At 42.6% G+C, this 138,645-nt stretch overlaps 1 protein-coding gene and 1 non-coding gene across 4 annotated transcripts; one reads left to right on the top strand and one right to left on the bottom strand.

Annotated features, from left to right (window-relative positions):
- The first annotated feature begins 17,078 nt into the window (after positions 1–17,078).
- On the top strand, positions 17,079–93,786 carry FAXC (failed axon connections homolog, metaxin like GST domain containing). 3 transcript variants are annotated; one of them, XM_055330717.1, is made up of 7 exons: positions 17,079–17,144; positions 17,630–17,751; positions 23,060–23,195; positions 34,420–34,616; positions 44,107–44,330; positions 77,361–77,477; positions 85,159–93,786. In XM_055330717.1, exons 2-7 carry the CDS (start codon positions 17,645–17,647, stop codon positions 85,446–85,448), a joined length of 1,071 nt encoding a protein of 356 aa, XP_055186692.1. In that variant the 5' UTR covers positions 17,079–17,144; positions 17,630–17,644; the 3' UTR covers positions 85,449–93,786. The 3 variants fall into 3 exon arrangements, 2 of the variants coding, with proteins under 2 accessions (XP_055186692.1, XP_055186691.1); XR_008665134.1 differs by lacking the exon at positions 17,079–17,144 and having other exon boundaries at positions 17,408–17,751; positions 85,159–87,223; positions 90,563–93,786; XM_055330716.1 differs by lacking the exon at positions 17,079–17,144 and having other exon boundaries at positions 17,408–17,751.
- Positions 93,787–97,865: 4,079 nt separating this feature from the next.
- Positions 97,866–97,972, bottom strand: LOC129513252 (U6 spliceosomal RNA). The gene has a single exon (XR_008665213.1). It is a non-coding gene; the product is annotated as a U6 spliceosomal RNA (small nuclear RNA).
- Between the last annotated feature and the right edge of the window lie 40,673 nt (positions 97,973–138,645).

Below are 138,645 nucleotides of genomic sequence, written 5' to 3'. Positions count from 1 at the left end.
AGAGGACTTTTTAAAACTCAATTAAAAATTCAGTTATGGAAATTTTCTTCTTTGGCTAACATTTTTATAATTGAAGGGACTGACTTGAAATGTATTTTTATGCTTCTTGATGTATATGAGTCTCTGGCTTTTTCTGAAAGTCCAGATGCTCTATATGAAGACATTCATAGAGGCTGTTGACCCAGTGTGACAAACATGGGTTGAATGCATATGACCCAGATAGAAGGTCAGCTTTTTACTTACTCTTGTCTTTCACTTTTACGCTTACTTTTTCTATATTCCTTTGTCAGTATCTGTTAGATTTAGCTCCTCAGGCAAACACTTTCTAGCTACCTTAGCTTAATATTTGCTTGTTCTCGGGATCCCTGGGTGGCGCAGCGGTTTGGCGCCTGCCTTTGGCCCGGGGCGCGATCCTGGAGACCCAGGATCGAATCCCACGTCGGGCTCCCGGTGCATGGAGCTTGCTTCTCTCTCTGCCTGTGTCTCCGCCTCTCTCTCTCTCTCTCTCTCTCTGTGACTATCATAAATAAAAAAAAAAAAAAAAAAAAAAAAATTTAAAAAAAATATTTGCTTGTTCTCAGCGGCATTTCAGGAAGGAAACTGAAATTTAAAGAATAAAAATAATTTTAACTTCACTTGCTATTTTGTAACTAGGGTGCTAAAAATTAGGAGCTTCCATTGGCCTCCATTTAACAGTTCAATTCTTAGTCCAAATTCTAGTAGTTGTATCTATCAGGAAAAAAAAGTATTGGTATACAAGATTAAGAACAATGTAATGGAATTGATTAAAAAGCAGTTCCCCAAACAAGTGCATTTATTTTAGAGAAAAAACACTTTCAGTTATTAAAAATATATTCTTAAGTGCTGGAAATACAGGTAATTCAATAATAGCTATTTCTGTGTTTCACTTAACTTCCAATGGAAGGAAGAGATGAAAATTTCATGCTTCCATGTATAATCTAATTTGATCTTTCAGACCAATTTCAGGAGAAATAGGCACAAAAAGATACTACAGTTTTTTAAGTGGATATTTGTAGAGTAAGGATTGCCCAGCTGAAAATTTTGAATACGGAACTACTAACTTTTGAAAAGCAGGAATCTAGCATTTAGGGCTATGCTGGGGAGTTTAATCTGCACACCTTCCCTCAGTAACTCTGGGTTCATGAGTGTGCCCTGCAAGAAGTAATGATGGAGACTTTATGACTAATGGTCCAGCAAAAGAGACTATAAACCTGTCTTAGAAAAAAAAAGAACAAGTCTGAGAAAGCAAGAATGTGACTTTGCAGACAATCTTAATTTGGGGTAAGGGGAACAACCATAGGAAGCTGGGCAATGACCTTGACCACCTTTTTGTGGTCATAAAGGAAGTCAACATGCTCAGTGGGGCTGTAAATACAAATACTGCCAGACCATTTAGGTTGGCTCAAAGGGCTATGGGCACTAGGAGAGCAAAACTTACAGCACTTAGAAGTAGCTAAAAATGATGGCAGGGAGAGTCACATGGCAAGGCAGGTGGTGACAAGAGCGATATCAAATGATGTAGCTTTTCCCAAAACTTCTGCAAACAGTGGGATCCAACACCCAGCACATACATGCCAAACCCTTTGGGAACCTGGAGGAGCCTTCTGGAAACAGGATTCCAGAAACTAACCTGGTTAGGAGACTAGAATAAAAAGCAACTGCAGTTACTACTAAAGCTTTGATTTTTCCCAAAGTTGCTCTGTTCTGGGGTAAATAAGCGCTATGCAGGTATATAAAAAGATGTTGTATTTGTGTGTTCTATATTTTTCTTGAAGACCAAACATCACAAAAGAATTGTCTTTAAATCTCTTATATCTAGATGTTTCCTTGAGGCACTAAAAATGCTACCACATTGTCTTTCCCCTGAAATCATGCCTGAGTGCTCTCAAATGAAAATGTCAGTATCGTTGCAACTTGTGATCTTAGGAAACTTTCTGGTTTTTGATGAACATGTTTGGATTTGGAAAACAGGGGTGCCATTTGGGCACTAAAGTTGAACATCTTGTATGATTATGATTTGTTAACAAAGTCATTTTGTAGATAAGCTTCAGACTCCACGAAGAGCCGTTCTTTGAACTTGCGTTGCTTTAGAGAATTTGCTAAAGGCATTCCCACTGTTCCAGTTGATTTCAAAATGGATAATTGGAAAGCTTGCAGATGGACTTGGTGTCCTAGGTTTCCTCTCCCCACCACAGTCAAACACATCAAAAGGGTTGTCTATTTTTGTCATTCTCTCACTTCCCCACTCACTCCAGTCGGCTTGCCTCCATCATTGTTTCATTGCGACAGTTCTCACCGAAGTTACAGATTGGCCATATGACTATACCCAAAGACCATTTTTTCAGCTCATTTCTTGCTCCCTGCCATTGTTAATTACCTTCCTCTTTGAAATGTTCTCCTTCATTTCCATGACTTCACCCTCTTTGACAGCACTCCTTGTCAGCCTAAGTTCTCTTTTCTTGCTCTACCCACCCACCTGTTGGCTTTAATGGATGGTTCCCTACACCCATACTTTTATAGTCTCCTGCAGATAAATCTTCCTCAAATCTTCTTGTTTCAATGGGCCATCTGCTTCCCATTGGGGCCCTCACTGATAAACTGACCCACTCCCAACCTCCTCTTCTTTTTTTTTTTAAAGACTTTATTTATTTTATATATATATATATATATATATATATATTTGAGAGAGAGCAAGTGCACAAGTAGGGTGAGGGCAGAGGGAGAAAGAGACTCCTCCGTGAGCAGAGAGCCCATTGTGAGGCTCCATCCTGGGGCTCTGGGATCATGACCTGAGCTCAAGGCAGACTCTTAAGCTACTGAGCCACCCAGGCGCTCCTCCTAACTTCTTAAAACTCTTTGGGCAGCCTGGGTGGCTCAGCAGTTTAGTGCTTGCCTTCAGCACAGGGTGTGATCCTGGGGATTGAATCCCATGTTGGGCTCCCTGCATGGAGCCTACTTCTCCCTCTGCCTGTGTCTCTGCCTCTCTCGCTCTGTGTGTCTCTCATGAATAAATAAATAAAATCTTTAAGAAAAAATAAAACTTTAATCGTTTCTCATTGCTCTGAAGGTAGAAGACTTAAATTCCTTAACATGGCTACCAAGTCCTGACATGATCTAGCCCTGCCTGCTTGTCAATCCTCATTGTTTATTTTTGACAAGTATGCTGAATATTTTTTTAATGGTTTTATTTATTTATTTTAGAGATAGCACAAGCAGGGTGAGGAGCCGAGAGAAGGGGATTTGATTCCATGACTCTAAGGTCATGACCTGAGCTAAAATCAAGAGTGGCACACCACTGACTGAGCCACCCAGGTGCTCCAAATATGCTGGATTTTAATAATAGTAGAGTTAGTTATAATTCTTGTATATTATTTTAAACTTTACATTTATAAATAATTACAAAATAATTTCAGACTTATAAAAAAGTACCAAAAGTAATCCAGAGGATTCCCATATACCCTTTATTTAGCTGCCCAAATGCTGTCTTTGACCACAATATAATGATAAAACCCAGAAAACTAACTTTGATACAACACTATAATCTACAAAACTTATTTAAGTTTTATTAATTGTCCCCTAGTGTCTTTTTTAGGGGGGAACAAGATCCCACATTGCATTAAACTGCTATGTCTTAGTCTCCTTTATTCTGGGACAATTTCTCATTCTGTTTTTGTCATTCATGACTTTGACAATGACAGAACACTGGACATTTGTTTTAAATGTACCCCAACTTGGTTTTTGTTTTGTTTTGTTTTTTCTTATTTTTCTTCACAATTAAATCCAGGTAATGCATTTTTGGCAAAAACACCACAGAAGTAATGTGCTCTGAGTTCTCAGTGGATCCTATCAGGAGACTCATGATGTCAATATGTCTACCAGATTTCTTCACTGTAAGTTTTCCCCTTTATAATGAATAATTATCTTATAGTGAGATACTGTAAGAATATGTAAATGCTGTGTTTTTCATAATTTGCCTACTAGTTTTATCATCCATTGATGGTTATTGCTCGAAACAGTTATGCCTGGTGTTTGGCGCGCTAATTCTCATTTTCTTTCTACACCATTGATGGAATTCTGAAAGGAAGAACTATTGCTTCTCACCCATTTACTCATTTATTTATTTAATTATCTTAGTATGGACTCATGGACATTATCTTCTATGGCTTATAACCCACAGCTACCATTTTCATTACTCAAAACTGTCCCAACTTTGGCTATTGGGAATGCTTCCTGTGTCCTTTCATGTCCCTATAATTTTTCAAGGACTTCCTTACTTCTGGCATCACAGGGTACTCCAGACTAAACTTGTGTTTGTCTCGATCCAGCCCAGGAATTCAAGCAACCCCAATTCCTCTTATTGGAGAATAGTATTTAGAAACCAAGATCTGAGCACTAACTATCCTTCTACTGCTGGAGTGTCATTGCTTCCAGGCCTTCTCTTCAGACAGAGCTAGGAGGTATATGAATGCATACACCTGCACACGTCTACACCTGTTTCTCCCCATACCGTGTGTGTGTGTGTGTGTGTGTGTGTGTGTGTGTGTCACCATGAATTCATACTGATAGCTCTGATTGCAGTACCACAACACAGGGTTTATTCCACCATTCCCACTTTATTTTACTTACTTGCTCATTCCTAAAATACTCATAGTTTCACAACTGCTAAATAAGTTTAACCTCAGTATATATAATTAGATATTGTTTCCCGAAGTTACATTGAATTTGTTCTTTTCTTCCCCATTCACTTCAGTCTGGTTATGTTGTTCATTGTAATTCATTTGTAATTTGTATTCAGTTAGGTTCATGTGTTACTGTTTATAATTCTTTTTGGATTCTCCCTCTCCATCATCCTGGCTGATTTAAATTTATTTACTTTTGGGGTCTGTGCCACCGACATGGCTCTAAAAGTCAGAACTGTACAAAAAGTTATACTCAGAGACCTCTTACTCCCCCATATTTCTTCTACTCCAGGATGCCCTACATCCCATTCTTTCTACTCCATTCCTACTTAATCACTGTAGGTAACCATTCTTAACTTTTCTGGTTTATCACATATATGTGTGCATGTGCATTTTGCACAAATAAGCAGATATATGCATATTTTTCTATTTCTTGTCTTGCTTACAAGAAAGGTGGCACACTATACTACTGTTTTACATTTTGTCTCAAGTTTTGCATTGTTATGTTCTGCTCTTGGAGCCCTTGCACAGTTCCCCTTCCACTTAGAAACATTCAGATCCCTACTACTAGCCAGCATCCTCCCCGCCCCGACCCCCCCCCCCCCCCACTTAGTTCCCTGTACTTCTCTTTCAGACCGCAACCCAAGCATCACTTCCTCTGGGAAAGTTTCTTTGGCTGTCTTGCCTAGGGCAAATTCCGCTTTTAAGTTTATACCACATTTCCCCTATCCCTTATTACAAGTACAGTTTTAGATTTATTTGTGTGAATAGTTGATTAGAACCTGTCTCATATAAACACTATGTAGGCTGGACCATTGTTCTGTTTCACTCACTATTATATCCCCTGACCCAGCTCAGCGCCTGGCACTTGATATTTGTTGGTTGAATGGGAAAGTGAGTGAATGAAATGCTGATAATATATTTCAATGACATTTCAATAAAGTAAAGTAATTTGGGTTACTTGACTTACAACGGGTTATTACAGGTTATTTTAGAATGATAGGCCACTTACATTTACTTCACTGTGGTACTAGTACCTTCATACAAAACAAAATAAATAAATACAGCTTTTCTTGAGGTTCTGTACTTAATCCACTTGTCTTTATTCTCAATTCCCCTTTTTCTTTCTTTATTTTTCTTTCTTTCTTTCTTTCTTTCTTTCTTTCTTTCTTTCTTTCTTTCTTTCTTTCTTTCTTTCTTTTTTTAAAAGATTGTATTTATTCACGAGAGACACACACAGAGAGAGGCAGAGACATAGACAGAAGGAAAAGCAGGCTCCTCATAGGGAACCTGATGTGGGACTTGATCGCAGACCAGGATCACGCCCTGAGCCAAACACAGATGCTCAATCGCTGAGCCACCCAGGCATCCCTCAATTTCCATTTTTCTAAGAGTAGGTCCATTTTCGTCTTTTGGAACAGTAAGTCATGCCATTTCCAATGCTGGGAGAACCTCCTTTTTCAGTTTCCCCAATAATGACTTCTCAGGGACCTTCTTGAACCACCTGCCTGTCCATAAACTTGACCATGGCTGGTGGATGTCCCCTAAATCTCATCTTCCGGGCAGCCCAGGTGGCTCAGTGGTTTAGCACCACCTTCAGCCCAGGGCACAATTCTGAAGACCCAGGATCAAGTCCCGCATTGGGCTCACTGTGTGGAGCCTGCTTCTCCTTCTGCCTGTGTCTCTGCCTCTCTCTCTCTCTCTCATGAATAAATAAATAAAATCTTAAAAAAAATAAAAATGAATCTCATCTTCCCTCTTGTAGCAGTGGAACCTATTATTTTAGCTACATTTCTTGACCTTCCTTGAAGCTAGATGTGGCCATATAACTTAATTATGGCCAATGAGATGTGAATGGAAATGGTACTTGTAACTTCCAGGAAATGTCAGTAGGGAGAGAGCCCTTTGCCTTCCCTTTCCTCCCTCCTGCTGGCTGAAAAGGGGACATGGTGGCTTGAGGTGGAACAGTCAGCTCAGCCCTAGAGCTGGAGCAAAGAGACAGAGAAGACAGATATGTGTATTATTATGTCAACCTGAGGCCGTCTACCTCTAGACTAGGATGAAAAAGGAGAGGGAGAACGAAGGAGGGAGAGAGAATAAATGAATATCAGCTTGCTTAAGCTACTGCTTTTTGTTTTTCTAGCACAGCCAAATCAGATCTTAACTTATTTGCCTTACCATAATATCCAGATCTAGAGTCAATCTTACCATTTAGTGGATGGGGATAAAGAACCTGAACCAACATTTGTTGAATGGAAGATCCCACACAAAGGAAAGCAGTGATATCCTTACAAGAGTGGCCTGCTTTAGGTGTAGTAAGTCAAGAATTACAAAGGAAAGGGGAACAAGCTGAAAGAACCTTTCTATGAGGGAAAAGTCAGACAAATCCAAAATGTGGGACTTCTATGAGTTAACTGATGTAAACTGCAATGTAGGTCAATGAGATGCAAGAACTTTGATTGGATTCTGGATAGAACAGCAACAGGAAAACAGCTCTAAAATATTTTTGAGACAATTGCATAAATCTGAACATAGACTGGATTTGAGATAACTTTATTGAAGTATGAACTTTCTTATGTGCGATAACATTGTGTTTATGAAAGACATTGTCCTTATTCTTAGGAACTGCATAGAATTGGGAATGTAGGTACTGAAAAACAAGGTATCTGCAACTCACATTCAAACGGTTTAAAAATGAAAACAGGCCATATTGTTAAAAAAAAAAAAAAAAAGGAGGGATCCCTGGGTGGCGCAGCGGTTTGGTGCCTGCCTTTGGCCCAGGGTACGATCCTGGAGACCCGGGATCGAATCCCACGTCGGGCTCCCGGTGCATGGAGCCTGCTTCTCCCTCTGCCTGTGTCTCTGCCTCTCTCTCTCTCTCTGTGTGTGACTATCATAAATAAATAAAAATTAAAAAAAAATAAAAAAAATAAATAATAAGGATAAGGGGAAAATGAGAACAGTTAGATAAAGACAGATTAAATACTTTTCAGGACTTTGGGAAAAGCTATATTTATTTGGGTTTCTGGGAGTGTGTGCTTACGTATAAGCACAGAGAAAGCATATGTAGTAACGTTACTAATTGGTGAATTTTGATGAAAGGTGTACATGTATTCATTGTACTATAAGATTGAAAGTCTCAGAATAAAAAGAAAATGTGAGTGATACTGTGATATTAGATTCGCCCAGAAGAGAAATTCCGCACCAGTTAGTGTAAATTCTATCTCATACTATTTTATAAAAACAATTCAGGGATCCCTGGGTGGCGCAGCGGTTTGGTGCCTGCCTTTGGCCCAGGGCGCGATCCTGGAGACCCGGGGTCGAATCCCACGTCGGGCTCCCGGTGCATGGAGCCTGCGTCTCCCTCTGCCTGTGTCTCTGCGTCTCTCTCTCTGTGACTATCATGAATAAATAAATAAAAATTAAAAAAAAAAAAAAACAATTCAGAAGTAATAATGGCCACTTATTGTAATCTTTTACTTTTATATAACACCAGACTCTGTGCAAAGGGCTCACATTATCTCATTAAACCTCACAGAAACCCCATGAAGTAGGGACTACTGTCCACTGCAGTTTCACAAGGCTGTTAAATTGTTCAGAGTCAAACAATTATTAAGACTTAACCAGGAGGGATCCCTGGGTGGCGCAGCGGTTTGGCGCCTGCCTTTGGCCCAGGGCGCGATCCTGGAGACCCGGGATCGAATCCCATGTCGGGCTCCCGGTGCATGGAGCCTGCTTCTCTCTCTCTCTCTCTCTCTCTCTCCCTCTGTGACTATCATAAATAAATAAATTTAAAAAAAAATTAAAAAAAAAAAGACTCAACCAGGAAAAAAAAAAAAAAGACTCAACCAGGATGTGAACACAAGTAGTCTGATTCCTAAGCCTGTGTACTTCACTACTTTTATCCTTGTACCTGGTATCTGTGCCCTCATATGGTCATAGTAGTAGCATGGCCACACACAATGGCTTATCACATACCTGAATGGTCTGTATGCAAGGTAACATCTTCAAAGCTTTGAAATCAAACAGAGCTTCACAAGCTTTACAGTCTGGACTATTTGGCTCAGACTCTTAATGAAAAGAGTTTCATTACTTTTCTACAGCTAAAACATGTTACTAATTGCAACTTGATAAAATGCTTTAAAGACCCAGAATAAAATGATATCCTAACTTTCTATATTATAGGTTCTGCTATTGTATTAATGATAAATTGAAGAAAAGTACTAAAATATTACACATCAAAAATATCTTAATCAATCAAAAAAGTCAAAATGTTGAACACTATTTGAAAAGTCTTTATGATGCGTACCAGGGATACTCATGAGGACTTCTGTGCTACTGTTGACCTAGAACACACAACGTTGAGAGGCATCAAATAGAGATTCAGAGAGATTGCTCAGTAACCAGGCACAGGGGTAAGTTATGCTTCCTGGAAATATTTTTCAAACTTGGACTGATGAAGTCCCTTCAATTCTCTAAAACATATTTGCATCATTATAGGCTTACAGAAATAGGTCCAAAGGTCTAAGAATCCCAAGAAAATACCATTGTAGAAATGAAGATGGAAACAAGACCAAATGCAAGAAAGTGTTAATATAACCAACACATAATTGCTTTTATTAACTTACAGTGTGACTTTATTAAAAGAGAGATTCTTTGTTGACTATTACTTTCTTTTAAAAGATTTATTTATTTATTTATGATAGACACAGAGAGAGAGAGAGAGAGAGAGAGAGAGAGAGAGAGGCAGAGACACAGGAGGAGGTAGAAGTAGGCTCCATGCCGGGAGCCCAACGTGGGACTCGATCACGGGACTCCAGGATCACGCCCTGGGCCAAAGGCAGGCACCAAACCGCTGAGCCATCCAGGGATCCCCCTCTGTTGATTATTACTAATGAGATGCAAATGGCATGCTAGCCTTCTCTGTATCAAAAAAAAAAAAAATTCCGACACTGAAGGTTTGCATAGAAATCAAGCAAAATAATTTATTATGAGATCAATAAACCTCTTGTATTCCAGCAAGAAAAGGATGAGCACTTATGAATGAGCCACTGTTTAGGAGCTGAAAGGCACCATTTGGACCCAAAGAAAACAATATGTTCTCAAGATGATGTGCCAGAGCTGAGAATGGGGAGGGCAGCGGGAGAATTACAAGGTAAATACGGACAACAGATGTTTCCATTTTGTTCAAGTTGAATTTTTGTTTCTTTTTTTTCTTTAATTTTTTTTAAGTAGGTTCCACACCCAAAGTGGGGCTTGAATTTATGACCCTGAGATCAGGTGTCCTCTACTCTACCAGCTGAGCCAGCCAGGTACTTCTTGAATTTTTGTTTCTTGTTGACAGACAGAACCTAATGGAAGCTCATGGATATCATGTGAGATCTCTATTCATTTTCCTTACTCTACAACATGTAGTATCTGGGGTCTACATACAGGCTTCTGAAGTTTCAGGAACCCCTTGAAATAGGGAACAAAATTGTTGGAGGGGGGTACCTCACTGGCTTAGTCAGTAGAGCTTTCCACGCTTGATCTTGGGGTTGTGAATCTGAGCAATAGTTGGTCATGGAATCTTTTTTCTTTTACCTTAAAAGAAAAAAAAGTGTGTGTGTGTATGCATGCTTTTTTTTTTTCCTGAGACCATCCCATAGCTCTCATCAGAGTCTCAAAAGGATTTATGACCACACAAAAAGTTTAAAAATTACTGTACTAAAATACTGCAGTGGGAGATATAGCCTTTACTTGGCAGAGTATGTCAGGAAAAGAAAAATATGGTCACTCTATCTTTTGCCTGTAATTTGTAAAAGTGAACATGAAGGCTGTCAAAAGTTGTGAAAGGAAAAACTGGGACATTTAAATTGCTTCTTTTGGGTTTCTTTCTCCTTTCTTTCTTTCTTTCTTTCTTTCTTTCTTTCTTTCTTTCTTTCTTTCTTGTAGCTTCTACACCCAATGTGGGGACTGAACTCATAACCTCTCGATCAAGAGTCACAGGCTCTACTGACTGAGCCAGCTCCATATTTGGTCATTCTTTTTTTTTAAATTTAATTTAATTTATTTATTCATGAGAGAGAGAGAGAGAGAGAGAGAGAGAGGCAGAGACACAGGCAGAGGGAGAAGCAGACTCCGCACAGGAAGCCCAATGCGGGACTTGATCCCTGGTCCCCAGGATCATTACCCTGGGCTGAAGGTGGCGCTAAACTGCTGAGCCACTGGGGCCATCCTTGGTCATTCTTTTTATATTGAATTTAAGAGATGTCCTGGGATTCTGTTTTTAGACTTAGTTTTGCATGGTGGCAGGTGAGCCTAAATTAATAATCAGACTTATGCAATGTTTAAAGAATTTCAACTCATAGGGGTGCCTGGGGTGTCACAGTCAGTTAAGCATCCGTTTATGATCTCAGGGCTGTGGGACTGAGCCCCATGTCAGGCTCTGCACTCTGCATGGAGTCTGCTTAAAAGACTGTCTCCCTCTCCCTCTGCCCCTCCTCTCCCTGCCTCAAATAAATAAATAAAATATTTAAAATAAAGAGTTTCAGGGACGCCTGGGTGGCTCAGCAGTTGAGCGACTCCCTTTGGCCCAGGACATGATCCTGGAGTCCCAGGACTGAGTCCCGTATCAAGCTCCCTGCATGGACCCTGCTTCTCCTTCTGCCTATGTCTCCGTCTCTCTCCGTGTCTCTCAGGAATAAATAAATAAACTCTTAAAAAAAAAAGAATTTCAACTCATAATGCTGATTTTAAATGGAGATAAATAGATTAATAAGTAGATGGCTAGGTGGAGGATGGACAGATGGATGGATGGTTGGATGATAAATACTCAACTCCGTTATCAAAGAGCTTAAGGGAATGGCTTTAATCTAGCTCACCTCCCTCCCTCACGCATACCATAAGGTGGCCCCTAGACCCACTCTAAAGTGACCAGGCCTTTGCCTATGCAGCCTTTTCTTATTTACTTGAGCACCCACCGACTTGGCAGTTTTGTACCCATAACCAATCAAAGGAGGCTGAAACTTAACTCTTCTACAGGCAAATCTCTCTGTGTTCCTGAGATGACATCTTCCTTTGAAATCCATCAGTTTGGCCCCATATGACTGGCGCTCCAGGGATTTGCTGGGGCCAAATGTTTTTGACATTCTTGTAGCCCAGTAAGGATCCCTGCTAACCATAGTCACTGACCAAGATTTAGATACCCCGTAGTGATTCTTTACTACAATTTCTCCTTGAGACTCTTTCTTGAGTTCTTCTTGCGGGACTCTGCATCTCACTGCTCCTTTATACACCTCCGTTGCAACCTCTAGAACCCCATTTCATGATTTACCAATTACACTCCTTTTCAAGTCTTCATTGTCACTTCATTGCAATTTTCTTTAACTGTCCTTTGAGGATATGATTTCATCTGGAGCCATTTTGAGAGGAAGTTTCACATTCTCAGAGTTGAGAGATGGGGTTTGTGTCCTCTCTACTCATGGCCAAAACTCTTGTATAAAAGCTCTTATGTCTCTAAGCCTCAAGTCTACCTGTCCTGTCCTCTATTTCTCTATTGCCAAGCTCTACTCCTGATCAGTCACAGCATCTTTTCAGTTCTTCCCCTTCTCATGTTCTCCCATCTTCCTGGGAAACTCCAGTGTGGATGGTTTGTGTCCCATCTTATCAGCAACAGGACCTAGAGGCTTCTACCTTCATGGACACATTTAGCACTTGAGGTGACCTAAGAACATCTGAAATTGTGGATTTAAACACCCCACTCAGAGGAAGAAGCCTCTCTTATGATAGAAAACCAAGAAGGCATAGAAAAAAAATTGAAAAAAAAATTGAAAAATAACAAGCTGGGGAAAATATCTGCAAGTCAATTCACAAAGAGTTATTTTTCTCAATTAGAAGCTCAGATAAATCAATAAAAAATACTTGTAACCCAGTGAAAAATGAACAGTTCATGGAAAAGTCCATACAAATGCATTTTAAAGAAATGCACCCAACTTCACACATAACAAGAGAAATGCAAATTTAAAACTACAATGAGACACTTTTCTCACCCACCAAATTAGAAAAGATCGAACATTTAAGAATATATGTATTCTTAAATAAATAAATAAAATCTTTTAAAAAATACTGCAGGGCACCTGGGTGGCTCAGTTGGTTAAGCATCTGCCTCAGGCTCAGGTCATGATCTCAGGTCCTAGGATCCAGCCCTGCTTCATTCAGGCTCCCTGCTTAGCGGGAAGTCTGCTTTTCCCTCTCCCTCTGCTCTCCACCCCCAACTCATGTACGTGCATGCGTGTGCCCTCTCTCTCTCTCTCTCTCAAAAAAATAAATCTTTTTTTTTTTTAAAAAGATTTATTTATTCTTAAGAGACATACAGAGAGAGGTAGAGAGAGAAGCAGGCTCCATTCAGGGAGCCCGATGTGGGACTTGATCCCAGGACACCAGGATCACACCCTGGGCTAAAGGCAGACGCTCAACCACTGAGCCACCCAGGTGCCCCTAAATTAATGAAATATTAAAAAAAAAGAACCATCCAACATGGAATGAGTCTGGGAGGGGGGCTCCTTTTGGGCAGAATCTTTGATCCTCTTAATAAGCTGGTGGTCTAGACCACTTTTATTTTTAAACATTTTTTATTACCTTATTTTATTTAAATTCAATTAACATATAGTGTATCATCAGTTTCAGATGTAGAGTTCAGTTGGTCTAGACCACTTTAAAAATATATATATTTTATTTATTTATTTGACAGAGAGAGCACAAACAGGGGGAGCAGCAGGCAGAGGCAGAAGGAGAAGCAGGCTCCCTGCTGAGCAAGGAGTTGGCTGTGGGTCTCAACCCCAGGACTCTGGGACCATGACCTGAACCGAAGGTAGACACTTAACTGACTGAGCCACCCAGGCCTCCCAGTCTAGGTCACCTTTAATCAAAGTATGGTTTAGTCTTACCAGGAAGCTTGTTAGAAATGCAGAACTTCAGACCTCACACCAGAACTACTGAGTTGGAATCTGTATGTTAAAAAGATCCCAAATGATTCATATGCACACTAATGTCTGAGAAGAACTGATCTAATTGAACCTTATTTGATCATCATGGCAGAGTTCCAGCTGATACATATACACGTTTGGGAAGCACTGATTTACTTGTCCCTTGTCATATCATCATAGCCAGGCATAAATAGGCATAGCAGTATTAGCATAAGGAACTGTCTGAATCCACCTTTCTCAAAAGATGACAATATAGCTGGTAGATATTTGAGGCTTTATAGCCATTGGGCTTATTTTATTTTTTTAATAAAGATTTTATTTATTTATTCATGAAAGACACAGAGAGGCAGAGACATAGAGAGAGGAGCAGGCTGCCTGCGGGGAGCCCAGTGAGGGATTTGATCCCAGGATCCGGGATCATGACCTGAGCCAAAGGCAGATGCTCAGCCCCTGAGCCATCCAGGTGTCCCAGCCATTGGATTTAGACATAGTTCAGAATAGAATGGTGTAAAGAAGGAATACCATGGACAGCGCTCCAGTCCTGGTACATGAGAGATACCATAGACGCTATGCTGTAAAGCACAAAGGGCTGCTGGTGTAAGACACAGTGGGTTTGAACCCTGGCTATATATCATTACCCAGCTCTGGGAACTGAACTTGTTAATTTATCTACCTTAGGACTTTCCTCATTTGTAAATGGGGATGGCAATACTTAACGAACACAGGTTGTTTTGAAAAGTTACTGAAAAAAATATCACCGGACAGGCAGGTCTGGTGTATAATAAATATTAGTCCCTTCCCTTTTCTGGTCTTGTAAAGCCCCAATTAGAGTTAGTAAAACAAAGTCCTCACAAAAGAAAAATGACAAGATCCTTCTAGCTTGAAGCTAATGTCCATGGTTATGACACCAAGGCTGTTAGGATTGGTGGTGGTGTGGAAGAGGTGCAGTAAAGATGCCCATTTGGCTCCTGTGGTCTTCATATCATTTCAGTAGCTGAAGGAGCCCTGGAAGAGGAGCTGGAGTGCAGACATACTTAGCTCCCTACAGCTTCACCGTGGGTTCAGCCTGGGATCTGGCTCTACACAGGCTATTCTGAGGAGGCATTCTCAAAAGAGTTAGTTGTTGACTCCATTCTGTTCAGTCCCCCTCTGGCTGTTAATTACACTACCCCTACTCACCTGGAGCTGAGCCCCTGACTCTGAGCCAAAGTCTTCCTTCTCTTTGTGGCTGGATTCCATCCCATTGTGGTGGAGCAGCTTTTCCACATAGGGCTCATCTGATCTTGCACAAAGGTTGGTTAAGGCTTGCATGGCTGCCGTGCCTTCACAGCTGTGGCTGCTTTCCTTGTTCCCCATAGCTTTGCACTGACATTGTCACACCAAACTTTTGTCCACCTCTTATGTCTACTGACTCCTCAGAGATTACTCTGCTTCCTTTCACTTTTATACAAGCTGAGTTTAAATAATCTTTCTCCTATGTCACAGGTCTAAAAGCTAAATTTTAATCTGTATCAGATTAAGATTCTATTTTAGCTTTTCCCGTGAAATTTTATTTTATTTACATGTACATCTAAAAGATATTCACTTCAAAGTGTCTCTGAAAATTTATTTATTTATTTTTAATTTAAATTTTTTTTTGTCTCTGAAAATTTAAACCACATTTGAACTAAAGACCAGATGCTCAAGGTGATGGTTTAAAGATGAGCATCTTTAATGCTCAAAGATGATCTGATAGGACCAAGAGGCAGCAGTTGGTCACCAGCCTCCAAAAGTGGGCAGGGCAGGTCTGCCTACCACAAGAGGTATGAGAATAAAATGGGTAAGTGGCTCTCTGGGACCAAAACATTAAATTCATCTGGTTTCTAACTTGTTTTCTAACATAGAGTTTGCCAGTATTGATTCTCCCTTTGGCCTTCCACATTGCTTCACTGAAGGTAATTTATGTTCATCCCCATGGCTGAATCTGGACACTCAGGCAAATAATTCAGGACCAAATAACAAACTGTCACTCTTTAAATACTGGCTCAACATTTAATGAGAGCAAAGGCTTGGTGCTATGTGGGAAGGGCATAGAAGAAGAATGAAGGATCCCTGGTCTTCCTTGTCCCATCTCTGCATTTTATTTAAGTTTATTTATTAAAATTTTTTTTTAAATAAAGTTTATCTATTTAAGTAATTGCTACACCCAAGATGGGGATCGAACTCACCATCTGGAGATCAAGAGCTGGCTTGCAGTACTGACTGACCCAGCCAGTAGCCAGTACAGGGATTCCTGCTCTGATTCCAAGCTTACCGCTCTGACTCCTGTGAACAAGACCCTGCAGCCTTCTGGTCCCTCTCTCTGGAATAATCTAGTGACCACCTCTATCACTCCAGCAGGCCCTTGGGTTCCACTCTTTGCCACCTGCTCATGGGAGTTTTGCTTCCAAGCGCATACACTACTTCCAGACAGGTCAGGTGTCCATACACGGTGGTGTATGGGACACTGCAAGCGCTGCTGCATGGCCAACCCCTTCCATTGCTCCTTCATGCTGGCAAAACAAAAAAACAAAAAAAACAAAACAATAAAAAAAAAAAAAACCCGCATTTAGGAACATGACAGCATTCACTACTTTTTTTTTCAGTTCCTCCAAACAATTTTAAGCTATTCGTGCTCTTGCCAAAATCCGTGTTATCATAAAACTATGAAACATGGCCCTCTTGTTGGGACCTAACCAACTTTACGAAATGAAATTAAAAATGAAGTTTAAGGAAAAAAAAATCGAACACACACACACACACACATTTACCAGATTTTCTGCACCGAAAAGAAAAGGGACACAAACCAAAACACCCCACATGTACAAGTTCCCCCATAATGATTTCAAAGGGGAAAAAGACCCGAGCTGGGTCCGGCCGAGGGGAAAGCCCTCCAGAGTGCGTTTCTGTTGGTATTTGTCCCACCAGACGTCTCCTCCTGTCCGTGAGCGCACGGCCAAGACCTAGGGAACTGTGCGCTGTAATCAGAGTGTTTTTATGAATTATGCAAATGCACAGCGCCTTCCCGATGGCCAGAAGAGGGTAGCTCCCGGCCTGAATCCGGGCCCTGGTCCCCAGCCCCGCCGGGCGGCGTTGGGGGCCTGGCGCTCGCCGCGGCGCAGGTGAGTCCGGCGCGCTCCCCGCTCCCGGGCCCGCGGGAGGGGCCGGAGCGGCGGCGCGGGGGGGGGGGGGGGCGGGGCGGGGACGGAGATCCGGGCCCTGACTGCAGCTTCCTCCCGGTGGAGCCGCATTTCCAGCCCCCCCTCCCCCCGCAGCCCCAGCCCCAGCCCCAGCCCGAGCCCGAGCCCCAGCCCCAGCCCCAGCCCCAGCCCCGGCTCCGAGCCGTTCCCGGCCGCGCCGCCTGGAGGCGCGGGGCCCTCGGGGCGCGCCCAGCGCTGCAGCCTCGGCCGGGGCGGAGGCCGCCGGACCGCGGAGATGCGGGGCGGGGGCAGGGCGCGGGGTAGGTGACTTTATCCCGCCTGTTTCCCTGCCCCGGGGAGCAATGACATCACGCGGCCTGCTCCAGGCGCCGACACAAAGAGCGGCGCGGAGAGGCCGCTGCGGGGGGAGCCGGCGGCCGCCGCTGCCGCCCAGGGCCCCGGGGCCCCGCCGGCCAGGCCCGCCGCCCGCCGCCCGCGCCCTCGCCCTCGCCCGCGCCCTCGCCGCCCGTCCTTCTCCTCCTCCTCCGCCGCCGCCGCCGCCGCCGCCCGCGCGCCGCTGAGCCCGCGCCCCCCGCGCGCCGGCCCCTTCCCCTGCGGGCGGCGCGGGCCTGGGAGGGGCGCCCGCAGCCAGCCGCGCAGCATGCACTGGGGGGTTGGCTTTGCCTCGTCCAGGCCGTGCGTGGTGGACCTGAGCTGGAACCAGAGCGTCTCCTTCTTCGGCTGGTGGGCCGGGTCCGAGGAACCTTTCTCCTTTTATGGGGACATCATCGCTTTCCCTTTGCAGGATTACGGTGGGATCATGGCAGGGCTGGGCTCCGATCCCTGGTGGAAGAAAACACTTTACTTGACCGGGGGAGCTTTGCTGGCCGCAGCTGCGTATCTGCTCCACGAACTCCTGGTCATTAGGTGAGCCGGAGAGAGGGCCCCGCGCAGGGCGCCGAGAGGGGCACCTGGCCAGGGCAGGGCTGGCGCCAGGGGGGACCGTGCCAGCGCTAGGTCACGCCGCGCAGAAGCCGAGAATCCTGCCCCAGCCCTTCCCTAGAGGCAATCAATCCGTGGTCACCTGGCCCGAGGGGGCAGTTTCGAGTTGACAGAAGAATTAAACTGGGCGTGGGAGGGGGGAGAACATTGGTCTCCCAGTCCTTCGGTGCCAAAAAGCGAAAATTCTCTGGGTTGTTGTGGAGCGAAATAGTCTACTCGGAAATGCTCTCTAAGTGCAGTGTTTGCAACAATAGAATGAGGCCTTGTCCAGATCCTAAGTTACACTTTTCGGAAATGCCTTATTTGTTTATGGGTAATAATGCTGGAATGGTAACCGCTGACCTTATCTTAAAGGTTAGTTCTCCACTCTCCCTCTCCAAATTTCAACATCCTCAAAAGGCTGAAATTTGCAAAAGCTCCAGGGACACCCCCCCCCCCCCCTGTTAGAGAGGCATGGTCAAGTATAGTAGTGTGCAGTTGTGATGCAGCCTTAACCTGGTTGTCTGCTGATCAGGTGTTTAAAGCTAAGTACCATCGTGGGCTTTCAGAGCCATTGTTGTGAGAGCAGCAGGAGATCCGAGGACAGGACTAGCACATGGGCGTGTTTGACAGGAACACGGGAGTCAGCCCAGTGCCGTAAACACTTGCATAGGCTGCCTGCCGCAGAATGTTGACAGGACTGCCTTGGAAATGCCAGAAAATGGAGGCCCCTTACCGTTGGTACATCCAGAAGGACATGAGATCTTTGTTTGAGTAGGGTAATACCATAAGCTCCTGGGATGGTCCTTTGGCTCACTGATAGCATCAGTTTACGCTTAAAATTTCCATGCGTTGGAGCCCTCTGTCTCTGGGAGATGACCAGAAGCGGGCGGTTTTCAATGGCTCAGAATATCCCAGTTGGCCAGTGTATGTGTTCACACTGCCTTTTTCCAGCGGGGGAATCCTACCCAATAGGTTATAAACAAAGACAGTGATAGGTGACCTTTAACAGGCCAGCAGGGATTCCCGGGCATTGTGACAGGCCAACTTAGGTGTTTTGAATATTTCCACTCTTTGAGAGTGTGGGAAATCATTTCGGTCTGAGGAACTGTATTGGCTTTCACTGTTAGTCTGGCCATAATTGAGAAGTTTCATTCTAAGCTTATTATATACACCGAATTCTCTCAGCACAGTACCTTGAATCATCTCGCTGAACCAAATAAAAATGTTTAAAGTGAATTATTTCTCCAGATTATTTCCTATTTTTGCTAGTTTTAGAACTCCACTTCAAGTTAGATTTCAAGCTGTATGAGAACCGAAAACATTTGTGCAGTACTTTAAATGGTAACCCGGTTGTTTCTCAGTTATATTCCAGTCCAGAACCTTTTCAGGATCCAGAACTGTGGATCCAGAACTGTGGCTTCTTGCTGGTTTAACACTTTGTGGTGGGAGTGAAGGCACAGCCTCGTAGGACCAAGTCTAAACCTTGCTTAAATGACCTTTCAGAAATAGTGAGGGGCCCAGAGCTCATCCTGAGAGCAGGCCACGCCCTGGCAGGTGTGGTTGCTGGACACAGAAGAGCCCTCTGTCCACAGATGTGTCCTTCCCCGCTTAGCAGACTGCTTGGATGCTTATTGAGATTGGGACTTTTTCATTCTTCGTTTATTCACTTTTGTTTCTCGATGGATGTTTAAGCCCTGGGTATGAAATAGGTTATAATGGAGTAGAAAACTGTTATAATGCGGATGATAAAAATGGCTGCCCCTTTTGGATCCCTTAGTAGGGATTCTGTAGAGAAGTTCTTTACTTGCATTTATCCCTCTCAACTATGGTTGGATGCTTTGATTCCCATTTCATACTGCTGAGGGAGGAAGGTTAAACTACTTGCCCAAGATCACACAGTAAGAGTAGTAGGATCCAGGCCTGGAAATGTGTGTCTGTGCACTCTGCACTTTAACTGCTGCCTCCTAGAAAGTACCAATGCCGAAATAAGCCTTGATGGGGGGAGAAGAAGAGAAATGTAAAGAATTGGGGTATGGTCCAGGGAAGACAGGCCTGTGGCAGGGACCTGAGTTTTTTACAGCCCCTAGGGGCACAGAAAGATGGGGGCTGGGGAAGACTGAACAAGGTCTGGGACTGTGAGTCAGAGATTACATGACAGAGACTCCCATTTAGGGTGAAATCTAAGTGTCAGTTGTCTCTGTAGTTTAGGCAAAACAAAACAATCTGGAATCTGCGGGATGGAAAACACACCTTGAAATGATCACAGTGTCTGAGGTCACGGGCCATGGTAAAGTCGTAACCTCTCCACTAGGATTTTCTGCTGGAGAGACATAACCTTCGTGTATGGCCATGTCTCCAGTGTGTAAAAGAAAGTTGGCTGGTGAGAATTACTTAGGAAGTTTAATTAGTGAGTATAACCAAGAGAGGTATTTTGGATTTTATGCCTGCTTTTTCCCCCACTGCAGTATTTTTAAACAAATAGTGTCTCAACCCTCTTCTTTACTTCCTTCCTGAGTGGTGAGAGCCTGCCTAGCAGCTGTCTTAAATTCAATCCATTTGAAAATGTGTTGTTTGTAAATCGAATGAATAAATAATGATGTTGTTGTTGGTAGCTTATTTGCACTTTGGGCACTTGGGCTCAGCCCGTCGTGGAGAACTTATGGAATCAGAGCAGCCCACAGGTCAGCCAACATCTGATCTCCATAAACTAACAGCTCACCAGCCGCACACCGAGGCCCGGTCATCTGTGATACACTTCGTGATGGGAGCTGGGGCTAGTCTTGCTGCCCAGTCGGTGTTCTCTTATGTAACCCTCGTTATAAAGCCACTTTAGAAAGTAGAGCTGTCCAAGGTATGTTATTAAATACCTGTTCTTCTGATCCTAAGTTAGTAGAGAGTAGTTTCTGATGTGTGGAAGGAGGTCTCTGGAGCCACAGTGGGCTCAAATTTACATAACCATGTAAACTTGGATATGAGAATGAGCTTCTTGGCTGCTTGGCTTTCTCATCTGTAAAATGGGGATACTGATAGCCTTCCTTATGGAGTTGACTGAGTTAGGACACGTGAAACGCTTAGAACAGTTTGACACATAAGTGAGCATTCAATTAAAGCTGGCCATCATTAGCTATTATAACTTCCATCAGAAAGTTTCAGGCTGGAGTGGCTGGAGTCAAACTGGTGGTTTTGATAGTTTACTGAGAAATTGCCCATTTTTGTGTGGTCGAAGGGCTTAAGAGCTCTTAATGACCTAATCTTACAGTGATGTTCCTTGGACAAGTTATTTAACCTCTCTAAGCTTTAGTTTCCGTTATCTATTGTATACCATAATACACTAAATTTAAACTGTAAGAGTATCCACTCTATGGTGTTACTGTTGGGATGAAATAAATTAATATGCATGATGTATACAAAGTCAATGGCATATGCTTGTCACACCCATTCTTAGAATATGGCCCAAGTTAACCATTAGCATTAGATGTTTCTGGGCAGTGGAGCAGAAGATTTTATATTTATCTTTCCAGTTCTTAAATTTTTGTCTGGCTACTCTACGTGAAAATACCTCTCTGTGACTTGAAATATTTGACTGGACAAGATCAGTTAATTGTCAAATCTAGTTTGCGCTCTCTGGGAACCATCTGAGAGTCTTCTTGATTTTAGTATCTGACCTCCCCAACGTTTCATCTAAATGAAAATCTTTGTTTTACATAGCAAAGATTGCCAGAAAACAGCAAATACTTGTATCCTTTTGACTTGACCAGTGTTTGCAAAGTGAGTGTCATTCATAACTCTTTAAGTAGAAGGGGTGCTTTGGTGATAAATTTCTCCAGAAGAGTTTGTTTTAACTGAATGCCGTTGCTGCAGTGGGTGAGCACCATGGGACGATGATACAAAGAGCTTGCTCTTGCTTGGGTGGAAGTATGTGGGATTAAACTGGGAGTGATGTGAAGGAACCAGAGATTCAGGGAAGGCCAAGGGGAAGAGCGAGGCCTATCTGACTGGGAAGCGGTTGGATTGAGTGAAAGGCAGATAATTGCAAAAGGTTCTTGAGGGTAGCATAAGATCGAAGCCCGGTAGGATGATGAGATTTTGTAGTTTAAGGGGATAAGACCATATCTCTGTGAATGAGAATAGATTCTACAATCCTAACATGATGCTTGATAGCTCCACAAATGTTTACAGATGTTATAAATTTCATCCTTGTGCTAAATGATGCAGAATCGGTACGGCCCTCGCTTTCTGTGTGGGAGAGGCAGAGAGGCCTAGGGTAATGTGGCAGGTAGGAAGCAGGCCTTGGGTTTGACCGCAGGCGTCCACACTTGGAATCTAGCATGTTCTCTATTATACAGTATCCGCTGAAAGATTGTCCCAGGGAAATCCTTTGACCCAAAAAAAGTAGCCAAGGGAAAACTAAATGTGTGGCTGAGATAGAAGAAAGGGAAGAGGCAGGGGTATTAAGTTCTATTCTGTGCAGCGAGAGCAGGGACCTGGGAAGCTAGAGAAGATGGAATAGAGCCCAGGAGCCAGCTTCCTTGACATCATCCAGGTGAAAGGCCAGGTGAAGGCACCCATAGTTTGGAACAGGGGCCAGAGTATTCGCAGTCCCAGATTCCCTGTAGACTTGGTTCATTGCAGAGTAAACCTACGCTGTTATTCTAGGATTCTAGGGACAGTTTCATGGTATGGTCCACGGGTCAAGAAACATAGCCTCTGCCTGCCTGGTTCAGTCCAGGTTCTGCCATTTAGTAGCAGTGTGACCTTGGGCAAGTTCATCCCCTCTGCCTCAGTTTCCTCATCTATAAAACATGGATAACAGTAGTACCTCCCTCATAAAGTCATTGTGAAGATTAAATGAAATAATAACCTGTGAAGCCCTAAGAAGAATGCCTGACACCCAGTAAGCACACACCATTATTTTTATCCGCCCAGCTTGTCCCTGGCCCCTACACATAGCCAGCTGGAGAGGAGGTGGGCCTGTATCACAAAGTACTCTTCCTGCCCCAAAAGGCTATAGTTACCAGAAGGAGGTTGATACACAGTTTCGCTTGAAGCCCTTGGAGTCCCTGTGATAGTTTGTAAGGTCCTCTTGTGTTTTGGGTAAGCTTCCACTCCGCTTCTGGAGTGAGCCCCAGTGACAAACAGATCTGCTTGTTCACTGAGGAGCTACGACCCACCAGGGACCTCTGGGGAACCAAGGGAATTGAATGTGTATAACAACGTGGATTGTTCTTGATCTCTGTTTTGGTTTTGGCAGGAAACAGCAAGAGATTGACTCCAAAGATGCTATTATTTTGCATCAGTTTGCAAGACCTAACAATGGTGTCCCCAGTTTGTCTCCTTTCTGTTTGAAAATGGAAACTTACTTAAGGATGGCCGACTTACCCTATCAGGTACTTGTGTACAGACGGGTTTTATTCTCATGGCAGTAATATCAGAAGGGGAGTTCCTCATCTCACATGGTGGGAAGGGCTTGGTCTTGGCCTTGGAGGGTTGGGTATGCAGTTAGCAGTGCCTGGTCCTTAGGAAATACTTAGGAGAGACTGGATTCTAAGGACCATTGATTTTTACATTCAGTTTAATGGGGCACCCAAAGGGTATGGACTTTTGCAGGTTTCAGGGTCACAGTGTTTTTTTTTTTTTTCCTGACATAGAATAGGCCTTGGTTAAGCTTGGATAGGCCTCCTGGGCAGCTCTTAATAAAGGTGGTTTTTTCCTTTAGGTTTAACAGCATTACTTTTGTCTCTCATGAATCCTGGGGGGCAGAGCACCCAGCAGGTCACCAGGGAGATAGTTGTGATTTGGGGGGAACTTTTCTACAGTGGTCCGTGTTCTGTTTGGGTGACTTTCAGGGAAATATTCGCTCATTTCAGCATTAAAGAACAAACAGAGGGATGCATTTAATGGGATTTATTTTACTGTGACTTCATTTTGTCTCACAAATTTGACAGGCTGTGTTTTCATTGTTATTCAATTCTATGTATTTTTAAAAAATCTTTTTCTTTTTCATCTAGTATCTAGCCATGTACAAGTTTTGATTTTTGTTATTGTTTTTTAATTTTATGATCAGAGCAGAGAGCCTCTGTGGTATTGGTTCCCTGAAATTTACTGAGGCTTTAGCCTAGTGTGTGGCTAGTTTTTATAAATGTTGAAAATCATTACCTATTCTCTGTTTGGGTGATGAGCTCTCTCTAGATTTTCTTGCTCGAGCAAGTGTATTGTGTTAGTGTATTGTTTAGATCTTGTATATCTCTGCTTATTTTTTGTTTGCCTGTTTTAGTAGCATCTGAAAGAAGTGGGTTAAAATATCCATGGGTATTTGTTGATTTATCTTTTCTTCTTACCATCCTGTTCTTTCTGTTCTTGCTTTATGTAAGAGATCATATAGTTAGGTACATAATACTATGGAAGATCACATTTATACTCTCTTGTTTCTTTTCCCAGGATATAGCACCCAGCTGTGTCCCTTGCTTTTTTTTTTTTTTTAGCCTTGAATTTTATATTATCAGATATTGAGACTGATTCTCCAGCTTTCTTTTGGTTCATATTTGTTTGGGATATCCATCTCCATCCTCTTTCTCTGTTTTTTATGTATCTGTCTCTCCTAGCCAATGTATTACCTGTACCCAATCTAAGAGTCCTTAATTGGTGAGTTTTTTCATTTATGCTTGTAATTACTGTTTAACTACAACTTATTTCTAACATGTTATTTATTATTATTTTTCTAACATCTTATTTAATATTTTTCTCCTTATTATACTTGTTTTTTTTTTCTCATTTCCTGCTTTCTAACAGATAAGATAAAAAGAAATTTTCTTCTCATTTAAAACAAATTCTATTTTTGTTGTGGTTGCTCTTAAGATCCAAAATGAGCTTATTTTTCCCTATTATCACTTCTCAAATGCTGTGTTGGCCCTTGGATAATACAAGTATCTTACAGGTTGGGTCTCTCTTTTCCCAGCCCTGATCCCAAGTGTGTTGTTGTCATCTAATGTTTTAATCCTGGAATTTTGGAAATCCCTTCCTTTTTTTGTCTGGTTCTTTTTTAGGCAACAAACCTTACTAAACTTCTGACTAGCTTTTTATTTCCTATGTATCTTCTCCTCCAGGATTATTTATCTTTTTATTTGAGTGCTTCCTTGATGCATATTTTCAGATTGAGCCTTTATGCAGCAAACCTCCAGTAGCCTTGCACACCTGATGAGGTCTTTATTATGCCCTCACATTGGAAACATCTACCTTCAAAGTTCTTTCCCTTCAGAGCTTTAAAAATATTACTCCCTTGTCTTTCTGTGTCAGTATTACTATTGAAAAATTTGGTATTAGCTTGATCCTTTCTCTCTCTCTTTCTCTCTGAAAACTTTTAGAATTTGCATTTAATCTCAACATACTTAAATTTCACTATGCTGTGCCTTGGTGTGGGTCTTTATATCTTGTTTGGCCCTTTCTAAACTCTTAGTCTGAAGTCTTGAATCTTTTTTTTTTTTTCCATTCTGGGGAATTCTTAATTTTCTTCAAATACTTTCTTTTTTGTTTATTTCACCATTCTTCTTTCTTGTCGCCTATTATCTGGATACTGAAATCTCTGCTTTTATTTTCTCTGTCTCTGAACATATTCCTTCATTCTTTTCTTCTTCCTTCTGCGTGGATTCGTCTTTCTGAAATTCCATTGCATCACTCTGTTCTCTTCTTGCATCCGTTGTACTACTTATCTATTGTGTTTAACTCCTATATTTTTCTTCTCCATGTTTCCCCTTGGTTTGTTTTACCATTTCTGCTTTCGTACCTTAGAGGATATCTATTATGCTAATTAAAATTGGTCTGTCTGCACAGTCGTGCTCCATGTTGTATGAATTCATCTGTTGCTCTTCTGTGATGGTGGTTGCACGCTTCTGGTGTCTATTTTGGTTTGAGATTTCCTTTTTCCGGAGATGCAGCTTCCCTGCCTGGGAATCTGTACCAAGCCAGGGCCAAAGCTTAGGCTTCAGGTTTCTGCCTCTGAGGGGATATAAGCAAAGTAAGAAGGGAGACCCAGGCACCCCCAAACCACTAGTCCCTCTGGTTTGCTGCCACTCCTCCAAGTGGCCCCTGCTGGCCAGGGGTTCACCTTCAAGCTCTTCCAAAGTGGTGGCACTGGGAGGAAGTGGTCTCCCTTGCTGGTAACAGAGCAGTGGGGCCAGGCTTCTAGCCCTGCAACCCCTGATGCTCCCTGGCCTGTGCTTTCTGAGCCAATTTCTCTGCAGAAGAGGGGATGGGGGGGTTGACAGTGACCCTCCAAGAGCAATGCTGGGATGAGATGAGTGGCATCCTCCTGGCATGGTAAGTGCTATAATGGAGGCCCCGTTGGGGATATGATGGCGGGGCACCTAACCTGGACTTCGGGTGGGCCCTAGTTGGGCCTGGGATGTTTGGGGGGAACAGAAGGAAGTTGCTTATGACTGGGAACTGGAATGCAAAGGCCAAGTCTGAAGAGAGAAACAAGGAGATTATTCAGGACTTTCTAAGCCTGAATAGAGGAGAAGATAGCCCTGAAGACAGACAGAACTTGAAGTATCTAGATACAGCAGATCAGATTTGAAAGATGGTTGCTGAGCTTGGTTTAGGCAGCCAGCACTGGAAGATCCATGTCACCCAGGGGCTCACATTGAGGGAAGAGTGCTCCCCACCAGCTGCCTGTCTCTACTCCGTCATCACTCTTGACCCAGTCTTATCAATTAGCCTTGACAGCTTGGGGGCAGTTAGGGCACCAGGCCTGAATTTAGTGCCAGGTAGTCCCTGATGGCTTTCTAGATCTCTTGGACCCTGTCACCTTGATGGAGCCATACTGCTGTTTGCAGGGGCCAGCTCAGCTGCCGGGCTGTGCCACCCTGGCTCTTCCTGCCTTCAAGCCTGCAAGTACTGACTGCTGCGGCCCTGGCTTTACCAGGAGCCTAACTTCCTCTGCTCGTGTTGCAGAGCAGCTGCTTTTAGGTAGTGTGACTGGGCCAGCAGGACACACATTTCACTGTGAAACCTGAAGCTATTGCACAGCCCTTCTAGGAGGTGACCGCTTCCCCTTTTCCAAAATTATGATTTCTTGTTGAATGTGTGTGTGTGTGTTTGTGTGTGTGTATAGATATATACATATATATATTTCTTTTCTTTTTTTTTTTTAAAAGAAAGGCATAGGAGTGTTTTTTCTTCTTTGAGGACTTTGTGTAAAATCAATGCAGGGGGTGTTCAGCTCAGAGCAGAGATTTAGTTAAGAGAAAAATGGTCCTGTGTTTTGGAAGGATGCTGTGTGCCCGCCATGGGTGCCTTGAGACCTGGATGCCCTCGATGAGGGTTTGTGTTGGTGGGTACCCAGGAAGTGCAGGTGGGGCTCATCGTCTGCACTCGTCAGTATAGAGGCATTCTGTCAGAGATCCAGGGAGCTCTATTCTCTGCCCCTTCTTTGCCCTGTGCCTTGAAAAAGAAAAGATTAAAATGCCATACTCCCAAGAACACAACTTTATATTTGAAGCCTTTTTTATTTTTTAACGGAAGAGAGATTGGAATAAATATTTGATGACCATTAGTAGAAACTCAAAGGCTTTTTTTTTTTTTAAAGCCTGATCTATTGGTCACAGTTACTATCTTTTCATCTTATTAAAATCAGGATGTAAATACTGGTAGGTTGAAAACTTTTCATTTTGTAGTAATTATAGATTTGTAGGAAGTTGCAGAAAAGGTACAACAAGGAGGTCCTGTGGATATGGTTAATTATTTTTTTCAAAATGAAAATAGCTTTATCATCTTTTTCTGATTACATATAAATGACCTATAGTCCTTATAAGAATTTCAAACAATACACAGAATGTAAGTGGAAAATGAACATCACCTGGCATCTTACTAACTAGCCATTGCCATTACTGATACTTTGGGCCATCCTTCCAAACATTTTTCCAGACACACACAAAGATGCCTACATCGTTTGCTGTAACTGGTTGTATAAGAAAGCTGTATTTCACACAATAATACTTTATAAATGTGAAAGAGGAAAAGAAAGAGAATGGCTCCTTTGGAACTCTCTGCTCTGACTTTTAGCCCTAACTTTTGATTGTTACTTATTTGCTGATCTTGTGTGTTCCCCCACTCCCCCAACATTTTGTGTTGGAACTTTCTAAGCCACAGACAAGTTCAAAGCCTAGTACTGTGCATACCCATATGCTCTTCACCTAGATTGACCAATTATTGCCTTTTTTGCTTTATTTCTCTTTATATAAACAATTTTTTTAATGAACCATTTGAAAATAAGCTGCAGAAATCATGACACTTCACCCCTCAGGACTTCAGTATACATCTTCAAAAAATAGGGACTTTTTTTCCTACAAAACTACAATACATAGTTGTAAAGGGAAGGACTTCGTTTTTTTCTTTCTATGTGGGACAAAACCCAGCTTTTCCCTACTGTGTGTTTCTTCCCTGGGAGTCTCCTTTAACTATTCACATCAAACACTTCATTTCTGACACTTGTGGTCCGGATATGGGGAGGTTTTCACCCCACACCAGGCAGCTCTCTGTGACACCATCTGCATGTCCTGCAATTTAATTCAATTCTGACACTCTATTTGGAGACAGTGTCATCCCATAGGTTAAGGGCTCAGTCTCATAGACTGTATCCTTCCCCCTCTACAGAATTCAGGGAAACCCGTTTATACCCAGTTACCTAAGGAATATGTTAAAATATACAAATGAACAGCTAGATGAAGAGGCACATAGGGTGAGGCCTGGGATGGTCCCAGTACAGGAGCTTGTAGAGTTGGTTGCATCACCTTCCCCGGTATGGATGTATTTGCCCATCTGGAAACTCTCTGAACCCCATACTTTTGGGGTTTTTTGGAGGCTTCCTCACATAGGCATGAGCAATTATTTACTTCATTTCCAGCCCCATCTCTGGAGGATGGGGGACAGGACTGAAAATCATGGTTGCTCATCAAGGTTTGGTCTTGCTAGTAACCTGCCACCTTCCAAGAGCCATCCAAGGAGCCCACCCAGAGTCACCTCATTAAGACAAAAATGTTCCTAGTGCTCTATCACTTAGGAATTTTTATAAGGCCTTTAGGGGCTCTGTGCTGGAAATTGGGGGCAGAGACCAACATATATATTTCTTATTATTTCATAATAGTGGTTGCGTAGATTTTTTTTTTTGCCAATGTGTTATAATCTATAAAAGTTGCTCAAATTATCTCAAATTTAGCCAGTGGGAGAGCTTTCAAGATGGCTCCAGGGGTCATTGTAATGGATATACATTTAGCTGAAAAGTTGGGGGTACCATGGCTAGTGTAGCAAGTCATTGTCCCAAGACTTTGGGATTTTTTTTAAAGCTTTTATTTATGTATTCATGAGACAGACAGAGAGAGAGAGGCAGAGACACAGGCAGAGGGAAAAGTAGGCTCCATGAGGGGAGCCCCACGTGGGACTCGATCCTGGGTCTCCAGGATCAGGCCCTGGACTGAAGGTGGTGCTAAACCGCTGAGCCACCCGGGCTGCCCTTTTTTTTAGGGTCTTAATTCTTCATTTCAAAATGGTAATGGTGATGTTAATATTTCTGATGAAGGGACTTGTCAAACTCCTTCATGTATGTAGTAGTCCTCCTACAACTCTTGTATCCCCATTCTGTAGGGAAATGAAGCCCAGGAGAGATCCAGGGATGATAAGGGAGATCCGGGGATGACCAGGGTCACACTGAATAAGTGATGGAATGAGATTTTTAAAACCAAAGCCCATGGCTTTCACTGCTGTGTTAATAATATAGGGGAAGTGTAGATTAATTTCACCTAGGACAAACTTGCAGGAGGAAACTTCAGCTCACAAAAAATATAAAGGTTTATCTCTTCATGATTCTTCTCAAAATTACTTTCAGAAACCACCGTTAGTGGACCAGTCAGACTTCAATTGCTTAAGTAAAATAGGCCAGGAGTTCTTGAATATATTTAGGAAGCTCTTGAATATATTTAGGAAGTTAAGGAAAACTAAGTATTATTTTTAAAAGATAATGTTTTTATTTTAACAGTAATATAGCCAATTCTGAAAGACTGAAATTCATGGAAAGATCATCTGTATCTCATACTATTGCCAATTACTTCAGATGTTTTTGTGTTTCTTTTTTAAATATTTTTAAAAATTTATCTAATATTTTAATTAGATATGATCATAGTATCTCTAAAGTGTTGTCTCCTACTTTTCTTTTTAAAGATTTTATTTATTCACAAGAGACACACAGAGAGAGGCAGAGACATAGGTAGAAGGAGAAGCAGGCTCCTTGGGGGGAGCCCAGTGTGGGACTTGATCCCCAGGCCTGGGATCATGCCCTGAGCTGAAGGCAGATGCTCAACCACTGAACTACCCAGGCGTCCCTGATTTGACAATTGTATAGATTACAAAGTACTCACCACAATAAGCGTAGCTACCATCTGTTACCATACAAAATAATTACAATATTATTGACTATACTCTCTATGTTGTACTTTTCATCCCTATGATTGATTTATTTTATAACTGGAAGTTTGCACCTGTTAATCCCCTTCACCTATTTTGCCTAACCCCTACATCTCTTCCCTCTGGCAACCACCAGTTTGTTTTCTGTATTTATGAGTCTGTTTCTGGTTGGTTGGTTTGGTTGGTTTTTTAGATTCCACACATGATATGGTATTTTTCTTTTCTGTCTGGTTTATTTCATTTAGCATAATACCCTCTAGGTCTATCCATATTGTTGCAAATGGCAACATTCCATCCTTTTTTATGGCTGAGTAATATTGCATCCTGTCTGTCTGTCCATCCCATATCTTATTTGTGCATTTGCTTATTGCTGGACACTTAGGTTGCTTCCATACCTTGGCTATTGTAAATAATGCTGCAATAAACATGGGGTGCATATATCTTCAAATTAGTGTTTTGTTTTCCTTAGGTAAATACCTAGTACAGGAATCACTGGATTGTATGTTTTTTTTTTCTTGTAAAGATTTATTATTTATTTGAGGGAGAGAGTGGGCATGCAGGCACATGGTGGGAGGGGCAGAGGGAGAGAAAAAATCAAGCAGACTCCACACAAAGTGTGGAGCCCAACAGGGGGCTCAATCTCATGACCCTGAGATCACTACCTGAGCTGAAACCAAGATTTGGACACATAACTGTGCCATCCAGGTGCCCCTTGTTGAGGAACTTACATACTATTTTCCATAGTGGTTGCACATTTAACATTCCCACCAACAGTGCATGAAGGTCTCCTTTTTTTCTACATTCTTGCCAATATTTATTGTTTCTTGACTTTTTTTATACGATTCTGGATGGTGTGAGATACTATCTCATTGTGGTTTTAGTTTGTATTTCCCTGACGATTAGTGATGTTGAGCATCTTTTCATGCATCTGTTGGCCATCTGTATGTCTTCTTTGGAAAAATGCCTGTGCAGGTCCTCTGACCTTTTAAAAATTAGATTTTTTTTTAGTATTGAGTTATAGGAGTTCTTTATTTTGGATGTTAACTTCTTATTGGATATATCATATGCAAATATTTTTTTCCCATTTGGTAGGTAGCCCTTTTGTTTTGCTGATGGTTTCCTTTGCTGTGCAAAAGCTTTCTAGTTTGATGTAGTGCCAGTTGTTTATTTTCACTTTTGTTTCCCTTGCCTGAGGAAACAGATCCAGAAAAATACTGCTAAAGTTGATGTCCAACAGATTACTACCTATCTTTTCTTTTAGAAGTTTTATGGTCTCAGGTCTTCTATTTAGGTATGTAATCTATTTTGAGTTTATTTTTGTGTGTAGCATAAGAAAGTTTTCTAGTTGCATTCTTTTAATGTAGCTCTCTAGGTTTCCCAGGCACCGTTCAATGAAAAGACTGTCTTTTTTCCATTGTATATTCTTACCTTCTTTCTTGTAGATTAGTTGGCCATTTAAGTATGGGTTTATTTCTGATCACTCTATTCTGTTCCATTGATTAGTGTGTCTATTTTTATGCCAGTACCCATACTATTTTGATTACTGTAGTATTGTATAGTTTGAAATCAGGGAGTGTGATACCTCCAGATTCATTCTTCTTTCTTGAGATTGCTTTAGGCTGTTCAGGGTCTTTTATAGTTCTCTACACATTAGGATTATTCCTTCTAGTTATTTGACAAATATTAACATTATTTTGTTAGGGATTGAGTTGAATCTATAGATTGCTATGAGTAGTATTGACATTTTAATAATATTAATTAATTCTTCCAATCCATGATTATGGTATATCTTTCTATTTATTTGTGTTGTCTTCAATTTCTTTCATCAGTGTCTTGTAGTTTTCAGATTTTTAGTCTTTCATGTCCTTGGTTAAATTTACTCCTAGGTATTTTTTTCTTTTTTGATGCAGTTGTAAATGAGATTTTCTTTTTCTTTCTTTCTTTAAAAAAAAAGATTTATTTGTTTATTTGTTTATTTATTTATTTATTTATTATTTATTTATTTATTATGAGAGACACAGAGAGAGAGGCAAAGACATAGGCAGAGACATAGGCAGAGGGAGAAGCAGGCTTCTCACAGGGAGCCCGATTGTGGGACTTGATCCTGGATCCTGGGATCATGCCCTGAGCTGACGGCAGACACTCAACCGCTGAGCCATCCAGGTGTCCTGGATTGTTTTCTTAATATTTCTTTCTGTTAGTTCATTATTAATGTATAGGAATACAACAGATAATTGTATATTAATGCTTCTACAACTTTACTGAATTCATTTATTCTAATAGATTTTTCGGTGGAGCCTTTATGGTTTTCTATATATAGTATCATGTCATCTACAAATAATGACAGTTTTACTTCTTACCAGTTTGGTTGCTTTTTATTTCTTTTCCTTGTCTGATTTCTGTGGCTAGGATTTCCAGTACTATGTTGAATAAAAGTGGCAAGAGTGGACATCCTTGTCTTGTTCCTGATCTTAGAGGAAAAGCTTTCAGCTTTTCACCATTGAGTATGATGTTAGCTGTGGGTTTTTCATATATAGCCTTTATTCAGTTGAGGTATATACTCTCTATCCCCACTTCATTGAGAATTTTTGTCATGAATGGATGTTGGATTTTGTCAAATACCTTTTCTGCCTCTAAAACTAAAAATTTTTATGACAAAAACCTACAAGAACTTTCATTTCCATAAGAATCAATCATTAATTTTTGTTAATCCAGTTTTTAAAAGGAGTCTAGATAAAAATGTACCAAATAGTCAGGGCGGGGGCATGGCCTAGAGGGAAAGGCAAAGGTACCAATGGTAATATTATAAGATGGGAGGAATATACACTGTACAATGAAAGCATGGAGGAAAGGAAGTAATGGTTGCACCTTGAGGAAATATTGTTCACCAACAAGGTGAACTTTGAACTAAATATTTTAGGATGGATATGACCTGGCAGAGGTTGGGAAAAGAGATTCCTATAAAAAGTAAAGAGTGCACAAAGTCAGAGAGGTGGCAAAGACCTTGATGTGTTCGGATGTGTGCAGTTGGAATTCAGAAGACTGGAGAGATTGATAGCAAAGAGGCTAGTTAGGTGGGCAGTGGCTAGGTGGTATAGACCTAGACTGGAATGTGAAAGGGGTTAGAATAGATCCATTAAAAACCACTGGATAATTTTGAGCCATAGAGATCTTGCATCTCATTTGCATTGCAAACAGTTTCCTCTGATGTCAGTGTGTAGGATAGAATCCATCTGCAAATGACAAAAGTCCTGAAAGGGATCTGTTAGGATGATATGGGTGATATCAAGAGTTAATCTGAAACAGGTACTATGTTATATGGTAAATTTACATCTTTAGTGTACAAATTACAAGAATATCTGATGTACTAACAACTTTTCAAGGTTTGTAACATTTCTTCTGGTCCACATCAAGGGGAATGTGTAGTGCCTGGCCAAGGAGTGGAGGCAGCAAATGTCACTCTAATTCCCAGTGTTCATAAAGTGTATGACTCCACACCCCCATTCCACTCCATCTGGGACCATGTCCTCTGAGACACCGTAAGATTCTAGCATGGGTGTAAATCAAAGGGGAACTTAGCACAGACACAGATTTCTGGGCACCATTCCCAGGCTTCTGATGCAGAGGTCTGGGCTGGGGCCCAGGAATCTACATTTTAATCAACACTAGAGTTGAATCTGTTGGATGCACTTTCTTACACCTAAGTGTTATAATTTATGGGGCCACTTGTTTGCCATGTAGTGGTATTAAGTATTATTCAAGCATAAGCTGCTGGGTTTCAGATGAGATCTTTGGTTAGTAGCCTCACCAGTATGGCTTATTTTCACTGTTTTGCATTTGTGGCTTGTTCTTAACCTTTTAACTAAACCAACTATTACCAAGACCATTTCAACACTACTTCTCCTCTCTGGTCTTTTTTGTAACAATATACCAGAGCTCATGATAAAATCTATGGGAGTAAAGTAATATCTTCATGTGAGGTATTTTTATTTCTCCAAGAGTAACTATTTATTGTCTTAAAGAGTTTATGTGCTGAGTTCATTCACTTGAACAGTATAGTCACTATCAAATATAGGGTTGGAATGTTTGTTTCTGTTAACATACAGTGAAATTTAAATAAAACATTGCTTTTCTCTTTTTAAAATTTACTCTGCTTAGAATTATTTTGGTGGAAAACTTTCTGCTCAAGGGAAAATGCCTTGGATTGAATATAATCATGAAAAAGTTTCTGGCACAGAATTCATAATTGACTTTCTGGAAGAGAAACTTGGAGTGAATTTAAACAAAAACCTTGGCCCTCATGAAAGAGCCATCTCCAGAGCAGTGACCAAGATGGTGGAGGAGCACTTCTACTGGTGAGTCCCCCAGGCGTGTTGGGTGAGTGCCCAGGGCCTGTCCCCAGCCTTTGGAGTAAGCCCAAGTTCTGTTTCACTTTTCAGACATTCCCCAGCCTTTTCAAAAATTTCTACATTCTGACCAACTTAGGGGTCAAAGTTATAACCGATAAGTTTCTAGGTATCTAGAAAAAAGGTAGACATTTTCTGTAGAGGCCCCGCTAGCACATGTTTTGTGCTAGGCTTTGTGGGGCCATGGATCTGTTGCAACTCTTTAAACTCTTCCATTGCAAAAGCAACCATAGATGACATGGAAATGAAGAGCATGACTCTGTTTCAATGAAACAATAAAAACACTGACATTTGAATTTCATTTAATATGAAAAGTTATTCTTTTGATTTTTTTTCTCCAGCCATTTAAAAATGTATTTTTAATTTTTTAATTAATTAGTTAATGAATTTATTTTAGAGAAAGAGAAAGAGAAAGAGAGAGAGAGAGAGAGAACAAGTGCATGTGAGTGGAGGGAGGGGCAGAGGGAAGGAGGGACAGAGAATCCCAAGCGGACTCCACTCTGAGTACAGAGCCCAGCATGGGGCTCGATCTCATGACCCTGAGATTGTGACCTGAGCTGAAACCAAGAGTTGGACCCTTAACCAAATGAGCCATCTAGGCACCCCTCCAACCATTTAAAAATGTAAAAACTTATTAGGCTATGGGCTGTGTTTTGCTGACCCCTGATTTAGACCTCACCTCACTGAGGTGAAGAGGATACTTCTTTTTTTTTTTTAATTTATGATAGTCACAGAGAGAGAGGAGAGAGAGAGAGAGGCAGAGACACAGGCAGAGGGAGAAGCAGGATCCATGCACTGGGAGCCCAATGTGGGACTCGATCCTGGGTCTCCAGGATCGCGCCCCGGGCCAAAGGCAGGCGCCAAACCGCTGCGCCACCCAGGGATCCCTAAAGAGGATATTTCAACTGACTCTGCTCTTTACTAGTCCAAACTGCTGAATTAAAATGCTATTATATCGGACACCCAGAGGAGGGAACAGAAGACTAAGTCAGGATAGAAGCCTTAGGTAAAATGAATTATTCAAGCTTTGTAAAATTATCGTCAGTTTTCCTTAGACGACAAAAGCTTTTCTGTGTTCCAGAAGTAAAGTGTACTTCTGCTTTCTGAGTGCTCTTGCCCCGCCTGGCTGACCCCTAGGTTGCATCCCTTGTCTGAAGCCTCACACACTGCGTGGATGAGTTGCCTGTATTCTGCATGTGCCATTGTGCTGGCTGTGACATGTGAGTTAATCAGGCACAGGGCTTCTTGGCTTATAAACTCATCGTCTTGTGGGATTTTCCTTTGTCTTTCATCCATTTCCTGGAGTTTTAGCACCTTTCTATACACCCCAGTAGATGAGTTTTCTCTATGATTTCTCTACACTTATCTTGTCCCAAAGAGCTAATTAAGAATCGTTAAGCCCTCTTTTTTGGGCATTAATTGTTATTAAGGGGTCAGTTGCTCACCCAGTAGCTTTCGCCTCCTCCACACTCAGTGTGGGGTTGATTGTCGAAGGTCTTCCCTATCACCTTCCTATTTCATCATTTCAGCTCTCTTTCTACATGGAAACTTGCTTGTTCTTTCTAAATGGAAAACTTGCTGTTCCCTCTCTTGGATTTTAAGCGACTCTCTATTTCTGTTTTCTTTTTCTGCTTGCAGTCCTTGCCCCGTTTATCCCAGGGCAGATCCGAAGCACCACTTCTTTCCCCCCCTCTCACTGTAGAGGTGAAGGGGGTGGGGGCAAGGAGGGAACCCAGCAGAGAGTAGAGGCAGGGGTGCAGATTAGCATGGTAGTAATCACAGACTCTGTGTTCCTGGAAAGCACCCAGGTCTTTTCTTTATGGTACTTGTGGAGAACTGATGGGGCTCCCATCTTCAAGAGCGCAGGAGTTACAGCATGGGCCAAGTGAATGACTGCATGTCATGTACTTAGTCTCAGGGAAAAGCCTGTGGGACAGAGCCCATCTCATCTCTTAAGAGGTTCTAGTCCCTACTTGGCAGCAATAGAAAGAAATGAAGAACCAGCACAGGGTCACCCTGACCCTCTGTGCCTTCTGTTGATGCAGCCCTCCAAAGTGCTACCTTGTTTGATTGATGGGCCCATTAATGCGGAGAGCTCTTGCTTTGTGAGCTGCATGGAAAGAAGCTGAAAGTCACCTTACATTTTCATTAGTACTTGCGCTACAACTCTTGATTTTTGTAGTGGTTCATAAAATGTACATTCCAGTTAGAAAGACTTTGATCCAGCAAGATTCCCAAGTACCAGCTGTCCCTGATTTTTGCTCTCAGTGTGTGGAGACATTTCATATGTTTACTCCCTGGTAGAAATTCATCCTCTGCTCTTTCCCTTCCCTTCTCTCCCTGCAACAGCCCCAGCTAATACATGATGGGAGGCAGCTCTAGGTGGTGGAGGGAAAGGTATTGGGGGGTGGGAAGTGAGTGGGAGAGTTGGGAGGTGGTATCCTGGTGTGGAAGAATCTTAATTTTATGGACCATAAACACACAAGTGCTTGGGGGAGTTGCTTAGGTCGTACATAGACCTTTCTAAGGATAATTTTGTATCTGTAATCCACTTTTTAATTGCATTTTGTAATTCAGAGCGGAAGCTAGCTACTGTGTCTCATTTGTGTCTCCTCAAAGGTTATTTTGAGGAAAATATAATGAAGGTGGGAGGTCAGGTCTTCTTCATAGAGGTAAAAATATCCAGCGAACTTTCTTTCTTTTTTTTTTTTTAAAGATTTTATTTATTTATTCATGAGAGACACACACACACACACACACAGAGGCAGAGACACAGGCAGAGGGAGAAGCAGGCTCCATGCAGGGAACCTGATGTGGAACTCGATCCCAGGTCTCCAGGGTCATGTCCTGGATTGAACGCGGCACTAAACCACTGAGCCACCGGGCTGCCCTCCAGTGAACTTTCAAAGAAAAATTCCCAATTCCTTCAATTCCCTTCAGTCCCTAGCAGCAGAAGGAAAAACAAACCTTCTTCTGTTTCATAAGGTTTCCCAACCTTTAGCTATCTTCTTGCTTTGGGGAGACTTTGAACAGGCATTCCCTAGAGCTCTAAATCCCAAAGGAGAAGAGACACCTGTCCCTCCAGTAAGAAAATGCCTGAGGCAGAGTTTATGGACACTCCTTGTCAGGTTCCTCTTCTGCTCCCCACTTTCTTGTCAGAGGCCACACACAGAATGTGCACCCATGGAAACTGGGGCCAGCATGAGGAATGGACCACCCTATATAGGAAAATATTACAAGGATGAGATTTTCATGAGAGCTTGTTAAATTCTAACAATCTGAGCTCCAAGGTTGTGTCTGTGTTTACAGCGGAGGAGATGAAATCCACTGTTTGAATCAATTGATTCGAATTATCTGGAGTTTTCAGACATGTTTATTTTGGTCCAAAATTGCAAAAACACTCCAGGTGTGATATTTCTGAAAAGCGAAGACAATGGAAAGCTGGCATTGTTACATAAATACCATCACATCATCCTGGGGCTCTGTTTCAGGTTTGGTCAAATAAGCACACTTAGCTATAATGAGTTTTTCTTGAACTTGAAATCCATACCAGTATGTCCCACTTGCATAACTATGATTGAACATGGAGAAGACAGGTTTCTATCCTCTTTGTTCCACTGAGCGCTTAAGTTAGATCCAACACATGGAAGTTGGTATAAAGGGAAATACGAGAGACACGGGGTCAAATTAGTGGAATGAAATTGAGCTCTGGTAACAGACACTACAGCTTCATCTATATGACACACTAGTGCACCAAGAGTCTTGTAGCCCCACAAGGAAGTGTGTAGCGCACTGTGGTCAGGCCATCTAGTCATACCACTTTGACCCATTAAAATATAGGTGTTGGAACATATTTGCATCTAGGCTGGCCATGATTTTTCAATTTTGAGGTTGGCTTTTGGTATAGTTTCACTGAATGGGGGAGGTGGAGTCCTTACTAAGATGACTTACCCAAAATCTTGTCTAAAAGCCTGGAGTCTCTCTCCATGATTAAAACTAGATTAATGTGATCCCCTCTTCCCTGTTCCCCCTGCCCCCTGATTTCAGATGTAGTGAAAGGTCCTGCTTGGAAGGGTTAGTCTAGGGGCTGTGCAACTCGGTGGAATCATAGAAGCTTATCATACGCTCTTGCACCCCCATGCATTTAGAAGACAACCGAAAGATGACAGGATGTAGCGGGATATGGAGAAAGGCATCTGTGGTCAGGAAGGCCACATGCTGAGACTCAGTCATCAAACAGTAGATTCCGTGGGTTGCAGTTTTCCACATGTTAGCATCATCTCTTTGCTATGGGCCAGGCCTCATGTTAGGTTATAACAAGAGAGATCTTCATTGAAACGTCAGGGGTCAGCGCTTCTTTCCTGTACTCTTGATCTCCTTTAAAAATGTTGAACAGTATTTATTCTTCTGTTCTGACTAGGATAATCAATTTTTAAGAGAAACCTTGACCATGTTTTGCAGAAGAGATCCAGCACATCATTTGTGATAAAGGAAATGAGAATCAGCTTTCTGAAAGAGGTTCTCAGAATGATGAATTAATTGTTCAGCTTAGTCTAGTTTCCAAACTGGCCCTCCCTGCCCTTGCCAGTTGATGATTCACGACTCCTCATGGAGTGGGCCTCTTCCCAGTAGAGAGTGATGTGGGTCTCAGAAGAGAACAGTCAGCCCCTTCTTCATTCTTCAAAGGCATTTCTGTTTTTCCTTCGTCCTATTTAAATATTGTCAGCCCTTAGAAACACTACTTAGCAGTAGCTGGCTCAGGAGTAAAGCTTTTTTACCATTCAGTCAATAATTCATTCTTTCAGTAAACTTAATGAATGACTCTTAGTGGCCATACTCCATGCTGGATGGGGGGAAGCAAGACACTGTCTCCGTCCTCAGGTGACTCACAGGCTGAGGGAGACATTGACCCATCATAATGGTGGGTGCTGGGGGAAGAGTTTGAAGACCTGAGGAAAGGCAGCCAGCACCTGCTAGAGTGATGGGGGAAAGGCTTTCCCAGAGGAGATGGTACCCCAACAGAAGCTGGGGACTGTCAGGGCTGGGTGAAAGGGGCTGGGTGGCAGGGGATTAGGATATCTAGGCAGAGGGAACAGCATCTGCCAAAGTTTATACACGAGACAGAGGACCCTGGGGAGACACACGTGGTTCTGTGTGGCAGGTACACAGGAGGCAGTGCAGGGGGATGGGGCCAGGGGCCAGCCGTGCCTGGGTGAGACTGTAGGAGGGCTGCGTGCCAAGCTAAGGGGCTATGGGGAGTTAATGAAGGACTCTGACTGAGGAGCAGCCTGATGGGATTAGATTTGTGTTTTAGGAGATCTTAGCGGCTGCCTTGGGACAAATGGCTTGCTGAAGGGCATGGACGGGATGTCAGGAGACCTGCTACGAGACCGCTGTGCTCAGGGGTTGAGAAATGATGGAGGCCTGAGCTACAAGCTAATTGAGTTAGAGAAAAGGGCAGATTCACAGGGTGACTGGCTTGTCAGGAGTGAGGGATAGAGAGCAGCAAAGAACACATCCTGGGATTCTTTGGGGCTTGGGTGAGGAGAGACAGACTCAAAGGAAAGGAAGATCATTGAGTCCAGTTTTGGATATAGGCTTTGCAGTTCCCAAGGACCCCTCACAGAGATCCCTGGGTGTCAGGACAAGGGTCTGGGCTGGGTATGGGTTTGGGAGTCATCACTTTGAAATCATGGGTGTGAATTAGATCATGCCATGACGGTGGAGTAAGAAGTAGGAAGAATAGTGATGAAAATCTTGGGAACTTGCATGAACATGCAGGAAAAGCAGTAGAGAGCTTTAGAGAGTAAGCCAGGGGAGAGCTCTTCTACAAGAGATACCAACAGCGTTACACGTTGAGGAGAGTTCAAGAAAGATAAATAAACAAGGAAGGTTTATGGGCACTGGGATGGCTCATTCAGTTAAGTGTCTGACTCTTGATCTCAGCTCAGGTCTTGATCTCAGGGTCATGGGTTCAAGCCCCACGTTGGGCTCCATGCCCAGCATGGAGCCTACTTGAAAACAAAAAATAAGGAATGTTTATTTGGATTTTGCAACAAGGAGGTGTCATTGATTTGGATGAGAATAGTTTTGGTCAAGTGCGAATAGTTTGCTGGAAGCTTGGTCATGGAAGGAGGTGGGTTCTTGGTTGTGAGAATATGGAAGTGTGTGTAAATGAGGTTTGCTGCCTGTAGTGATTGATTTAGGATCCCATGAATTACTTGTTTTCTTTGGTATTTAAAGTTTGTACCCACTTCATAGGGGTTGACTCTTACACAGCCTGCCTGGCCCTCATTTGCTTCTCTTCCCTGACACTGGGCTCAGGATTAGGCACAAGGAATGAAAGAGGGAAGAAGTCAAGAGCAGGGTGGCAAAGAGAAGAGAGGAAGACCACAGTTTCTTAGGTTACCTCTAGCTACAAAATTCCAGATCAACCTAGTGTTCCTCCTTCTGTGCCCTCCATTCAACCCACTAATGCAGGTAGAGAACCTTACACCATTGTATTGGTGGGGTCTCCTCCAGCTTAGCTGTGTGGCCCAGAACAGCTACCTCTTCCATCCCCATCTGCTACTTGAATTCATCAGTTGTGCAAAGCTCTCTCCATCACTGCATTCTCATCCTGTGCGCATTTCCTGCTTGATGGTGGAAAATGGAGTCACTAGGCAAGAATTCTGAACCTCTCTGCAGCCCCTTCTCTTGCAACATTCTCCACCTCTCTTCTTCAGAGCAAGGGGTGTCTCTATTTCTCTCTATGCTGGCCCTTCCAGCCTTGCCTTCTCACCTTCTAACTTGCCCTTGACTTGTGTAAGCCTTATACCTAACACCACACCTTAACCCTAGAAACTTCCTTAGGTAATGTGACCCTTCTCCTCTGACAGCTTTAGCACTCACACTGACAAACCCTCACCCACAAATTCTCTATCTTGAGTCTAAACCTATCTCCTGAGTCCTCAACCTCTGGAAATTCTCACTTGGGGGTTCCATGGGATCCTCAAATGAAACCGTTTGATGTGTCTTTCATCATCTAAATCTGTGTGTCTGCCCTTATTGGTTAATGGCATTATCATCCACTCAAGTCATCAGCCTGAGAGAAAATATCTAATCTCTCCTTATACCTAATCCATTGATCAGGAGACTCTTTCTCATATTCCAGAGTTTCTCCTCTGCATTCCCTGCACACGCTCCCACCACCTCTACTATTGCCCTTGTTCTTAGGTCTTGCCATAGTCTTCCAAGCAGCCTTCCTCCCAGTGCTTTCTCCATGTGCAGCCCTTCCTTCATATTGCCACAAACCTGATTATGTTTCTTGACCGCTTATCACTTTTCAGTGGTTAAAGCGCACCACCCTTTGTCTCAGGCCCATCCAGATCTGGTCCTGGCCCACCCTTCCAGCCTTTACTCTTAGCTGCTTCCCAAGGCATCCTGTACCCACCCCAGCCAGTGCTCCTCATGCATACCATTCCTCTTCTGCTCTGCCTGGTGAGCTTCTGCTCATCCTTTGGGATCAGTTATGTTTATGATAAAATCTGTGTAATCCATCTACGAAGAATACATATATATTTTTCACATCAACCTGTCAGTTTGGAGCCACCACATTCCTCATTTTTACTCTTTTGGTGCTTCCTAAATGCTATTATGACCTAGCTATGCTTATTTTGGGATAATTTAGTTTTATTCTCAGTTCATGGACTTGCAGAATAATCAAGGATGGGATAGCTCTTTTCTGTGTGCCTTTCAGTCTAGTACAATTAGAATCAAAGAGCTGAATTATTTTAATAGAATATGAAAATTGATACTTTAATTACTACAGGTATAGAAAGAAGAACAAACAGGAAAGTATTTAGTTTGCATGTTTACAAAGAATTTACTAGAGTAAATGTGAGATCTTTTATATCAAAAGATCCATTGACTTCTCTGTATGTATTAGTTACCACTGCAATGTACTTTTTCCTATTTTCAGCAAAATCCATTTCTTGACTCAAGACTTTATTTTGAGAGATTTATAAAAAAACAAGTATAAAGCTCTCTAACAATATTTGTAGGCATTATTTTAAAAAATAATAAGAGTAATGGGTACAGTACAGAGAGTTATGTTGAAATTGGTTGTAGGACTTCTCAGTAAAAATCAGGAATGCTTAAAAATTTTTAGGGAAATCTGTTTTTTATTTTCTTTTTTGTAGAAGAACGAACACTGGAAAGAATAAAACTGTATAAGATGATCAACATTTCAGGGACTTTTTTTTTCTTTAAAAAATTGAGGTGGAAAAGTAGTTATAATGTATTGTAATTTCTTGTGTTCTCTCTGTAAAAATGTTTTTCACTCTTCTGATTTTTTCAAAATGGCCATTATTGCTATATCGACCAACACTAGGAGGAGAGATGACTGTCAGTACATCTTTTATTGCTCATTATGGGGAAAAACTAAAATATCTTATGTGGGCACTCCTACAGCTACGTTTTTCTCAGCCTTCAGGAGAAAACCCTTTTAACTTCTGTCTACCAACACTATTAGCCATAGAAACATTCCTGCAATTGCACAGGTTCAGAGACCAACATCAGTCAAGGCCCGGGTTCTGTAGCCAGCATACCACGCAAACAGGGAAGAGCTGCTGAGCTATCTGTGCATGTCCCATGGGAACACCGGGAGAGTTTGCCGCAAGCACCACCCAGATGGGAAAAATGACTCAACTGAGTTCCTTCCGTATTTGTGTTCACTTTAGAGTTCTGGAGAACAAACTGAAACAGTTCTCCAGACTTTCTGGAGAGCAAATAATATACATAATATTTACAATTTGTGTAGTTTATACTAAACACAGACAAGTATATCTCCTCCCTACTCCTCTGTCAAAAAGGCAAAAACCTTTTGAAAAAGCTCTTTGATGTTGTAAAATATAAAATGCATTAAAAAAACCCCACATTCACTAATTGTCCAAAATAAAAAAAATGCAGCTTACTTTTACTTAACACAGAGCATATACCTGCATAACCATGACTTACATCAAAAAAGACAAGGAAGCCAGCACTGCAGTCACTGTGCCTCCTTCCTCTTGTCCCCATAGGTATGCACTGTTCTGCCTAAAAACCTTTTGAAGTGGGTTTCTACTGTTTTCCGTGGGGTTGCCTAGGCGGAAGCAGGAGTGCGGCCTTGGGGAGGTGGGGGGGTGGGGGCGTGGATCTGAGGGTGGGTGCCAGGAGAGGTTGGTGGAATTGTAGCATGGCATCGTTATCTGGATTTGTTTTAGTTTCTCTTGCAGACCTGAAGCCTAGGCATTGACCAGAAACTGTTGTAACATGTGCCATGCAGACTGCTCTTTGTGAAAGCTGCTCTGGCTCATTTCCTCCAGAGTGTGCTCCCTCCTGACACACTCACTGGAAATGGACTCTGTGGAGCGGACGTGTATCTAATGCCCAGTAGTAACCTGTTTCCACACAATTCCAGGACGTTAGCTTATTGCCAGTGGGTGGACAATCTCAATGAGACCCGGAAGATGCTCTCTCTTAGTGGTGGCGGTCCCTTCAGTAACCTGCTGAGGTGGGTCGTGTGCCACATAACGAAAGGAATTGTGAAACGCGAGATGCACGGCCACGGCATTGGCCGCTTCTCAGAGGAAGAGATTTACATGCTGATGGAGAAGGACATGCGGTCCTTGGCAGGGCTTTTGGGTAATGTACCACACCTTCTATTCTATATTTTATATCCTTACTTTTTTGCATGATTAGTAAAGCAATATTAGTTGACTGATTTAAAGTTTCATTTGGGTTGGTTTCTTTGCTTGCACACGTAGGTCGCAGTCCCACCATTTAACCAAATCCCCTATTTTCAGGAGCAAGCATCTCTCCTCTTGATCACTAGTGCCAGGCAGTCTAGTGTGTCGAGGCCCACGCCAGGAGAACGTAGGACGGGGTGCGGCCTGACTGCCTGGCTGGAAGTGCTGCTGGCCACTCGGAATGTGTTGTGAGCCAAGGGTGATTCTGAGCAAGGAAGTTCTTCTGTTTATACACAGGCCAGGGTGAAAGGGCTGCTTGGTAACACATCTGCTTGCAGAGTTGATTGTGTATCCATGGACGTCGAGCTGCTAGAAAGGCTGGCAGTGCTGGTTCTGACCCATTCCGGGCACACGTGCCACGTTGGCATCCCTCACCCCTACGTTTCCATTGGTAATCTTAGTCATCTTCTTGCTAGCATGTTGTGAGTCTTCTGATTTTGTATTTATTGCCCATGGTAGGTTTAGCTGTGCTTGGGAAGCCCCTCAAAGAGAAGCCCGGAGCAGCCTATGTCCGGGTGGGCAAGGCTACCGAGAGTGGAGTTAGGTGTCCTTGCTCACCTTGTTGGCTAGAGGTGGCCGGGCTGATGTGACTCTGTGCTGGTCAGAGCTCAAGTCTTAGCTATTAGTTGTCAGTTCAGAAACACATCACTTGAATTTAGGAGCTTCTGTGTGTGAAATGATGGTTTCTCTTGGGGACAACTAATGTGCAGGGAGCCAAGCCCTCTCTGAGACTAGTCATGTGACCTGGCCCCTTGGGACCGCGTATTTCACCTGGGGAAGGTGGGCTTTTGCTATCTTTTGGCACCCTCATTTCCATTCTAGAGCATATTGTATTCTTCACCTCCTCTGGGGAGTGGGGTTTGGGGTTTGTTTTGTTGAAACCCATGTGGTGCTCCAGGAACTGGGGGCTGTGCTAGGTAGGACCCGCCCCTTGCAGGGTGACTCACTCTGACTGGCTCCTTCCCTGTACTGGACTCCAGATGCTTACTGGACCTGGTGTCCTCCCCTGAGCCCTGGCCTGCCGGTGGAGATCCCAACAGCAGATCCAGCTCCTGGCCAGCTTTGGTTTGTGGGGATGGGGTTGATGCTATCCAGACCTTCTGGTGCTCTGCCTTTCTAGGCCCCAAAGGGCTTGCCTGAAGGAGGTGTGAGTAGAATTAGCTTCAAGTTCACTTTGTTCCCATGGAAACAGTACTGGACTCGCAGCCTCACAGAACGTGGGCCATTTCCTCCTTAGGGAGCAGCTTATCTGCTCCCAGCTTCCTTTCTAGCTCACACTGTGGGGAGCCCTGGCAAGCCAGATACTGAGTCCTCAAAGTTAAGCCAGAGATTATGCCAGTAAAGTGCTGATCTTTTCTAAAAACTTCATAGTGTTGGTTCCTTAACCAGGGAGGGGTGATCACTTTTCTGGAGCACTTCTGGTTGGCAGAACCAGGGAGCAGGGGGACGGCGAAAAGAACAATGATAACTGCCCCCGTTTCTCTGACACTTAATGACTTAGCAAAATGCTTCTTCCCCAGTTACGGCGAGATGGGAGATAGATCTATCGTCAGTAGCTAGGTTGGATACCTGGCAAGTATTCCAAACACCATCAAGTCTAGATGGTTTCCTGAGATATGAGACATTGATTTGGCTACTTGAAAAGCAGGAGTTTGCTGGAGTTCTCTTCCATGGGCGGGCCTGGAGAACACTCTAGGCTCTCATAGGAGAAGCACTTTTGTTGCCGTTGGGGAGGGAGAGGCTCTTTGGCTGAACATCAGAGATGTGGCCTGTTTGTTTGTTTTATAGCCTATGAGCTAAGAATCATTTTTACATTATTAAAATGTAAGGGAAAAAATGCAACAGAGATCAAATGTGGCCCAGAAAGCCTAAAATATTTATCATCCGAAGCTCCATAGAAGTTTGCTAACCTCTGCTCTAAATGAGTACCCATGTTTAGGTTGGGCTGTGACAGGTTCCCTGACAGAGATCTGTGCTTGGTGCTCTGGAGACATGGCAGGAGCAGGGGTGAGATGGGGTGGAGAGCTTGGGAGGGCCAGAGAAGAGGCGGCAGTCATGTGGCCTCAGAAGGTAAACAGTTGTCCCATGGAAGAAAATAAGGAGGAACCGTCTGGGCAAATCATAAGAAAAGGAGTTATGAGTGAGGGGCATTTTGGAATCGTGGTCAAAATGAAGGTTAAAACGTAGTTTGGGGCCATATTATCAAAGGTAGTAATTATGCTGAGAGACTTTATCATACAGAAAACATGGAGGTGGTGCAGACTTCTGAGTATTAGAGAGAAAGAACCATATTTGTGATTTAGAAAAGTGGCTCTGTTGGTGTCATAGCAGATGGCTTAGGCCTGAGTGGGCAAGTGGTAAAGAGATACTGAAAATAGTACATATCTATAGATATAGTTTAAAAAATTGTGATTAAATTAAAATAAAAAAATTAAATTTAAACAAAAAAATTAATTGAAAAAGATGATATCTTAATGTTGGAAAGGAGGAGACAAAATTATTTATAGAAATTTATGGAATTATATAGCTAAAATACTAGGGAATCAAAATTACAGTTAATGAGACAGTTCAGTAAGTTTACAAAATTATAGACATCCAGATGGCCACCAGACACATGAAAAGATGCTCAGTGTCATTCATCATCAGGGAAATGCAAATCAAAACCACAATGAGATATTACCTCCTCAAAAACACAGGAAACAACAGTCGTTGGTGAGGATGTAGAGAAAGGGGAACCCTCTTTGGTGGGAATGCAAACTGGTGCAGCCATTGTGGAAATCTGTATGGAGGTTCCTCAAAAAGTTAATAATATACTACCCTAGGGTCCAGGAATGGCACTATTGGGTGTTTACCCCCAAAATACAAAACCATCAGCTCAAAGAGATACATGTTTACATGCACCCTTATGTTTATTGCAACATTATTTACAATAGCTAAACTATGGAAGCAGCCCAAGTGTCCATTGATAAATGAATGGATAAAGAAGATATGAGATGTATATATATGTGTGTATACAAACATATATATATATATATATATATGAATATTACTCAGCCATAGAAAAGAATGAAATCTTGCCATTTGAAATACCATTGACAGAGCTAGGGAGTATTATGGTTAGTGAAATAAGTCAGAGAAAGACAAATACAATCTCAAATATGATCTCAGTCATTTGTGGAATTTAAGAAACAAAACAAACAGGCAAAGGAAACAAAAAAGGAGAGAGAGACAAACCAAGAAACAGACTCTTAACAATAGAGAACAAGGGGATCCCTGGGTGGCTCAGCAGTTTACCTTTGGCCCACGGAGTGATCCTGGAGTCCTGGGGTCGAGTCCTGCAGGCTTCTCCCTCTGCCTGTGTCTCTGCCTCCCTCTCTGTGTCTCTCATGAATAGATAAATCTTTAAAAAACAAAACCAAAACCAAAAAAAACAATAGAGAACAAACTGATAGTTACCAGAGGGAAGGTAGGTGGGGGAGGGGGAAAATAGAGGATGGGGATTAAAGAGTACATGCATCATGATAAGATAAAATGATGAAAAGTTTACAAAGTTACAAACATGTAAATCTTGATATCGCAAATAACCAATTAGAAAATATAATTTAAAATTTCCATTTATAATAATAAAATCAAAATATTAGAAATACGATATATGAGAAATATTATAAATATTAAAATATTAGAAATATTATTAGAAATATTAAAATATTAGAAATGATGTATGAGAAATATTCATGCCCTACAGAAATAAAATTAAGCAGTCCTAATAAGAGATCGAAAGTTTTTTTTAGAAAATGGAGAGTAGAGACGCCTGGGTGGCTCAGCAGTTGAGCATCTGCCTTTGGCTCAGGGCATTGTCCCAGGATCTTGGGATCAAGTCCCGCATCGTGCTCCCCAAAGGGAGCCTGTGTCTCTCTCTGCCTGTGTCTCTGCCTCTCTCTGTGTGTCTCTCATGAATAAATAAATAAAAATCTTAAAAAAAAAAAGAAAATAGTATACTTTCATTCATTCATTCGAGAGTGATGCCTCTAAGCCAGAGATCAAACCCGGTTCCATCACTTCCTAGCTCTGTGACCTTGGGCAAGTTTCTTAACTTCTCTAGGCCTGGGTTTCCTTATGTGTAAAATGGTGAAAAGAAAAAGAGCACATGTAACGTGCCCAGAATAGTGCCTGGCAGGTAGTAAGCAATCAAGTAACAAGTAAGTGTAAAGCACAACTGTAACAGGGCAGGAAGCAGAGGTTTGTGGTGCTGCGAGAGCTGATGATGGGGGTAGGCTTGCCTAGTCTCCAGTTGGGCATGTTCCCACGTCTCCTTGGGGCAGGTGTGTGTGTTTGAAGCAGAGATACCACACAGAGTGGATGCCTTTCACCTCGTGTGAGAATTGCATATATTGCCTATTTCTATCCCTTCCCCAAGGGATAAGAATCGAAAAAGCACAGAAGACATAAAAATCAAGAACAGAAAAGTTAGGTTTCTGAGAAGCAGTGTGGCTGGAGACAGGAAATCTTGTGGCCACAGGAGAGAGGGATTTCTGGAGTCAGATCCCCAGGGTTCGGGGTTCGCATCTTGGGCTCTACCACTTAGCAGCTTTGTGACTTCCCATGAACAACTTGAACTTTTTCATCTACAAAATGAATGTGAGAACAATGCCTACATCATAGAGTGCGAGGACTCAATGAGCATTTATGTAATGTACTTAACCATAGTGTTTGGCCCATAAAAAATGCTGAGAAGTATTAGCTATTATCATTATCACGGTCACAAGTTTTGTATGTACCAGGACTCAATCAAGAACATTGTTTTCTGAGAAAAAAGCCTGAAAAAACCTTTCCTCTCATTTTTAACATTTGTTAATTGTAGAGACTTGGGGAGGTTCAGAAGAACACAGAGAAGGAAACTAAGTCACCGTAACCTTATAACTTACTGCTTGCTAACTACCGTTGTCCGTTTGGTATACATCTTTTCAATATTTATTATTTATATTATTTTTATTTATATTATATTTATGATAGTCACACACACACACACAGAGAGAGGCAGAGACACAGGCAGAGGGAGAAGCAGGCTCCATGCACTGGGAGCCCGACGTGGGATTCAATCCCGGGTCTCCAGGATCGCGCCCTGGGCCAAAGGCAGGTGCTAAACCACTGTGCCACCCAGGGATCCCCTCTTTTCAATATTTTTATGTGTAATTTTGAAACACATATATTTCTGTAGATGCACACATACACGTAATTTTCCAACCTATCTTTTCCTCACTTAATATATTGCAAATATTTTTTTCTATACTATATAATGCCATGTGCCAGGTATCACACTTGATGCTGTGAAAACTGACACAAAACTCATCAGCCAAAACCCTGCTTTGCCTTGCCTCTTTACATATTTCTGTTCTACCATTAATCCTGAGTCTATAGGTATGAATTTGACGTGGAAGGGAAATAAGACAGAATGAATATAAGAAAATAAGAATACAGCTGTGTGTCCTGAGTTAGCACAGAGATCTCCGGCTCCTATCATTTGACAGGGGAAGTAAGAAAGAAGATGGAATCTGGTACATGGTGGTGGCAATACCACCCGTTTGGCAGATGAAGAAACTGAGGCATGGAAAGGTTGAGTGACTTGCCCACAGTTACACAAACAGTAAAAAGAGAAGTTGGTGAACAAGTTGGGCACAGCCCTGAGCTGCTAGAGCCACGAGGGAGATAGTCGCAAACATTTATAAAATGGGAAGACTTGTGAGAAGTACCACGTAGAGAAGTACTAGGTGCAAGGAAGGAGCTTTTGCAGGAGAGACTAGCGTGGTGATGGTGGTGGTGGTTGTGGTGGGGGCAGTTATGCAAGGCTTCTTTGAGAAGATGACACTTCCAGCCTCTGAAAGAAAAGCTAGAATTAGGCAGGTGTATGTGCGAGGAGGAGGGACGTTGTGGGACAGGAGACTAGCATGGAACGTAGAAGGGACATCACATATGAAGGCTGTAACATGAAAAGCAGCCAGAAGGAAAAGATGGCTCTAGTGTGTTAGAAACCGTGTGAGAACTGAAGTGTGGCATGAGGTAGAGGTAGGCAGGGGCTAGATCACACAGGTCTTCTATATCGCTTAAATAAGCTTGGCCTTTGTTCTAACAAGAATGGAAGCTGTCAGAGGTTGAAAGTAGGGAAGCAGCGTGACCTTATTTATATTTATGCACTGGAGGGGCCAAATGTGGATTTGGGGGCCCAGGGAGGATGCTGTTGCAGTCCAGGAAAGATAAGCTATGGTGATAGAGTTGGACATAAGATTATGGTTTGGAGCCATATTCTAAAGCAGAATTGACTACAATTTGGTGACTTGATAGATGTGTGTGTGGGGACAAGAGGCAGTGATGGAGAGGGCCAGGGTTAGGAATAACCAAATTCTTGACATGAACACTTAGTAAACGAAATATTCAGAGTTGGAGAATGCTGGAGAAGAGGGGAAGGTCATGAATTTCAGGAGTACGCAGTCTCAGATCCCTGTGAGACAGACACAAGTGGAGACAGAGCATATGATAAAGGTGCCCTTTTGAATCGGTACAGAAAAGACAGATTAATTCAGTAAATGGTGTTGTGACAGCTGGCTAACCATTTGGGACAAAATAAGTACAGTCCCCCTGACTTTATGTCATACACCTGAATAAATTCCAAATGGATTAAGCATTTAAATGGAAAAAAAAAACCCTAATGGCATCAGGTTAAAATATGGGAGATGTTTATATAATCTTGAACTTGGGAAAGCTTTTCTAAATATGGTACCAAAGGGAGAAGTGACAAAAGAAAAGTTGGGTTGCTAGATTTCTTGAGAAAAATAAAGCCACCTGGATGTCAATAATGACCATAAATAAAATTAAAATGGAAATGAAAGATGGAAAAATGTTTGCAACATGTGACAAAAGAATTAATGTAACCATTTGAAGAACTTCTATAAATCAGTAAGAAAAGTGAATACTTGAAGGAGAAAACTGAGCAAAAGTCATAAAAAGAGAATTGGCAAAGATAACACAAATGATTAATAAATACATGAAAGATGTTCAACCTCTTTAGTAATCAGAGCAACGCAAGTTAACAAATGAGGCACCACTCTGTCAGCCAGGTGGGCAAAGTTGTTTTGTTTTGTTTTCCTTTAATGGGATGCATTGGTGGGGGTGTGAAGGAGGCGCTGACATACTCTATGGATAGGAATAAAAATTAGTACAGGGACGCCTGGGTGGCTCAGCAGTTGAGCGTTTGCCTTTGGCTCAGGGCTTGACCCCGAGGTTCTGGGATCAAGTTCTTCACTGGGCTGCCCGCAGGGAACCTGCTTCTTCTCTCTCTGCCTGTGTCTCTGCCTCTCTCTGTGTCTCTCATGAATAAGTAAATAAAATCTTAAAAAAAAAAAAAAAAAGAATGGATAAATAAAAATCTTAAAAAGAAAAAAAAACCAAAAAACTAGTACATACTTCCTGGAGTTGAGTTCCACAGTTTCAAAAGCCATAATATTTTACATATTTACTTATTAAATAATTCAAAAAATCAGGAATCAAAGCTTTAAACCTTAACAAGAAGAAAAAGGGAGAAATGTCAAATTCTGTGCTTTGGATCCCAAACTGAGTCGCACAAATATAGGGTGGGGGGAGAGACATGTGAAAGAGAGACTTTTAGGATTATAGTGGATTTCATTCTGTCACCAGTGTGATGGACTATCAAGGAAGCTAATGAAAACCTAGCTTATTTAACGCAGCATGGTGTCTCTAGATTTATTTATAAACAGGATTATGAAACATTGCAATGTTTTTTTCCCCAAGATTTTATTTATTTATTTGATACAGAGAGAGTGAGCACAAGCAGGGGAAGTGGCAGGCAGGGGGAGAAGCAGGCTTCACGCTGACCAGGACTCCATCCCAGGACCCTGGGATCATGACCTGAGCCTAAGGCAGACACCTAATCAACTGAGCCACCCCGGTTCCCAAAACACTGCAATCTAACAGTTATTAATAATGTGGGTTTTCTGTTTGGAGACCCTAGTGTTTGTAATGGTAATGGGAGACTGAAGTTACTTTAGGCACTTGATGCTGTCTTTCCCATCCTCTTCTCTCCACTCCTATTGTCAACTTTCCCTTCTATCAGCTGGATGGCTTCTGAAGGTTTAACCAAGACAGGACACATATAAATTAGTGTATCTTGAGGTGCTCACCTGTGGATCATTTGTGAGTAATTTGCGTTTTTCTCTAGAATGGTATCATTTCATCAGTCCTTTTTGGTCACAGACTTACTTAAGGAAATTATTATTACTTCAGAGGATCTTCTAAAGGGCTAAGCAGTAGGGACACCGGTGGGTGGCTCAGTGGTTGAGCATCTGCCTTTGGCTCAGGGCATGATCCTGGGGTCCTGGGATCAAGTCCTGCACTTGGGCTCCCTGCACAGAGCCTGCTTCTCCCTCTGCCTATGTCTGCCTCTCTCTTTGTGTGTCTCTCATGAATAAATAAATAAAATCTTAAAAAAAAAAAAAGGGCGAAGCAGTGAGCTGTGGTGTCAGGAGGTGGGAGGCCAGAGGACTGAGGTTTGTAGTTTGTAAAACAGCTTGGGACAACTAAAACTTTTTTTATTTTAAGGGTACAAAGTTAAATGACAACACGGAGAAGGTCAAAGCACTCAATTCATAATTTGCTTCTATATAGGTAAGAACTCACCTAAACTAGGTGAGAAGGTCGCAAGAGAGCACTTTGGTATTTTCAAACAACTAAAAGACTAACAAGCAAACTAATTATTTGAATGTTATTTATTTATTTATTTATTTATTTATTTATTTATTTATTTATTTATTTATTTAGATTTTGTTTATTTATTCATGAGAGACACACAGAGAGAGGCTCAGAGACACAGGCAGAGAGAGAAGCAGGCTCCATGTGGGGAGCCCGATGCGCAACTTGATCCCGGGACTCCAGGATCACACCCTGAGCCAAAGGCAGACAGGCGCTCAACCACTGAGCCACCCAGGCATCCCCTGAATGTTATTTTTGTATTAGTTACACATTAAATGAATGTTGCGCTCTTGGGAAACAAAGATGAATAAGAATGGTCTCTACTTTGAAGAAGCTTATAAACCAGTAACATTCGAGTCTCTCAGCCCAAACAATGTCCTAGGATGTGAAAAATTTTCCATGTGATCTTGGAATTTTGAATGTAATCTTTCAGAAACAGGAAGAATAGGAGCATGTCAGAAGATGTAGATGGAATTGTCCCTATTTCCAAAAAGGGGGGAGAAGGAGATTCTGATAGTGAAATAAAATACTAGAATAAATTATTAAATAAATGGTTAGTTTTCACAAAGAACTATCTTGGTTCATTGTGAATGAATCATACCAAAAAGTGACTACTGTGTCTTCCTGACTTGGATTTACTAATTGGATAGATTGTATCTCAATTTATTCAAACCATTGGATACCATCTCTCACGATATTCTTTTTTTTTTAAATTATTATTTTTTTTTTCTCACGATATTCTTGTGGGCAAGATGGCTGGGTTTCAAAGGGGGCTTCTTGGGGGCATATGGTGCCACCAACTTTCCTTGAGTGCTCCGATAGGGACGAGAGGGAGCCCAAGCAGTTTGGACTCTCTCCACCTGTTTTACCTAGATCAGCTCCCTAGTTACCTGTTTATATATTGGACATCTATTGCATTTTGGTTTGATAGAGAACTTTTCCTACAAAAGAAAAAAATCTGAAAGTCCCCGGATTAACTAGTGGATTTGTGGTTGAGTGACTATATCTTTACTCTGCCAATCAATGGCTTGATATCACCTAAAGAGAGCTCTCCAGGGGCTCTGTTCTTGACTTTTCTCAGTGACCAGTTGACAACTTCAAAGGCATGGTTTTTGAATGTTTCTGGCTAAACAACTGGGTGGGAAAATTAGGAATCAAAGCTTTGAATCTTAGCAGGAAGAAACCTACTAGGGAGAAATGTCAAAATCTGTACTTAGGTCCCCAAACTGAATTGCACAAATTTAGGGTGAGGGAGAGACATGTGAAAAAGAGACTTTAGGATTATCATGGATTTCAGTCTCAGGATGTCACCAGTGTGATGGGCTGTCAAAGAAGTTAATAAAAACCTAGCCTGTTTAACACAATACAGTGTTTCAAATTAACACTTGTTTCTCTAAGGAAACATTTCTGGATCTTTCGTTGTGCCAGGCAAACCTATTCCTTGCCCCCAGGCACTTGGTGCTTCCTTCCTTCCTTCCTTGTACCTTCTTTTAATGATTTGGTTTGGCAGTCTCCTCAGCTCGACTGTGCCAGGCCTGGTGTTTTCATTTCTGTCTCTAGGGTGTGACCAAGTACCTAAGCAAGTGTTTGTTGAACAAAGGAGTTCAACAAAATGTTAAGTTCTGGGATCCATCTTTTAAAGGAACTTGACCAAACCAGGGTGTATCCAGAGAAGGGGGTTCATCTCAAAATAATTTTATGCAAGAATTTGAGGATCCTGGGGGAGGATGGTCTGCAGAAGTGATGATGTATGGGTCATTTAGCAGCTTTTTTCAAATATTGGAAGTGGGTACTGATTTAGGTGTTGTGGCAGATGATGGATGTATTTGGGGAGAGGAGAGTGTGGGGTGGGTATGTGGGGGAAGGCAACAGATTACGACTCAGGGTAAGGGAGCACATTAAAACAGATGGGTTCTGAGTTGGAAGGGCTTGTCTTGTGATGTGGTAGGAGTGGCTGTTCTTCGGAATTACTCCAAGGCGAGACTGATGACCTCCATCAGCCTCAACCATCTGCCATGATCAACCATCATCACAGGTGCTAAGATCTTTAACTGGGGATGGTCTCTGGCACGTCCTTCCAATTCTCATGGTTTCATGATTTTATATTCATCCTCCAGAGAGGAGAGCAGAGATGGCTTTCCAAGTTACAAAACAAGGCAGAGGCCAAAGTAGAGATCACGTGAGCTCTGGTTGATCTCTTGGATTGTGATTTATTAGGCTGCCACTCCTGCCTTCTGAGGGCCCGGCGCTTTATAAACCTCTCTTCCAATCTTCTACTTTTTTTTTCTTAAAGTTTTTTTTTACTCAAAGGCTTTTGGAGGGGATTTTGCTTTGTTTTGTTTTGAAGCAAGCTTGGGAATAGGCTATTTTAATAGCTGCTCTTCCTACCCCGTTTAATTATATTATGCAAACAGCACTGACTGCCTTACAGTAGGTGTTTTGGCCTAGGGTGGGAGTCGCCTGGGACATAGCAGCCACACACAGCGCCGCCCAGTGAAAGTGACAGGGTGGGAGGTGGGCGGGGGAAGCCTTCAGGACTAGGCACTAGAAAAAAGACGAGAAGCATTAGGTTTTATCTACCACACATGAGCACATTTAGCATATGTTGAGTGTGAACAGAGGGAAGAGGAAGAAAGACATAGAAGTAATTTTGCCTGTCAATCTAGCTAGAAAGATAAACACAGAGATAAAAGAAGAAAATAATAGACGCTAAAAGGAATGTTTTGGAACCTCAGAGCAGTGTTTCCTAATGGGGGTTCTAAGCCCTTTCCAAATTACAGGCACCTCCCTAGCATAATGGTGGTTCTCAACCCTGATTGCTCATTAGATCACCTCAGGGGCTTATAAAACACAGCTGCACAGGCCCTATGCCAGGCCAGATTATTCAGATCTCTGGTAGTGGGGTCTGGGGAAAGGTATTTTTTCAACTGAGCAGGTGATTCAAATATGTCTGTAATCTGGGCAACTGGGGAGGTCAGAAGGGCTGGCCTGGGTGCTAGGTGCTGGGAAGAGGACTGGGTGGGTAAAGACCATGGAAGGGGCCCCAAGAAGGCACTAGGCCTTGGTTTAGGCAGATATCAAAAGGGAGAAAACTCAGAACAAGCTGAGCCTATTCATTTTTGTCTCCAGGGTAATCCTGGTTGGGTCTGTGCACATGGTGCTGGACTTTCAGACAGATACACTAAACATTTTTGACAGCATCTTCAAAATATTATATCTTACAACACCCCTGAGAGCAAGTTATTTTACAGATAAGAAAGCCCAGCAAGGGTCAGAGAGGTGAGGAAGTGGGTCTCAGGCTGCTCAGCTAATGGTGACGCTTTTCTTTGGCTCTAGTACAACTTTGGAATGTTTGCACTGATGGCTTGTTAAGATCACACGCAGGGACAGTAATCCTGGGCTTGGAAACCATAAATTCTACTCTTACCTATATTGACTCCAGGGAGTGCCTAAGCTTTTTACAATCTCCTATAGGAAGGAGTCCTGTACTCACCTCCTGAGTGGAAGTGATTTACTCTGAAAGGGCTATACATATTATCCAGTAATTCTGAATTGCTTGCAGCCCACTAATGGCATCAACTCTTCTTTTCAGGCATCCTCTCCAATCTAGATTTTCAGAGGGAGGAGGGAGGAATGGCTAGCCAGGGTCTAGTGGGGCCGGGTCCTGCTCATGGTGTTTGCACCCACAAGGGAACTATGCAGTCGGGGGCCCAGGTTGTGGCTTCTTTCTTTTCCATTCTCATTATTGCTATCTCAGTGGGTACAAATACGTTGGCTATTCATGAAAACAAGACCAAAAAAAAAAAAAAAAGACTTAGCAAAATAAAATTAAATGCTAATGAGTACTGAGTTTTTAGAAATATTTGCAGCTTATTTCGCAACCCAAACTGGTTGGTATAATTGTGACAGAAGCGACCTGGTCTCTATTCTGGGGGCATGCTGGCTGTTTCTTCCTCTGGGAGAAGTGTCTTTGACTTTGCGTTTAAAATTTCAAGGTTCCAATCCTGAATGATTAGAAGAATGAAAAATTCACAAGATAGCACCCTTTGGATAACAGGCTTTTAAAATCTTTACCAGTACACATCGTTTCCTAGTGTTGCCAGATATGGAAGCCCTTCCGCATTTGTGTTCTGTTTGGGCTGATTTGCCTGCATAAAATTCACGGAGTCAGACTGTCTAACTCAGGGAGGAATTATAGATAAATGATGACCTGATGTATCATGCATTAAGTCCTTGGTGAACCCACCAACATTCTTATTTAAAATTTTCAATTTATTTTTTTTAATCTTTAAAAAATATTTATTATTTATGATTGACATAGAGAGAGAGAGAGGCAGAGACACATGAGGAGGGAGAAGCAGGCTCCATGCCAGGAGCCTGACGCGGGACTCGATCCCGGGACTCCAGGATCAAGCCCTGGGTCAAAGGCAGGCACCAAATCACTGAGCCACCCAGGGATCCCCATAAAATTTTCAATTTATATTAAAAAAACTAATCAACATTTAAAACATTGGGGGAAAAATGTAGATATTTTTCATCATTGTATCACCTAACTCAGTAACAGTTTTCTCTTTCCCTGTATCTCCCACATGCATATTTTTAGGAAATATCATTTCTGATGTACACATCTCTTTGTATTCTGTTCATTTTTTACAAAAGCAAATGCCAAAATTAAACGTGCTTTACTTTTGAGGAATTATTACTTTAAATAGACTTAGGAGTAAAATTACTGGGTGAAAGATTATGAACATGGTTAGGTCTGTTCCTAGGCATTGCCATGGTGTTTTCCAAAAGAGAAGCACAGATTTTACAAAGGGACCAGTAAAAGACTGAGATCCCAGTTTCACTGAAGGCTTATCAGTAACTGTTCTGATTCCTTAAAAAAAGAAAAAAAGAAAAGAAAAAAGAAAAAAAATCATTTACCACTTATTCATTACGAACTCTTATCTTCAGGTTGCTCTGTATTCTGGTTCCTTAATCACCTGTAAGAATTATTTTCCCCTTTTTATTTGTCCTAATTGTTTCTTATGTGACTTAGCCGTTTCAATTCTTTGTCCATTTTTCCACTGAATTTGAGGTTTCCTTAAAATGTAATTGATCTATTTATATCTCACAGATCTACTCTCAGTGATATTTGAAGCAAATATTTTCTCAGTCTCGCTTGGAATCTTTGTGCCCAAATTTCTTCATGGAGAAAAGATCATTACAGCTCCCTGCTCTGTGGAGGGTCTGCTTCTCCCTCCATGCAGATGGACAGTCTGACTCATGGTTTTCCTCGTCCATCCTGACCCTACTGTAGGCATCCACAGTGCTCGTGTGGGTGTTTTTCCAACACCTTCCAGCCTCGAACCCAACCCTGCAGAGGAAGGACCTCTGCTCCTTCCATGGAGCTGCCCGCCGCCTCCCCGAGGCCAGCTCCAGACTCAGGGGGCACCTGGGACTGTTGACTTCAGTCCAGGAACTCCGAAGGTCCTAGAACAGCCGGGGTAGCCCACCTCACTCCCACACTTGATAATGGATTGCCTCTCAGCCTCAGCCTCCTTTCTCCTTCATCTTCTCCCCACCCCACCATGTTGTCAGCCCCCCTCCCCCTATTTGACCTCACTGCCTCTCTGCCTCGTCTGAGCTCCATCATAGAAGCGGCTCTCATCCCTAGGATCCCCATCCCCTCACCTTCCCCATCCAGCAGGGCTCCAGTCCCCCTGGTCAGCCTCGCTCTGTGGAGCCCCACCCCCTCCCTTCTTTCCCTCTTCAGGAAGTTTGGGTTCACATTCTTTCTTTTCTCTCTTCAACCTTTATTTCTTTACAGGTTCCTCCTACTTTACCAATATAAACCTCTCCCTTCTTTAAAAACACTCCTCCAGGTCTTGGGTGTGTTGAAGAACAAAAAATAGGGGGGCCTGGGTGGCACAATTGCTTCAGCAACCAACTCTTGGTTTCGGCTCACATCCCTATCTTGGGTTCCTGGGATCCAGCCCCGCCTTGGAGTCTGGGCTCTGCGCTCTGGGCTCCAGGCTCTGCCTGTTGAAGATTCTTTCCCTCTCTCTCCCCCTTTACTCTTCCCCTGTGCGCATGCACACTCGCTCTCATAAATAAATCTCTATCACTTATCCTATTCTATCTATCTATCTATCTATCTATCTATCTATCTATCATCTTTAAAAAAAGAACAAGGGATTCAAGCTCTCTGTCTCTGGAGACTTCATCCTCCAATTTCAACTCCATAGATTCCCAGGCACCCAGTGAGGGGGCATCAGTCTCTTGCTATTTTAGGTGCTGCCCCGGTTCTTGGCTATAACCCACCAAAACGAGCAGGCAGTTAGTTTTTTTGTTTGTTTGTTTTTCTTTCTTTTTAGGAATTTTATTTATCTGATAGAGAGTAAGGGAGCACAAGCAAGGGGAGCGGGAGAGGGAGAAGCAGACCCTCCACAGAGCAGGGAGCTGTAATGATCTTTTCTCCATGAAGAAATTTGGGCACAAAGAGGTACTTTACCCAGGAATACCCAGTTAATAAGTGGTGGAGCTTAGACTTGATCTAACTCATCTGGGAGAAGCCAGAGGCCCTTGCTGAACACCGTTTTAGGCCTTACCTTACCTTGGATCTGTCTGACCCTTCTTTCCTGCTTTTCCTTCGCAGGTTCCTTAAATACTGATGGCAAAGGGCATGAGATATTCTTTTTTATCCTTTTTTTTTTAATAAGAATGGGAGTTTATTTTTTATTTTTTACAATTTTTTAAAAAGATTTTATTTATTTATAGAGACACACACAGAGAGAGGCAGAGACACAGGCAGAGGGAGAAGCCGGCTCCATGCAGGGAGCCCGACGTGGGATTTGATCCCAGGTCTCCAGGATCACGCCCTGGGCTGCAGGCAGCGCTAAACCGCTGCACTACCGGTGCTGCCCTATTCTTTTTTATCCTTAAGGTCTCCTAGATGGACTAAAAATTAAATTTATTTGAGATAGATTAGCAAGAGAAGAGAAAAAGTTATATGTGCGGAGTGACCTAGTAATGAAATTGAGATCTAAAGAAATGACCAAGGCAGGCAGTTTTTAATACTTTTTAGACAAGGAGACAATCAATCTTTGAGGAACTGATAGGAAAAAGAAAACCACGGGAGTGCCATTTAGAAAGGAATTCTAAACAGAATTTGGGCTGAGGTCATAGATTAGTAAAAACACTGGTTGTCGATACAGCCCTCTTGCTCTAAATTTCCTGCCTCTGGTGGGAAAGAGACACTCTCTTTAGCTTCTGGTTCAAGGAGGATGCCTTCCACGTGGGAGATTTATTTCCTGCTTTGGGGGCTGAGGAGGAGGGGCTGAGTGTGCTTGCACAGGCTGTCTCAGGTCACTGTTGTACAAAATAATCAATAGGCCAAAGTGGCACATTTTGGGGCAGCCTGCCCTTGGCCCCTGCAGTAGTTCCTAGGATTCCATCCCCACCATCCAGAGTCCAGCTCTTTTCTGTATCTTCACTTAGATGTCCCTTAGCCACCTCAAATTCAGCACATCCTGAAAGAACTCCTCACCCTCCCAACCAAACCAACATGCCTTTCTGTGACCTCCCTGGGAATGGCATCATCATCCATTTAGTTATTCAGATGGGATGCTAAAAAGTCATTCTAGATTTCTCCTTGTCCATTGTCTCCTACCTGGCTTTCAAAGCTCTATACTGCAGAACCTTCTTTCCAATTCTTTCTTTTTTATTTTCTTTCTTTCCTTCTTTCTTCAGAGGGAGAGAGAGAAAGGATGGGAAGGCCAGAAGGGGGAAGAGAGAGAGAAAATTTTTATTTTATTATTTTTTTAGAGAGGGAAGGTGGGAGAGAGAGAGAATCTTAAGCAAGCTCCATGCCCAGCATAGAGCTGGAGCCTGACATGGGGGTTGATCTCACTACCCTGAGATCATGGCCTGAGCCGAAATCAAGAGTAGGACATTTAACTGACTGAGCCACCCAAGCACCCCACCAATCTCATTTCTAAACCCTTGCCCATTATATGCCAGCCACACTGGTCTTCTCTCTGCTTCACAAACCCACCGAGCTTGTTCTTACCACAGGACATTTGTCTGAGCCATTCCTTGTGCCTACCATTCTCATCCTCAAAATCTTGGCGTTGCTAGATCCTCCTTGACATTCATAACTCTGGATAAATATCACCTCCACAGAGAAGCCTTCCTTGACCAACAGAGCTGTTTAATGCAGCTGTCAGTCACCCACTAGCACGACACTTTACTTTAAGTCTCGGCATGGCACTTATCACTTACTGATTGATTTGTTTATCATCGCTCCATGTGATGTAAACTCCAGGAGAGCAGAGACCTTGTCTGTTCTGTTAGTCCCTGTAGCCCAAACATCCAGAGCTGTCTTGCATATAATCAAAATAATATTGACAAGAGCTGTCATTTATGGAGCATTGCCAATGTGCTTAAGCAAATAGTAATATATATATTACTTACCCTCATGCGATAATCCCTACTTTCACAATTATATACATAATGTATAATTTAACATATATGATACAAAATATCTATGATCTATAATATATAATGTACTTATATGTGTATGCATGTGTGTGTGTCTGTGTGTGTGTGTGTATCCTCCCAGTAATGGAATAACAATACCTAGGCTCCTATGATTTGGTGAGAAGTAAACGAGGCAGGAACTATTCTCATTCATTCATTCATTCTTGGAGGGTAGGTGTATTGTTATTAGCATCAGTAATACTATGCCTGGTTTGCCAGTGAGGAAACTGAGGTACGTAGTGGTTAACCAACCGGCCTAAGACCGCAGAGCTGATAAAGGATGGGATCAGGCTCAGACCCAGGCATCGGTCTCTAGAGTTGAGGCTGTTCGTGTTTACCCCCCGAGGGAATGGCTGTGCCTCATCACCGGGGTGCTCCCCAAGCACCTTCCTCTCCTGCGGCCTTTCCACCCCACAGCTGGAGGAGGGGGCACCCAATGTCTCTTGTCTGGATTTTGCTACAGCTTCTTAGCTGATGTCCCAGCCTCCAGGTTTCCTTTTTAATTCTACTAGTGTTTAATCTAACATGTAAATCAGAACTGTTGGCTCCCGATCGCGTGGCCTAAAATCTAAACTCCCTTTCTTTACAAACTGAATTCCACTCACATCTCTAGCCTCGCCTGGTTTCCCACTTCTCCCTCTCACGCACATTTATTTCTCCCACGCCAAATGACCCTCGGATCGCAGTAGCACACGCTGCTGTTTTGCGGTTCTGTGCCTTCAGATTGCCGTCTCCTTTGCCTTGCTTCATTCCACTGATTCTCAAGTTTTATTTCTTTTTTTTTAAATAAAGATTTTATTTATTTGAGAGAGAAAGAGAGCGAGAGAGAGCATGCACAGAGAGGAAGAAGCAGACCTCTCCCGATGTGGGGCTCGATCCCAGGACCCCGGGATCGTGACCTGAGCTGAAGGCAGACACATAACCGACTGAACCAACCAGATGCCCCTCAAATTTTATTTCTACTTAGAAATTTTCCTAATGGTCTCCTCAACATCCTCCAGTCCCCTGGCACTACCTACATTGGGTGTTTCTCTTCTCTCCTGTTTCATTTCGTGCAGACCTCCCTCATGGAAATACTATATTGTACATGTCTAGGCTCTTTCTATGCCCCGCCCCCCACCTGGGCTTTCCCTCATCCTTACCTGAGAACATTATTATTTTGAAGAAATTGGCTGACTGGCTTCCCTCTGGCCCTGATACCTAACAGAAGGCCTGGCAAATAGTAGGCATTCTGTAACTGTTTGCGGAATGGATAGTAGCTTCCAAAAAGAATTTGAGGTAATCCAGAGATAAGAGATGGCATAGTCAACCATCACATAAAACTTTTAGAAACCAAGTGAAAAAAATCATGTTCTTGGAGTGAATTTATTCCTGGAATTGGGCCCAATTTAACTTTGAGTTTTTTGGCTACCAAGATAAAAAAGGAAACTTGAACTCATGACCCTGAAATCAAGAGCCACATGCTCAATGGACTGAGCCCCTTATAGACAGGGTTTTGAATGTAAACATTTGTAAAAGTTTTCCTTAATAAAAGCTCAAGGTTTAACACTGAATTGCTGTTCCAAATCCCAGGCATTTTTCTGGGGACCTACTTTACTGTAGTTCCTATGTGTGTATATATATATATTTTTTCTGATACAGTTTATTATAGGGGTGGAGTTTGAAAAGCCTAAAGGTTTTGACAGCTTACCCTACAACCATAGCACTGGCACTTCATAGACCCACTGTTTAGTATAAGTTAGTTTGGAGCGGAGAAGTTGAGGGCAAACTTTAGCTAGTCTTGCTTGAGTCAGCTATTTTACATTTAATTCTATGGTGATTATAGCTCTTCCATGTTGTTGGTTAAAAAGAGTTCTCCTTGCATTAAAAACCGGGTGATCCAGGCTTGGATGTTTTCTCATGAGAACTTAAGGCCCTGACTTGTTGGGATCCCTGGTTCGAAGGCCATCTTGCATCCATGGAACAGTGAACTATAGCAGCCTGCGACTGGGCCACAACAGTTCTTCACCAACAACTATTAGCTCAAATACCTATACAAGCCCTTGGTTGGGCCCAAGTTCTAGATCCTAGAGTTCTGTGCCATCAGGTATGGGAGGGATAACTTTGGTCCAAAAGATTTAAGGGCAAGGTATTATGAAATAGTTGCCATTCTCTGAAAAATATATTTACTGAGTACCCACTGTGTGCGGGGCACTGGGCTGGGTACTGGAGGTACTGTGTTAGCACTGAAGTACGGCTCATCGTCTAGTATGATTTCTCACTGAGTTCACAATCTAGACAAAGTCACAAGGAACCATTCCAGTGATACCGTCAGGGCCTCTAGGAAACAAATAAGCCCCAAGTAGCTGAGTTCATTCACCTGTTAGATGAGGGTGGTTAGTATGGTCCATTTAATATTGAGGGACATCTGCCAAGTGCTATAATTTAACATTAACATACGAGTTAGCTTAGTTGATGCAATTTTCCCCCTTGATCCATTGTTAGTGAACAAGATTAGGTGGTCTTGTTTTTTTTTTAATTTTTTTAATTAGGAAATTTTTCAGACACACAGAAAAGTACAATAGTAGTCCAACAAATAGCTTTATAATCATCACCTTGATTTCATAGTTGTTAATAATTTGTCATATTTGCTTGAGCTCTTTTTTTTTCCTTTTTCGTGTGCATTATAGAATAAATTACACATACCATGATATTTAACCTCCAGGCACTTTTGAATGTAGTTCTGATAGATTCCTCCCTTGAAGACAGCCTCCAGGATGCCCCCGAGTGTTCCCTGCTTCCTGGTGTTCATCCTCTTGTGTAATCTCCTAACCCTGAGTGTGAACTGGATTTATTGATTTGTTTCCAACAAATAGAATATGGCAAAAGCAATGGGATATCCTTTCCAAAACGAGGTTATAAAAAGACTTCTAAAAGATAACTGCCACCCTGGATAACTTCTTGATTACATCCTGTGAGAGACTCTGAGCCAGGGGCACCCAGCTGAGGCTGCCTGGATTCTTGACCCACAGAAACTGTGTAAATAAGTGTTTGTTGTTTAAAGCTGCTAAGTTTTGGGGTAAACGGTTTTTCGGCAATTAATAAGTACACCTACATAGCTCCAATCCTATTAACCCGAATAGGATACTCTTTCGGCTGCTGCTGAGTTGTGAAGAGTGAAGCCAGGTTGTCAGCAGAGGAGAGAGCTTATCCTGCAATGGTAGGTGGCAGGCATTGGATCTCAGTTGCCTCAAGTTATTTAAATGAAAGGTTTTACATCTTTTAGAAGTAGAATCTTATCTTTCTGTCTCTCAAGATGCTATCATTATTGCCCATTCTGATTCTTAAAGGATTATTTTCATCTTGGCACTGAAGAAATCTGTATCAATGCCAAAGTAATAGAGCTTGCCACACGGGAGGTTTCTGTCTCTGGATTTAGTGATCTTTGAGAAAGCAGTCTCTCTAGGGAGAGAGCTATGTGGCACAATACTTTTTTTTTTTATGATATGTGGCACATTTAAACCCATTCTTGGCCAGGATATGTGGGCAAAAGCATTCAGTAAAGGAGTAATAACATCTCCTCTAAAGTAGGATAAAGACTCAGTCCTGCACTGAGCATCACACAGAATTTTGATGTGATGTTTATCATAGTCATGGGTATATCATTTAAGGATGTATAGGGGGCAGCCCGGGTGGCTCAGCGGTTTAGCGCCACCTTCGGCCCAGGGCCTGATCCTGGAGACCCAGGATGGAGTCCCACGTCAGGCTCCTTGCATGGAGCCTGCTTCTCCCTCTGCCTGTGTCTCTGCCTCTCTCTCTCCCCCTCTCTCTCTGTGTCTCTCATGAATAAATAAATAGAATCTTTAAAAAAAAATTAAAAATTAAAAAAAGGATGTACAGGATTCCCATTTTTAAAACTAATTACTTAATTAATTTATAAAGGGAGGGGTAGAGGGGCAGAGGGAAAGGGAGAGAGAGAACCTCAAGTAGGCTCCATGCCCAGCGTGGGGTCGATCTCATGGCCCTGAGATCATGACCTCAGCTGAAATCAACTGATGGAGCCACCCAGGTGCCCCCAGATTCCCATTTTTAAAGGTAAAGCCTGTAGCAATTTGATTTCACCCCCAGGGATCTGAGCCTAGTGAGTGAATCTGAGTAAGATTCATCACTCTGAGCGGGCCCTAAACAGTTCTGGCGGTTAAAGATCTTTACCAGTTTTTGGTGCTTGGTCCGATGTTCGAAAATGGTTGAGGAGCCTGGATTCCAACTGAGGTGAAACCTGAGATCCATAAAATGAACAAAAGTTCTTCAGGATTGTGGAGTTTGCTTGCATGGCCCTGATGGCCAAACACAAAACCATGAGAATCTATTACTAGTCAACTTTCTTAAAAGTAAAAGTTCCTTATAAAAGGATTTGAACTTAATTTTTTTTTAAGATTTTATTTATTTATTCATGAGAGACACACAGAGAGAGGCAGAGAGACAGGCAGAGGGATAAGTAGGCTCCCTGCGGGGAGCCCAATGTAGGACTCCATCCTGGGACCAGGATCACGCCCCAAACCGAAGGTAGATGCTCAACTGCTGAGCCACCCAGGCGTCCCTGAACTTAAATTTTGATGTGGCATTGAGTTTTGCCTGATGTGTTGTTTCATTGACCAAACCAGACTTGTGGGAGCTACCAGATAGTCTTTATGGGATAAAGAGATGGAACAACTGGTTCCTTTGCCCAGATACAGGGCAGCCAAGACTGAAATGAAATTAAGGGGAAAGACTCTCCTGGGATGTAGTTTTAGTCGAGTGATTTATATTCTTTACCCTCAGAAGGTATACTTGGGAAGGGGCGACTGGGGAACACATGTGACTTTGATACCCCTCAGATTTTCAGTCCAATGTGCAGCAGGACTGAGAAGCAACAATATTGCAGCAACTTCAAGAAGAGAGAAATAAGGCCAATCATTGGTGAGTCAGTAACATTACATCACCGTTAGGGATATTAGCTGTAGTTCTTTCTGACTTCCAGGAGCTGCTGTTTAATGATAACAAACTATGATGTGAGTCTGAGCTGGCATTTGCCTCCTCCTGAGGAATACTTTTTTTTTTTTTTCTGAATTTCCCATGTGGGAAGTTTTTTTCCCCACAACCGGTACAAATCCTCTATCCCAGTTTTCTAAAGTTAGGGTTTATGCTCATGGAGGCTTTGGGTGGGTAGAGGTCAGAAGGTGCTCAGACACATTAAGAGGGCTGAAGTATAGAAGAGCAAGTGCAGGGGCGCCTGGGTGGCTCAGTGGTTGAGCATCTGCCTTTGGCTGGTGTCGTGGCCCCAGGGTCCTGGGATCAAGTCCCACATTGAGCTCCCCACAGGGACTCTGCTTCTCCCTCTGCCTGTGTCTCTGCCCCTCTCTCTGTGTCCCTTATGAATAAATAAATAAAATAAAATAAAAAAAAAGAGCAAGTGCAACTCATTCCTTGTAGTGGGGAAGGGATGTACTTGAGTCTCGTCTTGGGGAATCGGAAGAGCTGGGGCATCAGCAAAGAGGAAGAGGTGGGACGATTGGCTGGTCAGTGGGGACAGGGTCAAGATAGTTCATACAAGCTGAGAAAAACTCTTTTCGTGTGTTCTTTTAGGGAATCTTACAGAAAATTGCAGGAGTATCTAGTTGCTTCCCAGAGGTAAATCTGAGGAGGGATTAAATTCAGGTGTCTCTTCTGGTCTATCTCCCAATGGTTAATAACCTCACAAATAGGATAGCAGCCCCTTTATTCTGCATAATTGAAAGAATCACATACATGGCAATTTTAGGATATGCTGGGAATGTGAACAAGAGCTCTTTAAAGGAAGTGGCCCAACAAAGAGAGTCTGATCAGGAGTGTAAGAGAACAGAAAGTAGATTTTATTTTCCCTTGCAGCTTTGCTCTCTTGGTAATTCATATGCAGAAAAAGAGTTTAACGTGTATTCTTTGAAGTTGGCTGATAAGATTCTGTGACCTATGCTATCCTTGGGGAAAGTATTAAAAATCTTTGTTTCTCAATTTTCCTCAAATTACCAGTTAATTAAAGGCAAGGGAAGGACAACTAGAAATACGAGCGATGTCCTCATTGACTTCACTGGAATTATCTGCTTATAAGCCATATCAGTGCTCAAGTATAAGGAAGCCCATAGTTGAAATACACAATTACCCTTTATTTCTTAGACTAAGAGAAAAATGAGAGCTTGAAAATTTTTTGACTGTTTTCTTTAATTTCTCTCTTGAACTTATGTTTTCTAGCAAAGCCCTTTCTCTTCTGCCACTTATAGGAAATTTAACTAAATGGCAGAAGGAGAGTTGATAGTGACCACTGCAAAATGGGAACAAAATTAGTAAGGGAGGGAATAGATGTGAGTCAGAAGTTCATTTCTGTAGCTATTTCCAAAGCCCTCAAGTAAACTTTCTACCCACGATGCCATCGTGATATATATGCAAAGTGGTCAGCTTTTGCTTTAGAAGTATGTTAGTGGAGATTTACTTTCCCAGGAATGGGTAAATATGGCCATAAGTTCTTTGTGTGATCTCAGCGGAAAGAACTGGGATCAATGGCAGAAATTCTAAGGTGTTCTATTTTGTCTCAATGTAAGGACCTAACTATAGAATAGTCTGTCCTGCCCAAGAAGTGATAGAGACATCCTTAGCAGGGTTGGCTCTGGGAAATTTGTAGTAGGAAAGTGGGAGAAGGGATGTCTGCAGTGGGAGAGATGTTGGACTGGTTCTGTCCACAGTCACTACTTGTTCTCATTACTGGTGATGAGTAGAAGATTATTTCTAATGTTAAAATAGCATTAGTTTGCAAAGTACTAGTTTGCAAAGTACTTTTACATTATTATATCTTCTAGTTTGCAAAGTACTTACATTATTACAGTTTCATTATTATACCTTCTAGTTTGCAAAGTACTTTTACATTATTATATCTTCTAATCGTCACAGTAGCTCTCCATTTTAAGAAAGGACAGAGACTAAACATAATTAAGGGTATTATCACCTAATTGACAATTTCTAATGTGATAAGTACCAGATGGACAGAAAAGTAAAACTGAGGGTTATTTGCCCTCAAAGACCTGCTTGAGGAGATAGGACATACACACAAATCAGACTATGAGATAGCACGTGTGAAATAGTTGATGGTGAGCTAGGTTGGTGGTTCTTAAATGGTGGTCCCTGAACTAGCAACACTAGATTATCTGGGATCTGCTAGAAATGCAAATTTTTAAAAAAATTTTTTAGACGTAGGTTCCATGTCCAGCATGGAACCCAATGCAGAGCTTGAACTCACAAGCCTGAAATTAAGGGCAGCCTGGGTGGCTCAGTGGCTTAGCTCCACCTTCGGCCCAGGACGTGATCCTGGAGACCCAGGACATGATCCTGGAGACTGAGGATCGAGTCCTATGTCGGGTTCCCTGCGTGGAGCCTGCTTCTCCCTCTGCCTGTGTCTCTGCCCCTCTCTCTTGTGTCTCTCATGAATAAATAAATAAATTCTTTAAAAAAAAAAAAAACCCTGAAATTAAGACTGGAGTTGAGATCAAGGTTTGGAAGCTTAACTGACTGAGCCACCCAGGTGCCCCATGGAAGTGCATTCTTGTGTCCTGCTCCATACCTCCTGAATCAGAAATTCCTAGTGGGGGGTGGAGTTATCAATCAGTGTTTTTAAAAAGGCCTCCAGGTGATTATGATGCATGCTCAAATTTAAGACCACGGATCTAGTCCAGATGAATACTCCTCAAACTCTGGCATGTTAAGAGTCACCTGGAACAGTGCTATTTGTTTTCTTAAAAATTTTTCAAGTTTTTATTTAAATTCTAGTTAGTTAACATATATATGTATGTTTACTATATATATATATATATTAAAATTACATCTGGAACAGTGCTATTTGAAATATGGCCCAAGAACTTCAGGCTCTCCAGGTGATTTTTATTGACCTGAAAGCTTATTAAAACATTTTCTAGTCCCACTCCCAGACATTCTGATTCAGTAGATGGAACCTGAGAATTTGTTTTGCTGTTGGACTCAGACTCTTTGAGCAGCTCTGCTCTAAGCAGTTGTGCCTCAGGGGTTTAGCAGAGGAGTGGGCAGTGAGAGATACTCATGTGCTGGGATGGTGAGGGCGGTCTTCACCGAGTAGAGGAGGGAGAACCTGATCTGAAGGAAGGCTTAGGTTGGATAGGAGGAGGTTATCTGATGCCAGGAGGATGGGGTGAGCACCCTGCATGTTTGACTGAAGTAGAGCATTCATGCTAGCTAGACCTTGGCTTGTCCTGCCTGGGACTGGGGGGCAAGTTAGCAGCTCCCTGCAAGGAGGAGGCTGAGAGCCAGGCAGCAGGCAAACAGCCTAGGACCAGGAGTACTCTCTTAGTTGGCGTTGTCATATAGTCCCACCCTTTAAGTGGGACTTTTAAGACCCATTATTGCTCTATTTTCTCCTCTTCCCTTCATTCCCCTACCCACCACGCCTGGCTTGCTTCAACTATATAGCTTGTTCTCTCAGTTTGGCCTGAATCTTCAGGCTTGGATTCTGACCATTCTTCTCAGACTCCATGTTGATTTAGTTCTTTCTGGACAACTGTGTTCCTTTGCTCTGCATATTCACCCTTCTCCGTCATCATCCACCCATCATCACCTCAGTCAGTCCTTAATGGGGGTGAGGAACCTAACGAACATGGTCAGTTTTCTTCCATATACTTTCATCTTTGTTGCGTCCTGGTGTCTCCTGGTCAGCCCTGTGTTGCTGTTCATGACAGGAGAAGTGGAAGATAGGGTGGCAAGAGCTAGATCAGGCTTGAAGGTCAGGATAAGCGGCCTTGGATTAATGGGGTTGCTTAGGATTTTGACCAGTGATCTTGTAAAATCCAATCACAGCTCAAGAGCAAATATGCTTTAGGGTTCTGGAACACTTTTGTTATTCTTTACTTAGCAACCTCCACTCAATTTGTGACATCCTTGGGTGCCCCAGTGGTTAATGCATCTGTGTCATGGCTTTCGCCATGGAGAAGAGCTGCCCAAACCACCCAAGAGAGGTAGGATCAGAAATGATCCTAGAAATGTCTAGGACCAGCTAGCATTCCCTAGCCCTCAGTGGAGCCAATGCCTGTTGCCCCTGCTGTGGGCCCTTCTTCTTCATGGCTTCTCCTCTCTGGCTGGCTGCTCACCGTCCTTGCATTTCCTTACTGGCCTCTGCTCCCTAGTGGCCACTTGAAGATCTGGGCATGGAGTTCTGTGAAATCACCCTGGGCACCTGAAATCACCCTGGGCACCCCTGCCTTCATTGGCTGGATATACTCCACACTCTCTTGCGATGCAGGTTCACCCTCACAATCAGAAGGGCTCTGCACACTAATGGAGGTGTTCTAGGTGCTTGGAAAATTGACCTCTGGTGGAGCATCCCTCAGGGAGTCTGGTATCCCTCACCTCCCAGGGATTCTGATATTTTCAACCTTCATTTGCCCTCACCAGTGGTTCTGGTCCACACTCCCAACCTGGAAGCTGGCAGGGGGTCACAGGTGCTCAGGTATCTCTTAGCCACCTCTGTCCCTCCCTACAGAAAGTAGTGGGGATAGTTTACCTACTGAAAGTGAAGCTTGAGTTGCCTTGTCCCCCAAGCTTGTTCCTTCAGTGCCCTTCAGAAGTGCCTTTAGTGTTTTGTTTTTGCAATGTCTGACCGCAAGATCTGGAACCAATTGGTGAAAGCTGGGAGTGCTCCAGTCTTGAGACCTTAGCTTGGCCTCTTTGTCTCTAAGTAGAGTCAAATCTAAATTCAATTTCCCTCTTAAAATTACTTCCTGCCAATGTCCAAAAGGCCAAGGCTAGAACAATTTGAGCAAGAAAATATATACTAATAGTACTGGATTATAAGCCATGGAATAAAAGAAGTATTGATGGATACATACTTACATAAATAAATAATTGAATACATTAGTAAATAGGGGACGTAGGGAATAGTAGAATTCCAATCAATACATGTAGAAGGAATGAGAAAAATAGAAAATCCTGACGAGGCAAACATCATAGTAATAACTATTTCAGATAACATCCACCCGTGGATGCTGAAATCAGTGGAGCAGAGTTTGCTGAGAAATATGATATTTATAGAGTTTCAATATATCTCTCCAAGTTTATTAATTGCAAAGGAAAAATAGTACCATTACAGTGAAGAAATCTTGTGGGCACCACCTTTACCACATAGTCAAGGTTAACATCACAACTAAGAAGACACATGGAAATTATGGATCCTCTGATAGGTTGCCCTGAGAAGGTATATTAGTCAGGTTTCTTCAGAGAAACAGATCAATGGGATGTAGGTAAATATATACATTGGTATGTGTATGTTTAATATAAAAGTTTAGTATAAGGAATTGGCTCTTGTGTTATGGAGGCTGACATGTTGCAAGATCTACAGGGTGAGTGGACACTGGAGACCCAGGAGAGCTGGGTGAGCAGGCTCAACACCTAGAAAGAGCCATGTTTCAGTTTTAGTCCAAAGGCAAGAAGAAGTCCATGTCCCCATTTGAAGGCAATTAAGCAGAAGGAATCCTCCCTTACTCTGGAGTCAGCCATTTTTTTTTCAAAGATTGTATTTATTTATTTGAGAGAGAGTGAGGAAGAGCGAGAGAGCACAGCAGAGGGAGAAGAAGGAGAGGGCGAAGGAGACTCCACGCTGAGCAGGGAGCCTGGTGGAGGTGGGGCCATCTCACGACCTTGGGACCATGACCTGAGCTGAAGGCAGATGCTTAACCTACTGAACCACCCAGGTGCCTCCCCCCACCTTTTAAAAAAATTAAGGCCTTCAGCTAATTGGATGAGGCCCACTCATATTAGAGAGAGTAATCTGCTGTAGTCAGTCTGACACTTAAATGTTAACCTAATTCAAAACACCCTCACAGGGGCACCCGGTGGCTCAGGGGTTGGGCGTCTGCCTTCGGCTCAGGGCGTGATCCCAGGGTCCTGGGATCGAGTCCTGCATCAGGCTCCCTGCAGCGAGCCTGCTTTTCCCTCTGCCTGTCTCTCTGCCTCTCTCTCTCTCTCTGTCTCTCATGAATAAATAAATAACATTTTAAAAAACAAACAAAAAAACCCACCCTCACAAAAACCCAGAATAAACTGACCAAAAAACTTAGCACTCTGTGTCCTAATTACATTGACATATAAAATTAACCATCACAGAAGGTAACATTATGACTTCCGTGGTATTCTTGCCAAAAATGCATGACCTAATCTAATCATACAAAAACTTAGGCAAACTCCAATTGATGAGCATTGTACAAAAGAACTGACCAGTACTCTTTAAAAGTGTTGGGGTTATGAAGGACATGGAGAGACTAGGAATTTTCAGATTGGAGGAGACTGAGGGTACATGACACCCACATGCAGTGTGGGATCCTAGATGGAATCCGGGATTGGATCCTGGGACACGAAAGGGCAGTAGTTGAAAAACTAATACAGTTTGAATGGAGTCTATAGTGCAGTTAACAGTACTGTATTAATATTAATTTCTTAGTTTTGATACAGGTACTGTGATTGTATAAGATACTGATATTAGCAGAAGCTGTTTGAGGGGTATAGAGGAGCTCCTTTTTTTTTTTGCAACTTTTCTGTTAGTCTAAAATCATTTCAAAATAAAATTTTTGTAAAGGCTTCCTGCCATATGGTACTTGAGGACTGTTCAATAACAGAGTATATTTTGATATTCTTTAAATTTATGACTGTTGTGTGTGTGTATACACTTGTAATTTTGTATCTACCGTTCATCATTTTCCACGAATGCTAAATTCCATCCTGTTTTTTTTTGGAAACACCTTTAAAAAGCCCTAGGCTTTTTTTCTTTCTTTTTTCCTATATTCAGAATTCCTTCCTCTCTAAAGCATTGTTTTTGGTAAACGATCACAGCTCAACCCTCCTGCTGTTCCAGGGGGTGTCAATCTCTGGGATGATGATCCATGTGGCATATTACACAGAGCAGAGAGCCTAAGGCCAGAGGTTGGAAGACCTGGGAGCCAGCCTTCTTAGTCTGGTTCTATTACTAACTAACTCTGTGAATTTTTAGTGTTAATGTTCTCATGCCAAAATAGGAAATTTGGGCTGAATACTGCATGTACTAGTTGATGTATGGATTCAAATGATTATATTTTTTTATTAATTTTTTTATCAAAGTCCCATGTGCTCTTATTTTTAGGTTCCTAAGGTTGTTGTGTTTTTTTTTAAATTATTTTATTTTTTAATTTTTATCCCTTTGTATTTTTTCCTCTTGTCTCCAAAGTCTTTGGGTTCTACAACAGCTGTCAATTTATACACTTCACTCTGGCATTTCCCTTAGACAATCTCTTTCTCTTTTTTAAATCAAAGAGATCAACATTGTCTTTTTTAAAAAAATATTTTATTTATTTATTCTTGAGAGAGAGCGAGAAGCAGAGACACAGGCAGAGGGAGAAGCAGGCTCCATGCAGGGAGCCCAATGTGGGACTTGATCCCGGGACTCCAGGATTATGCTCTGAGCCAAAGGCAGACACTCAACCGCTGAGCCACCCAGGCGTCCCCAGCTGTCCTGTCTTGGTTTTCTTCTCTCTGAAACTGTGTGGGCCTTCTCACAGTAGTCCCTAAAACTGTCTCATGGCTTCTGCATTGTGGGCTTCCTTATGTTTGGGCCTTGACTGGGCCAAGCCCTGGCATAGTCCTATAGGGATCACTGGCTGACACACCCTTCCTGCCCTCGTAGGATGGCACAAGAGCTCTGGGTCAGGGTCTCTCTACCAACCTGCATCACTAATGCCAGCCACTCCATGAGGCCAAGGCATGGAGCCAGCAGGGTGCATTAAGAAATAAATGACGCTTTTTTTTTTTTTTAAGATTTTGTTTATTTATTTTGGATTGAGAGTGAGAGAGTAGAGAGTGGTAGGGAGGAGCAGATGGGGAGGCAGAGGGAGAGAGAGAGAATTTTTTTTTTAAAGATTTTATTTATTAGAGAACGAATGTGCACGAGTGAGGGAAGGGACAGAGGGAGAAGCAGACTCCCCACTGAGCAGGGAGCCCAATACAGGGCCTCCAGGATCTTGACCTGAGCTGAGGGCAGATGCTTAACTGACTGAGGCACCCCAAGGGAACAACTGACAGTCTTGAGAACAAATGATTTATCCAGGTTCGCTCTGTTATTTTTGTCTAGTGTTTTCCTGTGTATTCCCAGTATATGGATGGAGGGCTTAGATCCCAGGGTAAGGCTCAAATAATGGAGAGATTGGTTGACAGTGGGAAACACCTTAGGGGCTCTGGTATGGACATCTAACTTGCTTGTCCTCACCAAGTAGACAATTTGGTTAGGTTCAGCATATTTAGGGCATTTCTTGGTCCCAGTAGAATATAGAGTAGAAATGAATTTTTAAAAAAGATTTATTTATTTATTTGTTCATGATAGAGAGAGAGAGAGAAAGGCAGAGACACAGGTAGAGGGAGAAGCAGGCTCCATGCAGGGAGCCTGACGTGGGACTCGATCCCGGGACTCCAGGATCGCGCCCTGGGCCAAAGGCAGGCGCTAAACCACTGAGCCACCCAGGGATCCCCAGAAATGAATTTTTTAAAGATGATCTCCAGCTCCATTTGTTGTTGTTTTTTTGGGGGTTGTTTTTATAAAATTGGGATATAATTAACAAAGCATTACATAAGTTTAAGGTGTACAGAGTATTGATTTGATACATTTCCGTATGTTCATATTGTGCTGTGTTGGTCTGTTAATTTGCATTCCCAACTCAAGCCATTTCTCCTTCTAGCTTGTTTATACACAGTCATCAGATACTTAATTTTGTCAGCCTGCCACTCAAGAGCAGTGAAATGGGTAGATATTTGTAGCATACAGCATTTAGAAGCATGCTTGGTATGTAGTAAATATTTCATTAGAGTTTGTTTAATAAAAATAGGAAATTATTCTTACTTTCAAAGACCGTATCATTAATTGGAAAGGTAAAATGCACAAACAACCAAAACCAAAAACAAAACAAAACAAAACAAAACAAAACAAAACAAAAAACAAACCCAACCAGCACATAGCTCAGTATGGATAAAATGCCACCCAAGAGGCTGGGTGAGAAGAGCCTCTGCTGTGTGCTCTCAAGTCACCTCACTTATTCATCTAAACTACCAGCAATTCTTCCCATTTTATGGTTCAAAAAAATTGAGGTTAATAGGCATAAAAAACCTTACAGTCCTACAAGGTCATATGTTAATAGCAAGGTTTGAACTCAGGGCTGTCTGAACTGAAGACTCTTGTTACCACCAGATAGAATAGACAGAGAAAGCTTTGGAAGGAGGCTTGTGCTGGACCGGGAAGGATGGATAGAATTTACCAGATGGAGAGAAGTGGGGAGCACATACAGACTATGGAGGGCAGGGAAAGGGGTAGGCACAGCATGAGCAAAGATGGGACCTTGGGAAGCATGAAGTGTGCTGGGAAGGGGGGAGTCTCCCCCAGACTTGCCAGAGTAAGGAAGGAGCATCAGATAAAGCCAGAACATGGGTTGGAGGCAGAGCATAATGAGCCTTGAATTCCGAGTTTGGACTTTATTTCATAACCCATATCATAGCCCGTTGATGGTAGTTGTGAAGGGGAGTGACATGGTGAAAAGAGTACTTTAGTGATTTAAGTCAGGTGGGATATGGAATGTGCTGGAGAAACAAAGGGGCTGCTATCATGAAAGCGAAGGCTTGAGGTACCAGCATATGGTGCTAAGTACTTCATGTGCATTATGCCATTCATCCTGATGATAGCCCTAAGAAATGAGCACTGTTGATGTCATCCCCATTTTCCAGATGGGCAAACTGAGGCTCTGGGAGGTTAAGTACTAAGTAGGCTCCCACAGGGATTACTGATGTTGCTGGGATCTGAATACGGTGGATCCAGTTCCACCTGAGCTGCCTCTGTATGCTACAGCGCCTGGCACTAGCTCGGGAGACAAGTTGGGGCAATTTTAATAGGTCAGATGTCCAGTAGTTCGGTAGTGATGGAAAAGGAGAGATGGGAGCAGAAGTGCAACACATCGCTGTATGCGAGCCCAATCCCTAGGCCTGTAATTTCATAGTTTCTGTGTAGCGCTTCCTTCAGAAGCTGGTGCTCAGTGGTGAGACCATTGCCAAGACCATGGCGCAGCATGGAAAACCTTGCCACCTAGCTTAGGCTTCTTGAATTTTTCCAAGGAAATGTATTAATTTAATAAAGTAGGTGCCTGAGGCTGGTGTGCTTGGTGTGAGGTACCTTTGAGATGGTTTAAGCAAATTTTCAGGTGTTCTTAAGCATCTCAAGTTTTAGTTACTAGAGTTTGAGACGAGGAGGTGCCTCCAGAGGTCTGTGGGTGATCACATCTCCCTTCACCCCATGAACCTTCCCCCTCACCTGCTTTTCTTGATATATTCCCAGTTACTTCTCTTTTTTGCTGCTGTATGGGTTGATACATCACAGAATTGTCTGTTTTACTTTTGTTTCATATATATATTTTTTATTTTTTTATTTTATTTTTTTAAGAAAAAGAGGGTGCATGCATTTTGACTGCAAAGCTCTTGACACACAGTTAAATGGACCTGTAATTTGTGCTGTATGTGATGGTGGCCACGTGGGGCAGTGCAGGCCAGCCCAATAACCTCTCTGCTCTGTCTGCTGCAGGTGATAAGAAGTACATCATGGGGCCCAAGCTTTCTACTCTCGACGCCACTGTCTTTGGACACTTGGCACAGGCAATGTGGACCTTACCTGGGACAAGACCTGAGCGGCTGATCAAAGGCAAGTCCTACAAACCTCTTCGGGTTTTGGGAGTTGCTGTGGGATGAAGGGGTATGTAGGGGTAACACAACGAAGTATTCTAGGCCAATGCCTGTGAACTTGACTAAGTTTTATGGTGACACCAGGCTGTGGTGTCTAGGGCCGGGGTCAGTTTACTGTGATCAGGATATTTAAGGGTTGAGGAGAGACCAGGCTGCCATCTTGCCTAGACTATGTTCTCAACAAAGTTGACACAAATTGTACTGTGTATCACACCAGGGCTTTTCTTTCAACTCCCTACGTAGTGGACTTAGTACTTGTTGATACAGAGCTTGAATTCCACTTAGTGCCCTTGTTTTGTTGGCTTTCTTAATTTCCTTGGGACACAGGTGGCTCACCACTTTCTGATATATCTAATGCTGCTGCAAACATGGTAGGCTGGGGCTGATGGACTCACTGCCCATCTCCATGCTGTTTTTGAGTCTGAGCTGGTTTATGTATTTCATGTGTAGGTATAAGTACATACGTTTCTACATCATTGGAGTTCAAAATATTCTTTTCTCCTATTCCAGTGGGTATCTATAGGTCATATATTGAGAGTAGTAGAGCTAGAAAGTTCAAGATTGTGAAAAATGGGGCAAGTGTCAACAAATGCTTCGTAAGTCAGATACAATGTAAGATATTATTACTTGTAATAGTTGTGTATGTTGCCTAAGAAACACAATCTTGTATTTTTGTAGTATGAGCTTGGCTGTAAGGCCTGCCAGAGTTTCATTATGGACTGGAGGGGTAGAAGTAGGGGTGAATAGGACCAGACCTAGAGGAGGAATGAATATATGTGTGGGGGTGGGGGTGGAGGTAGTGGTGGTAAGCCAAGAGTAAAATTCATGTTAGCAAGGGGGCAGGGAAAGTCAGATCAATGTCGGTTGATGTCAAGGACCAGACCTTGGCGTGTGTGTATGTTGAGGGGTGGAGACTGAAGGGGTGGGATGTACAAGGAAGCTGGGCCCCTGGGAGAGGCTTCCCCTGTGTTGGTGGGTGGGAACTGTTTGGAGTCCTCTCCAATTTGAAGAAGTACCTAAGCAAGTGCCTGGGGGCTGGGGATAGAGAGTTTGAAGTCCAATATTTGGGTTTGAGAAGGGGAGTGACAGAGTTGACCAAGGTATTTATGCCCTGACTGAGCAGGCTGGGAGGTTAGATGAGGTCACCAGTGAATAGCATGTAGAATGCTTTTAATGTTGGATGAATGATGTTTGGGAACCAACCAAGGCAGAATGATACAAGAAACATGAGACAGGTGAATACTCATGTGTGGTGGTCACAGGTGGGTGGATAGGAAGGTTGGTGAAGGCTATGGCACTCTGGTGTGTGTGTGTGTGTGTGTGTGTGTGTGTGTGTGTGTGTGTATTCATGTGCATGCCCAGAAGCTCAGACCAGGCTAAGGACAGGAGAAGTCATTCTCCAGATCCTCCTATTGGAGGGGTTGGGGCTTCAGCTACATTACCAGACTTGGTTGGAATGGGTCAGGCATTGACTGAAGGTCTTCCAGAACTTCAGCTGAGCGAGGCCTGGGATAGTATGCACTGATACTTAATTTCCTAAATAATCAGCTTAGAGATGTTCTTTATCTTACAATATGTTAAAACTTACCTAAATTGAATATTATCCTAATGGTGAAATTTGTAGCATTTAACATAGTTTCTTTTCATTTTAATTGTCTAAAAATATATTGGTTCCCTTTAGTTCATTTAGAGGTATGTTTTATATGTACACTCTGTTCCTGTTACTTCCTACTCCCTCCCTCCATTTCCCCAGCACACCACTTTTACACACTGGTGAGTACACAGACTGTTACATCTGTCCACATAATTCTTTATTTTTTTAGTTTTTGATTTAAAAAATATTTTAAAGATTATTTATTTATTTATTTATTTATTTATTTATTTATTTATTTATGATAGACATAGAGAGAGAGAGAGGCAGAGACACAGGAGGAGGGAGAAGCAGGCTCCATGCCGGCAGCCCGACACGGGACTCGATCCTGGGACTCCAGGATCACGCCCTGGGCCAAAGGCAGGCACTAAACCACTGAGCCACCCAGGGATCCCCTGATTAAAAAATTTTTAATTTAAGTTCAATTATTAACGTATAATATATTATTGGTTTCAGAGGTAGAGGTCAGTGATTCATCAGTCTTATAGGAAACTGAAGGTCGCTTGAAGGGCAGAGGGTGGAGGGACAGAGTAGCTGGGTGATGGACATTAGGGAGGGCACTTGTAATGAGCACTGGGTATTATACTCACATACTTCTATATGTACATACTCCATACACACTCACTTGTACACATAGACTTATATTTATACCCAAGTGCTTGCTCATGCGTGTGCGTGCACGTGCGCACACAACTGACATCATCTGTTATTGCTCAGAAGCATTTAGGTATCCATTATAAGCAGAACTATCAAATTCTATGGAATCCCTTCTTGCAGGGATGAAGCATCTTTTATTAAATTATTTATGACTTGGCCCTTCTCTCTTTCACTTCCTGGAAGGACTCGAGACATTTATTGTTCTTTTTAAAGAAATGGGTCAGCCTTTTTGAAGGATTGATTTTGAGTCCCACTCAAGGCCCACACATTTGAGGGAATCTGACACCATCATCTGTGAGGGACTTTGGCACATGGTTGCATGTACTTGATTCTTAAACAAGTTAGCAGCTTCCAGCTCTCCCTGGGGAATGGTGTCGCATGAATCATTAAAGTCCCTAGAGAGTCTCCAAATCACATTTTGGTCATTGGTTCCATGCTCTTCTAAACCTTCTGACTGGAGCTGCTAATAGGAAGACAAACTACTACTTTCGTCTCTACTTCTTTCTCCACCTTTGCTCTTTCTGTGATGGAGACTTTCCTAAGAAGTAACAAGGAAGGAGAAGCAGAAACAACTAAGAACCTGTATGATTTAGAACTGGCTCAAAACCAGGAGTGTGAATGCTTGGTTGGATGAAGCAATTTTTTGCCTTAACTTTGGAGCCGCCAGGGCACTGTTGGCCTCACTGCATGTGTGAGTGTGTGAGTGCATATGTGTAAATATTAGCTTTTGGTCCTAGATATTAGTTACAGTATCTAGCCACACAGTGTACTGGAGCCATCTAAAAGAGTGAGAAATTTGCCTTGATTTAGGTGAATAAGTTGAGAGACTTTGAATATTCAGCAATTCTTAAAATATACATAAGTGTGTGTTTGCATATATATATATAGATGTAGATATATGAAATATTATTTTCTTGCTGGAGAAAATTTCGAAAAGTAGAAAAGTTAAAAAAAATAGCTGTGCCCCCTGTCACACACAACTACTGTTAATATTTTGGTATGTGTCCTCATCTTTCAAGAAGTACATGTATGTATATATTTTTAAAAATTAGGATCCTGATGCTGATACAGTTAAAAACCTATAGTTTTAATTAACTATGTATTATGACCATTTCCCTTGTCATTAAATATGCCTTAAAACAATATAATATTCTATCCCATGGCTACATTATAATTGATGTGATTAATCTTCTTTTTCTGGTCTTGTGGGTTATTTCACGTTTTTTTAAACCAGTGTTCTATAGTGAATATTGTATAAATACATATTCTTGCTTATTTCTGGTTATTTCCTTAAGCTAAATTTCTGGTTGGGGAATTTCTGCCTTAAAAGGTTTAAGCTCAAAAAAAAAAAAATAAAAGGTTTAAGCTCTTAGTCTACATGGCTAAATTGCTTGTTAGAAAGACTGTAGCTGTGTATATTCTTATTTAAAAAAAAAAAATCACGACTTGAGCCAAAGACAGATGCTCAACCACTGAACCACCCAGGTGCCCCTTTTATTGGAAATTTAAATTTAAAAATACATGATTGTCATAATAAGTTCAATTATATAGGAAAATTTTAAAACATTTATTTAAAACAATTTTTAAAAGATTTTATTTATTTGAGAGAAACATAGAGACAGCAACAGAGAGTGTGAGCAGGAAAGAGGGGGAGCAGTGGGGAGCCCCATGCAGGGCTCTATCCCAGAATCCTGGGATCATGAATTGAGCTCAAGGCAGATGGATAACCGACTAAGCCACCTAAGCAGCCCTGATTTTTTTTTAAGCCCTGAATATTTTAAAAGATTTATGCTGTCCCCCTCATCCATGTCCAATATCACTCCCATAGAATAACCGATATTAAGAATTTGGGATGAATCTCTCTGTGCCTTTCTTTTTCATGTGCAAATTTACATATGTGTATATAGTAGTTTTGGTTTGTTTTTACTATTTTTAAGCTAAGCAATAGAACTGTATTATGCACATTATAACTTGCTTTTTCCACTTAGTAGAATATTATGTCTTTTTAACAGCTACAGAATATATAAAATTGATACAGTATAATTCATTCAGTCAATCCCTATTGATGACATTCAGGCTGTTTTCACCTTTCTTTTTTACTGACACAATGCTGTTGCTATCCATACCCGTATATCTTTATATACTGGTGCTTTTATTTTAGTAGACTGGAGAAATAAAAGTGGAGTTCTGGGCCAACAGATATATACATTTAATATTTCAACAGGAGATTTTGGATTACTTTCCAAAAAAGTGTATAGCAATTTATAATTCCATGAGACATGTAGTTACAATGCCTGACACTCCACATTGGATATTATCAGACTTTAATTTTTACTGGTTTGATGTACGAAATCATTATCTGATTATTAAGTACACTTTGAAAAAAATGGCAGTTTTCCTATAATTTTACAAAGTTTACACCTTCAACATTGGCTTTTATGTTAACACAGTCATATCTCAGACACACACACACACACACATATACACAGAGCCTATTTCTATTGCCAACTTTTTTCTATTCTTTTGGCTGGTGGCATGTTGAGTGGGTTAGCTGATGGAGAATCTAGGCACAGAAGGGACTGGCCAAGCCAGACAAGGATAGAACTCAACCATAAAATTTCATTCTTCAGTCCATTCTTTTTATTGGTGGCAGGATATGAGGATGGATATGTGGGCTCCTAGTTTTTGTGTATCAAAAGCAGTCCCTTTCTGGACTGCATGATGGAATCATCACTTTTTCTTGACAGCTCTTTATCTTTGAGGGGCGGCACCTGTCCTCTCATAATTCTTGAGACCCCAGAAAGAATTACAGGAAAAAATTCTGTGACAGAGAGTGTGCAGCTATTAATTCCCAAGCCAGGTTGTCAGCTCATCAGTAGAGAGGGAGAGAACAGATTCGTGGCGAAGTGCATGGTGTCTGGAGACTGCTGGTGTTTGAATCCTGGCTCTGCCACTTTCAAGCTATGTGACCTTAGGCGAGTTAATTAACCTCTCTGTTGCTTCAGTGTTCCCATGACAGATGGGGATAATAAAAATTCCTGCCTCATAGGATTATTGCAAGGGCTAATTCAACACATGAATAAAGCACTTCAAACAGTGCCTGGTACGCAGTAAGGACTATATGCATGTTTGCTACTATTATTATTAATTTTTATTATTGCACACTGCATTGGTATTAATGTCACACACTATGAAGGCAGGGCAGCTCTCCTAGAAGAAAAGCAAAGAAACCGAGAGTAGACAAACAGCCACACAAGAGGCAGATAGAACCATATATGGTGCAGATTCTGTGACTAGATTCTGACTTTCTAGATGCTCACTAACCTGTTCATAGGGAATGGTGTTGATTGAGGCAAACACAGCTGTCCCCAGACCCTACTGTGAAGTGACCATGATCTTTGATTCCGCCCCCACTCTCCAAACCTTGGTGCTGCCTCCACAGCTTTGTCTGAGTCTTGGTTACTTGTGAAGGGCAGCAATACCTGGTGAGGTGTTTCATGACTGCTTCCCTGAGGAAGAGTCTAAGGGAAGGTTTTGCCTGCATCTTTTCAAGGAGCACTGATGTTGGCTCCTTGGCTTCTGGCTCCTGGGCATGTATGTAAAATCCTTGAGTAGGGAATCAGGATGGACTCTTCTGTAATATGAGTGGAGTGTTATGATCTGAGACAACTGAAAATGGTGACCTGGAACCAATACTAGTCCATGGAGTAGGACTAACTCCATGGAGTAGGACAAAACTTTATTATGTTTTGTAGGGAATGTGCTTATTGAAGCAGAGCAGCAATCAAGTTTTGAAAAGTTTTCATGGAAAATGCATATAATGATGTTATGCAAAGTAACAGGAAGTGGTAATAATGACAATAATTAAATAGAAAATATGCAGAAATAAATTGCACCAAAATGTTAATTGTGATGACCTTGGATTGATGAGAGCGTAGGTGCCTTTTGTTTTCTTCCTTATCTATTTATACCATTTCTATATACAGACTTCTAATTTTCTGGAATGAGAGTATATTATCTTTGATAGAAAATAAAATAGTGTAGTTAAAGGCTATAATCAAGAGACTCATTAATACAGAAACAACCTAAAGGGCCACAAAGGGGGGGCTGGTAAAAAACAAAATGAAACTATGGTACATCTGAATAATGAACTGCTGTGCAGTTATCAAGATGATAGTGTGAAATTGAAATTTTTCCATTATAGGATGTTAAGTGGAAAAAAGTAGCATAGGAAACAATATATAATAGATGCTAAATAGCAAATGTAAATATATATAAATGTATATAGAAGTATATACATTTCTGGATGAACATAAAAATGTTATTACAGTGGATGCGATTATTCGTAACTTTTATTTTTTGCATATCCACATTTTCTAATTTTCTACAATAAAACATGGATTACCTATATAACAAGTAGATGTTTATAGAGCTTTTAAAAAACAAACATCCGAAGAATACTCTTAGGGCAATGAGATCCTGTAAGGAATAGTGACAAATTATGTATTTGTAAGCAATGTTGCCATCTGGTGGACCAAAGGCAAAAACTCACCTTCTTCATTTTTCACTGGGAGTTAGGAAATGCATGTCAAATTCTGTGTCATATTTCAGACCAATACCTGGACAAGTTTAGTGACTTAACCAAAGTTTTCCTTTGATTCACGTGAAAAGTAACCCAGTGACTGGGTAGGAACCTAATTATGGGTATAGCTTTTCAATTTAATTAAAAAAATTTTAACAAAATACCTGTTTTACTAAAAGTGCCTGTGGGCACACTCATCCATAGACAATTCTGAGTTATCCATTTTATTTAGGATTATTTAGGGCAAAACTAACATCTTAACATGATTTTTTCAACAACTTGGCTTAGTACCCAGACCTTAATTACACTGCAAATATTTGTAGAATGAATGATTACTTCTGGCTGACTTACCCCAACTAACAGTTGGTGTATTTTCATGGGCTATAAATTAATTTAAATATGAACCAGTCAAAGCACCAGTTCTCTTGATAAGCAAACATGAAATAATAAAATGCTTTACAAAGCCAAATGATGGTAGTTTAGCTACCATTGTGGATACTCTACCCCCACTCCTCATCATCACCATAAGACTCTCTCCTGTATCTCCCTCAGCCCATTTACGAATTTAACTTTTCTCACTCACCTTTCTTCTTATGTGCATGAACATCTAAATCTTTGATAGTCCCCGTGGAGAAAAAGATTGTTAATGTCTCCCCCACCACATTCTTCCCAATTCCCCCATAAAGCTAAGCTGCTGCCTTTGAGAATTAACCCTGGCTTTCCTTACTGCCACCCCCCTCTCCCCTGCAGGTGAGCTGATCAACCTGGCCATGTACTGTGAGAGGATAAGGAGGAAATTCTGGCCCGAGTGGCACCACGATGATGACAACACCATCTATGAGTCTGAGGAGAGCAGCGAGGGCAGCAAAACCCACACGCCCCTCCTGGATTTCAGCTTTTACTCAAGGACAGAGACCTTTGAAGATGAGGGAGCAGAGAACAGTTTTTCCAGAACCCCAGATACGGATTTCACTGGACACTCGCTCTTTGATTCTGACGTGGACATGGATGACTACACAGACCACGAACAGTGCAAGTGATGTTCAGCCTCGCTGACCCTCTTCTGCTAGAGCTGCCACTCCCTGGGGTTGGCCCGACTTCCTGGGTAGAAATCCATCTCAGCTGGGAGGAGATCTTCGTGCTCGGCACACTTCTCACAAGCTAACTGGACTATAGCAGCCTTATTTCTTTTTGTACAAAACAAAAACACAGAACCATTCAGATGGCTCCATTTAAAACAAACAGGCAAAAAAAAAAAAAAAAAAAAGTCAGCATGGTTCCTGAAATCCATTTTTGTTTTCATTAGAAAACTAACATTTTGTGGTAGAGCAGGTGCCAGAGCAGGTTGTCTATGGATCGTGTTTACGTAGATCCTCTTCAACCCGAGGGCTTAGCTGTGAGATGGAGTCTTGAACATCCTGCATCCACCTGGGTTCAGAGTCATGAGACAAGTCACCAGGAGAAATGTAGGAGACAGATGTTCTATGGTGGCTGCTTGTATTTTATTTGTGTATATTGTATGTTGAGATAATTCAAATAAAATCCATAGATATTCAGTGAACACCTACTATGTGCAAAGCACTGTGTTAGGTGCTAACCAGTATAAGTTTTCTTTGTCCTGCCAGTGACTAGCTGTGTGATTTCGGGCAAGTCCCTTAATTCTTGTGTGCCTCATTTCCCCCACCTGTAAGGTGGGGATACCAATACTCTCCACCTACCTACCTCACAGGGGTGTTGTGAGGATTCACGTGGTAACATTCGGCGCTTTAAACCTCTTGGAAGGGGTGTGACATAAACGCAACATTTTATTCTTGATTGTGCTTCCGATGTATGAAGATTCGAGGGCAGAGGAATTCCATATCCAGCCAACAGCAGCCACAGTCAACTCGCAAAAGCCGAGCAGACGAAACATGCAAAGGCACAGCTAGGACTCTGTCATCGTTCTTCCCTGTGATCCTGCTTGAATCGAAATCTTTTGTTGAAAGAGCCTTGAAAAATATTTTTACAGATCATCAACAGCTACACACAGTCTTCAATTCTGTGGACCTGCAGAAGTCTTTCTTTTGTTGCCTGAACGCACACTGGAATGTCGTCCTTTGTTGACTCCCGAGTGTTAAGTTGCCTGTGTTTGGTTTATTTGAAGGGAATAAAGCTCAGGAATATGATAGGTTTCTTAGAGGTGAAGGCGAAGGTATTTGACTGATTTTTCTAAGCAGTCGCTTACCAACATGTAATGTCTTTTTGAAAACAAACCTTGCAAGAAGTATTGAAAAGATGAAGTATGAAGAGGATCCTGTTACTGATATCAAAGCACTTTGTGCAGTGTAGACTCTATGCAGTTTTACTAATGCAACCTTTCTGGTGTTCTCAGCCATTGCCCCATGAGAGGAAGGCAATGCTGAGGACAAATCTTAATATTTCTTAAGGATTTCCCATAGTCTCCCTGTGCTCCCTCTCCTTCCCCGTAGAGCACATGGATCCTTGGGGTTACTCTATTTACCAAGGCATCTCTGAAGACATTATTTTTGTTGACTTAAAACATTTTCCAGTGAAATATGGGGTGAAGATGCTGGGGTGATGGCCGTGGATTTGGGCTAGGAGGGTCGGTGTTAAGATTTACTACTGCAAACAGAACTGCTTTGCTTCCGATCACAATGGACTCACTGGGTAATAGTTATTCATTGTAGGGCCAAAGACGCACTGCTTAAAAGACAGCAACTTGTGCTGAGAAGTTCACATACTTTGCTTGAAAAAGACTCTCTTTGAATATGGCTTTTGCAAAAACAACCCTAAAATGCGGTGGATTCACAAAGAGGTAAAGGGGGAGAGTTGCTGAGGCCGCTTACCATTGAAGCAACTGTGTGGGATATATGTAACTGGGAAGAAATGTGGAGATGCCCTGAGTTAGAAATTCTTGTTGCACAGGAAACCCAATTGGTAGTATCTTATTAAAACCATTCATCTTCCAGAGGAGACTGTTTGTGCCTGATGAAAATGTGGTGGAGAAATACGAATGGACGAGCGTGTTTTATCTCCAGCGTTGTGTGCGAGGATTGGTCATCTCTGTCTCTAACGTGTGTTCCAAGGTCAGCTGGCGGTAGTTCTGAGTGACTAGGGATACTTTGACTAGGGAAATTTGGGGCTTGAAAATGTGAATGTAATAAACAGATGGACTATAGACCTGTCCGCAAAAAGACCGAGTTGCCCTGTTCCCACCCTTAGCTGGAAAGAGTTGTGTTTGAAATTTTGCCAACAATTTATTCTTACTATATAGCACCAGGTGTGTTATATCTTCACTTCAAGAATGATTAAGTTATGCCTGTGTAGAGTCATATATTTTTTTAATTGTGCATAGCTTGGAGGGCAAGTACATGGAGAGCCAATGTTTTTTGTGAAGTTGTAAAATAAGTCATTCTATTTAGGTACCTCTCACAGGGGCTTGAATGGACATTACCACTTGGAGTCTTGGGTACCAGCCTGATGGCTCATGACTGACTATACAGCATTTTGTAGGTGTAACCTGATTTGGAACCCTGGAATATACCCAGGTTTTACCTTCCATGTGTATTATGGAAACGAAAGGACCAAGAAAGAATCGCTGTGGTGTGGATGACCTGGGTAGTCTTTATGGGATGGCTTTATTTTTATCTTTTTAATTTTTATCTTTCATTCTTAAGCTCCCCAGATTTGAAATGTTCTCCAATATGGTGAACAGGTGCTACTTATAAGAAAAAATAACAAGAAATTAGGGGATATTTTGGTTATCTGGCTTACTTGTTCAACTTGTGTTTCTTTTTTTATTGGAAAGTAACTTAAGGAAGTGTGATCTTTAATGTTAACAGATGTTTTTTGGTTGATCGGAAGACCCACTAGCCACCTGTTTTTGTTTGTTTCTTTTTTACCTGTCATTGTAAAAATAAATTCTTCTCTTTCATCCCTCTCCCATTGTCCCTTATCCCCACTCATCAGGATCGAAGAGCAGCAACAGTGTGATTTAATCTGCATATGGCAGAGTAGATATAAGGGCAATATAAATTTATGCAAAGATAAACTATATTGTTAGAGTTTGCCATTTTGTTGTTACAATGAATTGTGAACAGTGATGCTACGGAGGCCACCCAGGTGACTGATCATAGACTTAGAACAACTTGGACTTGAATCACAACTGCAGTCTGGCCCTCCAATGAACCCTGCCTGTATGTACTGTGGTGTTAGAAATTAGGATATCTTTTCCTAAAATAGTTAAGAGTTCAAGGAAAGGAAGAGCTAGGGATTTTAGCTTCATGGGTGTTGCCTAGATTATTTGAGAATCATAGCAATGTATAGCGGGGCCATGGATCAGTTGTAGAAATCCCCTTACAGGAGAGCCTCTGAGGTTATTGGCTCTATGTCACATGCACATTCATTTGGAGGGCAGGACCTGAACTGAAGTCTTTGACCTTTCTTTAGATGGTTCTTGCCATTATACCACTTTGACTTGGTTTCCTATTAAAACTCATGTCCCCTGAGAAATCACTCCATGCCTGTGGAACCAGAACGTCCTAGCCTCTCTTAAAGAGTGCTTGGAGTCTTCCACTCTTGTTCTCCATGTCTATTCAGGTCCATCCAGACCAATTCAAGAGATCTTTCATTAGGATTTACTCTGTGCAAGACACTGCTAGACTCTATGAAAGACATCAAGTCACCAAGACTCCTTATCCTTTGTTATTTATCTTTAAAGAATCCATACCTGTATGTTCACTTATTATGTATTTACTGAACATCTACCTACCCTCTGCCTGGCCCTAGGACCCATGCTGGATAAAGAGGTGAACAGAACAGACATGCCCTTGTTTTAGGGCATCCTTTTTTGCCTAGACTTCTCTGAAAGCTTCTTTTAAATGCTTGGTTGCTTCCCTGATCCATTCCACCCACCACCATTAATTTTTTTAAAAAAGCCTTGGCCCTGAGGGGCTGCCATATTGCCTCAGGATGAGGGCCACTCCCTGGGGCATGGTATTCTCACCTCTTCTCTCATCTCATTTCCTGTTGTGTCTCCTAGGGCTCCTCCATTGTGAACCATCCAGTGCATCTGGGTTGGTCTCTTTGCCACTGCCTAAATAGGCCTCGTGTCTCTCTGCCTCTGCTTATGCCTCTGCCTATGTTAGCCTCTCTTCTGTCTCTGCTTATGCTAGCCTCTCTTCTGAAATGCCTGCCCTTCCTGTCTGCTGGTCCAACTCATGCCCAGCTCTTGAGGCCCAACTTCATCCATTCTGCAAGACTTCCCAGCCCATTATCATCTCTCCTTTCTCTAGAAACACAGCACTCATCATTTCCTTCCATGATGGCTACATGGGAAAGGTATGCCCAGAAAGCAGGCCATACACTAAAAAGTAGTGGTTTTAAATTTTTTGTGTTGGGGCTGTCACTGACAATCTAATGAAAATCCTGTATCTTATTACCAGAAAAATACATATATGCAAATATGCAAAATTTTACATATAAGTTCAGTTTTAGAGGCCTGAAATCATTCATGGATTCCTTAGGGGTCTCACAGACCCTAGCCAAATAAACCTATTAGAAAGCCTTTAAAAGTTACTGTTGTTAGTGTTCATTCTTTCTTGCCTTTGATGTATTCAGAGAGGAGAAAAATTGGTCTGGGATGTGTGTGCAAAAGCAATCTCAAAAAAAAAAAAAAAAGCAATCTCTTATTGTCCATGTCGAGTGTGTGTTGAGTGACAGGGAAGGAAGGAAGAAGAGCAGTCTAACATTAATTGATAAAGTGTCTTTGTCTTGACAGATTTGACCTTTTGAAACTGACAAGATTTTATTGTTGTCATTGTCGGTTGTCTTTAAACTATCCAAAAAGTTAATCAAAATCAATTCAGGGCCAGATGAGCTTCACTTCAGCCCTTGAATCCACCACTTCTGCGTGGGTAGGGTGACTGGCTGGGGGCTTCAGGTAGGAGAGAAGAGGCTGGATTTTTCCTTATAGGAAAAAGGTCTGCACAGTCACATTTTCCTGTACTCATCCATCGATTTATTCATGAATTCATTCATAGGATAATTGTTGAGTGTATTTTCAATAAAAGGATGGTGCCTTTGTTGATAGGTAACTACTCAGGTTTTTCTTTATTGTCGTCGTCTTTGTCGTCTTCTTTTTTTTTTTTAACAGGGTGAAGTTATTTTTATTGCTCCTGACTATGATCCAAGATCCTTTGCTTTCCATTATGTGCAGTGCTGTTTAAGTTGAACAAGAACCGATGAAGGTACATTCGATCACAAATACTTCCAAGTCTGAATGCTGAACTCTGGCAACCCATCTTTAATAGATCCAGCCATGAATTATGTATGATTGTGGAGTGTTTGACCTTCTTTCACTTGCTTCTGGTGGTCTGGATGAAACTAGGTGAAGTTTGAAAGGATCCCCTTAGTGGGTGGGGCAGGAGGTCCCTCTTTCCTGGAGTACTCTTGCTAGTGCTCGGAGTAAATGCAAACACATCATGAATGTTTTCGTCATTTGAATTCCTTACCAGAAACTTGAGTTTTTAGTCCTTGACTTTAAAGAATATCTGGAAGATATTATTTAAGATTCCTTAACCTTTACGATAAGATAACTGGGATGAGTAACATATTGACCTGGTCTTTAGAGATGGTTACAGAGGAAACTGAAAAATAGCTTAAAGGAAAGTGACTCAGCTCTCTTGGGGCTGACAGTGTGACCCCCTCCAGCATTCTGGCTCTTGCTAAGGCAGGGAACTTGTCCCCAGAATAAGGCCCTCTGAAACTTATTGCTGGCTAGATTATGACAAAGTGGGATGCTCGAAATTCAAGATTATTGCTCCAAGTTGTAAAACCTTTAGATAAATAAAGGGGCCCATTGCAATAATAAACTAACTTATGAATGTGGTCTATCCAGCACCAACACTCATGATCATTTTAGTAGGAGAAACAAGTTACCTAGAATAAAAGATTGGTAGAGACTTTAGTGTTCTGTACACAATTAAATAACATCAGCAATGAACTTGATGGCCTTCTTGGATTTTTGAAAATTGTTGTCCCTATTAGTAGCTTTAAATATTTTGAAGCAATTCACTAATTGTAGAGCAATATGTATTTATGATAATGGCTAATTTTATTAAATATGAATAATTTACACCCTGCCCCCACCACAGCAAACATCTTTTTTTTTTTTTTTTTTTTACTTTGTGGCTTTGGAATAGAGCAACTCATTTATCAATAATACTTAAAACTTTTCCTTTCTTTAGTATTTTTAAAAGTTACTTATGGCTTTAAAAACAATAGGATTCAGCTCCTAAATTGTCATGTTAATTAGCTGTGGCTAAAAAGCAGAAGGAATACAATTAAGTGGAGGGCTAGGAAAGAGAAATGCAATGCTTTGGATATTTGCCACCTCCCTCCTCTTAAAAGTCACAAAACGAAACAGATCTGTGGACTTTTTTTTAACAGTTGTTCTCAGAATTAGAAGTGTTGTGTCATATTTTCTTCTCTCTCTTCAGTAAGAGATCACATTTGGCTTATTCAAACACAAACCATGTCCAAATGATTGTATTTTTACTTTAAACAAATTGTATCTGAATTCTTTTGCAGCAATAAGATTAAAAACAGTGCTCAAATTTTTGAGGAATCTCTGCTTCAGTAGGGGCGACATGCTTGTGTTACTCCTGTCAAAATGATTACCTCAAGTAATCAGTCTCATGGGATCATGCTTATTGTAAACATGTGTTTTCCCCAGAGATGTGCATCCTGCAGAGTGTCTGACAGCTCAGACGGTGGTGATGGTTGGGAAGATGAGGGCCTGAATCCTTCAGTTAATGGTATGAGGATTTCATAGAGTGGGAGGAGAGGAGAAAAGGTGGTGGCTTCAGGCAGCCACGTGGTATGGCCTTGTTAGAGATGTGTCCGGCACATCAAAAGTTGTCTCAGTGGTGGTGTTAGTAACACAATACAAAATCCAGGTTTATACATCAAAAACAAATGCAATTTGTAGGGAAGGGTTGTTTGTGGATATACAGAAGACCAGTGAAGGAAGCATTGGAGTAACATTGATCTTTGTCTTAATTTATATGCTCGAGCTCCAGGGTTGTCCCACCTAAAGCCAAGGAAGTAGGGGAGCAGGTAAGAGCAGAGTGTTGGACCCCACCCAGCTCCTTTGATTCTGGAACTTCCTTCTAGTTTCTCAAAAGGGTTTGTGGCATATGGTTTCCATTTTATAAGTATAAAATGTACAAAGTAATGTATATTTGTTTCGTTGATGTCCTTTAAATGGAGACACCCCAGATCATCGGTATTTAGGCAGGGGTCTCCAAACCTTTGTGCTCATTCACTCCACAGTAAAACTTTCTGAGCATGCTCATTAGCATATTTATTTATAAACACACACACACTGCTCACACTGCTGTACTGATACGTACATGAAAAACCATGGCAAACATAGAAATTTTCATATTCTCCTGCACTCAATAAGAGTTTAGGGAACAGGGCAAGGTGTATTTAGGGGTAACACCTAGAAGGCTGCAATTGATTAAAGAATGTGTATGTTACATTTGCGGCAAAGTGATATGTAAAATAGGCATGGGCGCATGATCCTAGGTCAAGGAATGTATACCTGCGTGTATTTATTTTTACTTAAAATGGACATTTTTAGTTGGGGAAGAGAATAGTGAACACATAGATATCCCCTTTACAAGAGCCTTTTTTTTTTTTTTTTTTTTTTACAAGAGCCATTTTTGATCCTGTTTTTTGGGACCACTTGATCTGGAATGTTTTGGAAATTTCTGAAAGATTTCACAGTCCATGGATTTAAGCAAAATAAGAAAGGAGGGGAAGAAAACAATGCAAATATGGGATGTATTGCTTGAGAATTCCAGTACCAATCTGAAAAGCATGTTTTGCTAATTCCTGGTAACCATCATCTCACTGATTATATATCTTTCTTCTGTTCGTTTGTAACCCCATGTCTGCAAATGTGTGGAAGATGCACAGATTTATTTTCAGATGTCTGAGATAGGAAGGACTGATGTTGGTATAATTTGAACCCACATTTCAACTGCTTGGGGGCTGATGGGTGGACACGGCCGGCCTGGAAGCATTTACCTGAACCATCTGTTTTGCAAACACAAGGAATAGCGTCTTGCTGAACAAAGGGCCTCCGTGTGGAGGTGGCATTCCAGTGTTTATTTCTGGACCTATGAGTTTCTTTAGCACAGTTATTGTTAGTAGTTTATAAAGCCATATTTAAACTTGTACACTTGATTGTAAGATAGATTTGAATTGTGCACTATGTTGATTACTGTATATAAATGTGGAAATTCTGTACATTTGGTCTCAATGCTGTATGTATTTGATGTGTAAATGATAACTAGTGGTTATGAAATAGCTTTGCTGTGAATGTCTTTATTCCCATTTGCTTCTCTTTTTGCAAATTTGAATGTTTTAAACGTTACCCTCAGGAGGAAAATCTGAAATTTTTGCATCTAACATCCTGTTAAGTGGTGGTCTCTTAGATGCTTGGGAAGATCTTTTCCTTGTAAGGCTCTTGTATAATTAAAACATAGGTAATGAATTTTTTAGCCATATAACTTTTGGATAAGAATTTCAAACGAATGTTTTTTAAGTAGAAAAACAGGTCTTTGAATATGTTATCCTCCCCTCTCCTGCCTTTAGTTCCTTTTTAAGATTTTATTTACTTATCTGAGAGAAAGAGACGGAGAGAGTGACTGAGAGGAGAGGGAGAAGCAGACCCCTGGCTGAATAGGGAACCTGGTGAGGGGCTCGATCCCAGGACCCTGGGATCATGACCCCAAGTCGAAGGCAGACACTTAACCGACTGAGCAACCCAGGTGCCCCTCCTGCCCTTAGTTCTTGCCCAGTGTGCCCCTCGGAGCTTTTGGGGAGTGATATCCACTAATAGAGAGAAGAAAAGGAGAGGGTGGAAGTGGGACACATGTTAAGACCTTCACGGTGGGTACTAGGCCTGATGACAGAGCAATTTCCTTTTCTATTGATAGTGTCTAAATTAGTTTTTGTACCTCTTCAATGAAGTATGATTCCCATTTTGTAGATGAGGAAGGAGCCCTGGGAAGGTAGATTAGGGTAAAGTGGCTAAGATGTGCTAGAGTCATAGATTTGCAGTGAGGGCTTTAGAAATACAAATCCTGTCACTAAGTGTTCCACCCAGACACGCCTGGCAATGAATGGCAAAAGACAGCGGGGCCTAAGGGCATGTCAAGACCCATAGAGACATTTAGGATGTTTGAAATCCTAAATCTAGAAATTTGACCAATTATTATTCATACGTTAGCATCTTAGCATTTATTTATTTTTTTAAAGAGATTTTATTTATTCATGAGAGACCTACAGAGAGAGGTAGAGACATAGGAAGAGGGAAAAACAGGCTCTCTGCCAGGAGCCTGATGTGGGACTCAATCCTAGGACTCCGGGATCGTGACCTGAGCCAAAGGCAGACGCTCAACTACTGAGCCACCAGGTGGCCCTAGCATCTTAGCATTTACAGCAAATTGCAATAAGGTAACATTCAAAATCCTAAACTTCCCCAACCATGCGAATATCTATTAAGTAGGAATTGAGAAGATACTGTAATCCCACATTCTAGAGATCATAATTTGGTTTTTAGACCCCCTTTCCTCGGTTGACTTATAAATCCCAACTGGTCAACCCTGCTTATTAACACAGGCCCATAATTGAAAATGCTTTGGGACAAAGCTATATCTACTTCCATTTAAGTTAGCTCTGGACCCTTCCAGAACTTGTGGGGAGGTCCTGGGTTCAAGCCTGGTCCCCTTAGGGAAGCTTGCCCTCTTCGCTTTCCGAGGCATCAGAAGGAAGGGGGGGTGTTCGCCTTTCCAACGTGCTGTGCTCTCTCAGAAGGAATGTCTTCCTGCCAGTTGTACTGAATATTCCACGACTTGATTTTTCATATTTTTGTCCTTTCCTTTCAGAGAAGAGGCAGAGCAGGTGGTGTCCTGGCTCTCCCAGGGGCGGCCTATTTTGTTTGCACATGATGCCACTGTCAGCACCCATTAAACCCTTCCCAGCTGGGCTGGTTCCCATTAGCACCAGGCTTTTCTTTTAAAGCCTACTGAGGTGAAAGTAGTTAATCCCGTGGATGAGAGGAAACTTTGGAAAACAAAGGAAAGAGGACCAGCTCCCTCCCTCACGGCAATGGCTGTGTTGGTGCCCTGTGTGCCCAAGAGCTACCTGGTGTATTTTCGTGGTGGTGCGCCCATTGTGAAGATGGAGGGGGTCATCTCCAGGTGAGGGCCTGTTAGGTTGGAGGCTCACCCACTCGGGGAAGTGTGTTTGGCCTGGGCGAGCACACTGGGTAACAGGTGCTCAACATGTATCAGGTCAACCCTGATGAAAACAACACCACAGGCAGCCTTGAAAGGGAGGAGGAGAGTTGAGGGGAGGGCTACAGGGGGCAGGGAGCAGCCCCAGACCCCTCCCCTGGGCCCTGCTGCTTCCTTCTGCATCCTCACAGACCTCCCTGCGGCCAACTGGGGCATTCATGGGCTAGCAGTGGAAATTTTAGGACTGCTCCGGGATGTCAGAGTCCAGATTCCCTGGTAAGAGGGGAAGGAGAGTAGGCGGGTCTGTTTGGAAGTCATCCCTCTGAGGGTAAGGAATGAGGACTTATGCAAGGAAAGAGTATTTAAATAAGACTTGTGTGATGACAGCCTGGATGTGGGCCCAGTCCGAGGAGAGGTGGCCACAGAGCAGCTGGGCTGCATCTCGGTGGCCCCCGAGCGAAGTTAGAGACCAGAAGTGGGGCAGGGGTGCTGTGGGAACCGGAAGGGCGAGATGCCAGGCGTGGAACGTGGAGCACAGAGCACAAGGAAATGCTGACTCCCGAGTGTGGGGAAGGAGAGGACCAAGGTGTGGGGGTAATGCTGGGAGACGGGATGTGAAGAAGCGCTGGTCTGGGGGAAAGTGGTGGTTGGGTTTAGCCACACCAAAGATGAGCAAGCAGCAGGAGATGCAGGACTGGAGCTTGGGAAGGGGGGAAAGTGAAGCTGCAGCCCTGGAAGGGGTTGTGGAAGCAAATGGGCTGGAGAGTGATGGAACATCTTTAGCTCCCTGCATTTGTGTAATGTTGCCCTGCCGTTAGGGTCCTGTCTCAGTAACTCCCTGCTCCTGTCACCTGTGTCCTCACATGCGAAACAGGGGGTCTTGCAGGTTGATCTTCAAGGTACCTTCCAGTTCAACCTCCTTTCAGCCTTCCCCATGGTTGAATACCACTTTCCTATCAACACCGATTCTACCTCCTGCTTTGTTGATTCTGATCGTGTTGGAAGGAGGAATTTCGTGACCAGATCAGCCACTAAGAGCTAACATTTACGTATCGCTTAGTCTGTGCCGTGCCCTGTGTTCTTGGCAACCCGCACCCCTTAATTCGTTTAACCTTTACAAAGGGCCGGCGAGAAAGGGACTATCACTGGTGCCACTGCCACCACCATGATTAGCATCACCACCACCACCACCACCACCACCTTCCTCGGCATCATCACCATCATCACCATGTCTGGTTCACAGATGAGGAACCTGAGGTAAAGAGAGGCTAACTGACTTGTCCCGGGTCTCCGCCAAGTGAACAGCAGAGCTGGGGTTTAAAGACCTAGGTTTGAGCCCATTTTGTGCACCGCTAGCCCTATACCATTCTAGTGGTTGTGACATCGGACCATACAACCTTTTGAGGAGAAGGCTGTAAGGACGGAGGGTGCTTGTGTGGAAGCAGAAATGACTTGACTTAATTAACTTCTGAGTTATTCTCAGGCAGCCATGGGGTTTGTCTTACAGAATGCACACAAACCCTGTCACCAGGTCACCAGGTCTTGGATCCATGTTCAGACAGACGCTGGTTCTGTGCTGGGGGGTGGGGGGATCTGAGTTGTGGGTTATCCCTGGTTCATATGCTTCCCTTCTGGTGGTCATGGCCATTGGCCCCACACACTGGCATTCACCTTGACCCTCCTTAGAGAGGGAATTCCTGGGGGAAATAACAGAAAAAGAAGGAGACAACCCCCCTAGGTGGCAGGGTTCTTCGAGTTTCTACTGCCTGCTGCCCGGAGGAGCTCATCACATGCATTGCTGGCCACCACCTGTAAGCAGTTGCTGCACACTTCTCCGTCTCTAACCCCACACCATGCTCCCCGTCTCCAGACCCACGTATCCATATGCCCGTGGGATGCTGCCTGTGGATGTCTCCACACGTCCAGATGTCACTGCTAATCCACATCCTCCCTCCATCTGCTGTTTGTCAGGGTTCCCGAGCCTCTTAGTGTCTCAGCAAGAACCCCAGAGTCACCCAGTCCTGGGGGTTCTGCTTCCCGAATTCCTTGGAATTCATCTCCTCAGCTCAGCCTGAGCTTGTGGGGCTGCTGCCTTCTGTCTAGGTTCCTTCCTTCTGGTCCGCCTCCCTCAAACCCAGCCTCCACCTTGCTGCCAAGCTATTCAAGAATTTGCATGTCATCCTTGCGCAGGGGCCATGCTAATCTTCTCTGTGTTGTTCCAATTTTAGTGTATGTGTTGCCGAGGCGAGCACTGCCAAGGGACTCATAAAGGGAAAACTGTCCATGTTGTTTCTGTAGCTTTCAGGATAAAGTACAGGCACATGAGGCCTTCCGGGACCTGAACACGCCTCCCTCACTTGCCATATTTCCCACCACTGCCCTTCCCATCTTCACACACCAAACTCCAGAGCTACCAAACTATGGATTTTGTCGCCTTGTTTTACCTGTCATTCCACCACTGAAGGAATGATGCTGTTGTAAAAAAAAAAAAAAAATTATTGGCATTTTTTCCTCCTTTTCTATTTACATAGATAACAAATGGCTGGCTACAGTTGGTTTTTTTTTTTTTTTTTTTCCTGTTTTCTCTGCTGAGTGCCTTCTTTTCACCAGACTTTCCCCAAGGAGAGAAAGCCAAAGAGAAAGGTGTTCTTCATTTCTGACCTGGTGGGGGATAGAAAGGTACATCAGATGCTGACTCTACCCTCAATGGTAGGTAAGACATAAAACTGGTAAACTATAGATGTTGATAGATACCACAAGAGAGGGATAGATAAGATGGGTTGGGGGGATCCCCCTGGTGGATAGAACCCTCCCAGTACAGGGAGCCTCATCTTTCTGAGATGACCCTCACTGTCAAGGACCTCCTCTTCACCCTCAACATCTTAGGTAAGTAGCATTAGCCCTTCAGGGTTCAAGGAGACCGAGAGCCATCTTTAAAGGATCAAAATGGACCTAGAGTACATCTGTGGTTGGGAAGGACAAAGCTTTCTACCAATGGCTTGGAGGCAGATGGTGGGGGCTGTTGGATGTCTATAACCTTGTGTCTTAGCAGCAGCTGCATCAACCCCTTTCTCCTTAAGAGCAGCTTCTGGAAGTCACTGTGCAGCAGCTTTTCCTATGAGTGCATATTAGCTTCGGGGAACTCTTAGGATGGAACACTCTGGAAACCCCACCCACAAATGCTTGTAGTTGTTTCCTTATCAAACATTTGCTTTACTTGTTGCGGGGTATTTATCCCCCAGGCAGGGCTCTCTAGCCCGCTGTAGGATGTCTGATTTCTGGTGCTGGATAACTTGAAGGGTTTAGGGTTTGCAGTAGGTAGAGATATGAAAGGAACCGCATGATCCTCTCCCACAGCATTCGTACATGTAGTAAATGCTCAATAAAGACTGGTTATAGGAACGGACAGATTCTCAAGGAAAAGAAATTGCAAAGAGACATCCAAAGTTTGAAGTTTGACATGACATACTGTGCAGAGGCAGCCGGTAAATCACTCATAGAACAAACCACAAGTGACTGAAATATGGGGTAGTAATTTTTGTAGGCTCAAGTGGTTTATGCAGTCCTTAGGATCTCTTGATGGAGTTATAGCCCTGTAATTCAAATAGCTCCCATTTCCTTGACACATGTAGACCATGGATCTGAATCCCAAATCCTGCCCATGGCTGGCACTGCATTTTTTCCCACCCCTGCAGTCATTTGCTGCCCAACAAAATCTTATTGGAGCCTCTAGTGTGAGGTACATTCACCCATTCTTTGTTTTTTACTGTTTCTATGTATTACAATCTATTTATTAATGAGACGGCATCCATTAAAACTGTGTATGGCTCTCTTTTTGGGGTCTTGGAAGTCTATTCCTTTTAGCTATCGGTTTTTGCATCCTATAGGAAGCAGAGTGATATTAGTGATACTTTCTTTGCTTAAGCATTGGCATATTTAGACTTAGCCCGATCTCTGCACACAAAAGTAAAGGGAGAAATCACTGGTAGGTAGGAGATAAGATTTATTTTTTTATAATTTTTTAAATTAATTAATTAATTAATTAATTAATTTATGATAGTCACAGAGAGAGAGAGAGAGGCAGAGACACAGGCAGAGGGAGAAGCAGGCTCCATGCACCCACCGGGAGCCCGATGTGGGATTCGATCCCGGGCCTCCAAGATCGCGCCCTGGGCCAAAGGCAGGCGCCAAACCGCTGCGCCACCCAGGGATCCTTTTTTTTTTTAAATAATTTTTAAAGAAGATTTTATTTATTTATTCATGAGAGACACAGAAAGAGAGGCAGAGACAGGCAGAGGGAGGAGAAGCAGGCTCCCTGCAAAGAGCCCAATGCAGGACTCAATCTCAGGAATCCAGGATCAGGCCATGAGCCAAAGGCAGATGCTCAACCGCTGAGCCACCCAGGCGTCCCATCAGGTATGATTATGAAGCAACTTATTGGTTTTTTAACTGCAACTGCAAAGTTAGTCTCTGTAGGATTAGTTTTCCCTTTAATATTGGATGAAATTTCAGGCAAGCCTCATTGTTTATCTGCTTAGTCTTAGATAGTGAAAGTTGGGGATCTCTTTGGTCTCTCAAGACAGGTGCAGTTCTGTTACGAAGATGTACAGTCGTGTAATAATCAGAATGCTGAATTCCATTCAACAGTAAAGTTGCTCCTTTGCTTGAGTCTCCGTCAGAAGGGCATGGTACCTTTATTTTAGGTCTTCTTTCAACCTCTACCTCTTTCCCTCTTTCCCACCGCATACCCACATTGGCTAGCTGTAACTTCTGACCATTCTAGGGTTAGAGCAGAGGAAGGCAGAGGAAAGCATGTCTAACTTGACTGCCACCAAAATGGTTGTAGATATTTGTAGATGTTTAAAGATGACTCTGTGGTGGGTGTTTTCACAGAACCGTTGGAGACCTCCCTGGTACTAGGGGTCTTTCTTCCGGCAGTTCCCATGACACAGGCAAATGTGTCTCTCCTGGCTGGTCCTTTATGACTCTGCCATTGGCCCTTGGTTGGAATTCTAACACTTTTCCAAAAATCCCCTTGGGCAAAGTGCCTTTAAGATGGTACCGTTATCTCTGTCTCTTTTAATGATAAAATGTAGATTTTGTCACTAAAAAGTTGAGCTCTCCACCAAACCCCACTCACTAAGCTTGAGGAGATTGGAAATTACCCTCGTCCCTTCCCCCACCCCTCGCCTACCCTGCTTAAGTGGTTTGAGACCCCACTGCACAGTGGGATTAGTTGGAACCTATTGTCCTGGGGATTCAGTAGAAGGTGAGAGTACACTCCCGGGATGTGAGAGTACATCCTGTAAACTGTAGCATATACATGTGAAAGTGAACCAATTTTTTTTAATTTTTATTTTTTAAAATTCTCTTTCTTTCTTTCTTTCTTTCTTTCTTTCTTTCTTTCTTTCTTTCTTTCTTCTTTCTTTCTCTTTCTTTCCAATTTTTATGTGGGTTTGATAGTCCTAAATCTGTGAGAACTCATGTTCTCACCTAAATGAGCAGGACTTTGGTGTCTTTTCTCAGGCTAGATGTGGGAGGCTCTTAGCACAGTGGCTCTGTTCCAAGCAACTGCACCTTTCCTGTTCCTTCCTGTGGGCTTCTATTTCTTCCTTTATCATTGCAAAATAAGAGAATGAAATATTTTGTAGTCCAATGAACTGGATTATCTTACCCTCAGATCCTGTAGTACCTACCTTAAAGCTATCCCTTTGGCATATAGGAATATTTCCAAATGTCCTTTTCTTTTAGTAACCTAGAATGAAACTAACATCCATACATAAAAATCAATCTATAATCAATCAATCAATCAATCAATGGGTAATTATTGCTCACCTTGTGCTCTGTTCTGTGCTAGTGATTTGACAGGGCTAAATAAGACCATATTTTATATGAGAATATAAACTATGTAGATGTGAAAAGATATCTGGCAAATGGATAGGGGGACTGTCAAGGGGCCTGGCTTGGAGACTGTCTAGTAGGAGGCCTAGGCTTTATGGAAACTAAGGGAATTTGATGGGAAAGTTTAGTGTTTTTGTTTTTGGTTTTTAGAGGGAGAGAGAGAGTGGGGAGAGGCAGAGGGAGAGAGAGAATCTTAAGCAGGTTCTGTGTCCAGCACGGAGCCTGACATGGGGCTCGGTCTCACAACACTGAGAGCATGACCTGAGCCAGAATCAAGAATAAGATTCTTAATCGACTGAGTCATCTGGGTGCCCGGTGAAATATTAGTTATTAAAATTTCTCATCTAAAGGAAAAAATGAAGGGTAGATTGGTCATAGTGGTTTATTCCTGAATTGTGATTCAGGGAAGTTATAATGACTTGTGTTTTAATTATGCCTATGTATAAGATTAGGGTTAATCTAAGACTTATAAAAAGAGTAGAAATCTACTTTTAAAGTCTGGCTGCTGTGTGCTGGATGCTGTCATTCTGCCCCCAACTGGTGGAATGCAGTGGAAGGGACCTGTTCTAAGTAGCAAGTGAGTTTGTAACTAGGTCTGTGCAAGACACTGGAATATGGTGGATACAAAAAGGAGGAGTTTGGAACTTTGTGTGGGATGCAATGAGGACTTTCAAGTGGAAGACTGGCAAGATGATAAAGGAAGAATGAATGTTCCAGCAGGCATTAGAAGGGAAGAGCAGAGTGTCTTATAAATTTGTTCCTTCCTTTTTATTTTCATTGTTGCTCTCAGCTTGGGTCCTTGTTACTTCTTGTCAGAACTTCTTGCTTTGATGGTTCCTCACCCTCTACAGAGTGGTCTCAACTCTTTAACCTATTTGTCAAGGGCTTCTGATACCTGGTTCCTAAATTCCTATTTTCCCACTCCTCTACGTGAAGCTTCTTCACATGAACTCTGTTCTCCACCCAGAAAGCTGAGTTATTCAAAATTGTGTCATACCCTTGGCTAGCTTTATGTCTTGGTTCATAGAGTTTCTATCCTAATAGCTTATCTGTTCCCCTTCCATGAATTATGGCCATATCAAATTCATCCTTCTCCATGAAGTCTTCCTGCTTTGAGAAATGGTGCCTTCTTAATTTCTGACATATTCACTGTTCATCTATTCATTGAGCACCTGACATGTGCCTCCATGCTTTCCTATTCATTTCCTGTTGTATACCACGTTCTAGATTATGAACTTCCAGAAATACCACTTGAATTTCTATATTTTTAAAAATTTCCTCCGAGGCTTCAGTAAATGTGTGCTGTCCAAGGTAAAGACAGTGGAAGTAGAGGGGAAGACACAGATGCATGAATGATTTTGGAGGAAGACTTCACAGAACTTTGTGATTACTGACTTAACGAGATGCTTCCTGGGGACTTATTTTTATTTGTGTGCTGTTTAAACTCTTGAGATAATGGGTTCCATATACATCCATACTCCTGTGCAAAGAAATTCTTCCTTTTATTTGTCCTAAATTGCCCTTTATACTGATGATCCTATTTAAAGCATAAGGTCTATATGCCTTTTAAAGGTTAGGGCACTGTTTAGCCAGACGCCCAAATATTTATATACTGAGACCTACATGAGTGTTGTCTGATTAATACCTGTCTTCTTGGGAAAGCTGTGAATAATGTCAACATGAACTACATTATTCCTGCTAAAAATTCATCCATTTAGTTTAACTTGCATGTAATGACACCTGAAAGTCAGGAGCTGTTTGCTGAGCGCTGTTGCAATACTGTTGTAGCTCATTCATAACGAATGGCAATGAAGTACTTTCAGCATACCAAATGGGAGCATCAGCATAAATGGGAAATTTAGGGGCTCCTGGAAACCTTTAATATGTGATGAATATAAAAGGAAAATGCAATGGGTCTCAGAGAAATCCTTGTTTGGGAAAAAAAAAGACGCTTTCGGTAATAAAATTGAATTGGAAGTTAAAACTATGGTATTAGCCACATGCTCTACGTTAATGCCAGCTGAAATTTATCAAAAAAGCTGAACAATAAAGAAGGTGGAGATGGAGCTATTAAATAGGCCTGGGGGGGTGGGGAAGTGCAGACCCCCTCCATTTTCTTTTCATCTTTCTCTTTCCTCTTTTTGATTCCTTCTTTTCTCTCCCATTACAAGCAACCTCTCCTCTTTCCTCTACAGGCAGCTCCTTTCTCTCTCCCTCCTCTATGAGCCTACCCTCCCTCTTCAGCTATCCTGTTCCCTCTCCATTGTGAGTTATAGGGTTTTGCAATTTGGAGGACCTTGAGACCATCGAATTAGTGTTCTTCTCATAGATGAGGCTGAAAAGCCCAAGAGGAATTAACTTACTCGCTCAAGTCACCCAGTGAGTGATAGAATCTGTACAGGAAGCCCCACCTCTGAGTTTTGAAAGGGACCAGGATGTCACCTGTGCCACGCATCTGTCCAATGCAGAAGCACTTTCTAAAATACCTGGAAACAGTTAGTTTGTTTGAGACTATTTCCAGGGAGAGTAGCCTACTTATTGGTTAGGTACATTATTAAAATTGTTGGAAAATTGTGATAGAAATCTATTCTTTAGGTTGCATTCTGCCTCCTTGCAATTTTCTTTCACTGTTCTTACTTCCATCTACTGAGTTTCAATGAAGGTTTCCTTTCATGTGCTTGCTCTTTAAAATATGTGATGAAGCAACTGGACTTTCTTAAGCCTTTTCTCCTGTAAACCAAACATCCCTTAATGGTTCCTCCTGTCAAATGGTTTACCCATCTCTTACCACATTAGAGCCCTCCCTTTGGTGATCTCTAGTCAGTGTCATCCTTATAGAATGACCAAAGATTTAGACACCATACTTCAAATAATATTTAATCCACATAGACTACAGGATCACGATTTGGAAATTTGATCAGTTTATTGGTGCTCATCAAGTTAGCTTACTGGAAGGTTAGACTCAGTTGAAACCCTCACATCTCCTCCATTTACACTGCCAAGAAGCCAGATTTTTCCAGCTCTTTGGATCTGATTATGTAGATGACTATAACATTATGTCTTAATTACTATTCCCATAACATTTGATCATTTTGGTTTTACCATTTTCCCCAGTAATGTGGGTTCTTTCTGGGTTGGTAGCTTTTGTCCACATTTTACAGTGCCCCTCAGTTTCATACTGGTGAAATGTCAACTTCAGTCAAGGTGCAAATCTATTTTAACTGCACTGAATGTGCACACCATCACAGTGATCTCTGCCAGATAGGATATTGTGACAGTTACCTGCTATGGAGTAGAATGGAGTACTCCTTTGTTTGTGTCAGTTAAGGTTCTTTTGATTACAAGCAATAGAAGTTAATTAGAAAAATGCTTGGGGCACCTGGGTGGCTCAGTCAATTGAGCATCTGTCTCTTGGTTTTGGCTCAGGTCATGATCTCAGGGTCCTGAGATGGAGCCTGTTTCAGGCTCAACACTCAGCAGGGAGTCTGCTTGAGATTCTCTCTCTCTCCCTCTTCCCAGCTAAAATAAATGAATAAATCTTTGGAAAAACTCTTCTTTCTCACAGAGTGAAAGGAAGAATGGGGCGATCAAATCCCAGAATGGGCAATTCTACAGGCAAGTGTGCAAGAGATCTAGAGATTGGTGACTCTTAGTGTCTCGGGTTTTTTCATTCTACCTTTCAAGATTCTTGGTGAAACAATCTGATTGATCCCACCTGGGTGCCACTGAGGTCCCTGGAGCTGTCTTGGTTCTTGCTTTCCCCACTCTTGGTGTCTCATTTTGCTCTGAGTCATGTAGTCGGAGGTACAAAGTTTTGTTACATGACCACAGAGCCATCGGACCCTGCTCCTGTGCCCCTGAATTCCTAGCAAAGAGGAAGTAGTATAAGCCAGTAAACCCTACTGATGCCTACTAAGGGCCTAGCAAAGTATAAAGAGAGTGCTGAAGGAAGAGGGTGTGTTCACTGGACATATGAGAATGGAGCCTCATTAGTGTATAACACAACAAGGTCAGGACAGTAAAGAGATTTTCTCCAACAGCTGTGCAATGCTGAAGGGCAAATGTGGGAATAGCGGCAGCTTTTTTTTTTTTTTTTTTTTTAGCGGCAGCTTTAAAGACACTACTAAGTGTAATTTTACTGTAGGAGTGACTCTGCCATAATTTTGCTGACCTCATTTGCCCAGCAAATAGTCGTCAAATACTTATTATGTGTCTACCATGTGTGAGTCATTATCATAGGGGGTTAGGGAATAAGACACATACAGTCTTGCTCTGAGGGGGCTTATAATTCAGTGTGTGTCTGGGGGCATAATAGACAAGGAAACAAACAAGAAAGATGGCTCCAGATAACAGTAAGGGTTATAAAGAACACAAAATGGGGTAGTGTGAAGGAGAACGACTGGCCTGGTGCATGGTCAGGGAAAGCCATTCTGAGAAGATGACAATTGAGCTTATGCCTGAACATCTCAGGAGACTGCCATGTATTATTGATTTGGGGGGTTAGTGATATCTGATTTGTTTACTGTTATTTTGAGTCCTTTAGTACCTTTCAATATCCCTGATAATTCCGGTATTTTTAAAAAATATTTACTCACGAGAGACACAGAGAGAGGCAGAGACACAGGCAGAGGGAGAAGCAGGCTCCCTGCGGGGAGCCCAATGTGGAACTCCATCTCAGGATCCCCAGGATCACAACCTGGGCCAAAGGCAGATGCTCAACCACTGAGCCACCAGTGCATCCCTAATTCTGGTATTTGAAAGTGAATCACAAACACAGCAAGTCTGAGAGCCCAGCACTCTGTAGATTGCTATCAGGCGAGGACTCTTGACGTGGCTCTGAGAATCTGTTGGCTCTGGTGGTACGAATGAGGCAGTAGTCCCTGGAGTGATCCAGTTTGGTATGGATGTGTGCAGAACTGGCAGAAATTTAGATTTCAGTTCCAAAAGCTTCATAACGATGAGTAGGAGGTTCTGACTCCCCAATTGCATTGCCCTGTGTTGTCCACCATTTTCCCATTGACTCCCTCCTTAGACGCAGGGCATGGAAGGACCCAGAGTTCCCAGAGATCTGCAGGCCCAATCTGCTTTGATATGACAAAACTGAGAGGTCAGGTGCCTTGTCTAAGATTATGCAGGTAGTCAGGGCTTCTCTTGAGGAGTTGACCCGGGTTTCTTGTTCTCTGGTTCAATTCTCATTCATCCAGATCACCCTGGCCCTGAAGACAGAACAGGGTGTTTTTTGAGAACTATATTTCTTTTTGTTTTTTTAAAAATATTTTATTTATTTATTCATGACACACACACACACACACACACACACACACACACACAGAGGCAGAGACACAGGCAGAGGGAGAAACAGGCTCCATGTGGGGAGCCCGAAGTGGGACTCGATCTCGGGTCTCCAGGATCAGGCTCTGGGCTGAAGGCTGCCGCTAAACTGCTAAGCCACCTGGGCTGCCCTGAGAACTATATTTCAAACTAGGGTGGGCACAAAGTTCGCATTTAGTGTTAAAAATAATTATTTCATAAAAACTTCTAAAGATAAAATTATCATTAGGAAAGAAAATACTTTATAATTAAATATAGTATAGATCAGTAACATATATTATTAAGAACAATTAACAAATGCCTTATAAAAATAATAAGCAGTTATGGAATTACTCACAAAAGGCCAATTAACCTTGTAGCTGTGGGGGTGGGGGGAAGAAGATCATGGGAAACTGCAGGGAGGGAGGAGCTGATATTGAACCTGAGTCTTAAAGGGTGAGTAGTAATTCAGTAGTGAGTGGAGAGGGAACGTGCAGGGAGGACGTCTCACGGAGATTAGCCTAAGTGGTGGGTAAGGGGGTCATGTCATGTTGCAGTTTGGAGAGGGAGGCCAGAGAGGAGAGTAAGAAAGCAGACAGGACCAAGGTCTTAGGAACCTTGTTTGCTTTGCAAAAGGTTCTTAGCCATCTTGTAGAAAAATGCCTTTCAAGAGCATTTTCTGTGATCTTGGACATGTTTGATATTTGTGCTGTCCAATACGGTAGCCACAGGTGGCTACCGAGCGCTTGAAACGTGACTAGTGCAATGGAGGGATTTTGATTTTAATGGATTAAAATATAAATTTAAATAGATCCGCACAGCCAGTGGCTGCCGTATTGGACAGTGCAGCTTTAGAACGCTGTGGGGCCATGAGAGGTTCTAGGGAGGTGAGGGAGGCAACTGCATTTCTGTTTCCTGGCTCCTCAAACGGAGGCCTCATTAATGCGAAGCTGTATTTAAGCAATTCTAAGACAGCCAACCAAATAAGAAAAAAAAAATCATTGATTTCTGCATGGACTAGCCTTAGAATGAAGACCATGGTGATTTGGGGATAGGGGATGCCCATAAAACAGACTTTTCTAATGTGCATGCTCCTGGCATCAGAAGGGTTGCTCCAGTACTAGTGTTAGTAGCCACCGGATTGTGACATATCAATAAAAAGGTAATAGTGAATAAAACACTGTTTTATTGAAGTTTCCCTCTTTCCTTAGGTGGGTAGACTATGCTGTTGCCTTTCTGTAAGATTTCTGAAATTTCATGTATATGTTAAGAATGTAATAATTAAAAAAAATCCATTCTGGTTCATTTATCTGTCACTAGTTAGGTTGCAAATTACGTGGCGGCTAACAGGGAAATCTTAAATCTTTCATTAGCACGGGGTAGTCTCCAGAGAGAACAGACTTCAACACACATTTTGGATACATTCCAAGCTAGGGAGGATATCTTTCAACATTCCTAAAAACAAAAAATAAAATCCTTTTCGCTCCTGAAAGGCTCAAGTCTTGTTTGGCCCACTAGGCATGGGACTTGGGCTGCAGTGTGTGGGGGGGTGAGGGCTGATGGGAGGGGAGGTAGCATCTGCTTCCTGCCAGGGCTATTCAGTGTGAATCCACCTCCCCTCCTGCTCCCTGGAGCCTGGTTTGGTTGACATGGTTCAGGATTTCATGACAGGCCTAAGCCCCTGATCTCCATTACTCTAGCGGTGTAACTCTGGAATACCTCATCCTGCTAGCTGACCCCACCTTCCACCCGTCTTGACCAAGCCAGGGTTAGGCCTAGGGCCCAGATCCAGATTTGTACCATAGGAAAATTATAAACCATGACCAGTCAGACCTTTTATTGTTTCTCCTCCTTCCCTTTCCAAGGCTAAGGATGTACCCAGACTTCCTTCGAGTATCCCAGGCCTTGGCCAGAACTGGACCAATTTCCTGACACACAGGATGGTTGGGACCAGGCAGGCGTGCAGTTTTCCCAGGTCCTTTGCAGAGGTGAGCAGGGCTTCTGGACATCATATATATTTCCCCCCTTTTACAGGTCTCTAGTCTTGAAAACCAGAGGGGAAGGATACCAAGTCTCCCACAAGAGGGCAGCAAATGCTTTCCATTCTAGTTTTGTTTCTCTTCCACAGAGCTTCTATTTAGTCAAGAAATAAAAATTTGATGCTGATAGGAGGAATGGGGCCCAGGTTTCATTTCCCTGTGCAGCGTTTGCACATTTCTCGTGTACCCTTATTAGTATAGCTTATCACTAGAGTGTGGCAAGTCCTGGCTGGGGGTCTCCTGGCCCAGGCAGGCAGGATGGGGAGGCCAGTGGGGACCAGGCCTTCCTCTCTGCTCAGCTTTCAAGGTTGGGATTTATCCTGAGGAAAGGAACATCACAGACCTGCATTCAGTATTTTTTTTTTTTTTTTTTTTGGTTTCAACCTCCTGTTTCTGAAAGATCCCTGAGCTTGTGCCTCTGCCCAAATTATCAGATGCTGTTTGCTTCCAATTTGCACACACAGGAGACTGAACAGGTGGAGATGTCTCCTGGGCAGAGGACTTCCCCTCGTTGGTCATCATGAGGAACGCTGCCCTGTTGGTGGATGGAGAGCGTTTATTCCTATTTGCCCATGATGTGAGGCTCAGATGGGCCTAGGTTCAGTTGCGAGATGGTCCTTACCCAGCGTCCTTTGATTATCTCCTTCTCTCTGCCCTTCTTTCTCAGGAGAGGGGCTTTCTGTGGTCTCTAAATCCAAACCAACAAATATTTATTAAGCACCTCCACTAGGTGGATGAACAAATGACACTAATAACAACAATGTATTTATTAAATGTGTGTGCTCAGCTGTTATGAGCTGAGCTCATATTTAATGAATCTCCTAAACAACCCTATGAGATAAGTATTCTTCCCAATTTATAGATGAAGGGATTGAGGCTGTAAGAATTTAAGTGTTTGTTACTTAAGGGGAGGCCATTCAAGGGGAGGAGAAGAATTTAAACCCATGTGTGGCTGACTCCAGGACCCTAACTGTAGTGCTCCATTGATTTTCTTCCTAGAAAGCCCTTTTAGTCTCAAAAACCTTATAATTTAATGCAGTGGTTTTCCACTAGAGGCACATCAGAATCACCTGGAGAGCTTTTAAAAATCCTAATGCCAGGGATCCTTGGGTGGCACAGTGGTTTGGTGCCTGCCTTTGGCCCAGGGTGCGATCCTAGAGACCCGGGATCGAATCCCACATCGGGATCCCAGTGCATGGAGCCTGCTTCTCCCTCTGCCTATGTCTCTGCCTCTCTCTCTCTCTCTCTCTCTCTCTCTGTGACTATCATAAATAAATAAAAATTAAAAAAAATCCTAATGCCAAAAAAAAAAATCCTAATGCCAGGGTCTTATCCCAGGCCAGTTAAAGTTGAGTGTGTGTGTGTGTGTGTGTGTGTGTGTGTGTAGGGCAGGTGACATCATGGGCATTGGCATTTAAAAAATGTTCCCCAGGGGGCACCTGGGTGGCTCACTAGGTTAGGCATCTATCTGACTGTTGGTTTTAGCTCAGGTCATGATCTCAGGGTCTTGAGATTGAGCCCTGTGTCAGGCTCCACGCTCAGCGTGGAATCTGCTTGAGATTTTCTCCTCCCCGCCCCTCCTCCCTCCACTTGCCTTCTCTGTCTCTAAAATAAATAAAATCTTAAAAAAAAAAAAAAAGACTCCCCAAGTGATTCCTCAGTGCAACCAGGGTTGAGAAGCCCCCTGCCCTTGTGGAGGGGAAGTGATGGGTGATATGAAGTCCAGAGAACAAAATGAAGAGAGGAGTATACATACTTGTTTTGGTTGGGATCACCTGTCAGTGTGTTCAGCCCTCTCCAGTAGACAGCTGGCTGTTCCCGTCTAAGTGGCGAGGTGGGCACTTCATGTAAACCAGCTCCCATTTGGTGACAGTTACAATAACTAACATTGTTTCGAGCACTTGCCCCTTGTAAGGCAGTTTTACATTTTGGCCAATATTAACTCTTTTAATCCTCTCGACAACCTAATGCAGTAGAGTCCTACCTCTTTATCAAGTCTAAGACACTAAAACACTACCAGCTAATGGTTAGTCCCTGTAAGCGGTGATTTTTTTTTTTAGAGATGTTAAAATGTGAGAAAACACGCATCTTAAAATTAATGAAACGTGGTGGTATCTCTCTTAATAGATGAGGAAGCAGAGGCAAAGGAGGAGGAGTAACGTGCCCAGGATCACCCAGCTGGGCAGGCACGTGAGCATTTACTAGGCCGTCATTATTCTGCCTCAACGTAATTTGTAATGGCAACATTAAGTTTCATATAAATATGGCCTAATTACTTTAATTACTCCCCTAATTTTAGTTGATTATGTCTTGATGTAGGTTTTTATATGTATCTTTTCCCAGGGCATTGCCAACCATACATTAGATGCTGACTATTTTACAGCCCATGATTCAGTTAAACCATCCCCACTGATTCTCTTGATTCTCTATGTGTCTGATGCGAGAGCGACGCTGGGGCCTCACGGGCCTCTTGTAGAGCTTTCTCTCTCACCATTTTCTCTTTTCACCACTGCTGAACTCTGTGGATGGTGGGATGCTGATGGGCTGCACATGGCTGGTTTCTTTATCCAGCATCTCGGATCTATCAGCCTCTGATCGTCTTCTGCTCTGCGCTCACCCCACTGCTCCCTAAGACCTCATGACCAGTGGCTGCATAGTGGATCAGGTCTTGGGAGCATTGCTTCCCAACAGCATTGGGAAGTGAGTGGATGATTAGGATCTGAGGGATAAGCATCCTTGACGGTCAGGAAAAAATTGCTGGGGCTTTTTGATTCTGGGAGATCCAACCCTTTTCCTTGCAGACATCTGTAGACCTTCCTCATGCATGATCCTTGGTAAGATATTGCCATTTCTACAAAAAGCCTGGGCAGTTTTTAGTAGAGCCTTTCCTTTTCTTCAGCAGGGTGATGCAGTTGGGAGTTTAGACGTTAATGAAAGTGACAAAGTTTATAGTTTGTGGGAGAAGGTGGCAAGTTATCTCAGCTGCCTGAGAGTTTAGTTGGTCATACCTGAAGACAGTCATCGCCTCACTTTGAAGAATGTATAGCTGGACCCCGACTTCCCTGTCCTTTATCAATCCTCCTCTTTTAGGTAGACATCAATGTTTTTCCACAACCAGTGAGACCACAGCTGAAACATCAGTTGGCTGCTGGTTGGTCACATGGACATGCTACTTATTTTTTTCACATGAGGCAGATTTCTAATACGTAGGGCTAGCATCTTGAGATTCTGAGACCATTCCTGATTTACCAGAAGTACGTTGTTTCTGTTATTTATTGTTGTGTAACAACTGTCCCCCCTCCCCAAATTTAGTAGCTTAAAATAAAGGTCAATTTATTATTAGCTCTCATTTGGTTCTATAGGTTGATTGGACTCAGCTGAGCATTTCTGTTTGTGTCACTTGAAATCTGTCATGTCACCACAGTCAGATTGTAAATGGAACTGGGGTCACCTGAGGCTGGACTGGGATGCTGGGACGGCTGAGACTGCCTCCCTCTCCATAGTCTCAGAACCTTACCAGTTTATGGAGTTTCTCTACCAGGATAGTCAGATTACCTACATGGTGGCTCAGGGATCCTGAAAGAGCAAAGATGGAAGTTTCCAGGCTTTCTCCAGGCTCAGGTCTGGAACTGGCATAGTGTCATTCCAATTCATTAGAAAGTTACAGGGCCAAGCCAGAGGCAAGGGGAGGGTTAATAAATGACACTTTAATGGAGGGATTTACAAAGAATTTGCAGGTATCTTTAGTCTCCCACATATGTTCACACTTTGGGTGGTCATATTGGTGAAAGTAGGCTAAGAGATAGATCCAACCCCAAGGACTTCAGGGTGTGCAATTGCTTCCCTACAATTGCTTTGATAAAGATGTCAGATGAGTCTGTGTGCATTGGCAAATGTTTTATCAGGAAGAAACAGGAAAGCGTAGTGGCTAGAAAAGGTGTGAAAAATGTTCAGGTGCGTCAGTGCCTAGAGGACCCAGGTAGAGCAACTTGATTCCATTTACCTCCACTCTCAGTCTGTGAGATCCTTTTCTTAATTTGAACCACTAAGATCATCTTCTTTTCTGCTACTTCCTCCTCTTCCCCTCTCCCCAGCTCTCTTGGATGCCCAAGAGGGTAAAGCAAGGTTGTGGGGGGAAGGGGCAGGCAGGACAAAGAAGCTAAAGCGATAGATGAGGTTAGAGGTGAAGACCAAGCCAATTAATATTTTGCCACCGTGAAAGCTAGCTGTATCCACAGGACCTTCCATTGTCATCCTGGCAGAAAGCTGAAGATCTCTCTTCTCCGGGCTGTGGCCTCCTCCACTGGGAAGTGGGAAGGACGATGCCCATCTTGCAGGGCTACCGAGGGAATTAAATGATATGATGAGTACACAGAGCCCGACACACGGTAGGTGCACGATAAATGGAATCGGTCATCCCTGTGTCCTCCCCTGACAAGTCACACACATCAGCCACCTGTGCACCTTTGTTACCGTCCCTGTAACCGGCTACCTCAAGCGGCCCACACAGTTCACCATCCAGGGAAGACGTACCATGACTTCACAGGAAGGAGACATGAGTGGCCCAGCCAAATTCTTTGACAGGTCAACTAGTAGGGAGGGCAGGCTCCCTCGGGTCAGCTTTCTTTGGCATGATCGCCAGCACCAAGGATGCTATGGTGTGAAGGATACAGGAATCTTCCATTGGTGTAGGGCACGCTCTCCTAGTCCTAGTCTCTAACTCTGGGCCTGTGGTTTCTACCTAGTAACATTCAGAATTCAGATAGTTTTTTGCTTTTTTTTTTTTTTTTCAAAACAGGGAGCCAGACTTTGGGGGAAGCACTTCCTTTCCTTTGGCAGATCTCCAGTCCGCCCCAGGGGGAAGGCAGCTGCTGCTGTGGTGCTTCAGGTGGCTTCACAGAGCCGCAGGATGAGGTACCACAGGCCCTGGTTCTGAAAAGTCGACTCCTCCTTCTGGAATTCTCCATAGCAGCTCTGGGTTTGCAAGGCAGCTTGTCTCCCTTCTTTGAAACTGGGATTATTTGCTAAGCAAAGGCAGCACCATCACATCTTGCTGATGCTTCGAGCAAACATCAGTAGCAAATGATCCTCTTAAGCAAGTGCAAGTGGCTGGAGGCAATGCTAGGGGCTAAATATACGGAATGGACTAAAACCAAAACAACCGCTCCCTCTCAATGCCACCGCATCAGAGGACCCCTTCAGAATACTGATGTGGGGAAGGTGCCTTGAAACCGCAGGCTGATGCACTGGGAGAAGGGGCTTCTATCCCTCTGAGCCAAGGGCTCGCATCCGGGGGCACCGAGTCTAGGACTTTCAGCTCTTCTGCTCTGTCCTTCTGGCTGGAGAGAGGCCCAGGCTCTGAGATCAGCTTGGATGAGGGTATAAGAGGGCTACTGAGTGGGAAGGCGAATGCTTTCTGTATATCTGGCTTCTTGATTTTGGCAAACAGAATTCCCACGAGCCCAGTGGACCGCTTCCCATCTCTTTCAGTGGATAGCAGAAGTCCCTGCTACTTGAGTGAATGGTTTATGTCTTGATTTTGGAAAAGAAAATCTTTCGATGTTTTTCATAATCCTTGCTCGGTTATGGCATTCCCGTTGGCAGTTTATTCTAAATCACAGGAATTCTTTTTTACTGACAGAGGCCTGGGATGGAGCTCTTTGCACGGAAGGCAGTCGGGGAATGTTGATGGCTGGTGGCACTTGTGTTATCAGGTTACTAGTACCAGTAGGTTGCTGACATCATTGGAGCACGTAGAAGCAGGATCTCACGAGGGTTCAAGTTTCTCAACCACGGAGTTGTTTGTGGGGCGGCTGTGTTTTCAGATGCTTGTTGGAATTGTCCTTGAGATTTGATGTTTGCATTTTTCTGGAACCTCACCTTGGTTCTCCTTGACTTGAGTCATTAGGGCCCTGTTTGATTTCCAGCCTCTGTTGTCTCCTCTCCCCGAGGCTGGATCTTCCCGAACACATCTGTGGTCTCAGCTCTGCCCTGGGCTCCAGGACTAGTCCCATTGCCATGTAGGAGAGATTTAATGAGTTTCAGGTTTCAGCACCAGAGGTCTTCGGTGCTCGCACAGTTCTCACCTTGACTTCATGCCCCAGTTCTGATACACTGAAGTTGTGTGTGGTCCTGAGACAACGTCTTGCTCCTGTGCCTTAGGTCTGAAAACTGAGCTTCTGTCTGGTGCTCAAAACCCAATTGTTGTTGTTGCTTTCTCATTAGAGAGTTTATTTTGTGCTGTTTACTTCTTGGAAGATTGTCAACATAATAATTTTCATTTATTTTGGTTTCTCCAGGATGGAGGTTGTGCTCTTATTAGCTGTCTCCTTGTTCTTCCTCCCTGAATACCTTCCACCTGCTGATGGACAGCTCTGGTGTTGCCTGCCTATTAGGGCTGTTGAGTTTCTTTTGTGTCCCTCATGTCCCCTATTTGGGTGCCTTTATAGGTAACATGAGCTCTCTTTATGGACTCTGGTTAAAATGCCCATCCATCCTTCCACCCATCCACCCAACCACCTGTGCATCCACCCATCCATCCAACCACCCATCATGCCTTCCTCTGTTCATCCAGGAACTACTGAGTGCCTACTGCATACCAGGCATCCTCTTCTGTAACGAAACTCTTTAAACACCATGTTGCACCTGGCAGGCCATGTTTCCTTCTGGTGTGTGTAACTAGGTTTAACTTGCAACTTCATTGAGCGGATCCAGTTGTGGGACATTCTTCCCTGATGTCGGGCCCTTCCAGCTGGCCCATTTAGTTAGACTTTACTGAGATTTCTTACTTGCCCATATATGACAGAGTCTTTAATTCAGCTTTTTTTCTTTCTTTCTTTTATGATTCTGATCGCCATATAAAAATATTTAGTTTAACATTTAAAATTCAATTATTGTAAATTCCATGGTATTCCTTGAAGTTTGTTTATCAAGACTCAGGATCTGGTCAATGTAAACATGATTCTCTTGTTTCAGATATGTTTAAATTCCTTCTAAGTTGCATAATTAGTTCATATTAATTCCACTCCTGCTTTCATCTTGATAAATTTTAATATGTCCTTCTGAGAAATTTTGTACTGTTTTGTTAAAATCGCTCATATTTTAAAGATGTTTCTGGAACAGTTGGGAAAACACAGAAAAAACAAGGTGAAACAGAGTCAGTCTACTGCCCGACTCAGACAACCTCAGAGAGCGACAAGATCAGAGAGAAAGCCACTCAGTACTCTCTCTTCAGACTCCTCAAAGGTAATTATTGTTCAGCTTTGCAAATCAATCGTTTAAAATTATTTCCTTTGAAGTGGTAGATTGGTTCTGCAAGACAGTAAAATGGTAGAAAAGAGTTAAGAAATTAAGAAGACATAATGAAATTATCTGGTTTGAAGGAGTATGAAAAGACACTTAATGATCTGAAAATATGATGAAGGAATTTTTTTTTTAAACTTAAAAATTAGTGGCATGTAGAGCAAATTAGTCCAATAGCAAGTGCTAACATGCAAATTAAGTGCTAAACTCAACAAACTGATAGAATCCATAAATCTCTCAGAGAGAGGAGATGGGTTCTTTCTGAGGAAGATTGTTGGACTATGGGAGACATTCTCCAGAAGGTCAGAGGTCCCAGGGATTAGGGTGGAGACATTTAAAGCGAGCAGACCCCACTGGAATCCTGGGCACTTTCATTTAAGCTTCCAGACGGTGTGTTCTGAACAAGCACTTGAATAGCTCCTCTGGGCAAAGTCCTTAGATGTGGTGGCTGAAAGCCAGTTCTATTATCTCCACAGTCCTCCTTCTCTCTGTTAACTTGATAACAATTCACTTGATTCCCAAATGAAATGTTTCTCACCCGTCAGAGTCTTTGATCTGGCATGTCAGCGTCACATCAGATTGCGTCACCTGCTCTCTTCTCTCCTTGCTGTATCATCTTCCTCTGTTTCTTCTGAACTGCATGTCCCTTCACATTTGGATGATTATGTTTGAAAATGCTGCCTCGACATTTTCCCTATTGTATCATGTGTCTTGGGCTCCCATTCTCTGTTGGAAATGAGGATGCACAGTTAAAAGAAACCCCAACATTTTAGTTAATGAGATAGGACAGAGGCGTCCCTGTTTGTGCCATGCACTGGAACACGTCTGAAGAGACGCCCTTAAAAACAAAGCCTCTTCCTTAGAGCGTTGCATGTAATTCATTTAAAGTGGTTAAATTTCAAGACGAGCAAACTCTGAAGTCTGCGTAGACTCTGGTTGGTTTATCGTCTTCTGCTTTTTTGCTAATTGTTTAGCTGAGACCTACCTGCTAAGTTCTGTGGTTCTCTCTACTCTTTATTACAGCATAACATATATTGCTTATTGTGGACTAGTGTTACAGTGTGCCCGTACGTTACCAGGTGTGATCACAATTATTTGGACCCTCATCAAACTTAGATTATCATAGGTCTTACTTGCTAAGCACATACTGTATGAAACAGTGGTTTTCAAATGTGGGTGCACCTCAGAATCACCTAGGGCCCAGGCCACACCGCAGGCCACACCCCAGGCCAATGAAATGAGAATCTCTGGGAGTGGGGACCCAGTCATCAGTATTTTTAAAAGTGTCTTGGCAAGCTTCCAAAGTCAGGTTTGAGAACCAGCGGTGTAAAATCTACTCAAAGTTTGGTCTGTGTACCAGCTGTATTGGTGTCACCTGGGAGCCAGGTAAAATTCTTGAGCCCCCTCCCAGACTTACTGAACCTGAGTCTGCATTTTATCAAGATCCCAAGATGCTTCCACATGCACTTGAAAATTTGGGGAGCACTGATGAAAAAGGAAGGGCACTCTACTAAGCATTTTTTTAAAAATTTTATCTATTGATAGAGAAAGAGTGTGTGAGAGAGCAAGCGGGGGAGGGGGGGAGGGAGAGGGACAAGCAGACTCCCAGCTGAGTGCAGAGTCCGACGTGGGGCTCCATCTCACAACCCTGAGATCGTGACTTAGGCCAAAAGCAAGAGTAGATGGTGCCCCATCTACTAAACATTTTAAGGTCATTCATTCACAAACAATTTATTATGCTTCCACAGCATGCCAGGTACTGCACGGGGCTCAAATTCATCATTACCCAGTGAAAGGGTATTTGAACATTATTTTATGGGAAAATTGAGGTGTGGTCAGGCTAAATATCTCAAAAGAGGCTCAGCTGGGACTTGAACTCTGGTTTCTGTTACTCTAAAACACAAGCCATCTGCTTCTAAGTATGACTCTTGGATATGTTCCATGGTAGACCAAGTAATAGTACTTCCTAAATCTTTACCTTATTAATGACATCTTTAATCTATCAAGAACAGAGTTAAAGATTGCCTGGTGACATGTAGTTCCTGGCCGAGAAACATAATCAGGTGATGAGTTGTATGTCAGTCACTGATGCAGAAGGCAGGAAGCAGGACAAAAATATTCCCCTTTGGTTACAAGTGAGTCCCAGGGGATGCACGGAATATTCATTTTAGAGGGGAAATATCCTCAGTTAGTTATATGGGGGCTCTAGTGTGCCTGACTTCGGGTAACTGGTCTGGAAGAACCAAAATTGCCTGTGGGGCAGCTTCGTGTAATTCGACATACATTCTTGTCATCTCACTCAGTTGTTTGCCTCAAGGGCATCATTCTGGGGCTACTTGTTCAAGGATTTTGTGTAAACAATTCACGGGGACTCAGGTAGCTAGGATGTGAGGGAGATTTGATATGACTGAAAATGTGCTCAACGATACATATTGCATGTACTGATATTATTTCAACTAAATAATAATAATGATCTGCCACCGTAGCTCTCTTCCACAAATCTAACTCTTGGCTGTCTTGTGTCAGTTTCCTTCCCAAATTAGAGTCGGTTTTAGTGGAACACTTCTAAGGTATATTAGATGTAGTATAATGGAATAAATAAAATAAACCCCCACATTCTACTTAATCTGAAGCATTTTTTTCCTGTCATTAAAAATCGTAGACATGCAACAGACTTTTAAAATTACTATTTAATATTCCCCATAAATAATAATCTGGGGTAAAAGACATGAAGTCGTGTTCCCCCAAATCCATACCAATGCCTGAAAATGATTCTAATTGACGATGTTTATGTCATATTTCTATTCTTGAGCCAAGCCCTATGTCCTGGGAGATGTATATTCTTACCGGCCAACCAGAACCATGTACCCACTTCTGGATTTGAAAATCCCATCAGATGGAAGAGAAGCCACCGAAAGAAAAAGTTGAACAGACAAAAAAGTAAATGTGGAAGACAGAAATCATTCATTGTTTGACAATCTGGGCTCCAGTTTCTTCAATAATAAGATCAAGAAATTGGATGAGATAAATCTCTAAATTAAAAAAAAAACTTTATTGATTTACCCAAGTCTCAAAGTGATATATGTTGGTTTAAAAATTAAAACAGCACACAAATTTATAATGTAAAAGGTAATAACCCCCTAATCTCTAATTTAGTAGATATTTTCTAGGCTTTCTCTCCCAGTATTTATGTTATAAAGTTTTATCTACTATTGAGCTGCTATAATGAAATACCACAGAATGGGTGGCATATAAAGAGCCGGAATTTATTGCTTAATTTATTGTTCTGGAGCCTGGAAGTCCAAGATCTGGGTGTCAGCACGATCTGGGGAGGGACTTCTTTTGGGTTGCAGATTTTTCACTGTATCTTCATATGATGGAAGGGACTGAGGGATTTTTCTGGAGCCTCTTTTATATAGAAAGCACTAATCCCATTTATGAGGGCTCCATCCGTATGACCGAATCACCTAATATAATCACCCGAAGCCCCACCTCCTAACACCATCACATTGAGAGTTAGGATTTCAATACGTGACTTTTGGGAGAACACAAGCATTCACTTCGTAGCAGAGAGTATGCACGTTTCAAATATAAATATATAATGTCTGACTCATCAAGAAGTTGTATGAATTTATATCCCCTTTGGCAGTGATTGAGAGGGCTTGCTTCCCTATAGCTTCATTAACACGAAGTACTGTCTGTTTCTTAATCTCTGCCAATTCAATAGATAAAATATATTTTCATGTTTTAATCATTATTGCTATCAACCAAGTTCTTCAGTTTATCTGCAAAGCTTGCCATAAGCTGGTCCTTCTATAATTTCATGCAAATTTGGGTTAATATGGTAAATTTTTAAGGATTTTTGAAGGGTTGTGCATGGGTTGCAACAGAACAGTGTATGACTAGAGCAGACTTTTCTGCATTTATTAGTTCATTCAGCAGCAATTCATTGAGCATCTACCATGTGCAAGGCACTAAGTTTGGTAGTGAATATGCAGAAATGATTAAGATAGACATGATTTCTGTCCTTTTCCTTAAGGAGAAGTGTTGGATATTGCATAATTGATTACCAAAAGGAAACTGGGATGCATTGGGATTTAAAATAAGGGGGCCAGGCCTTGTCTGGAGATTTAATTAAGCTTATTTGAGAAAGTGGCATTTCTACTGAAACCCAAAAGATAAGTTGGCTATAGGACTGAAGGCAGAGAGAGTATTCCAGGCAGAGGAAATAGCTTGTGGGAGGACTGGAATTGAGAAGGATGTAGCCCATTTAAAGAAATTCAGTTTGGCTGGGACAGAGAAAACAAGAGTGGTACAGGCTGTGGCCAGACGAGTGGGCAGGGGCTAGATCATGTGGGTCTTAGAGGCCATGGTAGAGAGTTTAGGTCTTTTTCTAAAGTCATGGGGGACTACCTTAAGGTTTTTGGTAGCAAATGTCAGGATTATATTTGCATTCCACACAAATCTTAAAATAATTTGTTCTAACTCTCTGAAGAAAGTCCATGGAATCAGAAAAGACCCTGAACAGCCAGGGGAATTTTAAAAAAGAAAACCATATCTGGGGGCATCACAATGCCAGATTTCAGGTTGTACTACAAAGCTGTGGTCATCAAGACAGTGTGGTACTGGCACAAAAACAGACACATAGATCAATGGAACAGAATAGAGAACCCAGAAGTGGACCCTGAACTTTATGGTCAACTAATATTCGATAAAGGAGGAAAGACGATCCACTGGAAGAAAGACAGTCTCTTCAATAAATGGTGCTGGGAAAATTGGACATCCACATGCAGAAGAATGAAACTAGACCACTCTCTTGCACCATACACAAAGATAAACTCAAAATGGATGAAAGATCTAAATGTGAGACAAGATTCCATCAAAATCCTAGAGGAGAACACAGGCAACACCCTTTTTGAACTTGGCCACAGTAACTTCTTGCAAGATACATCCACGAAAGCAAAAGAAACAAAAGCAAAAATGAACTATTGGGACTTCATCAAGATAAGAAGCTTTTGCACAGCAAAGGATACAGTCAACAAAACTCAAAGACAACCTACAGAATGGGAGAAGATATTTGCAAATAACATATCAGATAAAGGGCTAGTTTCCAAGATCTATAAAGAACTTATTAAACTCAACAGCAAAGAAACAAACAATCCAATCATGAAATGGGCAAAAGACATGAAGAGAAATCTCACAGAGGAAGACATAGACATGGCCAACATGCACATGAGAAAATGCTCTGCATCACTTGCCATCAGGGAAATACAAATCAAAACCACAATGAGATACCACCTCACACCAGTGAGAATGGGGAAAATTAACAAGGCAGGAAACAACAAATGGTGGAGAGGATGCGGAGAAAAGGGAACCCTCTTACACTGTTGGTGGGAATGTGAACTGGTGCAGCCACTCTGGAAAACTGTGTGGAGGTTCCTCAAAGAGTTAAAAATAGACCTGCCCTACGGCCCAGCAATTGCACTGTTAGGGATTTACCCCAAAGATACAGATGCAATGAAACGCCGGGACACCTGCACCCCGATGTTTCTAGCAGCCATGTCCACAATAGCCAAACTGTGGAAGGAGCCTCGGTGTCCATCGAAAGATGAATGGATAAAGAAGATGTGGTTTATGCATACAATGGAATATTCCTCAGCCATTAGAAACGACAAATACCCACCATTTGCTTCGACGTGGATGGAACTGGAGGGTATTATGCTGAGTGAAGTAAGTCAATCGGAGAAAGACAAACAGTGTATGTTCTCATTCATTTGGGGAATATGAATAATAGTGAAAGGGAATATAAGGGAAGGGAGAAGAAATGTGTGGGAAATATCAGAAAGGGAGACAGAACATAAAGACTCCTAACTCTGGGAAATGAACTAGGGGTGGTGGAAGGGGAGGAGGGCGGGGGGTGGGGGTGAATGGGTGACGGGCACTGAGGGGGACACTTGATGGGATGAGCACTGGGTGTTATTCTGTATGTTGGTAAATTGAACACCAATAAAAATTAATTTATTAAAAAATAATAAGAAAAAAGCAAAAAAAAAAGAATTATATTTGCATTTAAAAAGACCACTGTAGCTGAAGTGTAGGTAATAGGACCCTGGGATCACCACCTGAGCCAAAGGCAGGCTCACCACTGAGCCACCCAGGCATCCCCCTGGGTAAGAGTTCTTTTTTTTTTTTTTAAAGATTTTATTTATTTATTCATGAGAGACACAGAGAGAAAGAGAGGAAGAGACACAGGCGTAGGGTGAAGCAGGCTCCACGCAGGAAGCCCGATGTGGGACTCGATCCCGGGACTCCAGGATCACACCCTGGGCCGAAGGCACATGCTAAACCGCTGAGCCACCCAGGAATCCCCTGGGTAAGAGTTCTTTTGACAGAAGACCTTTGTCCTTAAATAAGTTTGAAAATCACTAATCTGGCTTAATATTCCATTTAGAGGAGGAAACTGAACCCCTTGGTAGGGTTGTCAGATAAAATGTAGGCTAGCCAATCATATTTGAATTCCAGGGGATCCCTGGGTGGCCCAGTGGTTTGGCGCCTGCCTTTGGCCCAGGGCGCAATCCTGGAGTCCCGGGATCGAGTCCCACGTTGGGCTCCCAGCATGGAGCCTGCTTCTCCCTCTGCCTGTGTCTCTGCCTCTCTCTCTCGGTCTGTCATGAATAAACTAAAAAAAAAAAACAAATTTGAATTCCAAATGAACAAAGAATAGCTTTTTAAGTATATCTCAAATATTGCATGGCACATATATCTATGAAAAATTATTCCTTTTTACTGGGCCCAATAATCCTAGGTCTAAGGAGTATAACTGCCCTGCGGAGATCAGAACCGATGAGGTGTAGCAGGAGGTGTGTGACTGACTCCAACGAATAGTCTCTTGACCAGAAGTGGACCTTGGCCAACTGTATTGTGTAAAAGTACGAAGCCTCCCCTTGCTGGAGGCCTAAATGTTTTTAGCAGAGCCACACCTGTTTAGGTGCTGGAAGTGAGAGGCGCTAATGGAGGCTGGCCTGGGTGAGGCCAGTGGCCCTGCTGTCATCTACTGCACCTGCCTCTTCTCTGTGTGTCAGCCTGTCGTCCCTTCCCAGCTGTGCCCTGGAGGCCCAGCAGCCCAGGACACTTGGGGGGATGAGCCTTGTAATGGATGAGCATTGGTGTCTAGTGAAGGGGGACACTGAGTCCTTATCCCGAAAGCTTCCAGCATTCTCTCTGGAGCATGGGAGAGAGGACAGGCCTTAAAGTTAACAAGCAAAATCACTCAAATGATCTCCCGTCTTACTCTTCCTCGACTCGGCCTCATTAACACAAGGAGGCTAATATTTGGCTCTGGAGTGAAGGCAGGACTGAAGCTCTCTCCAGGGGCTCTGTTAAATGTCATAAATTGTGAGAGCACAGCTTGAGGAGTTTGTGAATGGCATCTGAGCCCGAGGCCATCTAGTAATATTTATACTGTGGAAGTTCAGCCTTTTTCCCCCTTTAAAAAAAGTTTCTGATTTGTTTCAGAGGATGTCCGTCTTAATCACTGTTTCTGGTGCTCTAATGGGCAAGATTCTCAGTTCCTAGGTGCCAGGGGAAGGCCATGGAAGAAGCAAGGCTTCATACTCAGGAGGTGCTCACTGGAGCCCGGATTCTGGACCTTCTATTCCACCCAATGCCCTCTTTCTGTTTGGGGTACAGTTAGGAAACAGGTCTCTAGCTGTCCTGGGTAAAGAGAATCATTCTTATTTTTTGTCTATAAAATCCAAAGAATGAATTAAATATGCCCGTTTAGCCATCTCCAAAGGGCACGAAACTCCTCAGGAGGAATGATGCACTGTTACCAAAAATTAAAAAAAAATAATGGTGTATACATACCTAGAACTTATTATTTACCAGGTTCCCTGTTTTAATGAATATATATGTTGTGTGTGTGTGTGTGTGTGTATATATATATATATGATATATATGAGAAAATATACATATGAGAGAGAGTATATATATAATATATAGATATATAATATGTAGATATTCATTTTATTCTTGGAACAGTACTGTGAGGTGGGTACTATTGTTATCCCCATTTTAAAGGCTAAGAAACCAAGGCTGAGATCTTGATCACTAATTTCTGTTATAGATCCAAGCAGAGGATCATACTAGCTGCTCACACCTAGATCAGCTTCTGAACCCCAAAGCCTAGAATTCCTCTTACAATTTGCCCTCAACCTATCTTTTCAATGCTGACTTTGGGCACAATTCAGATATGGCAGGTCTCATTGTCCCTGAGCTCACCAGGTACATCCCTCCTCTGAGACTCTGGGTCTACTGAGTATATGGTGAGTGTTGTCTGCCCACCAATTCGTAAAGAAAAAAAAAAATCCATCCACCCTTGGATCATGTCTATCTTCCAACCAGACATCCTCATGGCTATTTCAGGCCATTGAGATTTCTCACTTGCTCTGAATTATTGAAGAGCTGCTCCTCAGTTGGTTAAGCCTCTATAGCCTTGAAGTTGCTTTGTCCTGCCACTCAAGTCCAGTGCTGTTTCTTAAAGACTCATCTCTCTGTTTCATTCCCTAACTAGATTATAACTTTCAGGAGCAAAAAGGCTTTCTATGACCATAATAGTCCCTTTGTCAGAGACACTAAAGGATAAGGGGCTGAGAGGGTATTTTATACTTGTTGACTTTAAAAGAATCACAGAAGAGGCAAGTGCTTCTCTTCACGAGCAATTGGGATGCTCCTGGTGTCTCTTGGAATAGGCTGAGTCTGGGATATAAGACTCAGTATAGGGCAGCTTGGGTGACTCAGCAGTTTAGCCTGCCTTCGGCCCAGGGCATGATCCTGGAGACCTGGGATTGAGTCCCATGTCGGGCTCCCTGCACGGAGCCTGCTTCTCCCTCTGCCTGTGTCTCTGCCTCTCTCTCTCTGTTTCTCATGAATAAATAAATAAAATCTTAAAAAAAAAAAAGACTCAGTATAAGCAGACACTTGTGTAATACTGGTCTTACACAAATTCTGTTTTCCTAAAATTATTCCATAAAACACATAATAAGACTTCAGAGTTGTAGAAAATTTGTGGTGTAAGGAACAGAGAGTCAACTGTAGCAAGCAGCAGGCCCTATGAACAGGCCTTTCCCTTTCTTTCTGACATGATTTTGGTGACCATAGGACTCGCGGTGCACTGGCCTACAGTACATCAGTGTTCTTGTGTCATTCTCCCACTAGTGGCCACGAGTGCCCATTAACTGCAGAGCAGAGATCCCACAGAGGCTGGAAGTTCGCCTGACGATGTAAGGGTGAAGTCCAGAGATGCCAACATTGACTCTGAGTCCAGCCTTGGATGGTTCAATAGATTGAGCTCATGCTTATTTTCAGGATGTGAAAGTGTGCTCTGTGCTCTGACAGGGATTGAAAGGAAGAGAAAGTGATGCTGAAGTGTTTTTGACTTTTACAAAATTCGAGTTTTACAAGACCTTTTTAAAATGAACAATTGGGTGTCTCAGGAGCATTTGCCATTTGTGAATCTGGAGAAGACAAAACAAAGGTGAAATGTTTCTGGAAATGTGTAAGCATTTTGTGTCTTGGCCCTCTGTGAAATCTCCAAATTCACAACTATGGTACTTCTGGCCTCCCAGCCTGTCCTCCACTTTCCTTTTTGCCCAGGGAAAGCTGTTTGTCCTCATGACAAGAGGGAGGAGACCTTGTGGGGACAGAGAAGTGTGACTGCTTTTCTTTTATATTTGTCATAAAGATCGATGCTCCACATACAATCTCCACATTGGGCCATAAGTATGGGTAATTATGGAATAATTACATGTGCTAAGGGTGGCCAGGACCGTGAGAGGAGTAATTATGTAGCTAACTCCTCTGGGCTGACTTCACTCAGAGTTGAAATGAAATAATTTTAAATATAACATCAAGTGTCAGAAGGAAGATTTCTAAGTCTTCTGTTACACACTGTTTACCTGTAATACAACTTCTTTTTTCCTTCTCAAAATTTAGTGAACAGGTATCAGTTTTAGGACCTAAAACAAGGGGTGCCTGGGTGGCTCAGTGGTTGAGTGTCTGCCTTTGGCTCAGGGTCCTGGGATCGAGTCCCATGTTGGGCTCCTCACAGGGAGCCTGCTTCTCCCTCTGCCTATGTCTCTGCCTCTCTCTTTCTGTGTCCCTCATGAATAAATAAAAAAAAAATCTTTAAAAGAGAAAAAAAGACAGTGCTAACGTAGGCCTGTCCCTACTGGCCTACATCCATGTTTCCACTAAAAGCTTGCTGATCTTTCAATGTCTCGTTCAAATGCCACTTTCTCTTAAAGAAATTCTGTGTGATTTGATTACCTTGAGTCCCTCCCTGACTCTAGAGTAGAGTCCCGTCTACTTCTGTAGTAGAACTCTGTAAAATCTGTTTTCTTTTATGGCTTTTTGATAATAAAAGTAATAAAAACCTTTCCATTGTGCTTTGTGATTTATAAAGCGTTTTTCACATATCTTATCTCGCAACAACCTGCTAGTGTAAATAGTATTGCAAATTTATAGACGAAGAAACTAAAGCTCAAATAACTTAAAAAACGTTTTTAAACTCAAATGCCCACAGGGGCCAAGCAAATACAAATACAAAATAATCTGTTCAGGTATGTATCAGTCAGCACAAGCTAAAGTATTTGCAGTAATAAAGCAATCCCCAGATCTTGGTGGCTTGTATCAACAAAGGTTTATTTCACAATCAAGTTTCATGTTCATTGCAGGTTGACTGTGGTCCTGCTCCATATATTTTCCCTCTGGGATCCAGGCTCACCAGCAGAGATATTGCTAGGAGTGAGATGAAAGATAATATGGTGCAATCATGTGATGGCTTCTAAAAGTCCCACTTGGAAGTGGTGCACATCTCTTCTGCTCACAAATCAAAACATGTCCTTTCCTCAGGCTTTTCTAGAAGATCTGTATGAACCAGACACTCATCCTGCATTAGGGGTTGGCAAACTAATGCTCGTGGATCACCGCCTGTTTTTGCACGACTTCTGAGGTAAGAATGGTGTTTTAGATTTGCAAAAGGTTGAAACAAACTCGCAAGAAAAATATTTTGTGATGTGTGAAAATTACGTGAAAGTCAGATTGTAGAGTCTTTGTAAATAAAGTTTCACTTGGACAAAGCCACTCATTTTTGTGTATTGTCCCTGGACTGCTTTCATGCTACAATGGCAGAAATGCATGGTGGTGACGGCCTGCAAAGCCTAAAATATTTACTGTCTGGCCCTTTACAGGAAAAGCTTGCTGCATCCTGTCCTGTATCATTGGTCAGAGATGAACTCGGTCAGATAGGAGCTCAGGCTAAGTCTCAGCTGCTTTTCATTTGTCTGTTTGCAATCTCTATGGGCATTGTGTACAGAATCCAGAATCACTGCCCCTCACTGTGCATCCCTGGGGCTGTCGTTCAGAGAGCTTCCAGCCTGGCCGAAGCCCCTGCACTTGTGTCAGTGGTGGAATTGCTCCCACCAGTAGATGTTAGGGTTCTTGACTCTTTCTTGGAACACTTTTAAAATGGCACATAAATTATAACTAATGCAAGAAAAAAAAACCCACCCCAAGTGATACTAAAAAGCAAATGATAGCCTGTGGGAAATATTGGCAACAATGTGGTACACCAAAGATGGATATTTGTAATGCATAAAGAGCTCTTCAAAATAAAAATAAATACTGCAATATAAAAAATAGATAAAAGCTATAAATATTTAAGTAAATGTCCAAAAACATATGATAAAATATTCAATCTCACTAGTAAACAAAGAAATGCCAATTAAAACAGCGTGCTCTCAATTTCACCCACTAAATTGGAAAAAAAAAAAGGAGGAATGTGCACTATTGGCAGAGGTGTAAAGAATAGGGCATATTAGGGGGATCCCTGGGTGGCTCAGTGGTTTGGCACCTGCCTTCGGCCCAGGGTGTGATCCTGGAGACCTGGGATCGAGTCCCAAGTCGGGCTCCCTGCGTGGAGCCTGCTCCACCCTCCCTCTGCCTGTGTCTCTGCCTCTCTCTGTGTCTCTCATGAATAAAATAAAATCTTAAAAAAAAAAGCATATAAAAAAAAAGAGTGGGGCATATTCCACAAATGTGTATGAGTTTTGGTTGGTAACTTGTTAATATAAATCTATATGAATCTTTAAAAACATTCATATTTCCTGACTTTGTCTACTTTAAGGAATTTATCTTAAGGATCTAATAAGTAGAGATGCACAAAGAGAATTATGCACAAGGACGTTTACTAGCGATGTTATTTCTAAAGGAGAAAATTAGAAACAATGTAAATACTATATGAACCCTCAAATTATTTTATAGAAGGAAAATTGAGGGATGCCTGGGTGGTGCAGTCAGGTAAGTGGCCAACTCTTGGTTTCAGCTCCAGCCATGATCTCAGGGACCTGGGATCGAGCCCCACATTGGGCTCCCCACTCTGTGGGGATTCTGCTTCAAGATGCCTTCTCTCTCTCAAACGAATAAATAACCCTTAAAAAAAATAAAAAGAAAAACTGACTTCAAAGAGAAACTGATGTCACAGTTTAAGATATCTAGTTAAGAGAAATAAACCAGATACAAATAGTATATACAATATTTCCAATTTTGTAAAAAACAAAACCAGAAGATACAAGTGTATACACATGGATAGAAAACTGGAATAGGGGATCCCTGGGTGGCTCAGCAGTTTAATGCTGCCTTCAGCCCAGGGCATGATCCTGGAGTCCAAGGATCGAGTCCCTTGTCCGGGTCCCTGCAGGGGCCTGCTTCTCCCTCTGCCTGTCTCTCTCTCTCTCTTCCTCTCTCTCTCTTCCTCTCTCTCTCTCTCTCTCTCTCTGTGTCTTTCATGAATAAATAAATAAAACCTTTAAAAAAAAAAAGAAAAGAAGACTGGAATATATTCACTGAAATGCCCATAACAGCTATGTCTGAGTTCCTGGATAATGATTGATTCGAATTTTACTTTTGTGCTTTTCTACCCTTTTCTAATTTTCTCCCATAAATATATATTACTTGGGTCATCCGAAAGGAAAAATGAAACCTATTTGGATGGAGGGAACATTGTCCTTACAGGCTGCTCCCGAGCATAGCAGGGACCAGGTAATTGTTTTCGCTATTTTCTTCAACTTGGAGAAGCTCATTTTGAACCACTTCTTTGCAGACCTCATGGGCTTTGTTTTCCTTGATGTACTAGAAAATGGGCGAGTCCTGGTCACGCTGGAAAAGGAACATCCTGCTTCGGCCTCTCTTACCTGGGTGTGGAAGAGAATATTGGGGGGTGCTCTGGGGTAGTGAGAGCACTGCCTCCATTCAACACGCCGCTCCATGACTGCAGCTCCGGCCTAGGACCTTGGTGGCCAGAGTTCGTTCTTTCTTTCTTTCTTTCTTTCTTTCTTTCTTTCTTTCTTTCTTTCTTTCTTTTAAGATATTATTTATTTATTCATGAGAGATACAGAGAGAAAGAGAGGCAGAGACACAAGCAGAGGGAGAAGCAGGCTCCATGCAGGGAGCCCCACATGGGACTCGATCCTGGAACCCCAGGATCAGGCCCTGGGCGGAAGGCAGCGCTAAACCGCTGAGCCACCCAGGCTGCCCTAAAATTCTAAGCCAAGTTTGAAGAAAGTCAAATACTTTTCTCGAGTCTGAGGCTAGAAATCTAGAAAGTTCTGGGGCAAAAGCCTGTCCCTTGTTTGTGGAACTCAGCTTTGGCTTGGCCTCTTGGACATGCCTCTATCGTGGAGGCTGTTACCTGACATCTCTGGTGTCCTGATGTTTCATGTCCTTTTTTTTTTTTTTTGAGCCTCACACTGGAGTGTGACTGGGTGCTCCGGTGCAGGCGGGACAGACTGAGAGGCTCTGGGGAAGAGGCGGGGAATGGCCCCTGGTCAGCGTCAGGGTCAGAGAGGATGGGTCTGGCCAGAGCAGCAGAGAGATCAAGGAGCAGGGAAACAGCCGGGCACAGCCCCCTCATGCAGTCAGCAATGGGGATGAGACGACGTAGCTGGGGGCCCAGCAGAGAGGCCAAGCCTAGCAGAAGGAGTTACTCAGGGAGTAGCCAGGCAGTGGGTGGGGAGGGTGCTAGCCCCCAGGTGAGGGTTCAGAAATGTTCAATGCATAGCAGATCTAGAATAAGATCATGGAAAGATCTAGCACTGCCCATGGGGTACAGCTGAAAGGGTACGGGCTTGGCCTCCCATTCTGGCCTCACCACTGACTTGCTGTGTGCTGTAGGTAAAAGCCTCAAGTGTTCTACCTTCGAGTAGGAGATAACATCACCTAGCTCTGGGGGGAGGGGGTGTTGGGAGCATTAAATGAGATGCATTGAGATAAACTGCATAATGCATTCAGAACAGAGGAGACACACAAAGAGACCTTCTTAGGTCTCTTTGGCCCCAGCTTGGGATCAGAACCAGGAATGGGGCTGGGCTTGCAAATGGACCACTGACCACTGACCCAGCCAGGGTGACCTGTGTGTTGAGGCTGAGAGCCAGTCTGAGTCTGATGCTGTTGAAGGGACTTTAGGAAAGTGTGCCTGCTGGGTTTCCTACTTTCTTTCTAATGATTTTTTTTTAAATTTATTTATTTGAGAGAGAGAAAGAAGTCAAGCAGGGGGAGCAGCAGAGGGAGAAGGAAAAGCAGGCTCCCTGCTGAGCAGGGAGCTGACACAGGGCTGGATCCCAGGACCCCGGGATCATGAGCTGAGCAGAAGGCAGACACTTAACCCACTGAGCTACCCAGGTGTCCCCCTACTTTCTTTTCTAAGGCTTCCCTTTGGAAGGCCAAGGACTTTGATCTGATTGATTACATCTGAGATGATTAGACGAGAATGAGGATGGTCTGAAGAGCAACTATGTTGGACTTGGGGGAAGATCCAGGATGCAGCAGAAATTCTTGCAAAGAAATAAAATTATAAATGTCTGTGGAGAGAGACAATAAAAATGTAAAGATTATTGTTCATCTGACACATTACCTTCTAATTTCAGTTAAGGGAAATGAGTGGGGATCAATTCTTATGGTTTTAGATCCTTTGCAAATAATTTGAAAAGATTTATTGAGGTCAGTATTTTTTTTCATTAGTTTGTAGAATTACTACCATTGCAATCCTTTCAGCACTGCATTAAAAAATTCCAGCTTTTCTATAGTCACAACATTAATGCCTACTATGACATTCAGTGAAAATAAAATAATAATGCCAACTCTGCGTGGCCTATAGGAACGGTGCCACGTTCACCTCTGCCTCTCTGCCTCCCCCCAGGGCTTCCCTCCTCCCAGCAGGCCTGTAGTAAAGGGCTGGGTGCTGAATGGAATGATAAACAGCATGATTTCATTTTATTCTACTTTAATTAATTATATTTCACTTATTTGTATTTATTTTATTTTACATCTTTATTAAGGTATAATTGAGATACAAAAACTGCACATAGTTAATGTATACAACTTGGTGAGTTTGGACATATGCCTGTGATGCCATTACCATAATCAAGGTAATACACACATCCATCACCTTCAAAAGTTCCTTGATAAATGACATTTTTAATTGAATGTGCTCCACTTTAAGAAAACCCAAAGACCATTGAGGTTTATGAAACAGATAGACAAGATCGTAGGAGTGGATATGAGGGAAGTTAAAATTTAGACTACAAATGCTTTCTTACTTACATAGAAAAATGTCTTTTTTTTTTTTTTTTAAGGTAGGCTCAGCACAGAGCCCAATGCAGGGCTCGAACTCATGATCCTGAAATCAAGACCCAAGCTGAGATCAAGAGATGCTTAACCTACTGACCCATTCAGGTGCCTCATAAAAATGTCTTTTTTTAAAAAAATATTTTATTTATTTATTCATGAGAGACACAGAGAAAGAGGCAGAGACACAGGCAGAGGGAGAAGCAGGCTCCATGCAGGGAGGCTGAGGAGGGACTCGATCCTGGAACTCCAGGATCATGTCCTGAGCCAAAGGCAGACGCTCAACTGTCAAGCCACCCAGGTGTCCCATAAAATGTCTTTAAAGAGAAAATTCCCATGTTGAATTAAAAACAAGATTTAATTTCGGGAAATTCATCTTTATGTCTCTTTTTGGGGATATGTTAGTTTCATAAACTAAGGAACATAGATACTTCTGTTTCTCTTAAAGTCATTAAAAAATAAGTTTGATTTTCCTTGAGGTGTCATAAAAATGTGTGGTCCTCTGACCCTGAAGGCAAAGAACCTCCCGAATTTTGCTATGGACCTAAAACCTCAATTCCTAAGACCAAAATTCTAAGCAATTCTCCAACTCACCCACTTGTATCTGTGCCCTGGGTCATGTGATGGAACAGAAGTCATGGAGACAGGAAGTCCCTGGACAGTAGGTGTGGCTGTGTCTGGGTCCCTGGTCTTCCAGCACTGGTTATTGTTGGTGTGAGAGTTCTCTGCAGAGAGCTGAACGTCCCTGTGCGTGTTTGGGCTGCTTTCAGAGCAGCCAAGGGGCAGAGGCAAGTCCTCAGTAGAAAGGTGATACTCCCAGAGAAGACAATTCCTAAAATATAAGAGATGAGTAGGTTATTTACTGTTTGGCTATAAAATTCAACCTTGTTTCATTGCTTTGGAGTACTAATTTACCAATGCTGAGAGCTATGCCACCGAGATACTTGAAACATCTTTTGTGAATCATGAAGGTAACTGTAGTTGATGAGCAGAAGCACTTCACAATCAGTATTGGAGGCCATTCACCGACACAAAAGCAAAGTGGATTCCATTTGAGCTGGTCTCTTGGTCAAGTCAAGTAGTTTGTCACTGAGAATAAGCTTCTCTGTGCAAGGATTGAATTTTTAAAAATGTCCATTTTTGGTCTTTTAAAATTTTTAAAAAGATTTTTATTTATTTGAGATAGAATAAATGTGTGTGGGGGGGTGCAGAGGGAGAGGGAGAAGCAGACTCCCCATTGAGAAGGAAGCCCAATGTGGGGCTTGATCCCAGGACACTGAGATCATGATGTGAGCCCAAGGCTGACACTTAACCGACTGAGCCACTCTGAGCCAGGAGGTGGGCTCTCACCAGACCTCAAATCTGCAGACACCTAGATCTTGGACTTCTCTGCCTCCAGCATTGTGAGAAATAAATGTTGCTTATAAGCCACTCCGTTTGTGGTGTCATTGTTCTAGCAGCCTGAGTGGACTAGGACAAGCCTTGTTCAAGTACTGATTCTCCATGAAGGCTTTTGTAGCATATGCTGGGTTCTCCACCCGCACTCTCTTACCCCACAAGCGGGTTCTGCAAACACTGGGGACTTCCTGCCCCCCTGACTCTGGAGAGTACTACCTGGCCACAGACTGGGGTTTGGGCTGCCAGGCCAAATGAGTTAATGGCCTAGAAGTGAGCCCTAACACAGAGATGGGAGTTGGGGGATGAACACTCCAGCCCCCTTTCCCCTCGCCACGATGATTCTGAGGCGTGTTCAGTGCTCCCTAGAGGCTCCACAAGGGGATGAGACCCAGTCACTGACAGCAGTAACCCACTCATTAAAATACTTTTTTGGTTTTCTTCCCTTTGCTGCCTTGTGCTTCCTGAGATCCTCTCCCTCCCAAATAAACTACTTGCACTCCCATCCTTGTCTCAGGATCTGCTTTTGGGGAAACAAACTCCAGACAACTTCCCAATACTCCAAATGCCAGTAATTTCTTTCCGTTCTGGAGACGTATGTCACTGCAGTTGTACTTTTTACATTGCATTTATTATATTTTACCCTTATCTTAGAGAATGCTATGACTTATCTCCTCTCCCTCTCTTTTTTTTTTTAGGATTTATTTGTTTATTCATGAGAGACACACACACACAGAGAGAGGCAGAGACACAGGCAGAGGGAGAAGCAGGCTCCATGCAGGGAGCCCGACGTGGGACTCGATCCCAGATCCTGGGATCACGACCGCTGAGCCACCCAGGCGTCCCAGCTTACCTCCTCTATTAAAGTATAACCTTTTTGAGGGCAGGAAGCCTGGTGAGCACGTCTTTTATTTTCCACATTGCCTCACATAGTACTTTTCAGAGTATCTATCTATTGAATGAGTAAAGGATCAATGACTGAACGAACAAATGGCAAAACTCCTGTTCATGTTGTGTTTTATCGGCGCAAGTGTATGTAGAACACATTCCAGATGCTCTGCATCCCCAGTTTTTGCACATGGGAGGAGCTCAAAAGATGTTACTGGAATGAAAGAAAAGCATACGTGGCTGAAACGAAGCAATCTGTAGTGGGGGCCGGAGTCTTTTACTGGCCTTAGTCCATTTCATGGCAACTTGATCCAGTGGTATTCGAGAAACCTGCGTGTTCGACCATGGGCAGCCAAACCCAGTTTGCTGGGGCCTCACTGAAACAGCCAAAACGGTCTGTCAGTCTGGGCTCTGTCCCTGTCTCAGTGAATGAGCCTCAGGACTGGCCAGGGGCAAGAGGGAGCCCTGCCTCCCTGACAGCTGTCAGCTGCCCATGGATGGTAGGAAACCAACTCAAGTTGCAGCCTATCAAATTCATACTGCTCTGAACCACTGAAGGGAAGTCTTAAAACCCCTCAGATAGTGCCCTAGGGCCTGATCTCAGCCTGCAGGAACCCCCGGGGGGCCTGGGGCTTGGCTGGACTCCACTGGGATAGGTGGGAGGGGGAGCCCAGAAAATTCTTTGGGTAGTGGAGGTGTTGACGAGGCGACGAGGCCCCGATTCAGACTGTCGGCTGCTTGTTTTCATGCTGGTAGACTGTGTGGATCCCCAGGGTCCAGGTGGTGGAAGAGGTGACACCTACTCCCGGTGTCAAGGGATTTGCTCAGTGTGCCAGGACAAGACCTCACCAAAAAGGTGGGGTGGGAGCAAGGGTACTAACACGCATGAAGTCACCGCCCAGGGTAACCACTTGCAGGGAGTGGGCTTGGGAGTGGAAACCACAGAGGGACTCTGAAGCTTATTAGTCCTGGGCCATGAGCGTGTTGTAGAAACACACTTGGCCACAGTCGCCTTCCCTGCTATCAGGAACAATAATGACGATCGAGGACAAGTAGGAGGATTGCGAGGGACAAGGTATGTAAGGGTATGTAAAGCACCTGCTTCACAGGGGATGCTGGAAACATAACCTCTCTATTCCTGCCTTCCTCACCTTTCTCTTCCTTTCCATTTCTTTCTCATTTCCCTGACACCTTGAAAGGGCAATAAACTGGAAAATATTAAAATATCTCGTATTTCATCCTTATCTCTAATTAACTGTGAATTGGCAGGCCTGGGATTTGAACACTGCAGAGGCGGAGATGGGAACACGAAGGTTCCAGTCACTTGCCATGAGCGGCCCCAGGCAGGGATCCCCTATCGGGAACCTTCTCCTGGCCTGTCCAGGTGCCAGGCTTTGGGGGAAGCCCCCTCCTGCCAGCCCCCCTTCAGCCTTGGCTGGGGCTCTCCAAGGAAGCCAATGCTCCACTCCATCTCTGTCACCTGGGGCAGGCCCTTTGGTGGGACTTAGGAGACTCCCAAAGTGGAAAAACTCAGAAGTAATCCATTTGACAGGAAAGGTCTTGTATGTTCCTGCCTCCTGAAAGGAAGCAGAGAGAAATAGCTAAAAACAAACAAACAAGAGAAAAAAATCTCCTGGGAGCATCCCACACAACTCAGAAGAGACATTAAAATTAAAAACTTCATTAATTTTCTGTATTAAAAAGCCTCTAATTTAAATATAGTATACTTGTGATAATGACCGATCAGGGGAATGGTGCATGAGGGACGCCTGGGTGGCTCTGTGGTTGAGAGTCTGCCTTTGGCTCAGGGCATGATCCCGGGTCCTGGGATCGAGTCCCGCATCGGGCTCCCTACATGGACCCTGCTTCTCCCTCTGCCTGTGTCTCTGCCTCTCTCTCTCTCTCTCCGTGTCTCTCATGAATAAATAAATAAAATCTTTTTTTTTTAAAAAGGAATGGTGCATGGATAATGACCTTTAACACTTGGTTGGGAGGTTGGGAACAATGAGGGGAAGGCAAACATTTGAAAGCCAAATCTGTTTTGTGAAGGAGAGAAAGCAAATTTTTGCAATCCCTTATTACAGGTAAGTGAGAACTCTTCTGTCCCAGCTTTGTTGATATCGTCGGTAGCTACACATTCTATGGCTTTATTAATTATTTACCTATATTTCCTTTTTAAAGGACTCGTGTTTCAACAAAGCAACAAAGGGCTGTGTGTGTTTCTATAATCTCTGTCTATTATGTTGAGGGAAAATACATTTTGGCGTAAAGACAGTGTTATAGTTCTATCCTGGTATACACATCTATTAATCATATACCATGGGCTATAGTTGTGTATTTTACTGGCACAACGTTCCAACGAAAATAATGATGTTGACATTCCAAATGCTCTTTCTTATTTTGGGCAGTGGAATGACCTTAAAATGCTTATGGATTAAAAAAAAATGAGGTGTCCAGAAAAATATATTCCATCCCTTTTCAGTTCTGCATGTAAATTTAGATGTTACTTAAAGCTTGTGACCACCTTGAGTAGGAGGTGGATGTGTCTGTACCTGTGGTTGCCGTGGGGCTTTGACTGGCATTGGCATGAGAGGCTGAGGTGGGCATGCAGACGGGCAGGGGCAGGGGAGCTATTTCCACTGGACGGTTCCATCTAACGATGGAAGGTCAAGCTGAGGGAAGCTTATGTCTCCACTGATGTATAGAACCAAAGATCAGCGCAGCCTTATGTAAGAGGAGGTATGGGAGACTGGGTGGGTCCGATCTAAGCACATAGGTTTTTCTTTGTTTCATTTTCAACATTGCTTTATTCAAAACCGCTCTTCCTCTTAACAGGTTGGGTTTTCCTGATGGCTCAGTATAGGCTGAGCTATTGAAAGAGGTTCAAGATGTATTTTATTTTATTTATTTTTTTATTTTTTTAATTTAAATTCAATTTGCCAACATGGAGTATAATACCCAGTGCTCATCCCATTAATTGTCCTCCTTAATGCCCATCACCCAGTAATCCTATCTCCCCACCCACCTCCCTTTCTGTAACCCTTTGCTTGTTTCCCAGAATTAGGAGTCTCTCATGGTTTGTCTTCCTCTATAATTTCTCCTCAGTTTCTCCCCCTTCCATTATGGTCCCTTCACTATTTCTTATATTCCACATATGAGTGAAACCATATGAGAGTTGTCGTTTTTGATTGACTTATTTCACTCAGCATAATACCTTCCAGGTCCATCCATGTTGATGTAAATGGTAGGTGTTCGTCCTTTCTGATGGCTGAGTAATATTCCATCATATATTTATACCACTTCTTTATCCATTCATCTATTGATGGACATCATGGCTCCTTCCACAGTTTGGCTATAGTGGACATTGCTGCCATGAATATCGGGGTGCAGGTGTCCTGTTGTTTCACTACATCTGTATCTTTGGGGTAATACCCAGTAGTAAGCACATAGGTTCTTAATCTTTCCAGACCATGGTCAGAGAGTGATGTGACTACAGAAAAGTGGTCAGAGAGATGCAACATTCCTGCCTGGAAGATTGGCTAAGATTCCTTAGCCTCGAGCTAAGGAATGTAGGTGGCTTCTGGAAGCTGGAAAGGGCAAGGAGATGGATTCTCCCCTGGAGCTTCCAGAAAGGAATGCAGTGCTGCAGACACATTGGTTTTAACCACGGAGACCTGTGTCAGACTTCTGACCCACAGAGTTGTAAGAGAATACGTTTGTGTCGTTTTAAGCCACCCAGTTTGCCGGCTTGTTACAGCAGCAGTGGGAAAGAGTAGAGGATGTGCCAATGACTACAGGCCTCTCAGCATGGCTTATTCAGCACCTCCTCCTATATGAATACTTTCCCCGCAGCCTCACTTATTTCCAGACACTGTGACAGCATAAAGTATTTAAGTCAAGACTTGAGTTGGCTTATCTTAACTTTTCTAAACATTTTCTCATTGAGTAAAGACCGTCTTTTATTTATTTCTTTATTTTTTAAAGTTTCGTTCACTCAGAACAATCCATTTCAAACGTGCATCTTTTGAAAAGAGCCCACATGTGTATCTCCTGCACATTGCCAGGGTTTTGTGCTCCGGGATCTTAGGAAATTACCTTTTACATGTTATCTTTCAGCTGCCAAGAAGAGTCACTGACACCTTAACAGAAGAGATTTAATTAAAGCTTAAACAAAATGTACCAAGATGCCACCAGAGCAAACCAGTCCCTGCTGAAGAGGGTTCAGGACAGCACCGATTCTGAGAGGCAGTTAGTGAGAGGCTGGAACTCTGGGATCGCCCAGCAGGGAGTCATCCTGACCCAGGTCTCCCTGTGCTGCAAACACCACAGGACTGCTCTAGAAAGGGATTGCCCCTTAAAAGCAGTCATTAGGTAAACGTCCTAAAACGATTGTTTGCAAGGATGAAAAT

The sequence above is a fragment of the Nyctereutes procyonoides genome, unplaced genomic scaffold (genome assembly GCF_905146905.1).
Source record: "Nyctereutes procyonoides isolate TBG_1078 unplaced genomic scaffold, NYPRO_anot_genome, whole genome shotgun sequence".
Taxonomy (NCBI): domain Eukaryota; kingdom Metazoa; phylum Chordata; class Mammalia; order Carnivora; family Canidae; genus Nyctereutes; species Nyctereutes procyonoides.
This window is presented reverse-complemented; position numbering and strand designations above follow the sequence as displayed.

Bases quoted from the DNA above. Each gene is read 5' to 3' on its own strand.
- FAXC (XM_055330716.1), top strand. From the start codon at position 17,486: ATGCACTGGGGGGTTGGCTTTGCCTCGTCCAGGCCGTGCGTGGTGGAC. The intron at 34,617-44,106 runs GTGAGTCCCCCA...ACACAATTCCAG, and splicing joins GTGGAGGAGCACTTCTACTG to GACGTTAGCTTATTGCCAGT. The intron at 44,331-77,360 runs GTAATGTACCAC...TGTCTGCTGCAG, and splicing joins GTCCTTGGCAGGGCTTTTGG to GTGATAAGAAGTACATCATG.